At 40.9% G+C, this 143,338-nt stretch overlaps 7 protein-coding genes and 1 long non-coding RNA gene across 14 annotated transcripts; 2 read left to right on the forward strand and 6 right to left on the reverse strand.

Annotated features, from left to right (window-relative positions):
* Positions 1-11,853: 11,853 nt before the first annotated feature.
* Positions 11,854-22,867, forward strand: glipr2l (GLI pathogenesis-related 2, like). The gene is made up of 5 exons (XM_054780890.1): positions 11,854-12,164; positions 12,464-12,572; positions 15,855-15,958; positions 19,100-19,177; positions 22,255-22,867. The coding sequence occupies exons 1-5, from the start codon at positions 12,152-12,154 to the stop codon at positions 22,428-22,430; spliced, it is 480 nt and encodes a 159-aa protein (XP_054636865.1). The 5' UTR covers positions 11,854-12,151; the 3' UTR covers positions 22,431-22,867.
* A 1,044-nt stretch (positions 22,868-23,911) lies between these two features.
* On the reverse strand, positions 23,912-38,235 carry nacad (NAC alpha domain containing). The gene is made up of 10 exons (XM_054780877.1): positions 37,790-38,235; positions 33,044-33,327; positions 27,993-32,967; positions 27,692-27,919; positions 27,489-27,580; positions 24,974-25,042; positions 24,735-24,881; positions 24,529-24,663; positions 24,331-24,453; positions 23,912-24,043 (listed from the first exon to the last, which is right to left on the reverse strand). The coding sequence occupies exons 1-10, from the start codon at positions 37,872-37,874 to the stop codon at positions 24,029-24,031; spliced, it is 6,153 nt and encodes a 2,050-aa protein (XP_054636852.1). The 5' UTR covers positions 37,875-38,235; the 3' UTR covers positions 23,912-24,028.
* Positions 24,396-53,000, forward strand: LOC129184704 (uncharacterized). The gene is made up of 3 exons (XR_008571940.1): positions 24,396-24,473; positions 50,130-50,398; positions 51,632-53,000. It is a non-coding gene; the product is annotated as an uncharacterized LOC129184704 (long non-coding RNA).
* tbrg4 (transforming growth factor beta regulator 4) lies at positions 40,755-50,876 on the reverse strand. Of its 3 annotated transcripts, none has more exons than XM_054780885.1 (11): positions 50,702-50,876; positions 49,976-50,363; positions 49,591-49,911; positions 46,690-46,864; positions 46,283-46,440; positions 46,041-46,151; positions 43,198-43,342; positions 42,860-43,111; positions 42,648-42,759; positions 42,441-42,555; positions 40,755-41,267 (listed from the first exon to the last, which is right to left on the reverse strand). In XM_054780885.1, the coding sequence occupies exons 2-11, from the start codon at positions 50,291-50,293 to the stop codon at positions 41,166-41,168; spliced, it is 1,809 nt and encodes a 602-aa protein (XP_054636860.1). In that variant the 5' UTR covers positions 50,294-50,363; positions 50,702-50,876; the 3' UTR covers positions 40,755-41,165. The 3 variants fall into 3 exon arrangements, with proteins under 3 accessions (XP_054636860.1, XP_054636859.1, XP_054636858.1); XM_054780884.1 differs by having other exon boundaries at positions 49,976-50,471; positions 50,834-50,869; XM_054780883.1 differs by having other exon boundaries at positions 40,756-41,267; positions 49,976-50,471.
* Positions 51,483-78,177, reverse strand: LOC129184700 (DENN domain-containing protein 3-like). 4 transcript variants are annotated; one of them, XM_054780880.1, is made up of 28 exons: positions 78,103-78,177; positions 75,569-75,681; positions 73,925-74,114; positions 73,740-73,850; positions 71,995-72,110; positions 71,807-71,919; positions 71,590-71,701; positions 71,395-71,514; positions 71,225-71,323; positions 69,849-69,968; positions 69,654-69,769; positions 69,430-69,585; positions 69,199-69,295; positions 68,933-69,036; positions 67,159-67,346; positions 66,909-67,068; positions 65,960-66,155; positions 65,709-65,877; positions 59,506-59,765; positions 59,256-59,426; positions 59,054-59,183; positions 56,774-56,881; positions 54,358-54,497; positions 54,090-54,250; positions 52,358-52,494; positions 52,160-52,278; positions 51,911-52,048; positions 51,483-51,834 (listed from the first exon to the last, which is right to left on the reverse strand). In XM_054780880.1, exons 2-28 carry the CDS (start codon positions 75,641-75,643, stop codon positions 51,616-51,618), a joined length of 3,825 nt encoding a protein of 1,274 aa, XP_054636855.1. In that variant the 5' UTR covers positions 75,644-75,681; positions 78,103-78,177; the 3' UTR covers positions 51,483-51,615. The 4 variants fall into 4 exon arrangements, with proteins under 4 accessions (XP_054636855.1, XP_054636856.1, XP_054636857.1 ...); XM_054780881.1 differs by having other exon boundaries at positions 73,740-73,832; positions 75,560-75,681; XM_054780882.1 differs by having other exon boundaries at positions 52,406-52,494; positions 75,560-75,681.
* A 761-nt stretch (positions 78,178-78,938) lies between these two features.
* Positions 78,939-94,996, reverse strand: slc45a4b (solute carrier family 45 member 4b). The gene is made up of 14 exons (XM_054781649.1): positions 94,836-94,996; positions 90,404-90,737; positions 90,063-90,320; positions 86,804-86,992; positions 86,540-86,719; positions 85,130-85,755; positions 84,921-85,058; positions 84,597-84,842; positions 84,058-84,177; positions 83,567-83,666; positions 83,391-83,471; positions 83,171-83,301; positions 83,023-83,091; positions 78,939-80,409 (listed from the first exon to the last, which is right to left on the reverse strand). Exons 3-14 carry the CDS (start codon positions 90,271-90,273, stop codon positions 80,113-80,115), a joined length of 2,388 nt encoding a protein of 795 aa, XP_054637624.1. The 5' UTR covers positions 90,274-90,320; positions 90,404-90,737; positions 94,836-94,996; the 3' UTR covers positions 78,939-80,112.
* Positions 94,997-95,947: 951 nt separating this feature from the next.
* gpr20 (G protein-coupled receptor 20) lies at positions 95,948-106,243 on the reverse strand. Its single transcript, XM_054782100.1, has 7 exons — positions 106,134-106,243; positions 102,531-102,781; positions 102,201-102,467; positions 101,885-102,129; positions 96,681-96,765; positions 96,466-96,591; positions 95,948-96,130 (listed from the first exon to the last, which is right to left on the reverse strand). The coding sequence occupies exons 2-7, from the start codon at positions 102,729-102,731 to the stop codon at positions 95,948-95,950; spliced, it is 1,107 nt and encodes a 368-aa protein (XP_054638075.1). The 5' UTR covers positions 102,732-102,781; positions 106,134-106,243.
* A 3,820-nt stretch (positions 106,244-110,063) lies between these two features.
* dgat1b (diacylglycerol O-acyltransferase 1b) lies at positions 110,064-129,170 on the reverse strand. Of its 2 annotated transcripts, XM_054781651.1 has the most exons (18): positions 128,778-129,170; positions 128,454-128,541; positions 126,341-126,381; positions 125,807-125,892; positions 122,367-122,419; positions 121,829-121,934; positions 118,223-118,351; positions 117,944-118,012; positions 117,754-117,857; positions 116,935-116,973; positions 116,794-116,835; positions 116,668-116,712; positions 116,445-116,557; positions 116,128-116,193; positions 114,672-114,759; positions 114,507-114,569; positions 111,466-111,637; positions 110,064-111,329 (listed from the first exon to the last, which is right to left on the reverse strand). In XM_054781651.1, the coding sequence occupies exons 1-17, from the start codon at positions 129,023-129,025 to the stop codon at positions 111,488-111,490; spliced, it is 1,530 nt and encodes a 509-aa protein (XP_054637626.1). In that variant the 5' UTR covers positions 129,026-129,170; the 3' UTR covers positions 110,064-111,329; positions 111,466-111,487. The 2 variants fall into 2 exon arrangements, with proteins under 2 accessions (XP_054637626.1, XP_054637625.1); XM_054781650.1 differs by having other exon boundaries at positions 110,066-111,637.
* Positions 129,171-143,338: the final 14,168 nt, after the last annotated feature.

Below are 143,338 nucleotides of genomic sequence, written 5' to 3' on the forward strand. Positions count from 1 at the left end.
AAGCAATTTTATATTGTTCTGAGCGGCGACACCCTTTCCTATGTACGTTTGAGTTCTGGTTCAGTGGTTATCGTTACACTTTCCCATAGTACTTTACAACAAAGCCTTTTTGTAGCTTATCTTTATATGCTCATTGCGTGACTTTAAACGCCACATTCCGTGTTAAAATTTGGATGTCCTACTCTACTTATAGGTGCCAGTGCATCCTTGCTGTAAATACGTGTGTGTGTGTGTGTGTGTGTGTGTGTGTGTATAAAGAGGAGGAGGAGAATGTGAGGATAATTTAATTATGGAGCAGATAGAGAAGGTTCCCGGGGTTAATATCCTGCATGCACTCTGCTCCTCCCCGGACAGACTAATTGCTTTAAGCACATTAGAAACTTTATTGACTGCAATGGCCTTTTATGGCATTACGTTTCTGCTGCTCACTCTCTCTCTCTCTCTCTCTCTCTCTCTCTCGCTATCTGTCTGTCTTTCACTCCAACTTGAACCTCATCTGCCCATCCTGAAGGCTGTCTAAATGTGATGAGATTTGTATATTAAGACGCCTCATCTATGGAGGCTTGATTGGCAGGTGATTAACTCATCTTAACCCACAAGACTCCTTCATCCTCGCACTAAATGACGCCATAAAAGTTCCTCTTGATGTTCCAACAGCTCGTTCAAGGGAGGGGTGTGCGAAAAGAAAGAGCACAGCCCCCTCACTTTCCCTGTCCATGTGTTGAGATCAATCCTCTCCTCACACCCCGTCTCCATTTTCACTGCCAGACCTCTTAATGAGGATGGAGGTGAATGGAAGGAGTTATTAAAAAGTCTTCACCTTCCTCCTGGGACTGCTAAAGAGGAATTATACTCAACTAAGTGCACTTATAGCCACACTTAGAAGTTATTTCACATTTCCGCCGCCATAAATCCACATTCTGTGCAGTGATGACAGCAGTAGAAAATCATTTCAGTATTTCAGTGTTTCTCTCCCTCTCATTTTTCTCTAAAAAAAAGATTTGGTGGGAGATTTTTATTAAAAGCTATGGGCTGGGGGTGGGGAGAATTACAAATTGTGAGGCAGCACAGACACGATGAGATACAGATGAAAAAATGTTTTAGCTGAGGGGCAATAAGAAAGGCAGCTGTAGAGCCAGTGTGTGCAGATTGGTGATACACGTTAGCTCTTGTCATTTTACTACTGTATATACACCACATATACACACAACACTTATCCCAACTGCCTTAATTAGTATGAATTGAGGTGTGTCATCATGTTCCTCTTCCAGCAGTCCAGTCCAATAAGTCTTGCACGATGTGATGGAGGCGGGTAGGGGGTAGACATCTATTACAATAACTCCATGCCGCTAATGAGAAAGCAAGAGGCTTGACTTGTCACATGCAGACCATCACGTCTGCTAAATGGATGGATGACACCAAGATGTCATTAGCAGTTCTTAGAGAGACTAATCTCAATCAGCTCTCCCTGTAGTGTCTTTGCAACCAGCCCCATCTGGTGGCAGCTAGAGCAACTACAATAACACCAACTGTATGATGAGCAGTGTGTGTACCCTTTGACACGTACAGCGTGTCAAAATGAAACAAATGTTAGAGTTGGTTTCTCTTTCGCTGCTATAACAGATTCCACTTCTTCGGGAAGACTTTCAACAAGATTTTGGAGTGTTTGTAAGGTCAGAGGTCACTTTTGGACCCAAGAGAGCACCTAATAGCCCACAATTTCTGTTCGAGGGTGCGTTCACACTTGTCATACTAACGTTTGCTCTGTTAGTATGGTTCATTTGGTCAAGGGCAAAGACTTGAGGACCGAGAGCTGGATCGCAATCTGCTTGCAAGTGGACTCAAGTGTGAAAGCCGACCACACGAACGCACCAAAACATCGGATATGATGTCACCAAATGCGAGCGGAACTAGCAATCAGCAACTGATCTCTCCCTATTGTTTCACAGTCATTTGTATTGGCTACACAGTGCTCCCTAGCCTGTGTAACCGGTCCAAATTCCACTAGCTCTGGTGCTGGTAACACTTGCGTGTCTGTTTTCCTTGTCTTTTGCCTCCAAACAGGCAGGAACAGAGTTCAGTCTGTGCATTGGTTTCAGCACCTAGACAAAAATGGTGTGCGTTCACAGAGACCGTAAATTAATGCATCGCAAAAGAAATGCTGCTCTTCAATCCAGTTGAAAAGCCGGCTTTATATGTGGCTTATCAAGAAATGCTGCAAACGTTTTATAGATGGTAGCTTGTGAGAAAATACAGTACATGTCCAACAGCAATTCCGTGACTTTACAGAGTGAGAGATGATGTACAGTGGTGTGAAAAAGTGTTTGCCCCCTTCCTGATTTCTTATTTTTACGTGTTTTTCACACTTAAATGTTTCAGATCTTCAAACAAATTTAAATATTAGTCAATGACAACACAAAATGCTGTTTTTAACAGAAACTTATTATTATTAAGGGAGAAAATAAATCCAAACCTACATGGCCCTGTATGAAAAAGTGATTGCCCCCTAAACCTAATAAGTGGTTGGGCCACCCTTAGCAGCAACAACTGCAATCAAGCGTTTGTGATAACTTGCAATGAGTCTCTTACAGCGCTGTGGAGGAATTTTGGCCCACTCGTCTTTGCAGAATTGTTGTCATTCAGCCACATTGGAGGGTTTTCCAGCATGAGGCGCCTTTTTAAGGTCATGCCACAGCATCTCAATAGGATTCAGGTCAGGACTTTGACTAGGCCACTCAAAACAGATGGCCGGACATTGCCCTTCAGGATTTTTTGGTAGACAGCAAAATGCAGTTCTTTTGATGTTGTTGTGGGGTCTTTTGTGACCTCTTGGATTAGTCGCACTACACCCTTGGGGTAATTTTGTTTGGCCGGCCACTCCTAGGAAAGTGTCACATGTTTTTGCCATTTATGGAGAATGGCTCTCACTGTGGTTTACTGGAAATGGCTTTAAAGCCTTTTTCTAGACTGATAGACCTCAATGAATGTCAGTTAAGTTATGTTTTAACCGGGGGGGGGGGGCAGTCACTTTTCCCACACAGGGGCACATAGGTTTGGATTTTTTTTTTCTCCCTTAATAATAAAAAAGCGTTTTGTGTTCAGTTGTGTTGCAATTGACTCATATTACATTTGTTTGATGATCTGAAACATTTAAGTGTGACAAACATGCAAACAATAACAAATCAGGACTTTTTCACACCACTGAATTAAAGGAAATATATTATTATTATTATGGATATTATAATTATCATATATTATCATAATTTGGTTTATTTGGTCTAAAAAAATATTGACAATAATATCCCCTTAGCATCACTTTGTGGTTATGGTATTGATTATGGTTTAATTTATTTGAACATGCATACTAGTTACATTGGAATACATCACATATTACCATTTACACTTCCACATGTCCAAAGGGGGTAGGAAGAAGCAAAGCTTATGTAATACAACCCACCCAGCCCCCCCGCCCCCCCATCCATTTTACAACAATTGCAATACATTTGTTCACTTCCTGTATTCCAAGTGTGACTCAATTAAATTAAAACGTTTGCTTGTTCAGGTTATTTTTTCATTGTACTTTTCTTAAAATTAATGTTCAAATCTTGTTTTGTCTCGTTCTCGTGGACCCAATCTGGTGCATCGTCTCATTTTGTGAGTAGGGTGTCTCGTGACGCCTCTCGTACTTCCACATGAATCTCATCCAACAGCCTGCCTTTATCGGCCGCACAGTCTTGCTTAGGAACGGGAATCTAAAACTGTTTTCTGTTAAGTGTTTCAATCTGGGGTTTTTTGCAAATAATTCCCTTATCATTTCAAGTGGGCGTAAATGGCGTCACCAGATGTCACCACCTTGCAAACGTGGCGACGTGATTCACCGGAAATATGGCATCCAAGCGGCATAAACCGTCTAAAGCGTTTGGTTACGTTTCACGAGAAAAGATGACAGGCAATGTGCGATACTTGCAAAGTGAAGATTTCATCAAAGGGAGGAAATAATACAAACATGCAGAAACATTTGTGTACACAGCATGCGATAATTTTGAAGCGTCCCCCCCCCGATCTAAAAGAGTGTTCTCCACAGCTGGAGACACCATAAGTCCAGACAGAAGCAGATTGGCTTATCTTTCTGCAAAAGAAATGTTCATTCTTCATAGTTGGCGGTTGCAGAATTGCAAATGCATTCTATTGGACTTGACTTGGCTGCATTTATCAACGGCTGACGTAGTTTTATTTGGGAGTGCTCAGCTCATAGATCCCTTTAAAAAGGATAATTGTCATTTCGATTACAAAAATGTTGATGGCATCCGTGTGTATTTTCCACAGAATCATTTATGTTGTATTTTGTTCATCTGTATCTATTCATATTTCATAAACATTTTTATTAACAATTTATTTTATTTTTGTTTACAAAGCAAACAATTCTGGGGACCCCCCCCCCCCCCCCCCCCCCCCCCCCCCCCCCCCCCCCCGCAACCCCATGGAGGAGCCGTAGGTTGTGGGCCTCTGAAGACCTCACTCTTGGGTTTGTTAGTTCATGTTACTTCTAAACTAATCAACGCTGATGCTAATCAACCTGTTTGCACTACTTTTTTACAAATGAGAATTGATAAGAACTGAATCATTATGCACCCCGCCTCTCGCCCTAAGTCCAGCGTACCCCAGGAGGATAAGCGGCATAGAAAACGTATGAATGGATGGATGAATCATTAAGCAGAATCTAAAATGGAATTTTATCAATTCCCATCCGTAATCATGCTGGAACAGAGAAAAGAGCCTTCCCTAATCTGTTGCCACAAAGCTGGAAGAATTATCCAAAATAGCTTGGTAAGATGAATAATAACAATTCAGAAAGAAGAGGCCTAGCCCAACCAAACATACAGTATATCATACACCTATGAATCCGTTATACTGTATTTCAGTCTTGGCACGTGTGTTTAAATCAGGTTTTGTAGGCCAAGAATATATGATACAATTGTCCATTGTATTGTATAAAATGACATCTAGTCCTTCAGTCCTTTTTTTGAATTGAACGAAGAACGTCATACATTTGCATCCTGTTATCAAAGAGTAAACACAGTTTTATACAAAACGTGGCGAGACGATCGCTGCAGTGATTTAGCCAAATCTATTTTTCTCGCCTGCAGAGTTGACAAGCATCAAGCGTGCCATAGAAAAAGGTCAAGTCCTGCTGTTCCATTTGATATGTGAAGCACCTTGCTGTGATGATGACTTCATTAGCAATTCAGTGTCTATAAGGGCTCCGATGGCGAAAACTTCAAGGGCGCATGAATATGCTAACAACCTTCATTAGACAAGTCAAACAGCTGGACTTGATGCCTGATGTTAGAATGCACTGTACAGTATGCTTCCCTGATGGCAACATGTTTCTGTATTATACACTACTTTGTTCTGCAAGTTATGATAAATGATATTTATCACAATTTGTCATTTTGTTTGTTTTGCATTATAGCCTATTTTTACGTTTTAATCACACAGTTTAATTTTCCCCATGAAGACTGCTTTTTTATTTTATTTTATTTGCAATGGACCGATACGGCATTCTTCACATTAAAGAGCAATGAAGCTTCCTTTTAGAAGATAATCTGACGAATGACTTGCCTCATCGTTTGCCACATCAACAAAATGTAAAAAATGCAAAAGAGGAAAATACAAACAAAGAACTTTATAGTTCTATGTGTGTGTGTTTTCTTTTTTTTTTTTTTTTTTTTTTTTTTTGCTTTGATGAATTCAAGCCAGACAAAGTGCGGTTGAAGTGACATTCACATTCTTTTGTTCAAAAATGCAGCAGCGTCCTCAGAGATGTTTGCCGCTGTCGCTCCATTTGATTTACACTATGGGATAATAAAGCTGTCATTTCCACAGCGTTCCTCCTGGCACAAAGTGCAGTGTGTACAAAAGGAAAGCGTGGCAAGGTGATCCATCAAGAGGCTTTCCATACTCACGATCCTTTGTTTAAACCCAACTCTTTTATTTCCTTGGAAGTGATGAATATCTGACTTGAAAACAGACTGAGAGGCGCAAAAAGAAGGATACTTCATGCTGAAAAATGGAAAAAAAAAACGTAGGGGTTCAGACATTCACTCATTTACGCCATGATGGCATCCATTAGGTAACTCTTACTAGTTCATGACTCAGAAGACTGTAGGGGACTTAAAAAAAACCCAAAAAAAAACTGCTAAGCTAAGTTCAGTTAGGTCAAAGGCAAAATGAATTGATTTTTAGTTCCTACAGTGAGAGAGAAAACATAACCTGGGGTGAGCAGAAACTGCCATAAAATCAGTTTTTTGGGGAGCAGAGGAGGTCGTATTATGAGTGGGAGCTGATATAGGTCAGTATTGTGATACACGTCTTCATCAAGTGACAGAGCCTTCTGGATTAATGGACACAAATGTCCACAGATACTCTTCCTCATCTACGGTAGATTGACAGGTGGACAATAAGCATACAGTAAGTGTGACACATGTTTGTTTCCTCTTTGCTTTTTGTGTTTTACTTTAGTACGTATGTTTTGTGTTTTTCCCTATGCTCCTCCTCTTTGGTTTGTCTTTTCAGATGCTGGAACTCCCCGAGCTAAACTCTCGCAGCTGTCATTCATCAGCTATCCCGATTGATCTCCTCAGCTGCAGCAGAGGGGTGTACTGCGAAGCGAGTTCAGGGGGTTAAAGAGGTTTGGTGAGGCTAAAGCCGGGATTGCCTGTGCTACAAACGTGGGTCTCTTTTAATGCAGCTAGATCCCCATGGTAACGTAGGGGCTATTCACACAGAAATGTTTTCAGGTCAAAACAGCAGAGTATTTTATCGTCTTTTTTATCGTTTTTTGTAAACAGCTTGCAGAGTGGGAAAAAAACAGAAACGCAGCCTCGCTGTTTCTGTGTGGAGTAGCAAATTCGCTACAATTTAAAAGCGACGACATCACCGCACTGTGACCAGAGTTGAGCTTTGACAACAAACCAGTGTAATATCTGAATATTTCGAGTGTCACGATTCACCGCAGTCGACATTCTCCCAGTATTTTCTTGTCTTATACTCCCAAAATGACGCACATGTAATTCCACTTCGTCGTAACTCGAAACGAGCCTTGGAAAGCGGAAGATGACGGAATTATGCACCTGCTTTCTTTCTTCTCCTATGGTTTGGTGTGTCACGTGGTTCCGTTTGCGTGTCTGTTCACAGCGCTACAAGCAGGCGTGCTCTGTGTATTGCATCGTTTTCACTCAGTCATACCTTCCCGTCTGGATGCACGTTTTAAGGTGAGCGTCAGGAATAAAATGCAATATGAAATATAAATTTGCGCAATGCTAGTAGACGTTTATGTCCCAACAGTCCTTGCGTGTGTACTCAGCCCGCTGGTCTTCTTATATTACAATATTTGCTGGAGGAATAAGGCAAAAATCACCTGGAACAAAACACTTCTTTATTGTAACAAAAAGGAAAAATTGTCGCAGAGACGCGTCAACATTGGCACCTAGTGGCCACCATGAGGTACAGCATGTGACAATAAATGAGATCAGTAAAATATGAAAAAAATATACAGACATATTTCAAAGATGAAAAAGCAATTGTTGCTCCAGTGTATTTATTTTTTAAACGGATAAGGGTTAATTTGTCAACGTTGCACAATGTTGAGCTTTCAGAAATGAGAATACTAAGGGTATAGTATCGGGGTGATCTCGACAGATTAAAACCTGACGATATTTCTCGTTCAGAAAAAAAACTGTATAGTGGGCACGAGGTCTGGGACGATAGTAAATGAATAAATGAATGAATTAATCACACAGGAAATGAAAATTAACTCCACAATTTCTTTGGCCTCAATATACTGCCATGTGCATGCGTGTCTGTTTCCCTCGTCTCTCACCTCCAAACAGGCAGGTGGAGGATTCACTCTTAGCACTGGTTTCAGTACAACGGCATGAACAGAGTAAGCCCTTTGGCAGTCATATAGTGTCTTTGACTTTGTGGGTGGAGGCATGGCCGGTAGCATACACACATAGTACAGAAGAGTGTAGCCTTGTGAGGAGAAATGCCAGGTAACGTAGTAGAAATTAAATTAGTAGATTGCAATACTGTAGATTGTCATATACAGGTATTTTAAATAGTTTTTCATTGTACTTTTCTTAAAAGTAATGTTAAAATCTGGTCTCATCTTGTTTTGTGGTTGAATATGGTCTATTATTAGTTTTTAAAAACGCATATTTAAATTGTATGTATTCATAGCCTACATTAATCATTTTCAAGCATAAAAATAGATGAATGAACTGAAATGTTGTGACGAATGTGACGTTGGCTAGATAGAGTTGACTGTTAGTTGAGGGCTCGCAGCAGCTTAGCAGTGCGGAGAGTGGCCGACAGCAGCTCCTGTGTGAATGTTCACTGCATGTGTTCTCTTCTTGTTAATAAAGCGGTTGAAGTGCTTTGCGAGTCTCTCCTTAATCACAAACAGCAGCAGTAGAATAGTATTCTACACTGGTCTCGTCTCGAGGTGTTAGTAACGTTACATTGATAAGACAAGGAAGGACAGGAAGTACGCTGTCAATGCAAATGTGTGGGTCTATCTTATTTATGTTTAAGATGGCTTATTTTCTATTATTATGTCTACTATTTTAGGTAATACAAGTGTAAAAGTGACTATAGGGGTGTTATTTCAGTGTCTTCAGTGCTCTGATAATGGTTTAGAAGGTCATAAACAGGTTTTCTATGCTCTAACTACAAAAATAGCAAATTTATTTATCTTACTTTGTGGAAATTCACATATCGTGGTTTGGTCTGAAGCCAATTACCTGCGATAAGCGAGGCATTACCGTACATCTATATTGTCCGGCACTTCATTACCAATACCGATTAACAGACGCCGATATTGGCAGCAGCTCTTCCCTCAAATAAATGTCAGGTCACATCTTGTGTAAAGAATGAACACATTATGTTTCTTTTACTGTGATGCCACTGGATGCACTTCACAGATAAACACTGTTTATTCAAAATAAGACAAATACTGCAAGATGCAATGTAGGTTATAGAAAATGTGCCATATTTAGTCTCGACAGAAGTCATTAAAAAAATCATGAGCAAAATAACATGTCCTCCTACTATCATCAAGTGAGACAGGTTAGTCTTAAAGCATTCCTACAAGCTATAAGCTATAAGAACAAAGTAAAGTTCAAAGTGTTAAATCTGGACAAATACTATCAGTGAAATTATAAACTGGGCTCAGTCAACATGTCTCCCATAGTTTATTATTTTGCTGCATGTACACTAGGCTGCATGTGAAGTGAATCTTCCTGAGGTCTGATACTAGATTATGAAGTTTTAAAGGAAGACACCTTACTCACCCCTCACAGTGCTTTACAATCATTGCAAATTGTATACTTACAATCCAAAGGCAAAACCTGGAAATGCTTCCAGACTGCGGACATACTGAGCAAGCAAGCTTGTTGCTGTGTGGAGCACAGTCATGTCATGTCATGTCATCACTCACATTTTTCAGTGACGTGCAGTGAGATTCATGGCTCGAGGCGCTGACTTTATGTCTGTACTTGATGTTAATACAGGTTGCTCATTAAGAGGATAGCAAGAAAAAGTAAGTAATAATCCACTTTCATGAATTTGTTATTTTTTTAATGAAAGTGAATTATTACCTTTTTCTCAAATAGTTAGTCCCATTTATGTACTTTTTTATAAATAAAAAACATTTGTGTTCTTATCTTTTATCTGTATATGAAGTACACGCACCCTGTTCTTCTCCAGGAAAAGCTCTAATACTTTGTTGTAAAAGTCTGATCACTTTCTGGTGAGCATGGATGTATAATCCTCCATCATTCAAAATTCATTCAATCATTCAGCAGAGCATAGAAATATTTTTAATGCATTTGACTTGCTGATCTCTAGCTGGTGCTGCTGCTGTCAAAGAAAAAAAGCTAGCTTTTCCTCTGTGTGGAAGAATGGCACCTTCCAGATCAAGCACGCCCAGACTCCTTCAGGATGAGGTGAAGTACTGCAGCACCATAGCGTATGACATTTCTATGCATTTTATTGTCCGATTAGCAAGAATAATTATGTCATACATAAGGTTGGGAATTGAGTCTCGAGCATCCATTCCCGGGAACGATCCATTTTTCCAAAATTTCAATTCCTAGGTTCGATGCCCACTTCGCCGACCAGAAGAAATAGTCGCAAACACCAAAGAAGAAGAAACTGGCGAGCACCAGCGAAGAAGAAAAGAGTTTTGCGTAACTTCATGAATAAGAATATTATTGGCACAGTACGTCTCTGTTAGCAACAGTCAAGGGACCTTCTCAACTCACACAACACACTTCCTGCCTTCAATATGAGAGCGCTTTGGGCTATTTCCTGTTTAGTTGTGTTAGCAAAATAAGGGTGTCATAAAAAATAGCTTGCAACATTGAGGCAGCAAACAAAGTATAGTACTTTTCACAAGTAAACATCTTTTGTGAAAGTCTACTCGTATAAAAAGAAACTTCACAACATTTATATTCAAGTTGAATGCTTTGATATTTATACTGTATACTGGTTGAAAATAGCCCTGTTAGAAATTCATAGTAAAGTTGATAAAAGGTTCGTATCATTAAATCATTCATGGAAAAGTTCCAACATTTCATCCAAAAAGAAGTCTGGTTAGCACCCTTATTTAAACTGTAGAAATTTTTATGACCCTGTCTCTTAAAAGCATCAGAGTTGAGAATCTTAGGAAACGGAATCGAAACGAGGAACCGGAACTGGAATCGTTCAAATTCAAACGAAGCCCAACCCTAGTCTGACACGCATTAAACACAGGCTACAGAAAGTCACGGCGTAAAATAAATGTTTCAGCACCATTTTACAGTACTATTGGCAACATGGTGACACACACAAACTGTTAGGCGCCATGATCCAGCTCAGTACACTCAATGAGAACACTCATTAGCAGGGCTTGCGCACGTAGCCGTAAAGAAATGCTCATAGGTTTCTGCGCTGTGTTTATTCAGGAAATGTGCAAATTCAGCAATTATTTACGTAAGAAAATGTCTGAATGTTGACTCATATAGAAAATACATTTATAAAACAGTTCAACTGACAAATTATTAATGTTTATTTTCTGTCATCATTATTCTTTTTTTTTCATTTGTCATCATGACAGGTCAGATCTGACCTGCTTCCCCTGGCTCCACATCCCTGGATGGAAGTGATGCATGTCAGCGACAGCTAGTTAAATTATTTAAAGAATTTTTTAGAAGTAGGATAGTGAAAAAAACAATGATGGTGCCACTCTTACACAGTAATGTGAACATGACAACATTCAATGTACCCAAACTTAACCTGAAATTTAAGGGCAAGACCTGTTTTTAGAAAAATATTTTGTAGGACAAAATTAAAGATGTTTTTGCTTTGTTGAACCAAGTTTTCATATTGGTGAAATCTCATTGAGACCTTTTTTTTTCGGGCGGATTTCTGTGTAAGAGTGACAGGAAGAAATGCTCTGACTGCTGGATAAGAAGTCGTTTGGCACCGCCTTCTGGTTTTGACGTCAATATAAACAACCAATGTTTTTGCAACATTTTCCGTGGATTTTTTTTTGTGTGGGGGGAGGGGGGGGTTCAATTTCATTTTCGATTCAAGTTGGTAATTCACAAAATAGTTATGAAAGACTCAATGCATACAATGATCAATAAAGACAAAATGCATAGAAACCAGTAAAGGCCTTGCCTCTGGGAAGCATGATAGTGACCACAAAAAGCCTTTCAGCCTTATATGGGCATATGTCTCTCAAAGATGATGTCATGAAGGGCTGTGCTCCCCTATCAAAGGAAGGCCAGACAGAGGGTGTGTTTTCGTCTTGGGCCATAAAGCCAGGCTCAAGGCAGATGTGTACAACTTGACAAACTGGCATGTGGAGCTATGCGTGACATGCAGTGGAATGTTCCACCCAGCTAAAACAGCCAATTGGGAAATTTTGCGCCCCTGCAGAATTTAAGGAGGAATGAGATCCAATTGAAAGGCTGGCCAGGCTTGAAACATGAGGCACTGAGCAGCTGGTTTGGGGTATTAGCATTGGAAACAGCTGCAAGGCCGAACCTTTTTATCAGTAGAAAGCTTGTTATTGGACTAACTGACAACTTCCTGTGTTTGCACCATGGGGAAGTCAGGTAAGTGGAAAATGCACCCGTGTCAAAGTATGTGCAAGCTGTAAATCAAATTACTAGTTGAGCAGGGGTTTTTGTGGCTGTTTGAATGTGCCTATTGTGTTGGAGTGGAGGAGAAAAGCACAGTGAGTGATGGCACCACACTTGGGCAACACAGAATTCTCTGTCTGGGCTCCAAATGACCACACTCAAGCTCTTGTATGGATTCTGCAATAACGTTTATTGAACCCCGTGTTCAATAGTCGTGTCTCCTTTTGCCAGCCTGATATCTAACATTGCCTCCTGTCTGTCTTCTCTCCCAGCCTCAAAGCAATTTGCAGAAGAGGTGCTGCAGCGCCATAATGAGCACAGGAAGAAGCACCAGGCTCCACCACTCAAGCTGAGCGCCAAACTGAACAGAGAGGCCACCCGGTGCGCTCACACACACACACACACACACACACACACACACGAATATACTCTTGTACACACACAGACAATGTGGAGAAAAATGTCAAAATGATTCAAACCACCGTGGCCAATGCAATACCCACAAAATCTTATTATATAAGATCCTTTTTGTTTTTTCATCACTGTTAATGTTGCATCAAAGTCCTCTTTTGTCTAATTCCTACCAATGCTCTTTCTAAATTAACTCTCAAAAGGTGGCTCTTTTATTTGTGTGCCTTGTTTCCGTCCCAACGTGGCAATGTGTTTCGCAAGAGTCATATCCTTTCCTCATGCATGTTTCAGTCTGACTGACACTCGGGGCCACACAAATAACCTTTCATTATGTGACACAAATATGGTATGAATACTGGAACTGTCACGCTTAACATATAATTAAGTTCATGATTGGTATGGATGTCGCAATCAATTTTGCAATATAACGCAAAACTTTTGCGAAATCTCGCAAAGCTTTCTAAACTGTGAAGCTACATGACGCACTTCCGGTCTTAGCTTGCCTCCACATAAAGAAAACTGGTTGGAAATGCTTCATTCAATTTACAGTTTCAGCATTTGCGCATCAGTTACTGCACAGTTGTAGAGGTATATAGTGATATTGTGGTGCCAACGTGGTGCCCACGGGCACCAGGTAGCCCCCCACGACCACATGAGGTGCCGGCAAGCCTGCTTTTCATTCAGGTTTTCAGTTAATAATGTGAGAACACTAGAAAGAAAAGTATTGTGAAACATAAAATGTGAGTTGTGGATACCGCCATTTTGTGAATGTTTTGGTAAAACAAGCGTATTTGATCTGTTTGGGTTGAAATAAGGAATGAAAATTTCTACAAAAGTGAGTAGCTCGTGGCCATTTTAATTTTCTAAAAGTAGCTCTCGCAAGAAAAAACGTTGGTGACCCCTGCTATAGGAACAAGTTTTCAATGATCCGTGATGTTTGTTCGGCTCGTCTTTTGAAAATAAAATGCTAACATCTGATGCTAGCTAGTGTTTCTGTGCTGGTACTCGAAAGGAAATGCATGCCATACATCGGATTATTTCTCTTGTGTGCACTGCTTGTGTGCACCCTGTAAGTAAATATTGTCATGTCAGAAACTGTGCTGCTCTTAATTTGCTTATGGTTTAATTTATTTCGAACATGCGTACAGTTTACATTGAATGCGTCATGTTTCAGTTCACAGCTCCTCATGTCCGAAAAGGAGTAGGAAGAAGCAGAACTTATTTAATCGTACCCCCTATCCGAATCACGTCACCTGCTAATAATACAGGTACATATGTTCACTTCCTGTATTCAGCATACACTAATTCACTGGTTACTTATTCTTTCATACAATCAAAGCAGATAATATTTTTTATTATTATTATTGCTATCATCACTGTCATCATTATTTTTTTTTTTTACAAAAAAACAAACAAAGTCCTTCTTTCATGTTGAACTCTGAGTGTCATTGAATGTTTATACACGGATTCCTAATTTTAGTACTTTGTTGAGCAGGCCCTTGCAACAATGATATCAAAGTCAGTGTTATTTAATGTAATCCTGCATGGTTCTTTCTTTGTGGGTTGTATGCTTGTTGTCATGGTAATATGATCTTTAATATTTATCCAGATTGTTGATATCTTCGACAACAAGCACCCTGGCTTCTCCTGGACCTCCATTTAGCTTGATGTAGATTTGACCGTTTGTGCTCCAAGTGCTTTGTATCTTTCCCTGCTTCCTCAAGTCTCATGCTTTCTTGGCGATGTCAGCGTTGTCACATGCTCATCCATGTAGACGTTTGTGGGTTTTTCCCCCTCTTTCGGCAGTGCAGTTTTGAATTCCCTGTTGGTGAACTTAACGATGATGGCGTGTGGTGTTGTTTCTGCAATAGAGGATGCGAGTGTCGATGGTGTTATCTACATCCACCTTCTTTTGATTGTAGCTCTTTGGCGATCTGTTGCCTTGTTGAAGGAACATCCATTTCATCTGGTTTTCCTCTGTTTTGAACTGTCCCACCTGTTGACCTGGGTGCAATTCGGAGCCCTGTGAGGATTATTTGGTTAATTTGTGCATTCTGATCCATCTCATCACTTATTCCTCATTTGCTCAGTGATATTTTCCTTTGCTTTTTTCTCTTCCTCAAGCGTGATGCACAAGGCAGCGTTATCCTCCAACGGTGCTTTGATATCACCCTGTAGAACACTGATATCATTGCGTAATGTTCGATTTTCTTCCATAGGTTTTTTCACCTCCTTAAGAGCAGCGCACAAGGCAGCATTGTCTTCCAATAATGCCTTGATCTCATTCTGTAGAAACCTAATATCCTTGCATAATGCTCTGTTTTCTTCCATAGGGTTTTTAGGCTCCTTAAGAGCAGCGCACAAGGCAGCGTTTTCGTCTTGCAACTCCTTGATTTCTTCTCTTAATGCTTTGGTATCCTTGATCAGTGCTCTGTTTTCCTCCATAAGGTATATGACATCATCATGGACGCCCACAATCATTTGGATGAGGCTTTGCTCTGAAATTGAAATCTATGATTGCAGACACAAAAGGTCTTGCCTTATATTAAAGAATCTTGCTCTTTTTCTGATTGCAGACACCTAATTTCTTGCCTTGTTTGTAGTGCAGTGTGCTCTTGTATCTCATTCATCTCCTTCTTCAAGGCTTGCAATAATATCACATTTTTGCTCTTGATATTTTCGAATTCTGGTGTTTTTCACTCGAGGCGTCCTCCGAAGAATCCGACAGCCAGACTGACCTTTTTTTCTTTTTCTGATTTTGAATCCGTAATTCCAGGGCCAGTATCATTTTGCTTTGTGGTTAGCATTTTTGCTCGGCAACCGTTGTGAACTTCAGCAGTTAGCCAATTAGCTTGACTTGCTAGCAGGTAGCGGCACTTGGAACTAGTTTATTTCAAGGAATCTGTACCTCTCACCTATCTGAGTTGAGGGAGTTAGCAAGCAGTTCTGATCTTGTGTTTGTGAAATGTAGTCAGGAAAGCACCAAATAGTTAAAATTTCCAGTATCGTAAACAGAGCTGCTGCCATGTCCGTCCTCCCCAGCACACAAGGGAAAAAAAAATTGAGAGTAATTCCAAACTGCGGACATTCTGAGCTAGCAAGCTTGTTGCTGTGTGGAGCACCATGTTATCACATACACACGATATCATTATTGGCAGAAAACCTGATACCGATATGAACCAATATATAACTTGTACAACGAGGGACATCCCTATTCAAAGTGTGCTATTGTATTTCTTTGTCTCTCCAAAGCTATGCTGAGAGTTTGGCTAGCACACGGATTCTAAAACACAGTGAGGAGTCCAGTAGGGGGAGCTGTGGCGAGAACCTGGCATGGGCCTCCTATGACCAATCAGGTATGTTCAAATGCACCGATAACTAAATAGTGAAGTTGACAAATGTAAATGACAAAAGTATTCATTTTCTAATTTTCTAAATTAGTTAATCAGAGTTTATTCAGCAAAGCTCAATGTTTTTTGTGTGCCTTTTTTGAATGTGTTTGAAAGTGAGGTCACTGTGCACTTAAGCCCCTGGTGGCCAAATGGATGTATTACAATAGCAATTAATTGGTTTATGTCGAATTTACTCAAAAATGTTGCCTAATATTGCGTACATTTCTCGCTTAGCATACAAAATGGCATGCGTCTTGTTGTGTTACTAATGGACTGCCTGAGTCCATTAGTCCAAAAGTCCCTGTTAGCATGGACACCTGAGCTGTATGTCATTGTCCGCCAGATCTGTCACATGTCTATGACATGATCAGGGGTTGACGTTGTAGTATTTTACTAACAGTCATGCCACGAGTCTCTGCTTTTCTTATTGATCACAGCTGCAAAATAAGCCACAATAGAGCCAAAGAAAGTTACCAGTGCCAGAACTTTGATAAATGTGAGAAACACGACTAAATTAAAAAAACAACTCCTACAAGGTGGTGTTCATGTGTCTGTCTTGTTATGTACATATAGATTTGTTTTCTGCATGTAAAAGTATAATCGTAAACTAGATTTCGGTTTGAGTTGGACGCTAAGCAAGGTTGCACTGTATTACAATAAAATGTGTATGTATGTACATATGCGTGTGTGTGTGTGTCTGTATACACTGCTCAAAAAAATTAGAGGAACACTGGGGGAAAAATGACCTTGAATATCTTTCCTGATAATAAGTGGGTGATGTATTAGTAACAAAATGATGCCACATAATTTGATAGAAATGAAAATGATCACCCTATAGAGGGGGGAAATCAAAGAGACCCCAAAAATGAAAGTGAAAAAATGACGCAGCACACTGGTCCATTTTGCTAAAATGTCATTGTAGCAACTCAAAATGATTCTCAGTAGTTTGTGTGGCCCCCACGTGCTTGTACGCATGCCTGACAACGTCGGGGCATGCTCCTAATGAGACTACGGATGGTGTCCTGGGGGATCTCCTCCCAGATCTGGACCAGGGCATCCATGAGTTCCTGGACAGTCTGAGGAGCAACCTGGCAGCGCCGGATGGACCGAAACATAACGTCCCAGAGGTGTTCTATTGGGTTTAGGTCAGGTGAACGTGGGGGCCAATCAATGGTATCAATTCCTTCATCCTCCAGGAACTACCTGCATACACTAGCCACATGAGGTCGGGCATTGTCGTGGACCAGGAGGAACCGAGGTCCCACTGCACCAGCGTAGGTTCTGACAATGGGTCCAAGGATTTCATCCCGATACCTAATAGCAGTCAGGGTGCCATTATCTAACCTGTAGAGGTCTGTGCGTCCTTCCAGGGATATGCCTCCCCGGACCATCACTGACCCACCACCAAACCGGTCATGCTGAATGATGTTGCAGGCAGCATAACGTTCTCCACGGCATCTCCAGACCCTTTCATGTCTGTCGCATGTGCTCAAGTTGAACTTGCTCTTATCAGGGAAGAGCACAGGGCACCAGTGGTGTAGTTGCCAATTCTGGTGGTCTATGGCAAATGCCAATCAAGCTCTACGGTGCTGGGCATTGAGCACAGGGCCCACTACAGGACGTCGGGCCCTCAGGCCACCCTCATGGAGCCTGTTTCTGATTGTTTGGTCAGAAACATTCACACCAGTGGCCTGCTGGAGGTCATTTTGTAGGGCTCTGGCAGTGCTCATCCTCTTCCTCCTTGCACAAAGGAGCAGATACCGATCCTGCTGAGGGTTGAAGGACCTTCTACAGCCCTGTCCAGCTCTCCTGGAGTAACTACCTGTCTCCTGGAATCTCCTCCATGCATCCAGGTACCGCAGTGATGCCCTGGTCCAGATCTGGGAGGAGACCCCCAGGACACCATCCGTACTCTCATTCGTTGTCAGGCATGCGTACAAGCACGTGGGGGCCACACAAACTACTGAGAATCATTTTGAGTTGCTACAATGACATTTTGGCCAAATGGACCAGTCTGCTGCATCATTGCTATGTGTGTGTATGTGTATATATATATATATATATATATATATATATATATATATATATATATATATATATATATATATACACACACACACACACACACACACACACGTATATAACGGCCACCTGCCTATAGCGGCCACTGAAAAATCCCCCCGCAGAAAATGTACGTGTTTATAGACCCTGTGTATAGCGGTCACCTGTCTAACGTGGCCAGCGCCCACCCGTTTTGTATCCCTTGGTCAATATCTGACTGCATATAGCGGCCAAAATGCCGACTCAAGGAGAAGCTTCATGCACGAAAAAGTTTTTTTTTTTAATCAATGAAGTCGTGTGTAGACTTTAATAACTGAGTCCTAGTTCGACATGAAAAAAGCCGTCTTCTTACTTTGCAATGCCGCCCTGAAAAGATTAAATGACGACCAAAACGGTAATCTTCCCACTTTGCAATGCCGTGAATTGATTCTAAAATAGCCAAAACACCTGAATAAAACATCTAAAATATCACTTAATTGCCGACTAATTAGAGATTAGAAGCCCATTCAATAAGAAAGGAGCGATGGTATTGTTAGTTTACTACGATCTTCACACCTCCTCCGCACTCAATTGTTCACGCACACACCCGTTCATGACTGCTTCACGCGTATCCTGTACACACTGTGTGTGTGTTTATTTATATATATATATATATATATATATATATATATATATATATATATATATATATATATGCGCGCATTAGAAACCTTCCTCCATTGACACCACTGTTTTAGTATGAGGACGTTTAAAGTGGATTGCTAATGACACTCTTTATTGAGAAGCCGGGGTCTATTTATTCTCTTCCATTTTAGAGCTCAGACAGCATGATTCACTGCCGAAATATGCGACACTCTGAGTCATAAAGCATCTCCTATGGTGCCGCACGGGGTGACCAAAAGTGCAGCATTGTAAATAAAAATGTACCCTGCAGGGATTTGTGCTGATCAAAAAAGATTCTGTGACAATGCTGCCATTGTGATTATGCTGGATGACAGAAGACTGATGTGATAGCACTTTGAACTGAGGTTGCTGTCTGCGCAGGGACGGATGTGGCCGACCGCTGGTACGATGAAGTCAAACAGTACAACTTCAGCTCTCCTGGATTCTCCTCTAACACTGGTGAGGACCTCCTTTATCACTCTTTTCATATTGGAGGAACACCAGGTATAGATGACCCTTCATTTATCTTGATCATGTGGAGGGGTGGCAAATTTCCTGTGGGAGAAATTATTACATTTTAGCACAAAGATGCCACTGGAGCAACTTCTTCCCCAGAATTCAAACGGACCATCTGTCTCATCAGAATGTCTTTGCCATAAACCAGAAAGGATCCTGTTAGCTAGCAAAATGACAAACTACGACGTCACTTTACTTAAAACTAATATTTTTTTCTCCTTTTGTTAGTCCTGTTGAAAACCTTTTCTCCTACCACAAATCAAAAATGGTACATTAGATACAGCTGGCTAAATTTTAAGTGTGGAGTTTTCCTATTTATGTCTCTGGTGGGTGTGTCCCCTGGGTGTGGTCACGATAGATGCTGGGTGAGGCTGGTGAACGACTGTCTTGCACAACACACCACTGCCTGGTGACAAAACAGCTCGTTAGTGGGCCACTCTTGTCATGGTGTGAGGCAATCTTTGGGGGAGAAATGCCAGGACAGTGATGTCACAATAGGTGATGGCACAGAACTCCTCCTCTGTTTAGAGAGGACCTTTTTTTAGTTTGTTGTAACGGCTTCTTCCACACCTTTCAAAACTGCAGTCCTCCCTATCCAAGAATTCAGACGTCTTTGCCCTCAAAGGAATGTCTCATCTTCATGAGATCTAAGTGACCTGCTGACTCAAAGACCCAAAGAAACTGCTCTACCAAGTTGTGCAATGCATTTGTATAAGAGTTACTTGGTCTCTCCAATATAGAGGTCATTGCACTCTGCACTACACTGCACTGCATAAACTACATTGCTGAGTTTACGTTTCTGGATTTTGGCCTTGGGGTGAACCAGCTTTTGTCTGCGGGTGTTGGTGGGTTGGTTAGTTAGCGAGCTATCTAGTTGGCATAATTTTCCAAAAAAGAAATGGAGTTTTGCTCAGCAAAGGTGGGCATTGTCACGTTTTCTTTTTAGTTACAATGGCTTCCATGGAACAGTTCACCCCAAAATCCAAGTGGCATACTGACGAACACAAATATGGCGTTTTCTCCTCACTTTTAATAACAATTCTACCTTGCCATAGGTATGTGTTCTGCGTGCCGTCGGTTGGGTCTTATGATTTCCGCGTTGACAGAATGAGGAATTGGTTATTAAAAACGGAATTTACTGTTAAATACGGATTCTTGTGAAAATGTACTTTTATGAAACGCTGTCATCGTGAGAAGGAACGTTTGCGTGGGGAAATATTTCCCCAGCGGACCGCTCAATCACGGTGGAATCCCCTCACAAACACTAACACACCCCTTCCCGAACTGAATGATATGTCGCTGAAACACGGGCTAAGTTGGCGAAAAACATCAAAACTCATCTGACTCGTCAGCAAGCATGCCTGGAAGTTGGTTAGCTTAGTTTAGCAGAACATGCTAGTGCAACTCAGGCTGTATGATTTGAGTGTGTTTGCGCTGTGTCGCTTTACTACGGTACTTGTTAATAAAGCGACTGGTGACGGCATTTTCCTTAACCCCAAGTGCGAACATTGCAGTTTGTTGAGGATTTTGTAACAATGTGTGCAGAGGCTGACACCCTGTTAGAAAAGTCAGCTAAGCATACAGCCATTTTTGAAAACTGGGCAAAATTGTCCTGTGATGTATTGAATCATTATCAATCATTGTCAGGATTTTTACTCGCTGACATGGTGTAAAATGTTAAAAAAAAAAAACGGAATTCTGAAAAATTAAAACAAAATTTGATGAAAAAATTTGGGGCAAAAATTTTTAAAAATTTTGTAGGGCCTTAGCCTTGTTAGCTGACAACACTGGAGAGTGTTTTTAGAATTCTTCTTGTTTTTAGTTATTTTTGGCTTCTGTCAAATGACATATTCCCCCATAGTACCACTGAATTTTCATTGGTAGTTGTTTCAATAATTTACTTGAATGATATTGCATTGTAACCATACTGGCTTTTCCTTCCCTGTTCTTTGTAAGTATTCATCTCGCTTAATCGCTGTTTTTGTTGCCTGTTGGTGTCTTGCCTATTAACTGAGGTGTGCATGAGGTTGTTGTTGTCATGCTAATGTCACGCTTCAATCGCAATGTGACCTGTCTGACTCAATGGATCAGCCGTGGATAACTCCAAATATTTTTATGCCACGCAATCTCACACAAGGTGCATCATCACTCCTAGCAGCTCGTCATGCTGATTCATGCTTGACTAATGGAGGGGAAAAGTTTACCAAGAGGAGAGACTGATGTTTAAAGGTGGATTCCTGTGTGTGTAAATATTTAAAGGAACTTCACTTTGTTGTAGGGTTCAACTAAAAGTCTTACTTCCAAGAGAGTTGTGCTTTTGTATCATTTCTTTTGAATTGGTTTTCAAAAGAAATTGTTTTAACATTTTGGTAAAACTCAATCTATTATTGGAACTTGTGGTATACAGTTATGTATGCATTTTAAATGACAGACAGGGGGGGCTGAGAGTAATCAAAATGTGAAGCGGCAGGATAAACTCCAAATGCCAGCCGTGGCAAAAAAAAAAAAAAAAAGACACAAATTTATTGGGAAATATGTCCTAATGTGAAATCAGTCTTGTGGCAGTATAGCAGTTAAAAATCACATCAAAGGTACCCATCTAGATGTATTAACATGCTAATTTAGCCAGCCTGGGAACCTCACTCCATTCATTTTCCACTGCTCTGCATACCTTCTCTGAAAAACTCCCATATTTTGAGGTGGGGGTGGGGGGGCATGCCCTTATCTTCTGAAAAATGTCCTTTATTTTCAAATGCAAACGTAGACCGCTATTTTATTGTGTTGTATAGGTACAACATATTGTATTGTTTTAAGTAGCAAACGTGAATCAATCACGACCTCTGTTGGTCACTGTAGTGAACTCCATTAGGCTGCCATTGCTTCCAACATACAGCAAGTACACACGTTGATTGTTTTCATAATGCAAGCAATCACTGTTAGCGTTTTGCATGCTAATTTATTGACTCTGTGCATTTGTAACACTTTGCCCACTTAACTCGGGACATAAATTGTGCTTTCAGGCCATTTCACAGCAATGGTGTGGAAGAGCAGCACAACGTTGGGTGTCGGTAAAGCCATTGCATCAGACGGCTCCTCCTTCGTGGTGGCCAGATACTTTCCAGCTGGGAATATCACCAACCAGGGGCACTTTGACAACAACGTCCTCCCGGTTAAAGCTTCCGGACCCCCCTCCTAAAGATGATTAAGTCAATTTGTGGCCTGCAATGCGATGGAGAGAAGCATCCTGCATTGGACTTAAGAGAACCACTTGGGCTGAAACTATGAGTGTTTTCTCGTTTGAAAACGACTGTTAAATAATACAGTGTCTAGAGAAATATGTGTAAGACTGTTGGCTAACACACAGGAGCTCACTTTATCTGTATTTGTATACAAACCGAAACCAAGTCAATTACATAGAAATATGTTTTACATATGAAATCATACCTTGATCATGGTTGGTATTTTTCCGGTTATCCAACCAGAATTCTGTGTTTTGTTTACTAGTATTTAAAGTGGATAAACAGTCCAAAATGTTGTAATCCGTCCATTTTTTTGAATAAAATTTACAACATACATACTGTTGCTTTGCCTGTTGGTTTCCAACACACATGGATTTGTGTAATATCCATTGTTTAAGTAAACAAAAAGTAATGTCTTGTACAAAATACTACTGTTTTTTTAGTTACGTAAACTTATCATACCACAGTATGATTCCCATTACATAAGTGTAATTAATAAATAATAAAAATTTGTCATTTTTTGTTTTATTCATATCAAGCACTTGCTCATCTTCTGTCTATTTAAATGTACTGAAATTGTTTGCAAGCTAAAATATGACGCGTTCCTGTGGGGGGCGCCAAAGGGCTTCAGAGGAAACTCATCTACGTGGGGGGAAAAAACCTACGCAATAAAAAATAAGCTAACATTTAGCTAGATTCCTTCAAAAGTTAAACTTGTCAGATCCTATGGCGACAGACGATGCATAGTGTGGGGTGAGCATAAATTGGAGAACACGTGACCATTATCATGCATTCTAAGTTTTTGTGGACTTGTTCACTCAGGTAATGGGGATATTTAGACCAGGTACTTGTTTCAGGTAATGGGGATATTTAGACCAGGTACTTGTTTTAAGTAGCATCCCTAAAATACCAATGGTGATAGTAGTGTTTTATCACTACATTTTAATATTGTATTTAAACCCATAGAAGCAAACAAAGTGCGGGGTGGTTTTATTTGGATAGAAACGTACGTTTCTAAACTGGTCTGTGTGTGACATGCTTGTACTACAAGACCCAGAATGAATTGCAAGAGCTGGCCGGTGCTCGTCTTAGCACTTAACCTTTTCCTGTTCACGTCCGTCCCTCTTTAGCGGCAATTTACATAATTTGAATCAATTTGAGGTAATTTCATGTCTTAAATGTTTTTATTTTATTCACACGTCACCACGTACACATGTATGGTAAAAGTGTGTCAAAACGCAAGCTAGTGCGGTGGAGCGTAGCTATGTGCTTCAACCTGGAAGTATATGGACTTTAGGGACATTTCATAATAACAAAAAAAAATGTTGACCAAACAATGATAGGATAGTTTTTAGATACACATTAAAGAGAAAGTTATTGATACCTTTAGTCCAGACATTTAGTCAACTGTTGTGCATTACTTCAAATAAACCACAACTTGGCATCCTAACAGACTTTATTTAGCAGGTATTGGAGATGCAACATACAGTAGCAGCGATACAGCGTGGTCTTCAGGCTTTAGGGGTTGAGGATGGATTCAGATAATCCACACCATTCACATAGTCAGCTCCTGGAAGAAAGAGGGGGAGTAATATGTAAGATGTAGAATTTGAATAGCCAGTATTGTAGCCCTCGTGCTTAGCTGCACAGCAGTTCATTATGAGGTCCTACTGCCATCTCGTGGAGAGAAACTGTCATGTAGCGATGCAGAGTAAGAACGGAAGAGCTATGTGAGTTATTGGGGAGAAATTCTACTTGTCATTGTCCTCTATTCTTTTGCTTCCACTTAACCCCCCGTTGCTTGCCTGTGACTCATTAATTTGTTCACCATCTGCCCCCCATTTGCTCTCTCCTCACCATGATGGCGTTCACAATGTCGTTCTTGTTGTGTTTCAGCGCACGCACGGCCTTTGCTCGGGACACGTTGGCCTGAGCCATCACCAGCTCGATGTCCCTCTGCTCCAGACCCCCGTCATCCACCTGAAAAGAGAGAATAAAAGGTTAGAGACAATGTTAAAAGTTAAAAGAATGATCAGTGATTAGTCCATAGTGTACCTCTTCCTCTTCATCTTCGCTCTCCTCCTTGATGCGGAGGCTGGGTGGGACAGGGGGGGCCAAGGGAGTAGAGGTTACAGGCACCTTGAATTTCTCTGCAGCAGCTTTGTGAGCCTGTTGAGAAAGATCCTCGATCTGGGAAGAGTGGAGAGGAATAAGCAAGGATGCAATGACGGAAACAAGCAAAAAGAAACAAATATACTTACCTTAGCCTCCCCAAATACAATATAAATGTCCGACGCAGGGCTTTTAAATACATCAGGTCGGCTGATGACAAACAGGATACTCTTGGACTTCCTTATGGTGATTCTTGTCACACCGTGGACCGGCTTTAAACCCAGTTTAGACATGGCCTACACACACACAGAGCAGCAGCTAATAAAATAATACTGGCTTCATGATGATTAAATTCAAGGATGCATTGTTTTGAAGTGCCTTATCTGACCTTACGGGCCTTCTTCTCACTGCGGCTCTGTTTTGGTCTGTTCAGGCCTTCGTCTGCAGAGGAGAGAAGCTGCAGGACAGGCGCAGGTGCTATATTAAAGACTATTTTAGGAAACATGACACAAAAAGTCCTCAACCTAATTAGCTAAAAATAAAAATTTGGTAGGGTGGGTTATATTATGAGGTCATATTTGAAAAGAACGAAAGTCAGTGTTTCCCACAAGACTACATTCTATCTGTGGCTTTGGGTTAGCGTTCTAATTCGCATAGTTGGCAATGATGCAAAACTCCGGCCAGAGTGGAGATTTTCAAAAAGTCAGACTCGGTGTGTGTGTGAGTGGACGGGTAAAGCAGAGCGTTTTTTTCAGTGCCATAAGAAATGTGCAAAATTATCCATCCATCCATCCATTTTCTAGACCACTTCTCCTCATTAGGGTCGCGGGGGCATGCTGGAGCCTATCCCAGCTGACTTCGGGCGACAGGCGGGGTACACCCTGGACTGGTCTCCAGCCAATCGCAGGGCACATACAGACAAACAATCATTCACACTCACATTCATACCTATGGACAATTTAGAGTCACCAATTAACCTCACCTGCATGTTTTTGGAATGTGGGAGGAAACCGGAGTACCCGGAGAAAACCCACGCGCACACGGGGAGAACATGCAAACTCCACACAGAAATGCTCAAGGGAGAATCGAACCCAGGTCTTCCCGATCTCCAGGCTGTTACTGTGTTGGGCAAAATTATCTAATGTTTTTAAATCTTACAGTATTTAACAACAAAATATGAAGTTATTGACTTACGGGTATTTCATTTCGTGCAGTGGAAGACGCCCATGCGTGTGCCTTATAACACGCGCAGGTGTTTTAAAAAAAAAAAAAAACATTCATGATATTTCCTGGGCTGCATGTAAGTGTGCGTTGATTTTAAAGACAATGTACACGCCATTGTACATCTATCACTATATTGATGAACAGATGTGTGATAATGTGTGACGAAGTCAGCTGTGGTATATGTGTATGAAGTGTGTTAAGAAGCAGGGTTACAATGCCATCTACTGTATAACGACAAGCTATACAGACAGCCCCATTATAATGTATTTGTGAGCCAGGGCAAACACGTACAGCCAAAAAAAAGGTAGCGCCAAATCTATCTGTGGCGGTCCAAATTTATTTGTGGCGGCCAAATAAATGAATGTGTGGGAAACACTGAAAGTAGCATATGCCCCAGGAACTTGAATGTATCTCATGTCTCATCTTAGTATAGCAAATAATGCAGTGATTCAGAGGTACGTTAAGTATATAGTACAATACAGTAGACGCCCCTACAATGTTTTATGTTATACGAAGCGTAAAATACATGTAAATAGCCTAATCCGTTCCACGATCTTCCCACACTCACACCTTTGGCCCTTCAAAATATTCAAAGTCCACCAAATATGGTGGGAAAATATAAGAAAACGTTAGTATAAACATAGTAGAGTAACATTCCAATGTAAAATAAGGTAATAAATAAGATTACTGTAAATGAATAAAACTGAAAGGTGTCACCAAGTGTACAGTACTCTGTTAGTCTGAACCTGCACCGACTTAAAAAAAAAAAAAAACTTGCACCGACTTAAAATTTGCCAAAGTGAAACCCCTTTTTTATGTTTTCATGAAAGAACTGAAGCTGTACTTCAAATCAATATCCTCTGCTAATAACAAGAAAGCTATCAAGACTATAAATCTGTGCTCCCACTTCAATATCCTCAATTTAATTTTCATTGCTCATGTCCCCTGGTGTAACTTACTTTAATAATAATAATAATAATTATTATTATTATTATTATCTTTATTTTTTTTATTTATTAATTTATCACTTTTCTGTTACGTTTTTATTTCTTTAATCTCGATTTCTGTGTGATTTATTTTATGTGTTTTTGTTATCCAACTGTTATTTTTCAATGCCCATGGTTTGATGCACTGTTACTGTAATTTGTAAGGCATTAATAAAGTTGATTGAAAAAAAAAGACGCTTTACGTCACATGTGTCAAACTCGTGCCCTGGAGGGCTGAGACGCTGCAGGTTTTCTCTCCAACCAGTTTCTTCAGCAGGTGATTTAATTGATGAGCTCCTTCCCTCAAACTGAAGGTGTTGAAGGCTGGAAAGAAAACCTGCAGTGTCTCGGCCCTCCATGGCACGAGTTTGACACCCCTGCTTTACGTTATATGGAATTTCTTACGTAATACGATGCAAAAACTTTACATAAATTCTTTACGTTAAGTGGAATTTACGTAAAAGGAGGTTTACATTATGCGAGGTACTACTGTATCTGCATTAAAAGCTATAAGCTATTAAAAGCTACTGTATATGTAACTATGTAATATGTTGTGGTCATGGTTGTAGGGTTGTAGAACTGAATAACATTGAGTGCTGTTCTTAATGTTTTGACTCTCTCAATGTGACCTAATGGTGATAATTCAACTGTTCCATACAACCAGTAGAGAGTAAAGATTGTGTCCAGGCTCACCTCAGGTTGAAGAGGTCTCACTGGCTCTGCCTCCTCTAGCTCAGGGACTGACCCTTCACTCTCCGACTCATTACAGGAGGCCACAATGGAACCTAGACAAGCAAACACACATGTACACACACGCAAGAGTGTACTTTTTAAACAGAAAGAGAACGAAAAGGATGTAACCCAATGCAAATTAATGAAATGGAAAAACATCTTACAACTGTTTTTCAAGTCTTCAGAGATAGGTTGGCTGTGGTTGATTGAACAGCCAGACAGTTTGCCAGTTAGCTGATGAGAAGAGAAAGTCTGGGTTTCCTTTTGATCGGATGGACTAGTTTTCTCCGTTCGATTTCCTGTTATCCCTTTGAGAACAGACCCTTGACCATGTGGAGGGAGTCCACAATCCTCCTCGCTGCTGTCCGTCCCCCTCTCTGCCAAAGTGAAATCTTGAAAAGCACATTTATTGGTCATTCTTCTAGATGGGAATGTAGGTTATTTTGCTATCCATTAATTTCTTACCTTTGGTCATGTCCTTTGTACAAACTTGCTTGGGTTGTTTGTGAGACTGTGACAAGGATCGGTTATGGCAAGGAGGAATGGAAGATGACTCCTGGGTTGGCTCAGACAGATTACTTTGCATCTCAGAAGATCGACAGGGTAACGCTTTGGTCAATGTAGGATGGGTGACGGGGGCCTCGATATTGTTTAAAAGAGATTGCGAGAAAGGGGCTTGCTGGCTTGTGGGACAGGTTGTGTGGGATGTAGATAGCAAAGGCAAGTGCTGGACTGAATGCACAGGTTGTGATTCTTGCACAGGTGTTGTAAGTTCATGTTTTAGTTCTGTTGAAGCTCCGTCGAAAGGTGAGAAGGAGGAAACAGGAGATGTTGAGGAAGAAAAAGCCTGTGATGATGGGCTGTGATCATCATCTATGTTGTTGTCATTTATGTCCACTCTGATGCCTCTGTCACTATTAGACAGTGGTCTGTTATCAAGCACTTCCTGTCTGTTATCAAGCATTTCTGATCGGTTTTCCAGCTCTCTTTGTTCCTGATGCGATTCTTTGTCTGTTTCTAGTATGCCGTTCAGGTTTTCTCGTATACGCTTGTGAGAGTTGCGGTTCCGATCTTTTGGCCGTGTGACATTAGGGGAGAGACACTTTTCTACTTGAATCTGTGACCCACCTTTGTTTGTCTTCTGCTCTAATGAGGATACTTTGTTGGCCTTTTTGCCTGCCTTTGTTTTTGAACTGTCCTCAATCACCACTGCTGGAGTTTGTTTAGAAACATGAAAATTCTTTTCATCATCCGGAATTTCAGGACTGGAATCCGAATGTATGCCCACCTTCAACGCCTTGTGTTGTTTCCGTCTTCGCCCTTTCTTAGTAGCATCAGTTTTCTCTGTGCAAATTGCATCCCTGGCAGTGTCATGTGCAAAACTGTCAAAAAGAGTTAGTGCAGGAGAGGTGTTTCTTTCTGTTTTGTTTTTATCCTTTGCACATGCCTCTTTCATTTCCTTTGGATTTACTTCTTCATCTATCCCTGAGTTACAACTGACACACTGCTGTCCTTTAAAGGCATTTGTATTATTTGGTTCGTCAACAAGTCTGTCAATCACAGTACTGCAATTGCTTTTTCTTTGACCTCTAGTTTGAGGCTCCCCTGCCATTTCTGATTCTGACTGCAAACCTGTATTTGCACCTTTAATGGATGCAGATGCATTTGATTTGCATCGAGGAATAAATAAAGCAAACGTGCCATGTAGTAAAGAAGGTACTATATTACTCTCTGCGGTGATTGTGTGACTCTCTGGACTTGTTTGACATCTGGACATTGTTGTGCTGTCGAGATGTTCATTTGTTGAAAATTTGTCCACACTAGTGTTATCTAATGGCAAGCTACATTGACCATCCTTTGTGGATGATGTTTGGGTTACAGAACTCCCTGCTGCTTCTTGTTCTTCACCCGACGTTGTGACAGAAACCTGCAGTGGCATCTCTTCAAGTGGAATATTAGAAACTGATTCTGTGACTTTGACACTCTCAAACTGAGGTCTCACTTCCTCTGATAGAGCATTCAGTCCTTCACACATTTCTACTTCCAGTGAATCAAATGTAGCATCATTATTATTGTTTGAATCCATCCATGTTACTTGCATCTGTGTGTTATTCCCATCGTTGTCATGATTATTGGTGTCATCATCTTCAAGGAATCGCCGCTCGTCTCCCCCTACCTCTGAGATCTCCTCAATCGACTTCCAACAGATCAAATTAGAAGTTCCCTCTTCTATTTGTTCTATATCTTCTCCCCGATGCCGCTTTCCATCCTCGTTGTTATCTTTTCTCTCCTGAACATAACAAAGAGCATATTTTTGGTATGTTTCATTGCTCATGTTAGGAATCACTGGAGTCTGTGTGCTTTGGCCTTGTGTGTCACACATGAGTACACTCTCTGCTTCTAAGTCATACTTTTTCCCCAGTGACAAGGAAAGCGACTCGCCTGCTCCCAATACTCCAAATTCAGCCACTGATCCTAAATGTAATTCAGTCATCTCCATGACACGACCTGTTTCCCTCCTTGTTTCTATTTCTGAGTTTTCTCTTTTAGGTGAGATAGCCAGAGGAGAGTGAGGGGATCCAGCTGCTCCAAGCACCCTCTCATCAGTACTCAGGTTCTCCTGGCCGGAGTCACTAGGGCAATGTTCAGGAGTCAAGACCAGGTTGTCTGCAAGTCCAAAAATAACCTCTGGAGATGCAGAGATGGGGATATTGCTGGGGTTTGCACTTGGGTCTTTAGGATAAGAGAGAGGAAGCACACCTTTGTTTAAATCATTGGTGGCTGTACCCAAATCTGACAAACCCAGGTCAGTGGATCTACACTCCATGCTTCTAATTTCTACAGAAGCATTCCCATTCTTCTTTTTCTTCTGGTCTTCAATCTCAGGCTTATCAAGTCTATTGGAGGACCATTGGGATGATATGAGTCTCCTTACTCCTGCAGCTCCATGACTTCCTGTCTGATAATGGTGATGCTTAATGAGCAATTTATAAGAATCTCTTTCTGGTTCACAAGTAGGATCTTCTTCTGGACCTTCATTGCGATGCTCCCTATCATCCTCTTCTTCTGATTCCTGTACTGTACTACTAGGGTTTTTTCCAACAGAAGGTGTTGTGTAGGCTTGAATAGTGGAGTCATGGGAGTCGTGAGAGATGACACAAGAGCTGTGTTTTGGTTCCTCAAGAGAACTGCAATGTTCTCGCCTCTCACTCTCATCCCCAGTGTTGTTACCAGAGGACTCAAGGTGGAGAGGAGCTGCATATGTACAAAAAACAAGTGGTTTTAACATGTCATCCATTTGTACAGGTTTTGTTTTATCCAACAGTTTGGCACATCCTAGGGTTTCTAGGGAGTTGGGTTCCTGGGCAGAGATGTTTTCAGAAAGACAAGTGGTTTCTGGGTTATCCACTGTCTTATCTGCGCTCTGTTGTGTGTGCAGAGATTCTGTTTGACTCACTCCAATGGCATATCCCTGTTCTGATTCTGATCTTTCTGTGGATTCAAGTGAATCCAAAGGTGACGATTCTAGTGCTTGTGCATGCCTCTCAGTGCTGTAGAGGCGTTCATCTTCCTCCCCATTATAGGAAGCTGAATCTAATGAGTCATCTGTATCATCTTGGAAACAGAAGAAGTCATCCAACCCCTCATTTATGGATGTGTCTGAGAGCGTATGAAGCAAGGACCCTGAGCTGTCCTCATCTGTAGCACCCCCCACTGATTTTCTGATATACTGTCCATCTTCATCTTCTTCTTCTTCCTCCTCCTCTTCTTCAACCACTTTCACCTCCACCTTGGCCTCCACACTTGACTCTGGACTGTCGTCAGTGTCATTGTCATCCCCACCGTCCGCGGTTTCATTACCATTGATGTCGTCATCGTCATCATCGTAGTCATTGTCGTCCTCTTCGTCATCATCTTCAACGTCTGCTTCCTCCTCTCCTGCTGCGTAGGCATCACAGTCCTTTCCTTCATTTCTGTCCGTCGCTATTTCATTTTCATCTTCTGTGGGAAAGAGAGTTATTTCAAAGGAATCCGCTTTAAAAATTAGGCTTGTGTGGGGAGGAAATGGAATGAGAGAGACAGGGATCATCCTTTCTTCCTCTGGTATATCCTCAGCACAGGATGCCTGAGAGAGCATGAAAGAGCTGGGACCAAGTCTGCCAAAGGCTCCAGGACAGAAAGAATCGATGTGGACAACAGGTGAGTCAGGACTAGGGTTAGATGAGGCCATGTTGTCTGTATCAGGAGTCACAGCTGTCTTTCCATAATGTTCCTCCAATACACATGGGTCCAGTTGCAGTTTAAGGCCTGTGTGTTTTATTCTTGAATGTTCTTCAGTAGCTGCCCTAGCCTCCTCTAGCGGACAGAGGGAGCTCTCAGACTCCCCCCCATCCTCTTGTGAGTCACTGGTGTGGCTGCTACTGCTCCTTGGGAGAGGTGTATGTTCAGTCACCCAGCAAGGACGATGACTTTCTCTGCAAATCATGGTTTCAGCTTCCTTTTGAGTCTCTTCCTCCTCAAGTATCACTGTACTTGTTATTCCTAATCGTTGATTGATTACATCTTCAGAATTTTGAACATATAAGTCGCCTGGTCTCTCCTCGTCCAGCTCTCGACCTGTTCGCACCTTATCCTCCCCGACTTCATCTCCAATCTCAGACAAGGAGCCCACAAAGCAAGCCCGAGCCTCCTGTGCATCTTCTGTGGTCAGGTTGGGAGAGGTGGAGGGGGAAGTGGAGGATGCATAAGAGGAGGTCCAGCTTCCTCCCTCTGCTGTCATATAGGAGCCAGAGGGAGAGGTCATAGGGGAGCAGAGGTCATCACTGTCTGAGGGTAAGCCAGGCGAGGGGGAGCAAGCAGGAGAGCCTGGATATGAACGATGTTTAAGGTGCGAGGAGCGTGACATCACCTTAATTGGGGTGGAAGGCGCAGTATAATACAAGTCAGGGTCAAGGGATGAGGGCATACCCACTCGGAGTGGGTCAACAGAATAAATTGGCTCAGAGAAGGATAGAGCCACTGGGCAGGCCTGCTCGTGGTCGGACAGGGAAGGCACTTCAATAGTCGAGAGACTTTGACCCTCTTCCTTCTCTGTGAAATTATCCTCACCATAGGAGGAGGAAGCGGGTGCTGTGGGACAGTTAATAGGGGGAATTGGTGGGGTTGAGGGATTTACAGGTTTTGTTTGCTCATCTCCTTGTTTGTCCAGGTTTGGGGTTTTGCACTCCTCCTTGCTAGTTTCCATTTTGTTTTCTTTTGTCTGAGGCTCTGGAAAGCTTGGCATAACTGATGATGAGAGAGCCTGAACGCACTGCTTAGGAAAGCACATCCCTTTCAGGATATCTGATGTTTTAAGGAGTGTCTCTTGGCCCATCACCACCCTAGTGTCAATGGTCTGTGCCTCTGGATAGTCACTTTCCACCTCAGAACCAGTCAGTACCTGGGAACAACACACATATTAGTGTTATGAATCTGCTGAAAGGATAAAAAATGTATCATACACACGTAACACCAACTTTGATTCTCTCCATCTTAACGGGGACAAGGCGGCCACAAGGTCCATGACCGCCTAACTTTCCAGACAGTCTCAGTGGGTTGTGCCGGTGGTCAGACCCTTCAGGTTGAGGTCTTGGAGTAACAGAGGAGTTAGGTGTTGTGTGTGATAGCCTGGGTCCAAATGGGGACCTGTATGATGGGAGCAGCTTCTGAGGAGTGCTGGGAGAAGGGCTTGAACTTGTGTCACAAGGGGAAGAGCCACTGTCACTGGGTGTGGAGTCTGTGGACTGACGTCTGCTTTTACCTGCAACCCCCACCCCACCAAATAAAAAACACGTAAATGGAGTGAACAAAACTACGTTTAGTTTTTTCTCGTTACTCAATTTTTAAATGTGACTGGTAACCTGACAAACCCATTTTTTTGGGAAAACTCTTACTGAACAAAGCATGGATGTAGACAAACCTTTTGTCTTTATCTCTCTGTGTCAACATAGGCAGCTGCTTGATAGCCAAATAATATCTTTTTAACTGGAGTATCCTCTCTTCTGCGCTGATGCTATCATCTTCCATTCATGTCATGTATTAAAATCAAAGTAACATAACAAAACAGCTAGTTTATTTGTACATATGAATACATAAAATCAACAACATACAATCAATATCCCCGGTGTATGTCAATCCCTCTGTAACATAGAAGGTACAGAGCCTTCATTTTAACTAGGCCAGTGTCACCATGACCTCAGTCTGCTTGCTGATTGGCCATTTTGACACACAAGTTGCACAGCCCTGCGCCAGGCACCGACAGAAACACACACAGTTGCTATTCCCAGTTGTCACTGTCACCCTGCTTCCCAAGTCCATCAGCACATCTCTGCATGATTGCCACCGCAACAATACGCTCTAAGTGTGTTTGTATGTGAGCTGAGTCATGCCTTCCTCGCCTGTAATAAAAGAGTGATACACTGCTAAGAATGCATATTAGGGATGTCCAATATTGGCTTTTTTGCCGATATCTGATATGCCGATATCGTCCAACTCTATTTCCAATTCCGATATCAACCGATACTGATATGTGTAACATCACGTATCTCATGTCGTGGAATTAACACATATCTGTTGTGAAACTAATGGCAGCATCAGCATCAGAAATTCGCTTCTCAACGTGGCTGTAAACAACATCTCGCAAACTACCGCGTCTGCCTGCTGCTATTTCCGCGTTTTTTTACATTTACGCTACGCCACAGACATATGAATGAATGAATTGTGCATTGTTTTTGAAATAGTGTTTTCCACAACGTTGGCAAATGATGCTCTCAAAATGATGTTGTAATGGCCAAATCATGCAGTTTCAGTAGCAATGTTACAAAATTTTGAAATGTGTAAAATCAAGTCTGTGATTAATTCTATCAGATAAAGCACGACTTGAACTTTAATTGGATACCTCATTCACTTCTCTACCCAAATATTAAAGAAATCAGAGCAAATTTTATAGCACGAAATAGTGCCTTTGGTCCTCATTGCTTTAGACAAAAGCTGTGATCGACGTACGGACCTTGGCAAGTACAACCGTACTACAAAATATATAATAACTTTGGCTGTGGCATTTGTTTTAAAAGTCAACAGAGTAGCCATTTACATTATTTTGATAATCAAAAAGTCCAGGTAAGAAAATCAAGTGTCTTATTTTTCATGTATATACTGTATGCCTCACACTGCAGTGTAGCAGCACACTATGTCATCGTTTTCACCCCACGCTAACCACAAGAAATACCTAGCTATCATTGATGAGAGGAATGTACAAAATCCATCATCCACTCCATATTTGAGAAAATCTATATTTTTTTAGCATGATTTTGTTATGATATCTAAATTATCCATATATTATTTGCTTTTATATGTACAATCAAGGCATCCATATTGAAAATACGACAATGCAAACGTGACAGGTAGTAATTCTGGGTAAAAAAAAAAACAATTTTGCACCATCAGATTTTAATGAACTTTAATCTGCCGACAGATATTAAAGTGAATTAATATCCTATATGCCTTTTTTCTTGTCCTCAAGCTGCGATCCACGAGTTTGAAAGGCATAAAATCGAACTTAACATTCGGAGCAGTCGTATGAGTCGATTTGGTTCAACACTCAGTATAAATCCAAATTGAAGAGGAAGAAGTAATGTACCTAACAAACATGTATACGGATGAAAATACACCCGAAAACAGCATTTTAAGGACATCTCCACGACTCTCTAAATCGAGCGCACATGCACATTTTTTTTGCATCACTAAAATACGGGTTTTCTACCATTGCTAGTCTATGGGCCAAATACTATCGAAGGTACTTGTTAAGTCTTACCTGTGAAATGTTATTCCCTGGGATTTTGCTTGCACCACATAAATGAGGCATCTTCTCTGCTCCAACTCTTGACACATCCAATATGGCGGCGACGTTGACGTACGGCTCAGCGCTCGATGCGGCGTCTACATATATATGTCTATGAGCTACCCCGCTCACCATTAACAGTGTTTTGACAACCCACCACGTCCTGCCACCCCGAACACGGATAAGCAAAACATCGGCTCGAGTATATGCTGCGTGTTGACTGTTATGGCGACAGCAGAGTTGCTTGTGCCGTTTAAAGGGCCATATGGGCTTTCATTAAAGGGAAAAAACAATACCGATATTGACTGATATTACATTTTTATGCCAATATTGGGCCAATAATATCGGTGGGCCGATATTATTGAACATCCCTAATGCAGATAGTTCCTGCACATACTGCACATGTGTACAGTATTGTTAAAGTATGTTTTTTGAAGCAAGCCCGCATGACTACAAGGCAACTAGTTCACTGTAGCATACGCTACCGCATCTCCACTGCAGTCTCTTAAATAGATTTGTGCTGCCTTCTCCTCTCTTCCTTGCCCCAACATGGCAGTGTACTTTGAGCGGGGGTGGGGGACGGGGGCGGGGCGGGGGTTTGGGTGAGTGAAACAATAAGATGAACAAAGTAGAGCAGCATCACTGAGGCTGCAGCACCATCTCAACAGGCCTGAGGTCAGTCAGCTTGTGTTTGTGCCATTGTACTTTCACTTGTTCACTTCTACTGAGCGTGTATTACATGTCATTCTGTATTAAACTGTGACCCAAGCATTCACACTAATGCTAAATAAAATCACTACGTGGATTCAGAAAATGACATTGGTTCAGCACCGAGACGCTTCATAAAACAACAGAGTGAGACCTCAGTCACACAGTTCCTTTGTCTCTGTGGGGAGAGGTGGGGCCGCTAGCATACACACACACACACACTGCAGCAAGGGAGTGAGGAGCAATGCAAGGTAATGTACTACTGTAGAAATGAGGAGGGAAAAAAGATGGCTGCAAAGCCAAATGCCACAGCCCCCGTATGGGAATATTAATAATGAGCAAAGTGAGCCCATCAACACGAACGAGACAGTATGCTGAGTTTGTTCGAATTAATGTTAAAATCTCGTATCGTTCTCGTTGACCCAGTCTCGTGCATCGCCTCGTTTCGTGAGTTGGTTGTCCCGTGACACCCCTACTTTTTATACAAAACAGGAACAGGAATACAATGATGTCATAGCATCACCAGAAGCTGTGGGGAGGGATGCGTAGCGAAACTCTGTACCATAATGGCACCGCTGGTGACATGCTTCATGACGGCGAGGCAAAACGTAGGTATCGTTACCCCCGGTGTTACACTTGACTTGAGTTGTTACTTGCACAGACGACAGTGAGCCTCTCGCTAAAATGCTCAGGCCGAAACGCTCTAAAGTCTGGTTGTACTTCACCTCAGAAGATGCACACTCAGCTACCTGCTACAAGTGCACTACCAAGTTTAGTGCAAATCCGTTATGTATTTCTGGGGGGAATGATATTAGCTGTATCTGTCCAACTATTTACTGTTGTGTTATGACAACATGACTGTTGTGGGTCAGATCATTCTCTGGTGGGGTTTATCTTATTGTTGTTGTTATCACATATACTGTAGCATCACTAGAAGATCATAGCACTTGCTAAGCATCCAATTACCTTGCCGTGATGTCATCCCTATGCTGCACACAGCCATATCCTCAAATCATGTCTTTTTATAGCAATTTCACCCAACTCATAGCCATTCATACACATTTCATACACAGCTATTGTACTGTAACTTTAGTCACTAACATAATGGCATTGCAGTGATATAATATACACATAGCCCTTACAAGCTTTAACATTGCTCTTTTTGCATGGCAGCATTAGTGTGTGTGCTGGGTCATGCTACTGCTGTGTCATGATCCAGCTAAGGCTGCTGGGGGGAAGGGCGGAGCCACATTACGCTCATCTGACAGCTCACAACACTGCATGAGAGATGGGGATGAGGCTGCATGCGTATGAGGACATGGAGGCACTGTAGCAGAGGATGAGGCAGTGGGCCGAGGGCAGGGTTAGGGTGGGATGGGGGGGTGAGTATGGGGGGGTAAAGAAGCGAGACAGCCGCAAGACCGATTTTTGCAAGTCACAGGCTTAGAGGAGTTAAGAGCAAGGGGGCTGGCAGCAGTGATGCTTTAGGGAGTTGCTTATGCAGTAGCTGGGGGGGGGGGGGGGGGGGGGGGGGGGCATGCGGTTTTAGCACTAGGATGACATACAGCTGTATCAGCCAGACAACTGTCTTTGAGGGTCTACATCAGCACCTTCCATTGTATTCATAAACATAATAATGACCCTCTTTCTGCCGCCAAACTCACAGAGCTCCTACCTGGTCCAGGGAGCCCCGGCTCCTCCTCTCCCTGTCCTGGATGTTTGTTGGCAGGGACAGATCTGTGAGCGCTCTCCCCCGGCATGCTTCACTTCTGGCTGGCTCTGACGCAACAATAAAAGCCAGAACAGACAAGGTGAACAAGGGAGAGAGAGAGAGAGAGGAAGAGAGGGAGGGTTGATGGAGAAAGAAGAAGTGGGGGAGGGAGGGAGGGAGGGAGGGAGTGGAGTGCCTAGCGAACCAACACTGGCATCTTCCCTGCAGCACGTGTTGTGTGTTTGTGGATGAGTGGAAAAGTAGGATGACAGTGTTTGTCTTCTGTGGTGCAGCACGGTCATGCTAATCTCGTGTGTGCGTCTCCCTTACAATACATAGGTACATTTACACATGGGTGCGTTTTTATATGCATCCGCAGTTTCTTGATGCCCAGTTCTTCCTCCCCTTCCTTCCCTCGCTCTATCTGCTCTCCCAGCCATGCTCTGACTGGATCTTAGGGAGATGATGTCAGCAGATTTCTGCGGCTCAGTGCTGCCCTCACTCATGGAGAAAGGTACTGCAAAAACAAGGCAGCCATGAAAATGTCAAACATGAAACAAAGTGGCCAAAGAGAAACTGCTAAAACGGAGCAAACCTGTATATGACTAATTATACGCTTCTGCCTTCTGCTCTTACTGCATCCCTAATGAGCCCAGCCCAAGGGCAGCTGAGCATCTGTTCTCCCCCCAGCTACCTCCTGCATATGTGGTAATGGGAACACAGAGGTAGGCTGCAACACTGAGAAGAATGATCAGCAAGGGCAGTTTCTATGGCAACCCAAAACTACCCACAACGTTGTTGTAGAGTAGAGCAGAAGTGGTTGGGTTCTTTGCTTACAGTAATTATGTCTAAGAGCCCCCTTTTTACTTGTAAGATGGATCATCCACACAAATTAGATCAAATGTCACACCACTACATGTCATTTAAGCGAGGCGGGACTCAGATGAAAAACTGATCAAAGGATAAAAGCCTGCCAAAATACACAAATAGTAGTGCCTTTCATATGTGTTAAATACACTTGCACACAGTTTTTACTGCATCACTGTTAGTTAAGGAGGATTACACAAAACCTATTTTCCATTAAATCAAATGGAGGTGTGGAAGGACTTAAATTATGTGAACCTGCAAAAAGTGTGGATCAGGAATAATCAGACCTGATTTTTTTGTGCTCATAACAGAGTAAGTTTTGTTCGTACCAGAATCAAAATTTGTGTTTATGTAACACTACATGAGAGCTCAACATGAACCAAAATTCATATCGCTTTCTTCTATTTGGAAGTTAGGGGTGTGTGGCCTGGGGGCCACTTTAGGTTTATCAATGGCCAGCAGCATATTTTGAAAATGTTAATAATTTGTTATTAATTATTAGTTATCACAATAATAACTGTTTGCATTGTCACCTACGGTATAACAGGAACGCTAAGATGTAGATGTTTTCTTCAGAAGCTTAGCATGTTCTGTATTGACCTACATTGGATTGCTTTTAGCACCTTTAAGGTACAAAATGTCTGAAAGTGGAACCTGCATCCTTTAATTTTTCTGTACGCGATCCTTGGTGTCAAAGGTTTGGAAGGACCCCCTCCTGCCCTAGAAGCATTGATTTTCTACCACTTAGCCTGTTCAGGATCACAGGTGAGCTGGAGCATTGGGTGAGGCGGGGTACATCTTTTACTGGTTGCCAGACAATGTGGGCCACATGTCATGGCCCACATTGTGTAATAATGGTGCATTAAGTAATAATGTAATACATTTTTACCTCATTATGTAATGACGGCGCATTTTGTAATTAATTGCCGTTTTTTGTAATAAAATTCTTGAACACATTTTTTACTAAATGTTGCTGCATAGCTTGTTACATATTGCAAAAGTTAGTACCAAATGGGGATGCTGCACTTCTAACAAATCTAACAATTTGGTGCATTTTGTAATAAACCATTGAAATGGTTTCCTCAGTTAGGAAAAAAAGCATTAAGCATGTCAGCTTATTTAGAATTAATTTTAAGAAACTAGTACAATATTTCTAAACTAGCATGTTGACCACACAGTCAGGAGATCGGGAAGATGTGGGTTTGAATCTTCGTTGGGTATCTCTGTGTGGAGTTTGCATGTTCTCCCCGTGCATGCGTGGGTTTTCTCCGGGTACTCCGGTTTCCTCCCACATTCCAAAAACATGCATGTTAGCTTAACTGGGCACTCTAAAATTGTCCATAGGTATGAACGTGAGTGTGAACGATTGTTTGTCTATATGTGCCCTGCCATTGGCTGGCAACCAGTCCAAGGTGTACCCCGCCTCTCGCCCGAAGTCAGCTGGGATAGGCTCCAGCATACCCGCAACCCTAGTGAGGATAAACGGCATAGAAGATGGATGGATGGATAGTACAATGTTTCATTGGTGAAGCCCAAAATCAAATGTAAATGTATTGATTATAATGGAGAATGTGTTTGCAAGCTAGAGACAAAAGCTAATATATGGCACAATTGTTCATGAAAATTAACAGTGCACTGAAATGTTGGAAGACATCCAAAATGGAAAATAATTTGCATAACAAAGCATAAGAAACACAAATACAAATGTTATGGTGAAACTATAAATAGTTGATGTATTATGTAATAAACAAATGTTGCCCTTTGTCCATACACACAATTCTATGTTTGCCTATGACACAACTGACATAGCAGGTAGTGTTTTCTCAAGCTACTGCAGCTCCGCACCGCCAAGGGGAGGCTTTCCTCATACTTTGAAAACCCCTGCTTTAGAGGCGCGTCAGTGTTTTAACTCACACTCACTCTGCTTTAATTCCATGTTTGCTAATAACAGTAGTGACGCTCCCACGCACAGACAGGCTGCTAGAGAGGCGTGTGTAAATTGTACTCGCTCTGAAAACAGTGATGATGTGATGCATGATCCATTGCTAATTCCCGGAAAGCACACGACGACACAACTAGCAATAAAATATTTTATTCCAACACAAGATGACTCCACTCACATTCATTATTACCATCCATTGAAAGCTCCTGCATAGCACATGTTGGACAATTACTTCTACTGTATAATAAAAAGTCCTTCACAGATGCAACAACTTAAAGCTTGTTGGGTTTATTTCTGACTCCACAACTCTTGCTGCCATCTCCATGGAAACAGGGAAAGCCCCACACGTTGCCACGGGAACCACAGTGAATATATATATATATTTATATATTGTGTATCGTTCTTTTTAGAGCTCCTCTGCAATGCTGCACTGCTCTGCATATGAACATGTGTTTCTATTCCCTGTGGTCCCATTTGTGTGGGAAAGCTTCGATTTAGTTGAGCCTGCAAATGTGATCAAGACTACCCGGTTCACTTGGCCATGTCCTCGGCCACAGCCTTCCACATCTTGTCCTTGAGGTACGCCAACTTTTGATGGTCCGTCTTGAGCTCCAACCACTCGTAATATGGAACCTGAATCACAAACGCGCATTTTAAGATTCAACCAACATTTTCTGAAAAAAATATGCTTCAAACGTTGCACAGAAAGTGGTAAACCTGATTCTGTCCTGGCTGCTGAGTACAATATGGCTAAAGTGGCAATCAGAACATGAAATGCACACTGCAAGGTCAGCTGCATTTAGTGTCGCTGTGAAGAATCCTTTCTCCCAGGCACACCCAGCATGTTTGGGTGCATGTTCGCCACCATGTGATCAAATTGAATGGTGAGTACACGGTTTGTTTGTTATGTAAAAAGGCGATAGTTGTTCAGCAATCTCCTCTCCTTACTGACAAAATCTGGAACAGTCTTCCAGAAGATGTGTGACACTCAAATCCAGGCTGAAAACACTTATTCAACTGTGTATATGACAACTGAAACTATTTTATCTGCACTCTTCATTTTTATGGAGTTGTATGTAATGATTAGAATGATTCTGTGTTTTATGGAGTGATTGTATGAAGTGATCTTAGCTACCCTTCTTTTCTGTTAAGCACTTCGAATCACCTCGTGTATGAATTGTGCTCTATAAATAAGCTTGCCTTGCCTTATCCAGACACTGTGCTGCCAGATGAAGCAAGCTAACAGGGCTACCATCACATGAATCAGTAGTGAAGCTGATATGCTTTGAAGGTTGATGTTTTTGTCCTTTGGAGAACATAAGCTGCAAATAGCATGCAAAATGTCATCCACAGAAACAGTAAAGCAGTCCCACACAGTCATTGTTTACAAGTGAGCTCAGGGGTGGTGACAAGTGGCGACAGGCTGTTTGCAAGTGCAGCACGTCACAGAAAAGGAGCGCTTGATTTGCTCACCTTAGCCCAGTAACACACACCACAGTATGGGTAGTCTCGCTTCATTGGAGGTTTTTTTTTTTTTTTTAAGTTATCAGATTTATCGGTATGATGTCCTCATATTGGCCTGATATCGTGCACCCTTAATATTTAGTGTCTTTATCCATTACACCATGAACTTCTTTTTACACTTGGATGTTAAAATGGGTTTATACACATTACAAGTCAAACGTCTGTAGATACTTTTGCATCCTTTTGGATGAGAAGGCGTCTCCAAACTTGTGACCGGCGCTGTATGTGTTTGATGCCTCAGCACTGACAAGCTACTTGTAACAGACAAAGAAAAGGACGTACATCCACTGTGATGAAGCCAGCCAGCTGCAGGTGTCGCTTCATCATGCTAAACCTCCCCAGTAGGTCTTTACTCTTAGAGCCAAAGTTGGGGAATTCCCAAGTCAAGAAAGCGATCCTGAACACAACATAGAAAGGAAAGTGACTTTGGGGTAATGAAGGCTTAAAGATGCAAGGTGTAAAACCTAAATAAAGTAGGACTGGACTCACCGTCGTGACCCTTCAGGTAACGTCTGCTGTCCTCCTCCACTAAGAAGATGAGGAGCTTTCATCTTAGATAATTCAATGGGCTTGATGTCACAGTCTATTACCACCTCACCCTCTAGAGTAGAAAGACATAAGTTCATACACTATATGGATAAAGATATTGGGACACCACTGAAGTCAATACAAATGACTGTCTAATGACTTGTCCCCCTTACCAATAGTCCATCCATATACGGTGCTGACCCCAGTGCGATGCATCTCTTTCCTCCCACCCACGAAAGTGTGCAAAGCCTCTCTCAGGCTGCTCTGCAGTGGGGAAAGTGAGGAGGTACTGGCTGTAGCAGGCAGAGCGTTCATGATGGATGAGGTAGCTGCAGGCTCTGACGATTCGGGATGCTCTAAGTGCAGCGTGGCAGCGAGGTGGAGGAGCTTTAGTCGGTAGTTCTCCACTCGAGCAGGACTGCCCTCTGTTTAAGGGGTAAGGAAAATGAGAACGTCACATTTACAGCACCTGAAATGTACTCGTGGCCCTCAGTTATGATGCGCTTCTGACCCGAGAGCTTTGCGATATGTTCCTGCTGCATGAGGGGGGTTAGATAGTGAGGCCTGGCTTGCTGCAGCACACACAGCGACCATGCAACATCTGTCTTCAGGAAAGGCTCCAGGCCTGAGAGGGAGTCCTCCATCACAGGATGAACCTGAACACAACATGAATTCACGTTATGGAAAAGTGTTTTGGTGGAGAATAGCATGTCATGTCAACCCCAATATAGAATTACTTAAGGCTCAAGATAGCACCGGAGGAGGGGGGCCAAGTTGTGACTACGCAGAAGAATAATCCAGGCTTTGCTGTTCATTTAAACCTCAATTTGTGACGTCATCTAGCTAGAGTTGACTGTGTTAGCCGACTGTTAGCAGTATGGAGAGTGCAGTGACTGGCATGAGCTGCTGTGGCTGACAGCAGCTCCTGTGTGAATGTTCCCTGCATATGTATTCTCTGCTTGTCAATAAAGCTATTGAAGGGCATCGAGAGTCTGTCCTTAACCCAAAACAGCAGCATTTCATGAGTATTCTACACTGTTGAGACAATACCCACCGCAGGAAGTATGCTGTCAATGCTAATGTGTGAGTCTATGTTATGTCTTTCTTATATCTAAGATCCAGGTTTTATTTTTGTGTCTACTATGTTGGGTCATATGAGTGTAAAGGTGATTACAGGTGTGTTATGTCTAGAGAGTTCTAATAATGCAAAAAATTGTATTTCGAAGGTCATAAACAGGATTTTTATGCTATAACTACAAAATATTGCATTTATAAAGAAGGAATCCTAATTTACGGAAATTCACTCATCACAGTCGGATCTGGAACCGATAAACCCCGATAAAGAAGGGAATACTGGATACATAATTTTGTAAACAGGCTAAAACCAATCCAATAATGATATGCTCAGAGGTTAAATATATTTACAGAAAAAACAGCCTTCATCTGGAGCTTTGTGTAATATCTTACAGAGAGTATAATTCGTATCTACAGGTAAACTTTTCTCAATTTTTGCTGTTTTTTTTCCTGTTTAATTGTATTTTTTTTAGAATATGCCACGGGCCAATAAAAGAAAGCAAGCTGCGTCCAGATGGGAACAGATCACTGGGTGAAACTATGTAATACACTAGGCACACCTACATGTGGCGCTGTAAACAGACTCGCAGGCGAAACCATGTGACACACCAAACTATAAAAGAAAAAAGAACGCATGCGCAACGCATACGACAAAGTGGAATTACTCCTGTGAGTCATTTTGGAATATAATACAACAAAATATCAGGAGAATGTCGACTGGGGTGAGTCATGCCAGTCCAAATATTCACATATTATTTTGGCTTGTCGTCAAAGCTCACCTCTGGTCACGTGACGGCGACAGGTCGCTGACGTCAGAGTTTTCAAAATTTAGCGCATTTGCTTGTCTACACGGAAACGACAAGCCGGCGTTTTCAGATTTTGCCACTCTGGGAGCCGTTGTCAAAAAACTACAGTTTCAGGGCACAGAGAACGCTGTTTCAGTGTGGATGAAAGGCTGAAACGATAAAATACTTTGCTGTTTTGACCTGAAAACGTTTCCGTGTGGATAGCCCCTAATACTAAGACAGGAGCAACATGAAATTGAAAGAATACCGAGCTACCATCCACCAGTATGAGCCTGGAGTTTGTTTTTCAGCTCGTGATTATAACGTCGCTGGTTGGTGTGTGCTAGCATAGCATGAATGAACTTGAGGTTGTGCACTGAACAAATGTGCACATTAGCACTCAGTAACATCGCCAAACCTTATGTTTATGCATTCCCACATAGTATCAGCATTTAGGGCTAAATATGAGGTGAAAGAAAAATATTGTATAGTACTGCATCTGTGCAGCCTGTGAGAAGGTTAGCACATGCACACAACTATGGTGCATTCAAGGACAGCAGAACAAATTGGAAGGGTCGTCGCTCTCCAAAACACAATGAAACAAAGCAACATAAACATGCAAGAACTGCGATTTCTAACTAAATTGTTTTTTTGAATAACATAACGGCCCATATTTCCCAAACTGATATGTATTTACACACAACTCCATGTCGTTATTTACTAATTTTAAGTGTTTTTTTTTTTTTTTTTAAACACTGTGCCTCAAAATGATTCGCCTGTTTGCCGCCTGGTGGTCAGGGATGGATGGATGGATGATCGACTTCTAGGAAATGATCAATTCATTGTTATTTTGATATTACTTCATGAGGGATGGGATGATCTTCTAATAATATATCAAGAATGTTCTGAACTGATGTTTCAATGCCAGTGTTGTACTGAGTAGGACAATGACGCCCAGAGAAGTCATGCTGTAGGTTAGCTGTAGCACAACTTCCTATAGCTAACATCACTGTGTCTTCTTTCAACAGATAACTATGGGTAGTTTAGACTAAATCAACAGAAGCCTGTGCTTGTTGCGACCAAGTAGTGCACTCAATTTTGCCTCATTTGCTTCAAGACATGATTAATCAACAGTTAATTCCACCCAATAGATTATTTCCCAACGACCAACTAATCGATGCTCATGCACATGTCTAATCTGCAGGGTAATAAACGTGGTCAGTGGGCATGTTGTTGCAATAAAAATGTTTGGTGCCACTTTACGATAAGGCTACCCTTCCAAAGGGTTTGTAAGAACTTAATACACTCTTTATGAAGCAATAATAAAAACATAAGTAGATAGTACAGTGCTGCCACATAGATATGACGCTATTGCAATGTTGCTATTATGATTAGGACTTATAGCAACTCATTGCAGCTGTATAAAGTCATTAATAACCAATTTATGAAGCAGTTCTACAGCCTTTATAAATGTTTACTCTATCCTGGCTCGTACCTTGTCAAAGAACTTTTCTCCTTTGCTAGGCTGGAAGCCCAGTCTGGCAAACGTCATGAGCAGGTTACACAGCTGCAGAATGCTGTACTTCTTACTGTGCGCCACATAGTGCTGGGAAGGAGGGAAAACAAACAAAGCACGCAGCAAAAATCTCAGTCCAGTTTAGCTAGCAAGCATGTAAAAAACTATCATCTTTAAGAGTTTTCTGTCTGTGCTTTTCCGTGTGAAATAGAAGGACTGACCTCTGCAAAGGCCTCAAAGAGCGGGATGTGAAGCCATTTGAGGAAGCCCAGGGACTTTGCAAAGCGGGTGACATCGCTAGACGTCAGTTCAGAGACTCTGGGCATCAACTCTGAGGCCATTCGCTGAAATACTTGAGACTGGTGGAAACTCAGCTTCCCTAGAGAAACACAAATGATGTTTTTGCACAGAAACAGATATTCATTCCAAATGGCCGAGGAAAAAGATAAAACAGACACACAGTTGCACAGCCTGGTTATGCACACTATAACGTCTATCGAAACTGAAACCAGCTACCAACAGCTCTCTGTATGATGTAATGCAGTTGTACACCAAACTACAACCACAATAAGAAAGCGGTACATGAGTACCTCTCACAAAATGCAGAGAATGCGAGTGTTATAATTACCATATGCAAAGCCCATATGCAGTATTAGTGAGGTGGTGAATTCTGATGACGGCCTTTGTAGCAGATGGTAGGACAGAGCGCGGAGTAGGGGCACAGATCTGCGGCCCATGGTAGCTAAAGACACGCACACTTTGCAAATTCCCTCCGCTGAAAAGCTTTCGGCAAGCTCCAAAGCCTAGAAGGAGAAATAAGAGAAGGATTAACATAAAGTGGGGGAGAGCATTTATTTACTGCTTATATGAATTATTCCATTTTGTGTTATTTGTTTTTGTTTTGTTGTATTGTTGCATGTGTGGCACTTTCTATCATGTTTTTAAAAAGTGCTATATCCAGTGGAACCTTGGTTAGTGTCATTCATTCTTTCAACAAGGTCCAACTCTAACTGAATCCATTTTTCACGTAAGAAATAATGTGAATCCAATTACTCCGACGAAGAAAGCCAAAAATGTTAACACAAAACACATTTTTATAGTTTTACAATTATATTTTTAAATCCAGAAAACAAATTGAAATGCATGTAAATACATAGAAATGATGACTGAAAGCGATACATCAACACTTAAGGTTTCTTTTACCTTCACCGAAGACGTGATTCTTGACATGACTGTTCCCAAAGACACGATGTGGCAGCGAGATCAGCACTGTCCTCTTTAACACCACCTTCTTGTTTTGCCATGTGTCATTTCTTGAGTTCAACAGTGTTTCTCACCTCAACAACCCAAAATGGAGCCAAAGAAAGTTGCAAGTGCCAGCATTTTGATAGAGAAGGTGAGAAACACTACTGACTTCAAGAAATAACTCATGACAACACAGGAAGGTGTTGATCTTGCTGCCACACCGTGTCTTTGGGAACAGTCACGTCAAGAATCACGTCTTCAGTGAAGGTAAAAGGAGCCTTAAATGTTCATTTATCGGTTTGGGTTAAGGTTAGTTTGTCATTTATATGCATTTAGAATTATTTTATGCATGGGAAACAATAATTGTAAAACTATAAAAACGTCTTTTGTGTTAACATTTTTGAGAGTCAACCGCTGATGATATCACAGACGGGCCGAGGTAACTTCTGGTTCTGGTTGTCATTTTGGTAAGCTAGCAAAGAATGCAAACAAGGACGTTTGTAATAAAAATACATGAAGAACACATAAGGTCTCACGCAGTGTATTACTAACACGACAAGGCACGCACCATATTCTACACTAACCAGAACATGTACGCAAACCAAGGCAAAATTTTGGTGTACATTTTTGCTAACCGAGGTGAACGCGGTTCCACTGTAGCTATTATTTACTTAACTGTAGAGAGCGCCAGGCTTGTTTTATGGTTAAGGCCTTTTTTTGGTAGAAATGCATTTTTAATTTTTAGTTTTTTTGTTTTTTTTTTAATCAATTTAATTCAAATGATAAAGTAAAACATACACTGGCACACCCATTCAATTACATAGATTTTTAAAATGTACAAACTTAGCTGGTTTAAAAATACAAAAATCAAACAATGACTGTAATATTAGATGTGTTCAGGTCTTTCATCGGTTTGGTTTTCTTGGTTTATTGCAAACTACTTCAACTTTGCAAATTACCAGAATTTTCAATGAATGTTGACTAATTTGGAATTTTCTATGAAGGTTGAATAATATGGAATGCAACTATATTTACTCAACTGAAGAGAGTACCGTGCTTCTTTTAGGGGTTTGGAGATCTTATATTTATGCAAATGTATTTTTAGAATATTGTTTAACAAATGAATATTGTAAAAAAAAATGGGCCGCACGGTGGTCTAGTGGTTAGCATGTTGGCCACACAGTCACCGTCTGGAGATCTGGGTTTGATTCTCCCTCGGGCATTTCTGTGTGGAGTTTGCATGTTCTCCCCGTGCGTGCGTGGGTTTTCTCCGGGTACTCCGGTTTCCTCCCACATTCCAAAAACATGTTATTTTAATTGGAGACGCTAAACTGTCCATAGGTATGAATGTGAGTGTGAATGGTTGTTTGTCTATATGTGCCCTGCCATTGGCTGGCGACCAGTCCAGGGTGTACCCCACCTGTCACCCAAAGTCAGCTGGGATAGGCTCCAGCATGCCACGACCCTAACGAGGCGGCATAGAAAATGGATGGATGGATCTTGTAAAAAATACTACATTTGTATTTTTTTCCAGAAATAATGATGTAAATGAAATACAATATGTACTATCATACATTGTGTTACAGCTATATTATTATTAAATAACATATTCATATTGATTAGAATGTTTTAAAGCCTCCATCACCTTCTTTCATATCATTTTTCTGCCCACTACTCGGCTATGTTTGTCCTACATGGAATAACTCCATAATAAAAGCTTTCCGTTTATGTTCTCGCTGTTTATATTATTGAACCCTTTTTTTTAATATAAATTTAATTCAGGGACTGATAATTCAAGTAATATTTACAGCTGCACTCCAAGTTATTCAACCCTCGTTGTAAATTGCATTGATTTTCAAAATGTACAAATGTATTTTAATATCTGGCCAGTTAATAAAAAAGTTATATTAGATTTGAAGATGGCATCTATTAGAGTGGAGGAGAGAAGACAGCATTTCAAAATACGGAGGAAAATATACTTGTATTCTTTATGGCTTCATAAATGACTTATTAAACTGACGTGCTGCTGTATTACAACTTGAGTTTGTTGTTTACATTCAGTCATTTTCTACCAATGATTCTTTTGAGAGTCAGGATGACCTAGAGCCTATCCCAGCTGGCTTTGGGTAAAAGGCAGGGGTACACCCTGGACTGGTCACCAGTCAATCACAGGACACACACCCGTTCACACTTAAGGGCAATTTCGAGTCTCCATGTACTGTATGTTTTGGACCTGCTTCAGTTTTTCTCGTAAAATGTGATGATGTGATGACACAACTCGTACCTTGTCTTCTAGCCTGTCCATCAACGTAGGCGACATGTATTGTCCTTTGGAGATGAGTGCGCTGACAGTTTTGGCATCAGAGATTTCAGTCCAGCGTAGTTCCAACTGTTTTAGCGCAGCGTTCACGATAGCCACATCCTGCTGCCCCTTTCTGCCTGTCCCCCACTCGGCCAGGAAGGCTACCTGCTTGTAGTTTAGCCTACGGATTCGCCACATGACCTCTGTTTGGATAGAACCCAAAACCGGATCATTGTTGGGGACGCCGATAACCCAGAGCGCTCGCAAGACAGACACAAGGGTGCTGTTCCATACGGTTGGTGTCTGGAAAAGAAACGACTTTCATGAGTAATTCTTTGATGCATCTTACTGCCTAGAACATCCTTACGTGGTCTGTTATAGTATCCATTATGTCCCGCAGCCTTGGATCCATCCCAGAAGAAGTGTTCTGGTGAAACTTGCTCTGCGTCCTCTGCATCAACTTAGTCCAAGCCAACAGAGTACTGGCAGCTTGATTAGCATTTCCTCCATGTTGTTCCCAGGCTCTCAAGATTTCCTCTGGTGCAGTCGCCTTCTCCACCATCTCGTCCAGCTGCGTGCGAGTCGGCACACTTGGGAACGCATCATCTTTTGCCATCAGCCTGCCCTCACAGAACGACCTCGTGGAGACCAACGCACAGTACTGAGTCCTCTGAAGCTCAACCATCTTGGCTGCTGACGGAGACGGGCGGGCAGCTCGAGTCTGAGAGGAGACCCGAGCAATGAGGCGGGCATACCTGCCCAAGAAACGAGTGGCCATCAGGGTGAAGAGGTGAGGCAGCAGCAGGTGGGAGGAGAGAATGTTGTCAATGTTCAGCAGTCCAAGGCACCATTCCACATTAAACCTGAGATCACAATGGACAACACAATGATTCTACAGCAGTATAACACTGCACACAGACTACAGACTTCAGTCTTTGTTGCCATCACCAAAATTCAGCATTCGCTCTTAGTTACTGTGATAAACATCATTAGGAGCACATATAACACATCTTGTCCCACTGTGACATGTAGTTTTCAAAGCAGGACGCGCAAAAGGCTGCGGCATAGCTGTCACGTAACGTGAAATGCTGACCTTGTGGCGGAGAGGAAGAGCTCTCAAATCGGCACTTTTGACTCTTTGCAAAACAACAGCCGTCCGCTACCAGGCGCAGCACCATCGGCTGTCACAAAAAGGCACAACTCATATGAAAAATTAATTACATACTTTTTAAAAGCGCTTCACATGGAATAGTGTGCCGAGAGGAGGTTGTCGCAGGAAAATGACGTATAAGAAAGTACATACGTCACCTTCAGACGCGCGTGTAGTTAGAAAAAAGTAGCTCTTCATTTTTTTTTGTTTTAATCAATTATTTTGACAGATATTCTTTTACTTGACCAACTGTCATAACATGAGTATTTTTAATAATTATAAAAAAGGTGTTCTTCTGTTGAACATTGCTGGTCGGCTAACGAGTACACGAGTAATACCGCCCCCTGCAGGACTGGAGTACTGTATTTAGTTACTTTGTGGGAATGAATTTTTAATTAAATACATTTGCTGTTTTTCGTTTATTTTCTAATAAAACATTATTTTACACACTTTGTATAAATATTTTAGTGGAGTAGCAACCAGCTTTAAGGCAATTTTGTGTGAAATTACGATAATATTGCATGTACTGTCAGCCCCTCTCAAAAAAAAATCCAAACATAAATCAACATTTGAATAACTAATTAAAACTAACAAAGGCTGTTTCTTAAGGCATAATGTCAACAACAAAAAATTGCACAAGTCAGCTTTTTATTGAACAATAATTTGGCAAAAAATATCGTACTGTAGATTAAGGAGCTGTATTGCAATTAAAAATGATTCCTGTGTAAAACAAAAAAGTAAACAAATCAACCTTTTTTTGCACCCACCATGTTTCTTATATATGTGACCTTCAAGATTCAGAGAAATCTGATTTTTTATTTAATCAATTCTATCCCCACTCTTCTCCATTCTGTCTCCTATTCTACTTTCCAGATGGCGATCTTGCCATCGCGTCGCGCAGAGCCGCTGAGGACGTAGCGATCTTCAGCAGAGCAGAGTGTCTGGATGCTGTCAGAATGGGCCTGCAGCTCCTTAACCACCATGTGACTCTGTGGGTCCACCACCAGCACTTTACCTCCCATCTGAGCACCACACTGACCCCCTACGCCGCTTCTTCCACGGCAGCCGACCCAGATCTGAGGAGGAGGGTTAAGGAGGGTCACGATGTAGTAATTATATGATTTTGCACCGTAGACCAAGCAAATATCTCACCTGGTCCTTGACGCGGATCATGCAGGTGACCCCTGAGCAGCCTGTCAGGGAGATCTTCTTGAAAGAAGGCGTGCTGCTATCAGTGTGCCACAAATAGAGATCACCTGAGTCAGCGGAGCCCGTCCAAAGCTGACCTCGCTGCAACACACACAATAACTAGTAAGTCAAATTGTGTTCAATACCATTAGAAACAAAGATAACACCGCCCTCTGGTGGTTGCTGGCTATCCCGTTGATAAATGTGAGTCACCTCTGGAATGACAAGAAAGCTGCTGAAGTGTCTCGGTGGGCTTTGTAGGTGCTCAGGCGGCAACAACCTTCTTTGTGGCGTCCCACTTTTTCTCAGCTCCACAATGCTGTCACCACAGCCTGCAAAAACAACACATCCTGATGAACACTCATGCCACTAAGGAAGAGTTTACATGCAATGTGTGAACGGTGCACTTACAGCACCACAGCGCATCGCCGTGAATGTGTATGAAGGAGAGACGCTCACAGCTGAGCTGAAACTGTCGAGTCACTTTTAGGCTGGACGAGTCCCACTGCAGAATTGTTCCGTCACGGCTGCACGAGTATGTCTGCAGACTGGAGAGGAAAGAATATGCTGTGGTGTACTTTTTATATGAGGATCAGAAAAGTACTACATTGTACAGTACTTGGCAAGTTTAAGTATACAGTACTATTTGTTACTTATAGCTTTGGCATACTTGTACTCATTTGATAAAGATTTGCATAAGTTTGATGGCAAAGCTAATTTTTTTAAATCGAGTAATCTCTCGTTTATCGTCGGTAATTGGTTCCAGACCCGTCCGTGATAAGTGAATTTCCGCAAAGTAGGATTCCTCATTAATAAGTGGAATATTTGTGTAGTTAGAGCAAAGAAAACCTGTTTACAACCTTCTAAATACTGTTTTCAACATTATTAGAGCCCTCTAGACACAAAATAACACCCCGATAGTAACATTTACAATCATATTACCCAATATAAATAAAATAAATAAGACATTTATGACATAAAGACTTGTGGTCATGTGTGTTGCTACAAATGTGTTCCCAAGGGGAGCTGAGTGGCGGGCGGACAGGAAGTGGTGTTGTGGATTCATAGTTGTGTTTTATCTTGGCATGGGTTACTGCAGCAACAGTAGCCCGTGTTTTTATTGGTAATTATTATGCCTGTTGTGAGATACTTCAAACCTGCAATAAAAGCCTGTTGTTCTAGCGATCAAGTCTGGCGTTTGTGTCTCACCAAACATCACAGTAACATTACTGACACCTGGCAGTGTAGAATACTACCTGTCATTCACAGCATCTTTGATTGCATCTTCTGAATGCCTTATATTTGTATTTTACTTCATTTAGCCATTTTTATGCTTGAAAATGCTTAACATAGGCAGAAAATACGTACAATTTGCTTTAATATGCATATTTTTTAAACTAATAATAGGCTGTATTCCGTATTCAACCACAAAACAGCATGAATTCTTAATATATTTTGAAAAACCGTGATAGAGTGAAGCTGCGAAATTCGAACTGTGAAGTGGGAAGGGATGACTATGTTGAAAGTTTGCCAAGGTATGAAAAATAGCTATAAAAAATAATACTAATAAAAATATATTAAAGAAATACAATAATAATTTCATAAAAATATATATTATTACTATTTTAAATATGTATACTTTTATAAGGGCTTTTTTAAAGACAAGGCTTAAAAAATAGTGGATAGTGGTCGCACACTTATACATTTTAGTATATTTTCTATGCCGCTTATCCTCACTAGGGTCATGGGTATGCTGACGGGGGTACACCCTGGACTGGTGGCCAGCCAATGGCAGGGCACACATAGACAAACAACCATTCACACTCACATTCATACCTCATACCTAGTTGCCAATTAACCTAACATACATTTGGAATGTTTGGAACCCGGGAGAACGTGCAAACTCCACACACGGATGCCCAACGGATTTGAACCCAGATCTTCCCGATCTCCTGACTGTGTGGCCAACGTGCTAACCACAAGGCCACCATGCTGCCCTACTTAAGTATAATAAATTATAATAATATATAATAAATGCAATCAATTCAATATGCAGGTGAATGAAAGCGCAGTTCAATTGGACTACATTGAGTGTGTTCCAACTAAGACAGAACTTCAACTTGTTTTTCAGTAAGGCTCCAACCTGCTGTGCTGATCTCCTGCATCCTGCGTGAGTCCAGTCACCTCATATCTGTGCTCTGTCAGCTGTTTGTTGCAGAACAGGCTGTGAGTGTCGATGATGTAGATGACAGAGTCCTGCGAGCCAATCCACACCTGCTCATGGACCAACCCCAGCATGCAGTTCTGTTGTGAAGGTTGAGTACATGTTCTCATGTAAAAGTAACCTCCAGTGATCAGCATACAGTAATAATGTTGTTTCGTCAAATAGAGGCCTGCATGGGCGCTCTCACCAGCTGGGACTCGCCAACCTGGATGGAGTCCTGGAGCATGGACCAGCTTGCAGCATCAAATACAACCACTCTGCCCCCACTGAGGGCCACCCACAGCTTAGGGTTCATCTCATCTTTGGAGTCATTGCATGTCAACTGACCTGTACAGGTAAAGGGCCCCTATTATGCAAAATAGACGTTTTCATGATGTTCTAGTATGTGTATGAGCATCAATTGTGAGAAAAATCTATCCTCTCCTCCTGGCTGCACTTTGAGAGAAGATGTGCTTTTGAAGTCATCTCGGCTTTGTGATATACACTACCGGTCAAAAGTTTTAGAACACTCCGATTTCTCTGGAGGAAAAAAAACAACATTTTTAAGTGTTAAGATGGTCTGCCTCTCTTCCATTGTTAATTCCCTTTTTCCTGCCGTTTTTATAGCAACAAATTACCTTCTCCACTACAATGCTGTTCAACCGATGTTCACGAGGGTATAGTAGTACCACAGTGTGTTCCGAACACTGTTTTTATGCAGACAGAGGAGGTAGTAAGTACTCCAGAAGCTGGAACACCTGTAGGCTTGATCAACCTCCATTTCTGCAGGACAGCTTTAAATTGTTGACCCATTCTGTGGTCCGTGAAACAGGCCTTTTTGTATCATTCTGAAATCAAATTTATCAGGTTTTTCTTAACCTCTGGCACTTCACCACTTATCTTTGTACCATTTCAAGCTATTCCTTAGACTTGAACAACTTGAATTTCAATAAATAACTGGAAAAGTTGGGGTGTTCTAAAACTTTTGACCAGTAGTGTACGTAGGTGAAAAGGCCTATTATTAGTATCAACTTCGGTCTTTGCTGGGGGTTTTTCAGGTTTTTCTTAAATAATCTTCATAAATTTTCTTTTTGTAATTAATTATGATTTATTCCCCTATTTTGACTTTATTACCATAATATAACTTTTCCTATTTTATTATTATTCTTATTACCATTTTCTATGCCGCTTCTCCTCATTAGGGTCGCGGGGGTATGCTGGACTTCCAGCAACAGGCGGGGTACACCCTGGACAGCCAATGGCAGGGCTCGTATAGACAAACAACCATTCACCCTCACATTCATACCTATGGACAATTTAGAGTCGCCAATTAACCTAACATGCATGTTTTTGGAATGTGGGAGGAAACCGGAGTACCCGGAGAAAACCCACGCACGCACGGGGAGAACATGCAAACTCCACACAGAAGTGCCCAACAGAGATTCGAACCCAGGTCTTCCCGATCTCCTGGCTGTGACTGTGTGGCCAACATGCTAACCACTAGACCACCGTGCGGCCCTTCCCCAAACCTAATTTTCCAAAAATGACAACTTTATTTTGCCGTGTTTATTATTATGGCTTTTAAAAAAATAACAGATCTTTTATTTAATATTTCAAGTCTGTGCTACTAAAATGAAATTATTTTTCCTCAAAATATGATGAGTTTATTCTTGTAAAATTGCAACTTTTTTTCTTTAGAATACAACTTTTTCCTTGTAATATTTTGACTTTATCCCGTAAAATGACAGCTGTTTTTTCCATTTCTGCTGCTTGTTGTTGTTCGTCTACTTCAATTTTCTTCTCGTAATTTTGACTTTATTCCCATAATATTTTGACTTTCTTCTCAACTCATCTATAACTTTTTATTTATTTGAACATAGAAAAACATTGACATAGAAAAATGTCAGCTTTATTCGTTGTTTTGTTTGTTTCTCATAATATTACGACTTTAAAAAAAACAATGTCTTTCTTCTTTAATATTTCAACTTTATGCTACTAAAATGACATTATTTTTCCTCATAATATTATGACATTATTCTCATAAAATTACCTTTTCTCCTTATATTACATGTTTTCTCTTAATATTTTAAATATTTTAACTTTATTCCTGTAAAATGACTGCTGATATTTCTATTTTTTGTTAAATGTTATTTTTAGAACGTGCCACGGGCCAATAAAAAACAGCTGCGGGCCGCACTTTGGACACCCCTGGTAAACACCCACTACTTCAAGGACAGCATTGTAAAAAAAAAATCATCTTAAAATAGCACCACTGTGGGACTTGTGGATCTTATTTCAAATTGTTGTTTGTCCTCTTTGTCTCAGACACCAAGTGACATACAGGTATGTCGATATATTGATGATATATTGATATATATATCCAATGACTTCAGCAAACAGAAAATCAAAGTCAGTCAGCTTCAATGATCATCGGAACGAGGCTCGAACGATCACTTGCGTGGTCTCGCCACATCACGATGAATGTCTGCCTGTGTGTGAAGCTACGGTATCATAAACTTGCCAAACCAAGTTGACAAAGTTTATGTTTTTGACTGAATGATCTTAAGAAGCATAAAACAAATGTACTGTATATATTCTTGACATGACTATATGCATACACGTACCTGGAGTGTACAGCAGCACATGGACAGTCTGCGCTTCTGCCAAGTTCAACGATGGGTTGATTTTGTGTTTTAAGGTCTCTGAGGTACTTTTAGGCACCATCATGGGCACTGCTCACGAGAAATATCAACATAATAGAACATTCATTAAGGATTCGTATATGATAACACGTCGACAAATCGAGTACAGATGTGAGAAGTACTCCTCAAGGTTAGTTGACTGAACCTCATCTGTGTTTCTCATTTCTTGTGCCAGTTACTACAAAAATAGAACAATTCCTAAGCTTTCAATTCATCCAAGAGGTCACAAAAGACCCCACAACAACATCCAAAAAACTGCCTCACTTGCCTCAGTTAAGGTCAGTGTTCATGACTCCACCATAAGAAAGACACTGCGCAAAAAACGGCCTGCATGGCAGAGTTCCAAGACCGAAACCACTGCTGAACAAAAAGAACATTAATGCTTGTCTCAATATTGCCATAAAACATCTTGATGATCCCCAAGACCTTTGGGAAAACACTTTGTGGACTGACGAGACAAAATTTGAACTTTTGGACGGAAGGTGTGTGTCCCATTACATCTGGTATAAAAGTAATGCCGCATTTCAGAAAAAGAACATCATACCAACAGTAAAATATGGTGGTGGTAGTGTGATGGTCTGGGACTATTTTGCTGCTTCAGGACCTGGAAGACTTGCTGTGATAAATGGAACCATGAATTCTGCTGTCTACCAAAAAATCCTGAAGGAGAATGTACGGCCATCTGTTCCTGACCTCAAGCTGAAACCAACTTGGGTTCTGCAGCAGGACAATGATCCAAAACACACCAGCAAGTCCTCCTCTGAATGGCTGAAGAAAAACAAAATGAAGACTTTGGAGTGGCCTAGTCAAAGTCCTGACCTGAATCCTATTGAGATGCTGTGGCATGACCTTAAAAAGGTGCCTTATGCTGGAAAACCCTCCAATGTGGCTGAATGACAACAATTCTGCAAAGATGAGTGGGCCAAAGTTCCTCCACAGCGCTGTAAGAGACTCATTGCAAGTTATTACAAACACTTGATTGCAGTTGTTGCTGCTAAGGGTGGCCCAACCACTTATTAGGTTTAGGGGGCAATCACTTTTTCACACAGGGCCATGTAGGTTTGGATTTTTTTCTCCCTTAATAATAAAAAAAATGAATTTGTGTTCAGTTGGTTTTTCATTGACTAATATTTAAATATAAGAAATCAGTCAGGGGGCAAACACTTTTCAAACCACTGTATATTTAAAGACAAAGCTTTGTTTTATTATTAGTTATTAACTCTTTCACTGCCAAAGACATCTATTGACGTCTTCTGTTTTTTTTTCGCGTGAGCTACAGATCAAAGTCGTATTCATCTTGAGTGTGAATTTCTGACTTGTAGGCAATGTATTTCTGTCCCAGCAGGGGGCAACAGTTCTCTTTTCCTCCAACCGGCAGTGACAGATTGTCTATGACAAGTGTCAAACTCGTGCCCTGGAGGGCCGAGACGCTGCAGGTTTTCTCTCCAACCAGTTTCTTCAGTAGATGATTTAATTGATGAGCTCCTTCCCTCAAACTGAAGGTGTTGATCATTAAAATCACCTGCTTTAGTGACCGGCTGGAAAGAAAACCTGCAGTGTCTTGGCCCTCCATGGCACGAGTTTGAAACCCCTGGTCTATGAAGAAGACGGATTGTGGGTTGAGGAAAATGGTGAAACATGCAGAAATCGAGCGTAGACAAAAAATACAGGCAGCCAACACTTTCACAGAGCTTGTCTGACGGTGGATCTGCCTTTAGTAGCGACAGGATCAAGAAAGATAGAGGTGACATGGGTGATGTAGGTCACGTAGACACAAATGCAGCTGACAATGGCAGCCGAAGCAACAAGCTAGTGGTTAGCGTTGCTGAGCCATGTGGAGCCACACTGAGCCTGACACCGCAAGCAGTTCTGAGTCGGGTGACTCGGAACCCAACCCCGATTCTTCTGACGAGTGGCTTCCATCAGGATCGGTCAGCAGCAGGGATTCATCCCCACATCCAGCAGACCCCACAGTCACTCTTGAAAGTTCAGCAAAAATGCCCAAAAACAAACCTCTTCTCTATACATTTGCCCTTTTTGGTTTATTTTTCGATTTTTGGGGGGTTTAATTTTATTTCTACTATGTGCCGTAGGCCAACAAAAAACAAGCTGTGGGTCACAAATGCCCCTGCAAATGCCCCGCAATTTTGACACACCTGTTATAAGGAATTTTCGTAGTTGTGGGAAAAGCTGATGCTTTACCTTCAAGTTTGACCTTGTCAAAATAGGCCAGCTTTGAGGCAGCACAGATGGACCTTTGGGTGTGCAGACAGCCCACGACAGCATCCATCAGCAGCACATTGGTCAGAGCCTGAGTCATGTACTGCGGGTCCTAAAAATGACACGATTTTTCATTGTCCTACCACAGCAAAAGGTTGCTGTTGGGTTTCATTGCATGCCGTACCTTGTGTTGGTTGGCCATCTTGCGTCCAGCCCACATCTCTTTTACCACAAGGTTCCAAAGTTCAGTTTCTGTTTTCAAGTTGGCCTCAAACACCTCAAGCCTGCCTGAAGTCCTGATCCGGAGAGAGGGAATCCGAACCAGGAGAAAAGGAGCGGAAGCAATCTTCACTTCCTGCATCAAAACAACAGGTTCGGTGATCCATTTTGAGGAAGAGGACATTGTTTTGTGGGTTTTCAACCAATATGGCTACCTGTATGTCTCTGAACGTTGTGATCTCCAAGAAGCCCGACTGCCCCTCTGGAAGTAAGAAGAGACGCTTCTGGGTCATGGCGATTTTACCCACACCGTGAGAGGTCTTGACGCAGGACGACAACTTGTAGACACACTCGCTGTGGTCGAGGCGGTCGATGACATCGGTGGGGAGATTGACGTCTTGAGCCTCAGCCTCCATTTCCTTCCAGAAGGTGTAGAAGCCTTTGAAGAGCTCGGGTTCCACTTGCTTGGACTCCCCTTTTTGGGACAAGAGAGGTCTATTTTTTTAGCAGGATAACACAAAAACTACACCACCAATTTCTATCAACCTATTCAATTTCAGTGAGAATCTGGTTTTACTGTTGCAATCCACTTGCATCGAACAGATCAGCGGAACATTCGGCTTTAGCAGAGTTCTGCACCTTATTCCTGTGTTTCCCACACATTCATTCATTAAATAGAGTGGGTGCTACCTGTTCACCCTCACTCATAAACACATTATAATGGGACTGTCGGTGTAACGCCGCATCTCAGCACACCTCATACGCACCTGGTCTGCTAGAAAACAGGAAGGGAGGGATCCGTGTTGACAACTTAGGGACAAGTTGAACGCTGTTTGATACTCTTTTTCAAAAAATCCGATCATCAAATCTAGTGAAGAGACTTTTGGAGTTTAAAACGGAGAGGCTCTCAAGAGGGTGAGACTTCTCCTGGGATTCAACTGGTGTGGAAGTGTGTGCTCAAGTTAAAGAACACGGTCTTCTATTTGGTGGATTTGTTAAGCTGTGGCAGGGTCGGAGACACTTTTGGCGAGGTTGCACTTTTACGCCTCATGGCACATAACTGGTACATTCAAGGACCACCGGGCAACGTGCAAAATCAAAATGTTGGACAAAAAACAGTGAAACAAAGACAAACGTTTAAATATTGTGGGCTTTCTAACAGACACTGACATGAAAGCGCGTATGGCTCTTCCCAAGGAGCAGCAGGTGCTGCTGTGGGCCGCTCCCGCATTCTCAAAGCACGAGCAGCCTTGTTTGTGACATTAATAAAAATGTCAAAAAGAAGCGACGGAACATTGTAAACATATCGTTGTGCTTTTCGTGTTTTTACTCACTTTTTGTCTCTCCCACATTATTCCCCTCTCCTACAGCATCCATTAAAATGACAAGCAAATACATCCTGGACAATCTGGTAATCACAGAAAGGACATTTGTTGGTATATTACCAAAAATATTGTTGTGATTCAAATTGCATTTGTGTATTATACAAATACAAGTCCTTCTTTGATCTGATTAGAAACAAGATACAAAGTAAATGTCAAACTTGCTAAAACACTTGGGGGTTGAACTACAATGGGGGTTGAACAATTTTGAACAGAATGCCGTTAGATTACTTAGATTATGATTTAGCTGGTCGGTAATTGTGCTCTAAATTATTGTTGATAATCGACAATATCGCCTTTTTTTGACCATTTTTTCATAAATTTTGAAGTGTCATGTCACATTTGAACCACTTGATGGGACTCAAGTAAAATTTACTTGTGTGAAGTTGCCTAATGTGGCACTCACCAGTCGGTGAGGAAGAGGTAACTCTTTATTTTGCAAGCAGAGTAACAACACAGCTCACAATGAACTTCTCAACGCCATTGAAATCGTGAGAGGTCACCACTCCACATACCAATCTTACTCATGGTGTCGTAAAAAGTACAGTACAGCAAAGCACTGGGAAACAAGAAGTGCTCCGGGCGACGCCACACTATATACACTGCGTTCCAAATTATTATGCAAATGATGCTTTTGTTTGATTTTCCAAAGTACGTGATGCAAATGATGATCAGCATAATTTTCAAGTCATTAGCTGTCAAATTTTATTTAAAATGTTATTGAACAAAACTCCTCATGAAAACAGTATTTAAAAAAAAAAAAACTTAAAACACACTGTTCGAAATTATTATGCACAACATAGTTTAAAGACGTTTTCTAGTTTGTAAAGAACTGAAAATAGTAATTAGTTGAATTTACAGCAATATAAGGTCATGTTTACTAAAATAAAAAGCTATTCCAATCCAATACATCTTAACAGGTCAAGTTACATGTTAACATAGGACCCCTTGTTTGAGAGCAGCTTCACAATTCTTGCATCCATAGAACTTGTGAGTTTATGGAGAGTTTCTGCTTGAATGTCTTTGCAGGATGTCAGAACAGCCTCCCACAGTTGCTGTTTGGATGTGAACTGCCTTCCACCCTCATAGATCTTTTGCTTGAGGATGCTCATGCTTGAGGATGAGATTCTCAATAGGATTGAGGTCAGGGGAGGAGGGGGGCCACACCATGAGTTTCTCCCCTTTTATGCCCATAGCAGCCAATGAAGCAGAGGTATTCCTTGCAGCATGAGATGGTGCATTGTCGTGCATGAAGATGATTTTGTTACGGAAAGCACCATTCTTCCTTTTGTACCATGGAAGAAAGTGGTCAGTCAGAAACTCAACGTACTTTGCAGAAGTCATTTTCACACCTTCAGGCACCCTAAAGGGGCCGACCAGATCTTTCCCTATGATTCCAGCCCAAAACATGACTCCACCACCTCCTTGCTGATGTCGCAGCCTTGTTGGGACATGGTGGCCATGCACCAACCATCCACTACTCCATCCATCTGGACCATCCAGGGTTGCATGGCACTCATCAGTGAACAAGACTGTTTGAAAATTGGTCTTCATGTATTTCTGGGCCCACTGCAGCCGTTTCTGCTTGTGAGCATTGTTTAGGGGTGGTCGAATAAAAGGTTTATGCAGAACTGCAACCCTCTGGAGCAGGGGTACGGAACCTATGGCTCGGGAGCCAGATGTGGCTCTTTTGATGACTGCATCTGGCTCTCAAACATGTCTTAACACGATAAAAATGTATTTTAGTTTTTTTTTTGTACGCTCACCTTTAAAGTACATTACAGAAATCCCAGTGTTAAAAATAATGCTCAAAATATAAAACTTTCTTATGCGTTTTAGTCCATCCATCCATTTTCTACCTCAATGTGGGGTGGCCAGTGCCAGCTGTCCTTCCGATATTTTCCGGGTCAGACACCAAAATTTGATTATGACTGGATAATGCGGTAGCCTACGCGCATCATTGAGATGTCAAGAAGTAGCTAATTCTGTAGAGCCGACCCTTTTGACGAAGAAGATGGTGAAAAGAAAAAGATACGGAGTACGGTGCAAAACCACGCAGCACCAGAAGTCGCATTAATGGTAAGAAGTATTTTATTTATTATTGGATAGCTTCAGTATAACAATGTTAATAAAAAGAATAACTTTAGAGACTTTAGAGGTCTTGCTTAAAAATGCCCACATTTAGTTGTATTCAATGTTAAAAAATATTATGTGGCTCTCCCGGAAATACATTTTAAAATATGTGGCTTTTATGGCTCTCTTAGCCAAAAAGGTTCCCGACCCCTGCTCTGGAGGATCCGACACCTTGATGTTCGTGGGACTTCAGCGACACCAGCAGCTTCAAATACCTGTTTGCTGCTATGTAATGGCATTTTAGCAGCTGCTCTCTTAATCCGGCGTGTTTGTCTAGCAGAAACCTTCCTTATTTTGCCTTTATCTGCATGAACCCGTGTGTGCTCTGAATCAGCCACAAATCTCTTAATGGTACGATGATCACGCTTAAGTTTTTGTGAAATATCTAAGGTTTTCATACCTTGTCCAAGGCATTCAACTATTTCACGCTTTTCAGCAGCAGAGAGGTCCTTTTTCTTTCCCATATTGCTTGAAAATGGTGGTCTGCTTAATAATGTGGAACATTCTTCTTAAGTAGTTTTTCCTTTAATTGGGCTCACCTGGCCAACTACAGAAGTATGTGATTGATTTCAGTGATCCACAGAGCCCTGAGACACAATACCATCCATGAGTTTAATGGAAAAACACAGGATTTAATCTTTATGATACTTAAATACAATTTGCATAATAATTTGGAACGCAGTGTAGGCCGTCCCTGTTAAGAAAAAAAACACTCCAATAAAACCTGCATACATACACATGTAGTTACATAGTGTATTGTTAAACTAATGTAGGCGGTCATATTTGAGCTGGACCACAGCTGAGTTGCGGCGTAAAATGCAATATTGCTGATTGTACTTCAACCCGTCCTCCTCCACTCAGCCACACAGCTCAGGAACCGCTGCCCATGTCATGTGCATGCGCGCCCTCCCGGGTAACTTGCACCGTCCGCCTAACACCTCTCATTTCAACATCTCCCGAAATGCAGGCCCCTTAACCGCACTGAAAGGCGGCACCTCCTCTCTAATGTGGCAAGTGACACTGTCCACGAGTGTACACCACCCCGAGCCGCCCCAATCGATACATTCACTTCGCCAATCAAACGCCCCAGCAAGCGCCGACCGCCGGGACGAAGGCCCCGCTGCACATCCACGCTGGAACTTTGGCATTCGGCTTTTGTGCCTTCATTCATATTCGCGTTTGCTTGCTAACTGCTAGCAAACCCCGCCTCTACGTACTGGGACAAAGAGGCTGAATAGAGGGCAGGAGGTTTCACTCTCGCTGTTCATTCCACTATAGAACCAATGCACAGAGACACATGCAGAGTGAACCCTCTTGTCAAATGGAACAAGCATATGTACAGTATATGCTGCATGTCAATTTATCCTCGACCACGTTTTTTTTTTTCCATCATTTGATTAATCGATGTATCAATTATCGTGGCAGGCCAAGGTGGACTATAACATCAGTGTGAAAACCGTACCACCTTTTGGTGGAAAGCATGAACTGCTCATTTTACTACGCAGCATACCATCTTTGAGCCAACATTGCCATCTTTTGGTTGAACTGCACAAAGCTCGGAACTGTCACCTGGGCGATACACCAAGGTACCTTTCACGCTGTGCGGCACAGCCTAAAACTGTTCACAAAAGTAAAGTGTCCTAATTTGTGCATTTTGTCTATGGCACAGTTGAAATGGGTTGAGAAAGGCGAGAAATAAGGAATTTTGAAAGATTCCCCATTCATTTTCAAAGGGGAAAAACATCATCATAGCAGCATCATCATCGCTGGTCTGACTTGTGGACCCTCTTATAAACACTTCGCCTTATAAAGCATTCACACACTTTGCGCTCGGGGTGGAAATATAACCTCATTAGTGCGGCACACTATGACCTCTCCTTCTTAAATCAATTTCATGACAGTGTTTTCTGTTGCTATATTGAACTTCTGCTCACACATTATTACAGTATTCATTCTAGTCAGGGTCATCATATTCTTTTTGTGTGTGTATGTAGTACAGTCGCACAGCATGTTCATTATACATTTCCAGAAAGCTACTGGACCATGAGCACCATGACAACAATTAGTAACATCATTAACGTAAAGGACTTCAACAAAATGACTCAAAGCAATCTTTATAAAGACAGGCTGGAGATTACATGGACTTGAAAGACTGTGGAAAAGATGGAATGAATCAGTTTGGATATGGTATAAAAATAGCAACCTCAGCAGTGCCTCAACACCGACCACAGCAAAGATAAGACCCTCTATAGCACAATACTTTTACTGTTTCCACCAAGGCCAGCATACTGAAAACAATTACAGAATGTAGGGGCCACTTTGATATTTTATAATATTTTTTGAATCTTGAAAATAGGCTAATGCTAACACACTAATTCAAAATAAATAATGCCAGATGCTAAAAGCTCGTCAACTCGTTCAGTTGACAAATTGGATAAACTTGGGGTAATTCAGCGTTATTGCGTTATTGCTTTTGTGTGTGGTATGGATCAGTATACAGTGATCCTTATCCACTTTGCGGTTCGAATTTTGCGGCTTCCCTCTATCACGGTTTTTCTTATTTGTACAGGCTGTTGGTCTGCCTGCTCGGCACTTCTGCCTGACGCACCTCCACCAGCGCCTTTTATTCGGGTGTGACACCTTTGGGCCTAAGCGGGTCATCAGCTGGGAACAACCAGTCATTGATGGGTTTTTTTTGTTTGTTTTTTTCAAAGATATATTAATTAATAAATCATGCTGTTTCATGGTTGAATACAGCTTACTATTATTTTTTGAAAAAAAATCTATCCTTTTAGCCCGTAAATAGCATATCAGTGTTCAATACATGATTATCACTTCCATAATGGTCTCCTTCATGAGAATATTTGTGCCCAATGTGAGGAAATTCCCCGTGGCGGACTTACCGTCAGTGAGAGCGTCAAACAAACGGTGTATGGTGGCCACGTCTTTAACTACCCCGCCCTCCTGGATGCAACGCACAAACTTCTCTCGATCCAGATTTTTGCAGGGGAGCTCAAACTTCTTGACGTGGTCATCAAGCTGCACTGACGGCTTTTGGTTTTCCGTCTTCATCTGACATGACGTCAAAGAAACATTGTGTGTTTTACAGGGATGCTGACATCCTCCTAATGAATGAAGGCAGGGCCTCGCTGACCTTGAGGATGAGTCTTTCAAGCTCAGGCCGTCTGTTGGCTTGCTGCTGTTCTTCCTGTATGAGTGAGTCTACCAGGCATGTGACCAGCTGTGTGGGGAAGATGGCCGTGTCCGTCTTGTAGAGCGTCTGGAAGTCGACCAGAGCATCGAGACGCCGCAGGCACAGCAGATTGATGAAACCTCGCATGTAGTAGTATCTTGTAGAGGAGAAATGTTATCATAGACACTTTTTAGGTACACCTGCACAAAAGCTATATAAAAGAACGTCTTTAAAATGATAATAATGCCAGCCTTTCCCCAGCTTTTTCCCATGTTGTCACTGTTCTGTCTGAACAGCACCAACACACTACGGAGGGATGAAGTCAACCTACAAATTTTCCAGCATCAGAGCCAGGACAACACCTTTGTGAAAAGTGTATCCTTCTAACACCTGACACTAATTTCTCCTACCCTGTTGTGTTGTCCAACAGGTGTCCCGCCAGTCTAATTATCTGTTTTCGGGATGCCATTGTGCAATCTGAAAGCACACACAGTGGCGGCAATATCTGGCATTGTTGGGTTCTGTGTGAAAAGCAAAGGTGGATAAACTGCTGTTACGGTTATTCTGTGGCACTTGAGGCCCTTGGAACCAAACAGTAAACTTGAATTTGAGGGATTATTACTCAGAAAACATTACATTTCGTCAACAGTGGTAAGTAAACATGCAGCACTTTAACAATGTCCCACAAAAGTGAGCATTATTACTGTAAAACAAAAGCAAAATCTCTTGTGTTGCCGTTTGTTAGTTTGCAGTATGACACAGAAACTACACAACTCATTTCCATGAAGTGCAGTGGCAACAAGCGATGGGGAAACTCCATTCCTACCACTGACTCAACTCAAGTTCTTCTGAGTCACAGCCAAGTGGTGCAGTGACCAACCAGATCCAACAGATGGAGATGTAAACATACCTGGCTAGCAGAGAGGCGTTGTCATTTTGGACCGAGTTGATGGCATTGCCAAGAAGCTGGATCAGGTCTCTGTAATAGCCTTGGACGGCATGGAAGGACAGAGTCTCTGGGAATTCTGGGAGCTTAAATACCTCCACACCCTTGGGAGGCATCCTTGGTGCTAGGAGATGAGCAGAATGTGGAAAAACAGTTAAGCAAGCAAGCAGTGGATTCATCCATACAGACTGTAAGTGCTGCACTCCAGTCCTACCGGGTTCAAACATGAGGATTCTGGCTAGCAGTGCGCTTCTTTGGAATTTGATGGTTTGGTCATCTCCCAGGTTGGGAAGGCTCATTGCTTGTCGATTAATCAGCCTGTTCTCAGGGAGGGAGCTCTTTTTGCGGGCCCGAATCTCCTGCATGGTGGGTCTGCGTGGGACTGCCACTGAAGCCTTCATCCTTGTGGACACAATAAGGTATGATGAAGCTACCATACTATTTACATACTATACTAAAGTATAGTGTAGTATGACAAACACTACAGACTATAATATGATCGCACCTCTATAGTTACATTTGCGGTGCACATGTGTATGTGCGCAACCTGTGTGTGTTGCGTCGGATTGATCTGATAATCCATATCCGTGCACACATGCGCGAGCGCAGTGTAGCTGACTCTATGGTATTGCAAGCACTCCTCCACAGTTAAAGTTCACAAATGTTCATCATAGAAAGCAACAGACTTCAAATTAGTCCACAAAGTCAAAATAAAGAGCCATCCATCCATCCATTTTCTATACCGCTTCATCCTCATTAGGGTCGCGGGGGCATGCTGGAGCCTATCCCAGCTGACTTCGGGTGACAGGCGGGGTACACCCTGGACTGGTCGCCAGCCAATTGCAGGGCAATAACAGAAAATGTAAGACATAAATATTTTCATAGTTAGGAGCCATTTAATGAATGCCATACACCCCCCCACGTGTGACCATGTAGAGACAGAAATTAACTGCTGTCGTGTAAATACGAAAACTAACAATGTATAGACATGTTCTATATGAAAGGTATCCTTAAATTACTTTTTTTTACAATTTAATGAACTTAACATTCTAACATAATGGTAGGGGAAACACTGGACATACAGGTGCATCTCAATTAGAATATATTTTAAAAGTAAATGTATATATCAGCAGTTCCATTTCAAATGTGAAACTCTCACATTCTATATCTTCACTGCACACAGAATGAAATATTTCACGAATGTATTTCTTCATTTCTTAAAAGGGGTGTCACAAGATCTCGTGTCAAAAGATTTTGTGAGATTAAAGCGTGCTTTCTCGTTCAGAAAAAAAAAAAATGTCTCGTGGGCACTAAACCTGGGACGATAATACATTAATTAATTAATCACACAATAAATGAAAATGAACTATAATTTTGCCAGCCTCAATACATTGGCATGTGCACGCGTATCTGTTTTCCTCGTCTCTCGCCTCCAAGCAGGCAGGAAGAGGGCTCACGCTGTGCATTGGTTTCAGTACCTTGGCGGATTTATTCCATAGAACAACGGCATGAACGGAGTGAGCCCTTTTGTCAGTCATACAGTGTGTTTGTCTAGGCTTGGCCGGCAGCATACACACAGAGTGCAGAAGAGTGTAACATAGTAGAAATTAAATTAGTTGATTGCAATATATTGTCATATATTTTTTTCATATTTTTTCAGTGTACTTTTCTTAAAAGTAATGTTAAAATCTTGTCACGTCTTGATCTAGTAGACCCAGTCTTTTGTATCGTCTCGTCTCGTGACACCACCGTTTCATCATTTTGATGATTATAGCTTATACCTGATAAAAAGTTGAATATTGTAAACTACGGGTTCACGCTCTAATCAGCAAATGAATTGCAAGAACGTCCTGAGCCTTTAATTCTTCTCTTATCCTGAATTGAAATCCTGAAATCCAATAACTTTTGCATGATATTCTAACGGTACATACAATCAACACGCGGTACAACACGACATGGTACAATACATGATAACATAAGATACTCACTTTTGCATCTCTGAGCGAGTGCTGAGTTCCATTCGTGCAAAATTGTCCATCTTTCTGTTGAGGCGGTCTCTGAGGAAAGAATGGAAGATGTGTGTCTCCAAAACCTGGAAAAGGAAGTCATATTGCTATTACACAATAACAAACATTGTTACATACAGACCACTCAGTCCAAAGTGAGCATTATTTTCTTTTTGATGCAAGTCAAATCTCAACGTGCGAGTGTACCTAATCCTATGGCCAGAGTGTCAATACAAAGAAGCATTTACATTCTTGTAGAAAAGATGTTCCATTGGTTCTCTGCTTTTCAGGAACTCTTCACAATGAAATACTCTGTGTTCGTAGTTCAAGTGACTGCTAACATCCCTGCAAGGCACACACGTGTACATGAAACAACTATGTTTATTATTTCTGCAGTGGATGAGAACAGCACTGGATTATACTCAGTCATATCTAATATGATTTATGCTCTTATAGTTGAATACAAACACAGTCACAACCTGAATATGTTGACAATCAGCTCAGTCGTGATTATCTGGATGTGGTGGTTGAGACTGCGCTGCCACGCTCGTCTCTGTGCACGCTGATCGTTGATGTCCGTGCAGCTAGCACGCAGGCATTGGTCCAAGTCAAAGTGAATCCGCAGGGACTGACATCTACAAAATCACACAGATATACTTTCATTTTATCTCTAGTTTGTAGCGTATATCAGCCCAGCATGTACCTCTGTGTGAAGCAGTCTGCTGCAAGTGAGGGGATTTCTGGGAGGTCAACGGTGTCAGAACAGGAAGTAGACACACTTCCATTATCTATGTTGATGAGGATCAGATCATCTGTTTCCTGCATGGACAGAAAGAAACAATATTTTTGGTCAAATAGTTGAGCCAATGTCAACGACTTGCCCTCTAATTGTGCTCACAGCTGCAACTTCTTCAAAATGGCAGAGATGGCAGCCCATGAGGAAGGCGGTCGGCGCCATGAGGAAGTCCAGCATGCCTCTGGCCAAGACGGGAACGTAAGGATGCTGCCATGATAGAGGCTGAGGGGGAAACAGGACAAGGAAAATGTGCAATGTGATTAAACGTCGTATATCATAAAGCAACGGTGAAACAGTATTACGCATGAAATAATTTGAATCTAGATTTCATGGTTGAAAAACTGTTGAAAAATAATACATAATAATAAAAAAAAGAATTTAAAATGTCATACTAAATTTATGTAATTATATTTTGTTGGTTATAAAAATTATTAAAAAATATATATTTAAAAAATTTGTTGAACAAAAATATTATGTTAACAAAATAACAATTCCAGTAATTATATTTTGTTCATTATAAACAAAAATGCTGTATTAAAACACAATTAGTTGAACAAAAAATATTAGCGTAAGTTAATAAAATGTTAAATAATTGAATTAATAATTTAAATAATAAAAAAGTTAAAAATGTTGTTTTATTAAAAATAATTGTGTTCTTGTAAAAATCCTGTATAACTATTATTTGACATTTTTAATGATAATGTACTCTATTGTTGTAACATGTATATTTTGCCATATAGTGGTATTGTTATTTTTTAATTTAATGTAATTGTACATAGTTAAAGGTCCATTTCTTTGTTGCCTCACATGCATATTTACGTATAGCACTGTATTATTATAGTACAATGAATGAACGAAAATGTCTAAAGAACGTGGCACACACGAGTCTGTAAGGACCAGGCAGCTGTTTACTTGACAAGAGTTTAGCAACCCATCGTAAATCTCAGGAGGTCATTATTCAATATTGATCCTAGAAAGAACGCTAAAATCATCACACAGCGACTTAACAATCAAAAGGTAGGTAAGAAATATACAATACAAGTGCCAATTGGAGTTCAGAATAAAAAAGCAGCAACTATTTTAATGGCTTCCCAACATGCATTTCTTCCCAGCAAAGCATTTCATTGGCCATGACTGCCGGAGCGCTGCAATGATTCATTCAGCTGCAGCAGGAGGCTTCCTCTGGTGGACAGAGGAAGCTGAAAGAATCATTGCACCAGCCATGGCCAATGGCAGTGGGTCATTTTTTCATAGAAAACACATCTCATTCTTCTTTAATCAGTAATAATTACAAAAATGTGGTAATAAAGGGAAATTTTCTGGAAAATAAGGGAAAAAAGGAAAATCTGTGTTTACTGTATTAGATATCCAATTCAGTTCAATTGCATTTATATGACGTCATTAAGGTGTAAATGGTTTCAGTTATTGAAAGCAGTTATTAAAAGCTTTCGGTACAATGCCAAAGTTTATTGACAAACCTGCAGAAAAAGCAACAAGCTCTCTGCCACCAGCGTCAGTCGGGCCCAGGTGGCAGAGAAGATCACCACCCTTTGCTCCTGGAGGAGACATGATAACACCTGCACGTGGAAGCAAGGGGAGACATGTTAACACCCAAAGTCAACAGTTGAAGGAACATGGAGCTGTATACCTGCAGAAGAGCTTGTGGTCGGAAGCAGAGGAAAGGTAGATGAAGGTCTAAATCTATAACTGGGCAGTCTTTGTCTTCTCTGGATGGTAGTTCAATTGTCAGAGGAGGCAAGGTAAACATCTGTGGGAGACAATCAGTGTTTTGTGAGGAGCAATATGGGGCAATTTTATTACCTGTGAATGGATGCCAACGCACCAAGTGGAGTTGTCCAGGCGGAGGGGTGGGCACTAGCGCCAATTTGGCTGCAAAGTCCTTCACTTTCTCCTCAACATCAGAAAAAGGACAAGCTCGGAGTTGGATTAGAAGACTGGCAGAGAAACAGGAAGATATCAAGCGGAACAAAGACATGATGCAATGTACGGAGAAAAGTATAGGGACATCTTGTTTTGGCTATGTTTCATTTCCCACTCACCATGACAAACTATCTTTCAGCGCAGTGAAGTATGGATACTTGGATATCACACACATACTGTGAGCACAAAACAGTTTCATCCTAGCTCCATTTTGGCAGGAGGACATCTCGCCCTGTAACACACGACAGACTTAAAGCAACCCGAATGTATCTCACCTCTCTACTGTCCTGTTTAGTACTGTACCAACCTGGATGGGACGATAATACTGCATCACTACTCCATGGGACTTGTTGCCGAAGACGTCAGTGAAAACCAGGAAGTGGAACTGCTCCTCTCTCTGGACATTGGTCACTTGAAGGCCACCTGCGGTTACGACAGCATGGTAGTCATGGCAACACATCAGCTATGTTACTGTATTCAAAGAATGACACCATTTACTAGGGATGGCCCAATATCACTTTTCACATCTGATACGGCAACGTTGTATATCGACCAATTCTGCTGCCAATCCGATAACAACCTTCTTTTCTCCTCTCTTTGTATGCATGTACTATGCTTAACATATTTCAATAAAACACCATTTTCAAACTGCTCTTCTGCAGGACAAAATTAAATTCCCTACAACACAACTCAAACTATGCAACACTGCTGCTTTTTATTTAAACTTCCAACGCACAAAGCTTTTCATTTCATTTGTGATTGATTGCTAATCAAATTTATGGCATTAAAATTGCCCTCAGCTACTTTTCTCTTCTTTGCACGTAAAGATCACACCACACAGATGACGGGACAACTGTGATAGGCTAATTGGCTCACACTCGAGCAAATGTGTTAGCTAGCTTGTGCTATAACGCGTTGCAGCGTCTCTGTTTACATTCAATTTAATATTTACATGATAGTCTGGGATCTTGAATCAGCTGGTCTTTTTTGTTTCTATCCCCAATATCCGATCCAGTAAATTTGGCTAGTAAGTTTGGGACATGGACACACTTGAGGAGCCTGAGCGTGTGCAAGAGGTTGAGACATTCTGACCAGACATAGTCGGACCGCCTCATATGTACATAAGGATGTCCATAAGTGCACCTGGCACCATGACACATTAGGCTGCAGGTCTATGATCAACTTTGTAATCGTATCATCAGACCTGCGTCTGCATGTGTTGAACACAAGCGTGATGGAGGGGGAGGATGCCGGACACACCTGGCAGATCCAAACATGTAGTGAAGGTGTGCTGGGAACATCTGGCAGAGTCTCCCGTTAGTCAAGTCTTCAACTCTCACCTCCGGCAGAGCTTCGCCTGCATCCCAGGGGAGGACGACGATATTGGGTCCGACTGGGCCGTATTCCATGACTCTATTGCTGAGGCAGCCGATTAAAGCTGTGGCTGCAAGGTGGTCGGTGCAAGTCGTGGCAGCAAAATCCGAACCCGATAGTGGACACTGGAGGTGAGGGCTGCTGTTAAGCTGAAGCTGTTGCTGGTCGCGGAACACTGGACCAGCTCTACACCCTTGCAAGGGTACTGGAGGGTTGCATGAGAGTTTGCCCAACCAGTCTACATGTGTTTTGTGGACTTGGGAAAGGCATTCAACTGTGTCTTTCACAGTTTCCTGTGGGGGGTGCTCCGGGAGTATGGGGTTGTTGGCACGCTGCTACGTTCCATTCGAGTACTACTTGTGCCAGTAAGTCGAGCCTGTTACTGGTGAACGTTGGCTTCCAGTTTGGGGGCGTTAGGATCTCTGCTATTCGCAGATGATGTGGTCCTGATGGCCTCATCAAGCTGCGACCTTCAGTGTAGACTGGGGCAGTTTGCAGCTGAGTGTGAAGCTTCTGGCAGAACGGTTATTTGAATGACCAAATAAGGTTCCCCCAATACATGGCCAACCTAACAAAAGTCTGCTGATTGGTCAACACACATAGACCTGAATATGTGTATGCAGCTCACAAAAAATACACTGGTGTGATGGTGTACACACCAGGCTAAATGTTAAATACCAGGAAAGCAGAGTTGAGGCAAAGCCATAAGGTCGATGTCTTTGGGAACAGCGACGTCTTCACTTCCTTCTCTCCCAGTTGCTGCATCTTCACCTGCAAAAGTGTGATGGGCTGAAGCAGTAGGACACAAGCTTTAACCCATCTCAGCTGAAACACATCTGTAGATATTGGCAACAACCACAGACCTTGTGCGGGTGCTGTAGCAGCTGAAGGAGCTCGCTTCCGCTTCTTCCTCAGGAAGGAGTGATGCCTCCTCCAATGTGACCTCACTGCTTCACTCTCAGCTTGAGGTCTGCTGACAAAGGGAGGCGCTAGCACATGTAGGACCTCTGGTTCCAAAAGGACGTGCTCCACACTTCGATGACTGTTAAGAGTCTTTAAGAAAAAACGAAGTTGTCACATTATTCAGTTAGTTATGTACTGTATATATGTGTCAATACACTCCTGATCAACATTTTAAGAAAATTGCAAGGATTTACATTCTGCACCTTTGGATCTTAAAGAGGTTCTAAGTAGAGCTTCAAAATCTAAAAATAAGAAATGGGAGTGAGACAAAAACATTTTTGAGTGAGCAATTTATTGCAAACAACCATTAAAGTGAAACAGGCTGTTCATCAGCTGATCAAATGTTTAAGACCACAGAATGTGGATTCAAACTGGATAGAATGTCATTTTCTGTCAGGTATTCACACTGTCATGATCTTTTGATGGCAAAGACAAAAACGCTTTCCCTCTTGGCCTATAGCAGTGTGCCATCGCTGCTGAGGTTGGACACAGTAAGACATTTGAAACTTCTTCAAAGATCCTGAGGGTTATGGAACAAAAAAGTCAAGTGGTACACCCCAAAAAAATTCACCGCATCCGATTGGCTGTCCGTCAAGACACAGGACGATCCTCGGCCCAAATCAAGGTTGTTGCTGGTGCCGAGTGCAGTCTAGACGGCATCTGTGAGAGAAGAGTTTTTAAGAACAAAAAACGTCTTTAAAGGCCTCGTCTCCTTCAATGCCACAAAACTGACCATTTGAAATTTGTACGCTCCAAACACTGGACACTGACAGGTGGAAGAAAGTTATTCTCTGATGAGGAAAAATGTAACCTTGACAGTCCTTGATGGCTTCCGACGTTACAGGCATGGCAAGGAGACTCCACCTGAGATTTGCCTGAGTTTTCCACACATGATCTGAGGTGCTTTTTCTTTCAGTGGGACAATTGAGCTTCAAGTTGTACAGGGGCGTCAAACGACAGTGGGCTATGTGGCGATGTTGCAGGGGGCATCCCTCATGACTGAAGGCCTTCGTCTGTGTGGTAATGACTGGCTTTTTCAACAGAACAACGCTGCAGTTCACAATGCCCGCCTGACAAAGGAATAACCTCACTCTTATGGACCATCCTGTGTGTTTTCCTGATCTAAATCCAATTGAGAACATTTCCAGACAGCGGATGCCCTCCGTGAAGCCATCTTCACCACCTGGAGCAACATTCCCGATAGCCTCCTGGAAACACTGGCATCAAGCATACCCAAAACAATGTTTCAGGTGATTAACAAGAATGGCACAGCTACTCATTACTGAGTCCGTTTTTTGAACATTTTATTTCTATTTTAGGTTTTGGGCTTTCTTGAGCTATCGTCTTAAACTTGTGATCAGCTGATGAACAACCTATTTCACTTTAATGCTTGTTTGTGATAAAATGCTTACTTTGTCTCACTCCCATTTTCACTCCCATAGAACCTCTTTAAAATCCAACAGTGCAAAATGTAAATTCTTGCAATTTTTCAATTGGTTCATTCAATTTTGATCAGGAGTGTATGTGAGAAGTACCTGGCAGACCTCTTGCAGTTTCTCATGGGATGCTCCCACCACTACACAGACCTCTAGCAGAGAAGAAGGCGGATGCTCCGACATCGCTGGACGAGCAGAGCCAAGACCCAATATCTAAAAATCTAAAAATAGCAAACAAGCTGGTATGTAAATGAGATACAGGAAAAAAACACGCACACAAGATCACTGTGGACTCACACACAGTCCCATTTTAATGTGCTTATGAGCGAGGGTGAACAGGTAGCTCTAAATATATTTGTGGCAGTCCAAATGTATTAGTGGCGGGCCGCCACAAATAAATAAATGTATGGGAGACTGCTTCAATCACATTGTGACTGTGACGGTGGTGTATAAAGGCTGTCAAAATCAAAATGTCACTGTGTAAGTCCGGACCAAAGTATTAAGTTGAATTAAGTGCTCTAAATGACAATAAAGTGTCACGACACATGACACACACATGCTATCCTCTCATCGTCACCTGAGAATGCGTATCTTTGATTAGGCTATTCCAATGCTGAGTGTGTACAAATGCATTGGTTCACCACAAGGGCCATGAGTCGTACAAAGATGACATCATACATTACACACTACAGTGTCGGGATTTTCCACATTAATGGAAGTGCATGACTGTGTCAATTGTGCTACACACCAAAGCTGTAACATTCTCTTGTTGAACACTTGCGCATCATTCTTAAACTTTATCTGAACGATACATTGTAGTTGATAAATATACTTTCACTTCATGGTCTCACTCCATCAGGCATGAATAATCTGAAGGGTAGTGGCAGAACATGAGCACAACCAGAGATAAAGCATTGCATTTAACTGTTATGGCTCTGACTCTTGGTAACATATTATTTTATACTCTGTCCTCCAGAACTTGACCAGAGATTAATTTGTGTTTTTAGCTTCGGGACTATCATGGGTTCTTGGAAAAGTGGACAAATGAGCAAGAGCAAGTGAGAAAACATACATACGCTTCTCCATCATAATTCAAATAATTCAATAATAAAAATGTACAACTTTACAGATATGCGCAAACTGCAAATGTAATGTGGTGAATGCAGTAAACAACACAAACACGCAACTGTGATCACTATTAGAGCTACTTGGACAGAATGAAAGGACAGGTGAGCTACCTTGCATCATTTCATTGTACAGTGGAACCTCGGTTAGCGTCATTACCCCATTCCAGAAGGTCTGACTCTAACAGAAACAATTTTTCTCATAACAAACAATGTAAATCCAAATCATCCAATCTAGAAAGCAAAAAATGTTAACACAAAATACTTTTTAAAAATTGTTTTACATGCAGAAGCGCATTGAAATGCATATAAATGACGAATGGAAGGGCCCGTGGCTTTTACCTTGATTGAAGACGTGATTGTTGATAAAGATGATAACATAACACGTGTTTTGCTATGAGTTAGTTCTTGAATTCAACAGTGTTTCTCGCCTTCATTATCAAAGTCCTGGAACTTGTAACTTTATTTGGCTCCATTGTAAATTATTTTGTAGCCGTGATGAAAAGAAAAGCAGAGACTTGTGGCGTAACTGTGTTAGTCAGCATAGATATACGGAGTCAACCGCTGATGGCGTTATAGATGGTTTTGTGATGAAAACAGATGTGACTCACATAGTGTGTTAATAACACAAGACACACACCATATTGTACGCTAACCGGAAAATGTACACAAGCCGAGGCAAAATTTTGGCGTACATTTTCGACGTTAACCAAAAACACACTAACTGGGACGTACGCTAACCGAGGTTCCACTGTATTTTTCTTATTTACAACACAGATTTCCAACCCGAGTGAAGTAATTTTCTGCTACTTTGTGGAAACATGTCCGATATAAATGGTTATTAAATGTAAACTTTGCAAATAGACATTACATTACATTATTATTATTTTTTGCCTTGGCAAAGACCCGCAACTCACTGAAAATGGCTCAGAGACCCACTTTTGGGTCACTGCACTAGGTATTTAAGTATCTAATTCTACTCCTTATGCATGTATTCCTTTAACAACATGTTTGTTATTGTGGTTTACAGTGGCGTCCAAGGACACTACATCCTACAGAATAGTGTTGTCATATTTTGGTAACACATTATCATGCAAAGCCCTGTGATCCAACAGCAAACTAAACAAATTGAATAAAGGTTTTATTGAATAAAGGTATTATTTATGTACATAGGTCAACGTTGTTCAACAAATCAATCATCCTATACATATAAATTATAGAAAATTCAGCAATATATAAAATAATAATATATATATATATATATATATGTGGATACTGTAATAAGTTTGGAAAAACAGTTAATGATTAAAAAGCCCTTCCTTGCAATGTAAAATACATTTCTCACAAAACTTCCATAATTTCATAAGCTACACGTTAAAAAGGAGACTAGTCTATGACAGGTAACATTGATTACTGTATTAAAAATGTATATAAAAAAACAGCTACCGTATATAGACATGTAATAAACTTTTTTGTGTTATAAATTTTAAAAATGTGAAAAATGTGCGTGTGACTTACCTTTTAATAATGTTGTAGCGTCGCTTTTCATCCAGTTTGCAGACTGACACAAACGCCAAACGCTCCAAGTTGTCGTCCAATAAGCCGCTTCCGGTTTCTTGGTGTGGTAAACATATGTGTTGATGTTTAAAGGAGACTACAAACGCATCACTAAATCGCACGCAGTCAATAATTACTGTTAGTTTTATTTGTTACTGTCATTGAACAGTACACGTGTGGTACGTTTGTTTTTACATTTATTTATGAAGAATGAAAGTTAGTAACATTTATTTTATGTTTTGGTCTAATGGACGAACGATTGACTCAGAACTTTTCGAGCTGCACTTGAACACAACCCACGTGGACGAAGATTCAGCTATAATGTGACGTATTAATTAGCTTCCTGCTATTACGGCTAGTAACCAGCAGAGGACGTGCGCATCCAAGGTTGTGATTGTACAACCGTTCAGTTTGCAGGTTGCCAGATGGCGTTTTACATTATTAAACATCTAAATGCTAACCGTTAATACTTTGTGCATTTTTCGTATTATATTCAGGAATGCAGACATTTCAACTTGTGTAAAAAACATTAGTATAAATATGTTTGCTATTCTTCATTTTGAAGATGAGGTAAATTAAAATTGTCAATATACATTTCCAACAGATTGCGTTATCACAAAAAGTAAAACATAACATAAAATAAACAAAAAGTTAATCAAATATAGCTGTAGCTAGTAAAGAATGGATTCAATCTGAGCAAAACTGAAATAATTTGACAAGTGACCCACAGCTATGACTGGATTCAACAGTTTTTTAATCATTAACTAAAAATTTTTTTTATATATAAAAATCTGTACAGCAGCATAAAGAAACCAATCAAAAACACTGGTGATCAACTTCTAACTCAAACAGAACAGGATACAGGTACAAATCATTTGTTTTTTTTTAAGTCTTACCTATTATTATTTTTAACGCAAACACCCTGTGGATGCTGAACTTTAAAGACTACAATTACAGCAGTTACATAACAAAATGCTGATGTATCCAGTAGTACCCTAGTAGAAAAAACGTAGGACCTTTGGTGACACAAAACAAGGTGAGTGGCGTTATATCCTGAGTCGAACGCTGAGGAAAGCTGGCTGCAAAAACCACATTATTAGAATTTGAACACCAACCATGCTGCCATTCTGACTCTTCTGAACTCAAAGGCACTTCCACTAACATTTGGCCTTATTAGACTGCATAGAAGGAGAGATTGGCAACTTCATGTTGCATATTTCTTGGTGTTGAAGACTCTTGTTGACTCTTCAGGCTGGATGTTAAGCCTGGTTACTATGTTGATGTTAATCCAGAAATATGATTCAAATTCACGATGGGAGGTAAAACAAATCAGCCCCCTTCAACAAAGGTCACAACTTTAACATTCACAGGAGGATCCCTTGAGGATGTGAGGAATAAAACGAGTGTAGTTAAGACATTTATGTGCGGGGAAACAAGTAACTGGCTTATTGTATGGCATAGCGTATCATTTCACATTGCAGTTAAATGCCACTGGAGTCATAGTATGAAAGAGTTTCTCAGCAATGTAGCATACATCAAATAATAAAACAGATGGCACATAAAGTTACTGTGTAAATAAATGCTTTCCATGAGATCATGGTCAAACAATAATTAGTTCAGAAATTAAGAGGATAGGTATTCCATGAGCCTGACTTGGAACACATTGCTGGTTAGCCAACAGGTAATGCCAGAGGAAGCCAAAGTGACACTTGTACAGCACTGTGATTGTCCAGGAAGCAGTTAAAAGGCATTGTGTACAAGTAATACTGCAGCAATCGTCAGGTGAGAAATGAGACACAAAGTGCTATCTGTGCTTCCCCTTAGTAGGTTTCTTTTCAAACTTTCTGCTAGCCTTGTTCAAATGGAGCCCACATTAGCCTGTTTGGGCTGAGGTAGCAATGAGACAAGCAGAACACTCCCCACACAACATGCGAGAAATGTGTGCAAATCCATCCTGACAAATCATGCTCTCTACAACATTTTCTCATTGTTCACGCTCTTCCTGTTCTTCAGACTACCTCTGACTGTCAGCTTCTGCAGAGACGATCTGTCGCCAATCTTTCCTCCTTTCTGGTCAAGCTCAATTGACAAGCGGGCCGAGTCCCGGTCCTTGTCGGGCTCCTCATCTGGGTAAATGACGAGGAAACAGGCAGCGAGGAATGCGAGGAAGGAGCTGCCAGAGGCCACCATCGGGATGACTCGCACGGTACCCACTGCCTGAATGACGGCTCCAAGCGCTGACGCAACAAGAATCTGGCTTATGTAGACCTGAAAACAGAGAAAATAAGACATGAAGCCGTTATAGGTGAGCACCAGGTTAAAAACGGCCCCAAATGTTACTGATATATAAAGTAAAAAAGGAAATGAATACAGTTGTCTCTCGCTACATCACGGTTTGAACATCAGGCCCTCACTCTATCGCTGTTTTTTTGAAAAATAATAAATAAACTGTTGTTTTGTGGTTGAATACGACCTATTATTAAAATATATATATACAGTCAAACCTGTCTTAGCGGCCACCTTTATAGAACGGCCACCTACCTATAGCAGCCACTGAAAAATCCCCCGCAGCAAATTTACATGTTATAGACCCTGTGTATAGCAGTCACCTGTGCAACGCGGCCAGCGGCCACCCATTTTGTCTCCCTTGGTCAATATCTGACCGCATATAGCGGCCAAATTACCGATGCAAGTAGAAGCTTCATGCACGAAAAAGTTTAGTTTTTCAATCATTGAAGCCGTCGTGTGTAGACTTTAATTACTGAGTCCTAGCTCAGTCACAATCATTCACAAGATCCACACAAACTCTCAGTTGTTCCACATAAAAAAGCCGTCTTTTTTGAGCTTGCTATTTCCTGGTTGCTATAGCTATTTGCCCCAATACATTACCACAAAGTAGGCTGGGAACAGGACGTGCTCCTAGCGACGCTACAATACAATACTGCCTGCACACTAAAACCATGCTAGCATATGTTTTTAAAAAGCAGCGGGAGCAAAACTGAGTTCGGTTGTACAAGCCCCACTACACAGCCGTCCAGGCAATGCCTGTAACAAGTGACACCGTTTATTTCCTGGTGTGCACTGGTCAATACTGTAATGCAGCTTGTTGTGGGGAAGGAGAGACTCACGTCGCCGATGCACTTTAATGGCTTTATTAACAGCGGAGAACACTGCAGGACTTTACATCCACGCCAACATAAACACACTTCCCAACTCTCTCGAAACTCACAGCTAGCACTGAGCCTAGCTCTCCTGCTTGGGACGACCATCGTCACTTCCCATCACTTTCTGATGAACTAAAGCTGTAATGACACTGCCGTATAAAAAATAAAATATTAAAAACAAGCGTAAGACATTAATAGCACAGCTTTGTTCTGTGGGTCTTGGATAATAACAAGCCTTGTAGTGCTGTACAACTTTTATCCGCAGTCACACAGTGCCCTCTACTGGTCAACATTATTATTCCGACCTTACTCACCATCGACAGGGGCTGGTCATTTTTTGGTTTACAACTAAGGACTTTTTGTCGTCCCATAGGACTTTCTCGTGTAATGCTGCTTCAGATGCATGATGAGGTTGGTCATATTAAACTTCCACGTTTCTGTGCCACCATGTCAAACTTGTGGTGAACACTCACTCCTACTCCATGCTTAACATGTTAGCACACGCTGTTGTTGCCATCACATGGGCTCTATACAGCCGCTGCCCTATATTTAAGCAAACTGTATGTATTCTAAATTAGCATTTTCTAGCACAAGAACGTCTAAATGAATGAAAATACAAATATAAGGCATTCAGACGCCATAACCTGTAGTGTAATATCTGACTTGTATGCACCTTTAAGAGGCGGGGCCCTGGAAGTGACGTGTGTGACGTCAGCTAGCTAGAGTTGCCTGTATTTAGCTGAGTGGGTGGCTGGCATGAGTTGTGGCCAACAGCAGCTCCTGTGTGAATATTCATGCATATGTGTTCTCTGCTTGTTAATAAAGCGAGTGAAATGCATCGTGAGTCTTTCCTTAACCACAAACAGCATTGATGACAATAGCCACTACAGGAAGTACACTGTCAATGCTAATGTGTGAGTACATTATGTCATATTTATGTCTTATTTTCTATTGTTATTTATTGGGTAATACGAGTGTAAAGGTGACTATAGGTGTGTTATTTCAAGTCTAGAGAGCTGTAATAAAGCTAAAACCGCATTTCAATAAGGTTTTCTATGCTCTACCTACGAAAATGTTCTATTTATACTGTAAATAAGCAATCCTACTTCGTGGTAATTCACTTATCACAGTCGGGTCTGGAACCAATTAACCACAATAAACAAGGCATTTCTGTACAGAAAAACATGATTAAGGGCCTACTGGCTAAAAAACTGCTCAAGGATCCCCTTTATGAGAGAATCACTCTGTTGTTTTTTAAAGGACCTAACTACAACAACACTAGTCAAAGATCCTTATTAGACAAGCATGCGTTGCTGTTTTTTTTTTTTTTTTTTTTTTAAAGGACCTACTGCAAAATCAGTCGTCAAAAATAGCTCATTGCTCCCAAGTTTTGCACTGAACTTGCGTAGGAAGTAAAGGTAATATGGAAATAATCTATTTCAGGGTCAATGTGTGCATCATAATTATTCATTAAACAGACAATTTCGTCATTCTTAACTGTTATACAAGTGTAAAAATGAGTGAGGCACTGACAATATTAAGGCTTAAAAATAATAAGTACTGATGTGGAATCAGACATGATGGTAGCTATGTGCAGCTTTTCGGGGTTGCTCTCCACATTGTACAAGCTCAGGGTTTGACTTCAGAGGTTCAGTCCATTGTGCTCATTGGGTCATTTCAACAATAGCAGAGTTAGCTAGTGGCTAAATGGACTCACCTGGCATGTTAAGATAGCACAGTCAATACCAAAACCTCTTCTCGTATTGGCCGGACTGTGGTGGATGTACTGAGGAATGAAACAGCAGAGGAGATGTGACTTCCATTTGTAAATTCTGTTTAATTCTGTTCTTGGCAGGTGTGAATACCTCTTTGATTTCGTGGTACTGTCCCAGTAAGGCGTACGGACAGTAAGACATGCTCATGGAGCTGACGCCCATGCTGCTGATCATCACCATTGCAACGTACACATTCGGGAAGATAGCCATCACGGCGGTTCCTAAAGTTAGAAATGGAAAGGTACAGACACATGATACACCTAAGAAGCTGATTTTAAAAACATGTTGCTACACTTTCATTGTTTCTGACCTATGGAGAAGCCCAGTGTGCCAACAATGTAGATGACTTTGATGCTCAGGTCAAAATTATCCAGGTATTTCTGAAGGATGGCTGCAGTTTTTAGAAGGAATTTTGGAGATAATTTTTGGAGATCATTTTATGAAGTAGTAGTGTTGAAATGCTTAATCTGACAATCGTGTTATTACCTGAGCTGACAGCAGCAGTGGCAGCATAGACCACAAGTCCCCAACATCCCATTTGGACTCCACTGTTATAATTCTGGAACTCTGTGGAATTGACTGGTGCCTGGAAAAACAATAGTAAAAAAGTTATTTTCAGGGAAGGATCGTTCGCATTTCCAATGTCAAAAGCTGTGAGGGTACCAAAAAATAAATCCATACAATATCACTGTATGGCACCTAAAGAGGTGAACCTAGAAACACTACAGTTGGTTGATCGGTGAACATTAAAATGCCATTTATGTGAGACAACAGGAAAAGAATGGAACCATTTTTTTTTTATCATTAAGTGTTGGTAATGTGCATTAGTGCCACCTACAGCGCATGGGTGGAACAGAGTTACATAGCGTGTCATGAGTTGTCAACGCAAGCAGACATTTTTAATTTGTTTGGCCATGGCAAAGGGCTGCGCTCTACTTGCAGTCCAGTGGAAACGACCAACAAGTTTGTGTGTGTACCTGGGGGTCCCCATGGTAGATGACTTGTCCCATAAAATCGGTGTAGAAGACAGCTTCCGCTATATAGGAGAACCATGTGACCAGGTGACACACACACAGCCTCCACAGCTGCTTTGGCATCTGCAGAATGTAAAGCACAAGAGCAGGAACTGTTATTATTTTAAAAAAACAGTGTTTATCTACAACAACTTCTTTGGAATGAATATTTAAAGCACGGGTTTCCAGAGTGCAGCCTGGGAGTAATTTGTGGCCCACGGCTGTTTTTTATGGGCCGTGGCATATTCTAAAAATACAATTGAACAAGTAAAAAAAAATAAAATAAAATAAAATAAAACAAAGAGGGAAGTTGATACTAATAATAGGCTTTTTCACCTATATCACAAATCAGACATGCATTTTTTTCTAGAAATATATAGAGCTTCTTAGCATCTTTAAAAAATATCAAAGTGGCCCTTGCATCCTTTCATTTTTCAGTATGTGGCTCTCGTGGAAAAAGTTCGGACACCCCTGATTTAAAGACATACTGCAGTGGTACTAACCTTCAACATGGACAGCCACAGCAGTCGTACAGTTGTGCCCTTGTCAGACTCCGTGTCGCTGCTGGAGGCCTCAGACATACTGCTCGTGGAAAGCTGAAAGTCCCTCCTGTCTTCTCGCCGCTGCAGATCGCTCAGATCGTTCAGACTGCGTGAAGTGGTGATGGGCTGAGGGCTTGAGGTGGTTGTCCGTCGCAGTCTGTGCCGCTGCGAGCCCACTCGTCCATAATAAGAGAACGTGAAAGAGGGCTAAACAAAGAAACACATTTGAACGTCAGTCTATTTTTGATATCAATGATTCTCTTTGAAAGACATTTTGAAAATTACTTGTCGGTAGAATGTGTGCTTGTGTGGCCGCGGCGAAGTAGAGGCGCTGAGAAGGCGGGTGGCAGGCTTATTGGAGGTGTGGCTTTTGTTTGAATTGCAGCGCTCAGTGCCTGCATTGAGGCCATTGGACAGCTTGGTCTGCGCAAAAAAGGAAAAGGGATTAAGTAATGCTAACAACAAAGTAAACAGACTTGAGAGATCTATTTCACCTTTGGTTTCATATGTGAGCCCTGAGAGGATGGACTATTTGTGTGACCATTGAGCTCAGAAAAAGCTGAATCTCCAGAATGCACAACCACCATCCCATCTGTAAGTTTGGGTGTGCTACTAGTACCCTGGTCTGAAGGTTTGAATGAATCTTGTGGACCTTCCTGGATTTCAGGTAAAACATGGTGTACCTCTGGCAAAAAAAGCTGGACTGCCGGGTCTAGATCAGGATCCAGCTTGATTGTAGTGTCTGGCATGGCTAAGACTGAATCACTTTTGCTACGCACTCGCTCCATAACCAGGAATTCCATTTCCCTGGGCTCATGATCTGATTGGTCATCCTCTCTGCAAGAGGTGTCCTCCTCTGTGATTATGTCCAGAAGAGGTGGTATGTGGCTAACAGGTCTGGAGGACAATTGGCTGCTCGATTCCCTTCTTGTGGCTTTATGCTGCAGAGATGGCCCAAAGCGCCTCTCAGGGATACTAAACATGTGCAGTATGACAGAGGTGATGAAGATGATGGCTGCAAAAAGGAAAAGCACTTGCTGCTGTGACTTAAAAGCTTGACCCAGAGCTGTGCCGGTCCAGTCGAGACCGCCTAGCATGTAGCCAATAGCGCCGCCAAGACCTGGAGAGGACACACATACAAGATAGCTGCATTGTTTATATAATACAGTATTTCCTTTTCCACTGCATGGTAGGTTCTACTTGTCATTGATGCCTTTCCAAAGCCAAAGTATGTACTACCAGGTACTATGGGTTACTATTGATAGTACCTGGTCAGCCGGGATACAAAGCATGGCCCTTTGATACAATATAATACATAAATCACAACTGGTCGCTCATTGGGACGATGCTAGGTCACGAAGTCCCACCCATGCCACAGCAAATACATTTTGCTTCATGGCGGCCATGTTTTTTTAACCAATCTTGCTCAAATTTTACAAACATGTGCTTGTCAGTACCCTAAAGGTGTGTACAAAATGTCGTGATGATACGGCTGAACACCGAAAAGCAGGGGTGTCCAAACTTTTTCCACCGAGGGCCGCATACTGAAAAATCAAAAAGATGCCGGAGCTACTTTTACATATTTTAAACTAACCCATGTAGATATGCTGAGATGTTTTTAGATTCAGCTTGCATCTCAGCTATCAGTTATCGGCAACAAAGCGTATTCTTGTTTAATTGTATTTTTAGAACGTGCCAAGGGCCAATAAAAAAAAAAAAACAGTTGTGGGCTGTAAATGGTCCCTGAGCTGCACTTTAGACACCCCTGCCCTAAAGTTACAGTGGGTGTTTTGGAGACCACACTGACCTTAGTGAGAAATTTCAAGTCAATCCAACGATGGACAATGCTTAAAAGACACAATAGACATCCAATTAGGATGTTCTGTCATGCATGTAAACGTTACCTGCGGAAAAGGCATGGATATTTAGCGCCATATCTTGCTCCTCTGTGTCTGCTACATCCAGAAGGTAAGCTCTGATGGGGCCATCGCATGCATCAGCACAGAAGTCAAGTACCACCACTCCTAAAACTGTGAGAACAATGCCTATTGGCTGTCTTCCCACACGATCACCGATGGAAAGGCCTGAAAAAACACAGCCCAGAAATGATCACCCTGGGGACAATCCACACGGAAGTGAGGTTTTCAACCAATAAACTCTTCACTCACCTATTAATGATCCGTTTAAAAACAACGCCATACCCAGCAGTACACCAACACACAGGGCTAGTATGAACGGTCTCCTGCGGCCCCAAGGCAGCGTACAGCGGTCACTGGCTGAGCCCATCACAGGTGTGAAGAAGAGACCCAGGATAGGACTGAGGAACCATGTTAGACTGTAATATTGCTCAGGAAGGCCTGAAATACACACAATACAATAGATTCATTCAAGGAGAAAGTCATAGGACGGTTGAAATTGACAACAGAACCTTGTCTGCAATTCCAGTCTCCATCACAGGGCAGCAATATTCAATAGTAGCATCCTTGGTATTTCAATCAAAGTTTAGGTTTTTAGTGAATCACTTCTTTATGACGCAACTTTGTGCTGTTATCTTGGAACAAATCCTATTTCAACGATTCGTGTCATGCATTAACTTAAACAGAGTCAGCCATTTGAGGCGAGAAAAATCATTTTGTGACATGTTACCTATAAATCTGTTTCTGTAAAGCAAAGCACAAACCAAAGTGCAGTTAATGATACACTGAGCTAAGCAATAACTTTGAAGTGACCTGTCAATAGCACAGAAAGACCAACCAATCAGGCAGAAGCGTGAACATGATGAGACTTCCATATGCACTGTGCTCACACTGGTAGATTTAGAAGTGAGCACATTCATGCCAGCAAAACAACAAAAACAAAATTTTCCATCCCTTCTAGAGAAGTGGAGCTTTGTTTTCATCTCTATTGGATTCCAAGCCAGTCAGCTGGCTGGTTCTCACGGGAAGAACATGTTACCCACGCTGCCTTCCTCCGCTGAGGTCTCCTCTCTTAAGTCAACGTGTGTAGCCACACTTGCACAACATGGTAGAGGCCAAACAAAGACGCTTAAGAGTGTACTGTTTTGTTTTGAGCTGCACTTTTGCACAAATGAAAACCTTATGGTAGTTAAGAAAATGTGTTTTAGGGAAAATTTTAAGTTATGGTATTTAAGAAAATGTGTTTTTTGGAAAATTTTGAGTTAGACTCAGATTCATTCATTTACTGCCAACAGGACATGGACTGTGCACCAATTCAAGGATTGCACGCAAAGCCTAACTTGCCTCTGAGAGAAGGGCATAATAATTGATTATGTAATTTGTGTGAAATTAGTTGTTGATCAATTGCTTCTTGAAGCAACTGATGCAAATTGAAAGTAGTTTGATGTCCTGTGAAGACAACATCAGGTCAGCTAAGGGAAATTGAGCTACACCGATGCACATTTCTACTACAGTATGGCGAATCATATGGGCATTAATCAATGCAACATTGGCATGGAAAGAGGAGTTCAGAAAATTCTGAGATTCTCCCAATAAAAAATTTTAAAACTAACAATACTAAAACTAAACTTTTCACAGGGGTTACTTTCCGGAACCACCAGAAAAGTAATGGATATGCCCATTAAAAAATGTCTATTTTGTGACACAAAGTTGTGCAACGCATTGACTGGGGCACTGCAATGATGTCAGCCTCCCTCTGGCCTCCTCTGGTGGACAGTGGCGGTATTGCAGTGCCATCGATACATTTTCTATGCTGCTTGTCCTCCTAGGAAATGCTTTGCTCAGACGTAATGCAATATGGGAAACTTTAAAATGTTTTTTTTCCCCATTTTAAAAACTTGTATCGGTACATGTTTGTATATTTATATAGTATACCTTTTGAGTGTTAAGTTGCTGTGTGATGAGTTCAGTGTTGATGGTAAGATGACACCGTGAGTCAGACTGCTATAGTGAGTAATGACCTACAATTTTCCAATGGGTGGACAAGCTCGTCGTTCATCGTTTCATAGCTCATGATTGGTTTCTGTGAAATAAAGCTGCCTGGTCCTCGCGGACTCGTGCACGCCACAGTATGCCATTTTATGACATGGACACATGGCTTATAGTCCAGTGCAACTTATATATGTACAAATCTGTTTTTTCCTCTAAATTTAGTGGGTGCGGCTTACACATCGGAATTTACGGTACTGGCTTGTGATGAGCGAGATATGTTTTTACCACAGAAAAAAACATCCTATTTCTAGAGAAAAAAAATGAATAAAATTACTCAATTTTATTTTACACAAAACCAAAATTTGCGGGACCCTGAATGCTGAATGGCTAATGACGGCGGACCATCTGTATTCCCATAATTGCCACAATCAAGTCATATCCAGACCACATCCTATTTCTGACGATGACATCGCTAACAAAAGCATTTTTATTGCCTGTCGTGGGCCTAAAGGTACATTACACTACAATAAAGGAAAAGCCCAAGACAACAAAGAAACTAACTGCATCCGCATTCCGTGGATTCCTGCAGATTTTGCATAACATTGCAAAGCTGTATCCTTAGAAAAGGTAAAGGCCCCTTCCATTTTAAACCTAATCTTTCTCCCAATATTGCTAACACGGGGAAAGACGGTGAGATGGAAATGTGCTGTGCTGGACATTCTTGACATACCAGGAAAAAATGCCTTTGTCCGGTTTGCCATTGACATAGCTCATAGCCAGCTATTGCTGGGCATGCAGGTTACGTGACATCGTGTTGCAACACATGTTATGCCAGGACTACTCTCCACCCTTATGGCTGTTGCATGGGCTTTTAATTGTTAAACCATTTGCTGCAATATATCAGTACATTGATTATGTAATAAACTTGTTTGAGACATCAGCCTGTTTTGACTTTTACCAAGAAAAACTGAGATCACAGTTACCTGGTAAGCAACAGAACGTTTCACATGCATTGACGCAAGAGTAAACATCTGCTTTTAAACAACATTCGACAAGGGTGTTTACCCTCCAACTGTAGAAGTAGATGTGACGCGAAGGAGAATCTCTGGGGACAATGTGGCACTGATTTGACTTGATATCCTAGCTGAGTGTCAGGGAAAGAATATTTTAATGTGACAAAAACAGCCAATAAAATGGAAAAACACGAAGGGAAAAAAAAGAAAATTCTACTTTTACCCAGCAGTTAATTACAATTACAATTTTTGATGGGGGTCCTACATCCACAATAATGTTCTAAAGCCAATCAGTGGGTCCTTTAAGTAGCATCTCCTATTTAATCATCTGCTCTCTTAGCCTGCAAGGAACCATACTTGTTTACTTAGGTTACTTTTAATTCATAATAATTGATGTGTTTTGATGCAGTCACGTGACTGTGCATCTAGTCAACTCGCATAACTTGAGGGGCCACTCGTTTAAATGGAGTGATGAACCTTGGAAATTTTATTATTTAATTTCTTACCTATCTGGAGAAGCACTGGTGTTACCAAGGCAGTTTCCATGGCGTAGCAGAACTCCCGGCCAAACATCACCGCTCCGTGCATCACCCAGCGGTGCATGGGGATCTGCATACGCGTGTCCTCGTCCACTGCTTCCTCCGCATCCTCTGTCTCACTTGTGACATTGTTCGCATCTTCCATTGGCTTCTTCTCTGAAGCTGCCTGTTCTTCCATTACTGCTTCTCTAGATAACTTTGTCCAGTTAAACTGTTATTATCTCCCTAGATGGGAATATAAAGCATCCATATTTTCATCAGTCACAAAGTACCTACAGTATACATTTATTGAGGGCACACCGCCACACCTGCAACTGCCTGATGGTAAAAAACAGATTCTGTCCATTATGCTTTTTGCAGGTTTGATCAGCAAAAATGATCCAGATGAATTCCTCAGTGTGACGACAAGAAAATGAACAGCCAACTCCAAAAAGAGGGATAAGTGGTGGATGTGTGTGTGTGCGTTGAAGGTGAGGGTTGGAGTTATTCTGTAACTGTGTTTGCAGTGGCCGCAAGAGTGTTTGAAGGTTTTGGATTGTGCAACATTTGAGTGTGTGTGCCTGCAGAGCGTGTGCAGGATTGCCAAAGGACGCTTGGAGCCAAAGCGTGTACACGTTCCTTAACAAAGACTCCTACGGCAACCTGCAGAGAAACAGACAGGACATTGCACAGACCACCTCAATTTGTTTGAGACCATCTTCTACATGCAGAACTTTTGTTTCAGCACAGCTTCTTTCCTGCACTCACGGTACATCTCACAAAAGTGAGTACTTCAGCTAGCATTTTACTGTATGTTCCCAAGGCCTAATAATATAGAAAAACTTGGATATACTTTAGAGTAGTCTGTGTACAGCTTGTATCTAAAAGTACCAACATAATTGTGACTTGCCTACAGACAAGCATGGTGGCAGTAGAGTCATTGTTTAGGGCTGCATAAGACTTGCCAGTACTGAGGAGCTGCGGTTCATTGAGGGAAAAGATGGATTCCATTGTGTAGTGCGATACTGTGAAGCAGAGCATGATCCCTTCGCCTGGGAAAATGGATTGCAAGGCAGTTTTCCAACATGCTAACGAGCCCAAACACACCTCCAAGATAACTAATGCCTTGCCAAAAAAGCTGAAGATTAAGGTGATTGCAATAATGGAGTGGATCCAATTGAGCCCTTTGTTGCATCCTCAAGTGGAGGGAGGGAGGAATTCCACCAGTGATGTCATCATGGAGGAGTGGAAGAGGATTCCCGTAGCTCTAGTGAATTCCATGCCCAAGAGGATTAAGGCAGCACATAAAAGTAAGTGCTCATATTAAATATTCACACCAAGAACACAATTCAGACAAGTTCACCAGGGTTTCCGCTAAATGTAATTAATCATGGCGCAGCGCCACGACAAAATAAAAGTCGCCACAGCTTAAAAATTTATTTTTTTTTTTTGTTGAAAACAATGTTAAGTAATAAATTGTATGTCTGGATATATATGGTATATAGATACATATATAGCTTATTATTTACACACATATTGACCACAGTTAGTTTGATAACAATTTAAAATATCATAAAAATGTTTCAATTCCAAATTGTCCATAGGTATGAATGTGAGAGTGAATGGTTGTTTGGCTATATGTGCCCTGCCATTGGCTGATGACCAGTCCAGAGTGTACCCCACCTCTCGCTCAAAGTCAGCTGGGCTAGGCTGCAGCATATCCCCGCGGCCCTAATGAGGATAAGCGGCATAGAAAATGGATGGCTGGACGGATAAAAATGTTTCACTGCACTTTCTTTTGATAAACATGCACCGGAATCGCCTGTCTGCCCTGTTGGTACAGTACTTGCGCATATGTGACCAGAAAGACGTTGTTTCGTATTATCAAGTGAATGAAAACTAGTCCGTAAAATGTGTAGCCAATTGATGACAGCTTGTTACACACTAAGCCTATCTACAGTATGCCAGCGTGTGCGATTGCTTACGTTTCAATCTCATTCCACTTTCTAGCATCTTCGTTTAGACATTTTGCCTGGTTCTCACTGCCTCTCTGGCATTCATGGGGTACATACTAACTTGTTTTTTAAAGTGTCGCTTAACAATCTTGCTCTCTAGTTATCATCATTAATTTATGGCTTGTCTTCAAAACACTAGTTGTGTGTCGAAGTTGTGCAACATAAACATGTAGTGTGTCCAGCTTTAAGATAGCGATGCTATCACAGGGGTCTCAAACAAGTAGCTTGTAAGCTAGTAGTTTGCAAAATTGGGTAATTTTGTACTAGTCACGCAGTAATATTGGACTAAATAGGTCAGGTAACAAAAGGAGGCACGACAGTTTAAAGCGCTCTCAGCAACTTTGCCATTGAATTAACAGTTTTGCAATGTTCTCCGTTCATGTTCTGCTGGTTGTTGAAAAAAGTTACATAAGTTAACAAATAAATAAGTCATGAAATTTGTTGCTGACGCAGCAGCGGCACGACACAGGGGCGGTAGCCCACCCTCTCATGCAGCCTACCACCACAGCTTCGAAGAATCTTCAGGGAAACCCTGTTAGGAGTACTCACTTGTGTTGCCAGAGGACAGAGGCCAGTAAATCAACACTGCTTTCAAGGCGTACACCAGGGGCCACCAACACGGTGCCCGCGGGCACCAGGTAGCCCCCCACGACCACATGAGGTGCCGCCCGCAGGCCTGCTTTTCATTCAGGTTTTCAGTTAATAATGTGAGAACACTAGAAAGAAATGTATTGTGAAACATAAAATGTGAGTTGTGGATACCAGCATTTTGTGAATGTTTTGGTAAAACAAGCATATTTGATTTGTTTGGGTTGAAATAAGGTTTGAAAATCATTTCTACAAAAATGAGTAGCTCGTGGCCATTTTCATTTTCTAAAAGTAGCTCTCGCAAGAAAAAACGTTGGTGACCCCTGGCGTACACTGACTACTCTAAAGTACATCCAAGTTTCATTTCTATAGTTTTGCCCCTTGGGAAGATATAATAAAATGCATGCTGAAATGTGAGCGGTGTATGAGATTTAGTCAGATAATGTAATTACTCTGCTGACACTTTTACACGTGCCAATCAGTGCCAATCAGTCCCAAAATACCAGGCCAATGTGAGAAGGATGGGAAACAAATGCTCGTCAACATTACCACAATCTAGGCCAAAAGTGTTTGGATAGAGAAGATCAATATTTGAGTAATAAGAAAACTTATTAACATGAAATGCCTGAAGTTATAGACAAAATAAAATGTGAACTGCTTCTTATAAAGGCTAAACACAGCTCAGTTTGAGGAGTACGTTCTGCTGCCGTATTATAATTGTTGATGTAGCCATATTGTGCTGAATAGAAAAGACAGAATTTTTTTTCTTGAAATTCCCATTCTACGGTTATCATGAGACTTTCCCTCTTTGCCACCACTGGTACCCTTCCGTCGTGGCATCTCACATAAAGACTAAACACAGCTCAATTTGTGGTCTACATTGGGTTCCTCTATTATTGCTATTGCTGATGTTGTTGATTAGCCAGGAGATGTGTATTTCCAGCTCTGTAGCTACCGTCACACTTTGCTTCTTTGCCATCATTGGCATCTCTCTGTGGTGATATCTCGCATAAAGACACAGTTCAATTTGTCGTGTACATCGGGTTCCTCTATAATTATTCTTGTTGTTGAGTAGCTAGGAAAGAACCGTGTGAATTTTGGGTTCTATGGTTATCGTTACACTTTTCCATTCTTCCATCACTGCCATCCCTCTGTGGTGACATCTGACATAAAGACTAAACACAGCTCAATTTGTGCTGTACATTGGGTTCCCCTATTATTATTGTTGTTGTTGTTATTGGTGTTGAGTAGCCAGGACAGAAACATGTGAATTTTTGGTTCTATGGATATCATCACACTCTTTGCCATCACTGGTGTCTTTCTAAGGCGATAATTTGTAGTGTACAATCCGTAATTCTATTATTATTTGTTTACTGTTGATGTAGCTATGTTGTACTGAGCAGTCACAACAGATTTATGTACCACTTTTGTTGCATCTCCGGTTCTATGGTCATCATCACACTTTTCCTCTTTGCCACCACTGGTAACCTTCAGTGATGTCTTCTCCCATAAAAACTGAACACAGCTAAATTTGTGGTGTACATTGTGTTCTTCTATTACAATTATTATTGCTTACTTGCTACCATATTCTACTGAGTAGCCAGAACAGTAACTTTTTAGGCGCATTTCCCCTTGTATGATAAACTCTACAGATCCCGTTAGTCAATACAGGTATCCTTCTGTGGCGGTATCACAAAAAAAGCTAAATACAAAGCAGTCTTGGAAGATTTGCTGAATTTAGGATGCACCCGGATCCTATGCTTTTTAAACTGATGTGTCAGAGTAACACACAAACTCCTTATTTCTCTGTGAAGACTGGAAATGACTTTTTCCCTGCGTGGAATGAGTGGTATTAGTAGTGCTTAAGTCTGGGGGGGATTGTTGAGCCGGTCAGGACATGTTTTTTTGTGAAGCTAACCGTAACGTTGACGTACCTGTTAATGTTGCAACATACCCTTGATCTTTAGCGTGTCCCTAACACTACCGGGAGGTTGGCTGGCAGAGTAAAAACGTATTAAAGGAATGTGTCAAGTCTAGATGGATGACAAAAACACGACATGTTGTTGGCTAACGTTAAAACTTAAATGCGCTGAAAAGTGGAAGATTCTAGACGAGGACGCGCATTCGTGAAGAAATTTCCAAGATGTACAGAACATACCTGAGGATGTTATTTATCAAACTGTAGCCTGCTCCTCGTCCCACCGGAACAGTATTCGATACCGCAGACAGTGAAGCCCTCAGTGTTGGGCTAGCAAGCTGGCTAACCTTTGCCAGCTAGATGCGTGCCCTTCAGCTACTAATATACACCCCCCTCCTCAACCTCACCGGTTTCCACAGTTACAAAGAGAGGCGTGGCCAAATTGGAAGCGTGCAACGTCATCGCACGTTCACTTCCGGAAGACGGCAAACAAAGTACTGTACTGTAATCGTACTTTATATAAAATAAAACAACTTAAATAAACACAGACGATTGCCAGAAGTGGGGGGGAAATTAATGTAGCTTTATATTCAATATTTTGTAAAAAAAAAAAACAAACAAACCAACAAAAAAAACATTACATATTACATACTGTACTATACATGTGGTCCTGAAAGGGGAGCAATGTCGCCCTCTGCTGTATAAAGGGTCCATTGTTTTCTTTGCTTTATATAAAATAAAACAAATTAAATAAACGCAGACGATTGCTAGAAGTGGAAAATTAATGTAGCTTTATATTCAATATGTTGTAAAAATATAATAAAACATATATCACATACTGTGTTATACATGGTGGTCCTTAAAGTGGAGCAATGTCATCCTCTGCTGTACAAAGGGTCCTTTGTTTTGAACTCTCCTAATGTAACGATCCCAGATATAAAGTGCTGCATATACTGTTTATCCAGACAGGGACAAGTGTTTGCCTTATGACTTCCCTTACTCTGCAATTAATACATTTGTGTTTTAGCAGCATGGCGGCCTAGTTGTTAGGATGTTTGCCTTCACTATCTGGCGATCCAGGTTCAAACATCTCTGTGTGGAGTTTGCATGCTGCTTGCACGGGTTTTCCAGTTTCCTCCTTCAGTACATAACAAGCATGTTAGGAGGGTAACTGGAGACTCTAAATTGTCCATAGGTGTGATCCGAGTGTGAGGTGAGTGTGACCTGAAGACAGCTGGGATAGGCTCCAGCTCCCCTGTGAACCTAATGAGGACAACCAGTATTGAAAATGGATAGATGAATTTGTTTGTTCAATATGGTCTCCACCACAAATTCCTGGTTTGATGTTGAATTTACAGAGTATGAATCCTTCTCTCAGAGTCTTTCAGTGGTGAGGAGGAAATCACGCTCATCATGATGATATTTGGGACCGCAGCAGCAGGCCCCCCTGAGGCCATGGAGCTGTGATGCATGCTGATGATGTCACCGCTGCTTTGCTCTGCCTCTGCACGCCGGAAAATATTTCTCATAGTTGCCTGGGCCAGGTAGGGACAGTTTGTTATGATTAAATGACTTAAGAAGTGAATTCATTAGTAGGTGAGCAGATTATGTCAGTGAAGTGAAACATGATAGCCATATTTGCTTGGACAGTGAAACCTCTAAAGTTGATTTGTTCAGATTCTGAAACTAAATAGTGGGTGAAACTGTCACCATCATGAAGCCTTTATTTAGTTAATTATCACTTAAGTGTAAAAATAAGATGGCAAGTTTTACTGTAATGATGATTTTGAGCAACTTTTTTTTGTTCAATTTGACCCATCGACTGTGGAGGCTTCACTGTACTTAAATATCCAAGTGGCTTTGATTTTACCTGGAAATTGCTTGTGACAAAGCAGTAGACCACTGGATCCATGCAGCTGTTCAGACTGCTGAGCGTGACAGTCAAATGGTAGACGATGGCATGGTTAGGCATATCAGGGTAGAAGTACACCACCACCTACAGTAATGTTGTGTAACAGTATCATTAGATATTGCTGCTGCTTAATAATTGCATTTGATAGCAGTGTGTCAGCTTCTCTCACCTACCTGTCGTATGTGGAATGGTGTGAAGCACACTGTGAAGATGATCAGCACTGTCGTCAGCAGCTGGACGGCCCTCCTTCGTCTTTTTCTGCATGGACAAAACCAGGAGAAGATCTCACTTTCACAGAATGTAATCATAGCGTTGGACCTGCGTCTAGTGGGGTTGAAGGACAGCCACCTGACCAGAACAGGCTATTGGCGTTCTGGCCAAATTGCATACACAAGCTCGAGTGATATGCGCAGACCCGCTGAAAGGCGACCCCATGTTCCACTAAGATACCCCATTGTACTCATCCTGCTGCCTCACGCATCGCCAGGGCCAAATTCACTACACTAACATTGCACTATCTTAAGGATCATGCTGGGTATTAGCGCGTCTAACTTTTTGTGTGGCGATATGGGGTAATAACTATAAAAGTAATCTTAATTCGCTAAATGTACTGCAAAAGAATTTCAGTTAGGATAATCCATAACGCAGCGTACAGAGACCATACAAATCATCTATTTCTAAAATCACAAATACAGTCAAACTTGTCTATAGCGGCCACTAGAGGGAGTCTGCAAAAGTGGCCGCTATAGACAGGTGTTCTCTATAGACAGGTTGGCGTCCAGTTTGAATGTTGACCAGTAGAGGAAAAAAAAACAAAAAAAGTGGGCATTTTTTTTATAATAATGTTGACCAGCAGGCACTGCGGACTGCGGATAAAAGTTGTACAGCACTACTAGGCTTGTTATTGTCATGGTTCATGGTTCATGGTTTTAATTCATCCTGAACATGCATGAGTCAAACAGTAGCACATCACATAGTACAATTCACAATTTTGCATGTCCAAAAAGGAGTAGGAAGAAGCAAAGCTTATTTACTCCTACCCCTCATCAGTTTCACATCAGTTGCAAGACATTTATTCACCTCTTGTTCTTCCAAGTGTACTTTGTAGGTCTACATGACAATGTAGTGCAATCATAGCCAAGGGTTTTACTCACTAAAAGAAAGCTAGAGGCTTAATAATAACTGATAGAATATATCCACGACCCACAGAACAAAGCTGTGCTAGTAATGTCTTACGCTTGTTTTTAATATTTTGTGTCATTACAGCTTTAGTTCATCAGGAAGTGACGGGAAGTGACGGTGGGCGTCCCGAGCAGGACAGCTAGGCTCAGTGCTAGCTGTGAGTTTCGAGAGAGTTGGGAAGTGTGTTTATGTTGGCGTGGATGTAAAGTCCTGCAGGGTTCTCCGCTGTTAATAAAGCCATTAAAGGGCATCGGCGACGTGAGTCTCTCCTTCCCCACAACAAGCGGCATTACAGTGTTGACCAGTGCACACCAGGAAATAAACGGTGTCATTTCTTACAGGCATTGGCTGGACAGCTATGTAGTGGGGCTTGTTTAACCTTTGCCTTGTGGGCAAGCAGGAAGGAGAGACGATGCTGAGAGATGTGTGTGTTCTGAGCTGCTGTCTGGTGGCCGCGTTTAATAAATAAAGTTGGCAAAGCAACAGGAGAAGTTTCCTTCTTTGCTTCGGAGCTGATTAACACTGACAAGTTAACAGACTAGTAGCGAACGGAAAAGAAGACGGCTTTTTTTGTGTGGAATACAGAAGATGAGGACTTTGATGGATTTGTGGATGAGAATTGATCAAAAATAACGTGAGTACATTCTAAAATACTTCAATTAAGTACAACCAAACTCAGTTTTGCTCCCGCTGCCGCATGCATGCTGGCGTATGTTTTTTTTTTTTTTATTGTAGCGTCGCTGGGAGCACGTCCTGTTCCCAGCCTACTTTGCGGTAATGTTTTGGTGCAAATGCTCTTAAAGTTACATGTTTGACCAGGAAATAGCAAGCTCAAAAGAAGACGGCTTTTTATGTGGAACAACTGAGAGTTTGTGTGGATCTTGTGAATGAATGTGACTGAGCTAGGACTCAGTAATTAAAGTCTACACACGACGGCTTCATTGATTGAAAAACGAAACTTGTTCGTGCATGAAGCTTCTACTTGAGTCGGTAATTTGGCCGCTATATGCGGTCAGATATTGACCAAGGGAGACAAAATGGGTGGCCGCTGGCCGCGTTGGACAGGTGACTGCTGTACACAGGGTCTATAACATGTAAATTTGCTGCGGGGGATTTTTCAGTGGCTGCTATAGGCAGGTGGCCGTTCTATAAAGGTGGCCGTTAAGACAGGTTTGACTGTATTAAAATTCGGAGATCGAGTCAATTTTCAAACAGCTAAAATTCTGCATAAAGCAAACAATAACCTGCTACCCAAAAATGTCATACAATACTTTTCAACAAGAGAGGAGAAATATGATCTCAGAGAAAAACTAAACTTAAAACACTTATATGCGAGAACAATGCTAAAAACCCACAGCATTTCAGTATGTGGAATTAAATTATGGAACGGATTGGTGACGGAACTCAAAGTACTACAATTGTCATGAGCTGTGGTGCTGCTTTGCTGCCCTCTACTTGTCATGTGTTGCAGTACACTGCTGATTGGCCTGGTAGAAGCTCTTCACACACATGCAAGCAATCTCACCTGGGTTACTTATACCCCGCCATGGCACTCACCAGTTGCCAGATTGTTTCCTGACCCACGCCTGTTGCCTGCTCCTCCCTGCCTCGCTTACCTAAGCTTACCCATAGCTTTCTGGTCCTCTCTACCTGTATTGTTATATCATTATTCCCCTGCTTGGCTTCTTCCAGCAGTGGCGTTCTGTGTTGTACTTTGTGTTCTGGTTCCTGCCTGGTTCTCGGCAGCCACCTTGTAAGTACCCGTGTTTTTCCTACTTGGTTTTCAGCAGTGATTTTCACTTTGTATTCCTCTGCTGGTAGTTCCGTGGTGGCGGCACTTTTTGTCTAGCTTTTTCTTACCCTTTTTGCCGTGGTTAGGCCCGATAGTTTTGGTTGCACTTTTGCGTTTGTGTTTGCTGTTTTTGTATGTTTTTGTCTGAACTGTATTATAATAAATTCTTGGGTTCCTACTGCTGGCGTTCCGCCGGTTCGTGAGAAAGATGAGAGATTTCAAGAAACAATACAAACAGTTGATGTTTGCAAAATACAAGGAAGAAGAGTTTTGCACCACTGTGTACAAAATGCTTTGTCTCATCACTACAACACTCTACTCCTCATTCTTGTGAGTTCATCGTCAGTACTCACCTATCATCACAGCTAAGTTCAGTTATGTCTTTAAACTGATTATTTATTTACTATTATACTAGTGATGTGATTATTATTTATTATTATTGAAGAAAAACCCTGACAATTATATTATTACACTGTTACATTACTTTATTTTCCACTGTATCATTTCCCCATGTATCAACTAGTAAAGACTACATTTGGAATACAGGAAGTGAATAAATGCATTGCAATTGATGTGAAATGGACGAGGAGTAGGATTAAATAAGCTTTGAATTGCATTGAACTATGTGATGTATTCCATTGTAACTTGTATGCATGTTCAAATAAAATTAAACCAATAAAAAACATTAAGGATGGCCTCAGCTGTAATCCCACTTCTGACACCATTTATCACAGAATCTTCAGGAGCATCCTCAACTTGCTGTCCTAGCAGAAGTGATGGCATACTCAGTGACTGCTTTTTCTTAAGACTTACAGTGGACTCCTGCACCTTTGTGATTCAGCACTCAGGGCAACGCAAATTTGCAGATTTTTGGTAAAAAAAACATTTTTAAGTCAGTAATAGGTTATAAATATATGATAATGCAGGTAAAATGTACAGCATACATGTACCGCTATTAAAAAAGCTCAACATTTTTACATGTTTAATGTTAATGCTTCACTGCTGTTACTTCGTCGAGCTTGAGATTCCACACTTTGTTTGGTGGTCCGTGAATGCACCATAATTGTGTGCTATAATTGGCTATGGGAACACTAGCTTCGACAGTCAAACCTCAGAACTTACAGTGAGGTGAACACAAATGAATATATGATGGTAAACTGTTACTGGAATTACAACAAGCAAGCACTGTGGATTATGGGTTATTATTATAATTAGCATGAAATCTGGAGATACATTAATTTCATAGAAGAAAAAAATAAGTTGGAGATGCACCCTGAACATGCACACTCTCATTGAGCAAAAAACTTGTAAAAGGAAAGATACACAGACAGAAAAAAGGTACTGAATTTGAAAATATTTTTTTTTAATTAGCAAATATGGCAAAAAATGTGGAGATACACCTTTGATATCAGACAGAAAAAGCAGTAAATTTGGAGATGCAATGTTCCCTCGCTACATCGTGGTTCATCTTTCGCAGACCTGCTGTTTTGCGGGTTTTTGAAGTGCAGTTTTGCATTTTTTTCTGCATCCATGTAGTGTATTAGAGCGATCTATCGGTGCTCTGTTGTATCTGTCTGTTATTGCATTTACTACTGCTACCAGTGGAGGGTGTTGTATACTCATGTGAGAGTTGAAGATCCCTCCACCTCCTCAGCCAGCTAAATACAAAGCCACAACAGTCCCGATTGGCTAAGGGAGAACCCGCCCATTGTGTTCTGCATTCTGAATGGCTGTAAACCATTGTCAATGAACCTCCTTCGTGCACCACAGCCATCTCTAAATGAATCTTCTTCATGGAGGCCTAGGAGGAGTAAAATACTACAACAGGAGCAGTATCTTTTAACAAGGATACAAAAACGCTACGGCTGGACGGCGCCGGGGGGGAGGCACATCAGAGGAGTGAATACGGTCAGTCACTTCATAATTTTTTGTGTCCAAGAGATTGATCATTAAAATTCAAACAAAATTTGAACTTTGAGAGCGTTTAAACAAGAGAGAAACGTGAGAAAAAAGTTTGCCTGTCTGAGAAAAGCGTATTAAGTGTATTGTGAGGGGTTTTACAGCCTACATATATAATAATTGCAAACAAATAAAGTTGGCTACTTCGCAGATTTCAGTTATTGGGGGCTATGTTGGGAACCTATCCCCTGGGATAAACGAGGGAACGCCGCACATGCTTTCCATTGCGGAGATACATTTCTTTTGTGGAGGGGAGGGGACTAAATTAGGTGGTACATTTTGTAACAACAAAATTGGGAGATTTGGAGCGAGCTGTGTGTCAAACATAGACATGTTTATGTGCGTTGCTCATGTTTTATTGTCATTCGCTGGTGGTCCCGGAGGTAACCCCCCGCAAAAAGCATCCTAATGTGTGACATTTTAACAAATGCAAATGCACAGTACCTACTCTGCTGCATCAGGTGGCGGTCCGCCAGCGCCCACACGATCCGCAGGGTGAACGCCACGATGATGATGAGGGGTAGAAAGAACTCTGTAATGGTGAGGAAGAGGAGCTTGGAGAGGCAGCAGCCTGTATGCTGAAAGGCGGTGGACAGGAAGGAGTAGGTGACTACGATGGCAAACAGCCACACCGAGACACACACACATTTCGCCACACCGGAGTTGCGCCACCGACGGGATGCTTCGACCTGTGATGGGGGGGGGAAAAAAAATGAAATGAGAAAAATGAAAAGGATGCTTCCTAATGCTTCAGACTCACCTGAACGATGGCGAGGTAACGGTCCACACATATGCAGGTGAGGAAGAGGATGCTGCAGTACATGTTGACAAAGTAGCTGAAGATGTGCAAGTAGGAGCAGGTGAGGCAAGCACCTCCACTGTAGTACAGCAGGATGCGTGTAGGCAGAGAGAGACTGACCAGCAGGTCAGTTACGGCCAGATTGATGGTGTAGATCACAGACGTGCTCTTTGGCTTGGTGCGGAAACAGAACACATAAAGAGCCAACGTGTTCAGCGCCATGCCCGCCTGAAGGAGAAGAGCAGGTACTAAACATTATGCGACATATTCCTTTTCCAATGAGCGGCCTACCAGGAATATGAGGGAGTTGATGACCATCAGTGCTATCCAAAGTCCATAGAAGTCATTGTAAAGTCCTTCGTCCAAATGAGCTAGCTTTTGAAGGTAGGCTTCCATGCCACTTCGGTTGCTGAAACTGGATACTGTTAGTGTGGGGAGCGAAGTGTTGCCCATAGTCCAAGGCGCTGTGCTGTTTGCACTTAAGGTCACCATGACTGACACAGATGATGATGAGGATGAAGGTTGGTGACAGAAGTGAGCCCCTGAGTGATGATGACAAAGATGACTGTGTTAGTGTCATAAATACAAATATTAATACAGTATAATATAAGCAAACATATGAACATCCACTAATACAGAACATGCTTTTCATTTAAGGGGAAAAATAAGATATTGAATTTGGAGATAAATAATCTTTTTTTGGAGGGGTTGGGGTATACAGTACATGCTTTTCATTGAGGGAAGAAAATAGTTTAAAATTAGACAGAAAAATGGCACTAAAGTTGGAGATACAATGTTTTTAGTTGGCAAATTGAACATGCTTTTCATGATGAAAAAAAGTATCGAATTAGGAGATATTGTATGAGTGATACTGATACTGCATGTGAGATACTGGTGGGAAAAAAACTAAATTAGGTGGTAGATATTGTTTAAAAAAAACGAAACCTTTGGAGATAAATGCTTTTCATTGGGAAAAATGGAGATACACGTCTCACGGTCATGAGCTTTGGGTAGTGACCGAAAAGACAAGATCGCGGGTACAAGTGGCCGAAATGAGTTTTCTCTATCGGGTGGCTGGGCTTTCCCTTAGAGATAAGGTGAGAAGCACTGTCATCCGGGAGAAACTAGGAGTAGAACCGCTGCTCCTCCGCATTGAGAGGAGCCAGATGTGGTGGCTTGGGCATTTGGTCCCGGATGCCTCTCTGCAGAAGTGTTCAGGGCAGGTCTGACTGGTAGGAGGCCTTGGGGAACACCCAGGACACTTTGGAGAGACTATGTCTCTCAACTGGCCTGGGAACGCTTCGGGATCCACCAGGAGGAGCTGGACAAAGCAGCTAGGGAGAGGGAAGTCTGGGCTTCCCTGCTTAGGCTGCTGCCCCCGTGATCCCACCTCGGATAAGCGGAAGAACATGGATGGATGGATGGATGGATGCCTCACTGGGCAAAAAATTAATAAAAGGAAAGATACATGCTTAATATTGGACAGAAAAAAGTAGGGCTCTTGAATTTAGAGATACAATGTTTTTAATTGGCAAATAAAACCAGAAGGTTTGGAGATACACGTTTTCCATTGTGGAAAAACATATTGAATTTGGAGATACATATTTTGTCCTGTGGGGACTAAATTAGGTGGTACATATAAAACCTAATAAAATTTAGGGGAACAATAGATATGCATGCCTCTCATTGGGCAAAATACTCACAAAGGAAAGCTACAGTACATGCTTAACTTTGGACAGAAAAAGGGTACTGAATTTGGAGATAAATTGGCAAACATTTGCAGATGCATGCTTTTCACGGAAGCGGAAAGGGGCAAAAATAAACTGGGAGATACATGTTGCTCATTTGGGGAAACATCTTGGAAATACAGTACATTCCTTTCATTGGGCAAAAAGAAAAGAAGATAAACACTTTTCATTGTGGAAAAAACAAATTTGGAGATAGACGCTTAACATTGGACAGATATAAGTTATTACATTTGGACATGAATTGTTTTAATTTAATTAATTTGCCAAAAAAACCTAACCAGGGAGATACACGTTACAAACACACATTTTTGCCTTTGATTGGGGAAGGAAAAAGTCAAAATGTGGAGGTGCATGCTTTTCGCTGAGGATAAAAAACAAATGAAAACAAAAAAACAAATGTCTGTTGCTGTTGGCATGTCCACGTCTACGATGACAAAGCAAATGTAAGACCATCTTCAGTTTATTTTTTCTACCTGTTTATACCGCTACTTATTTGTTGCTACAGCATTGGCCTTGGAGGGAATATAAACACATTCAGTTGTAATCCTCATCGAGAAGTAACATTTAACTCTGATGCACATCTCCATTACAGCGACACAGAAAGGCAGCAGATCATTCTGATTGGTTGCAAAAGCAAGGAAAGGGAAATAGGAAAATGCATGCACAGTATGTAACAAATATTCAATTTATTTTGTAAAGGTAAGCATAAAAAAATCTATAACATGCTCCATTGTGTGATTGAGGTGTAAATAATAGAAAATTTAAAAAATACCTGTCACAGGTATTTTACTAGGCTCACTATACTTACAGACGTTAGAGAGAATAACAATATACGGAATACATCACATCACAGTGACCTTAATCAATATCAAAAAGTCCTCATGTGTCATTGGAAGCTGAAAAGCAGCCAGGTTTGTTTGCAACCACCCGAAAATGATATTACAGTACTTCCCACATGTACACATTATAAAGAGTACACAGTCACTTCAAGATCTACAAAGTTTTCTGCATTTCCCGCAATAAAATAACTGCATAAAAGAATTTACCAAATTGAACCAGCAGAGTGCAGCTTGGTCTAAAGACTTGCAAAAATCTGGATTTATTAATTAGATCATTAGACATTGCAAAGTGGCCAATGTGAAAAGAAAAATAGACACGATAAATAAATAGAACATTATAACACATCAAATAAAGGAAAACAACCGCGACAGCTTCTGAGATTCAAAAAATAATATATAATTTAAAAAAAAATACATTTCAAAAACAAAATGTAAATGTGGTAATATTAATTCCAAATAATTGTGACGTTTATATCTTAGCGTGTTGTTTAAAAGAAATTGTTTAAAAAAAAAATACAGCCTCTACTGACACTCTTGTATGAAAAAAAGTCATCATTTTAGCAGTGCATGATGATCAAAGACATTATTAGTGCATATCAATATTTAGAATTAATCATTTCAGCTAAACGGAAATACGTTCCGTGTTGGCTGATGAGGACAAGTGTTTAATAATAATGTAAATTGATAGAAATAACTAACAAATACTTGCGTGTCCTACTGTTTTCCTGGTATGACACTGCATTTGCATCACTGATGTGAATGTAATTATTAATTTGCCTTATTTAAGCTCATGTTTCCTGTGATAAATTATAGAAACATGAAGTTTGAAAGCACCTCTCACTGGCTATAGATTTACAGTACTAGGAAACCCTTAATGGAGTCTGCATTTTATTTATGACACCAATGCATGCTGTCATCATATGGCTGCTATGCTATACCAAAGACTGTGATGATGTAATGTTTGCTGCAAAGTGACATTTGAGAGGGGTCCCAGAGGGGTGAGAAGCACATCACAAATAACTCCCAGCAGCGTGGGAGTCCTCTACTGTATACGCTTGTGTGTGTGTGTGTGTGTGCTGGACTATAAAAAGGCAGAGAGGGAACAAAGATCTCACGCTGTCTACCATCAAATTATTGCATTTAGAGAGCCCCTCAAGGCAAACTGGACTTTCTGTTGCAGCAATAACTTTGATTTAAGTGTCATAGAAATGTTGTGGTTGCAGAACAAGTACACTTCATAGAAAACACAATGCCAAGATGGTAAAACAATATTGCTGATAGATGGTTACTGACTACTTTTTCCTTACCCTGAGAGGAAAAGCAGCCCTGTTAAAGTTCTATGGGTGGCTTCATCGTGGACCCAGGTGCTTGTTGAGTGTCTAAGCAGGTGACGTAAGATGTTTCCCAAGCAGGACTTTGCATCTTCAAGGTTTCGGCCTTTCCCTCCATAATTCCAGACCAAATTTCAATTGTCATCACCACGTCTGCATGCACTTTCTTGGGATTTAGTGACTTCTCTCAAGTGTTCTATAGTGTTCCATCCTCTATTCAGTGGGTCTCCTCCTAGTAGCAACACTCTTAACCTCTCATGTCCTACGTCCCTCCCTCTCACTGTCCCCTCCGTTCGTCTTCAGACAGGAAATCCGAGTATCTGTTTACATTTTATATCAGACACGCATGCCCATGTGACTTGTAAACTTTTGTTAGGAACAAATGGGTATCAACAGGAATATCAGGGAATTTACATTTCCAGCCTGGAAAAAAAACACCTTGCAGTGTAATACGTAAAAAAATCTGCCAATAAATCAACTTATTAGAAAAAATATTTATAAATAAAAGAATGACAAAACATATTGTATATTTATAAATATTCCGATCCATTCATGTCTGCTTAGGAAAAATCAAAATGTCCATGTATATGCTTGTATGTGTAGCCTGCATTTCCAGGTCATTCCCATTAATTACAATTAATTCCAATGGAAAGAGGCCATTCTGTCCAACTGAATATTTACAAATTTCCTTGGCCAAAATTCCCCTGGAAATTTACCAGATTCTACTGTACAATCTTATGAGATCAATACAACAATGGCGTCGAAACAGGAGTTCAAAATATCGTCCACCACTTTAAAAATAACAATAAAGAAAGATTTGCCCACAAAATATAATACAAATAAATATACCGTACAGCCTAGGTTCCCAAAGTGGGGTACGGCAATTGAGACTTTTTCCCAGCGGGTGAGTGACAGGAAGAAAAGCGAACTCAGTTGAGAAGTCCTTTGGTGCCACCTGTTGGTTTGTATGTAAACATCTTTAGACCTCCAATTTAATACGACCTGCGTTTATTTTGAAAAAGAGGTCTTATATTTGGGTAAATGCAGTGTAGTATATTGTTTTGTAAATATATGCATGTACAATACTTACATGCCTGACTAAAGTATCTGAGGTCTTTTTATAACTTGTCCCAGGTCTCTTCTACATCTATCTGACAGAATGAGACAGGTTTGTGTCTCCTGGCTTCCTGTCGAGAGGATCATCATCACTCACAGCTTGGCAGGGTTCCTCGGAAACATCCGCAATAACGGATGTCTGTAGTGGGGCCCGTGGATCAACCTGTTACTGAGCCAAAGAGAAGACGCAGGACATGAGGACAGGGGAGAAGAAGTGAAGGGCGAAGTGTCCAAAAGAAGTCAGGAGGGGGACAGTCTCTATGTGTATGTATAAACATAAAAGTGACAGATGGATCAGTGGATGACAGATTTGTGTGTGTAGGAGTGTGAGGGTCAACAATGACGTTCCGATGTGTGAGTCAAACAAGGAGAAGCGGATGACTGCGTCTATGTCAGGAATAAGTTGATGATGGACGACGGAGGACAAAGTCTCTGCGCTTTCTTTCTTCATTGGCTCTATTCTCATGACGCATGACGTGATACATTTGTCAGGTATGAGAGGCTGATATTGATGATGGTGCCTGTCCTTCACTCGTCTCCTTTGATGCAATGATCAAATGTTTAGAGATGGATTGAATGCACCAAATATTTGCATTTAGTCCTTTATAAAATCTGAAAGGGAAGACATGACTTGTAGAAAACGTAAACAAGACAAATACAAAAAAACCAAATCCAAACTAAAACACATACGGTAAAATGACTTACCCTTTGACGGAGTGGAGCAGTACTTCTGAAGTCTTCATGCATCGCGCTTTCTAATGTTCTTAACTGTCATACAAGTGTAAAAAGAAGTACCACAGTATCATAGAAAAACAATCTCAGACTAATATAAATAAGCCTATATACTCACGATTTAATGACATTTCATAAAGGGGAGAACGATCTGTGCTTTTGGGAGGTGCATCTCTCCACATCTAGATGAAACACGTCTGACTTTATGGTGTACACTGTATTATTGATGTAAGATTTTGTACCGAGCAACCAGGACAGGTACAGCAAGTGTGTACTGCTTTGGCCACTGTGCTACCACTATGTCGAAATAACTTCAATTTCTGGTGCTATGGTTAACTGGTACCCTATTTCCTGCATATATATATATACTATACACATATATACACACACACACACTTCTTGTGGTGTGAACATGTGTTTGCCTGATTTGTTATTCTTTACATGTTTGTCACACTTAAATGTTTCAGATCATCAAAGTAGTTTAAATATTAGTCAATGACAACACAATTGAACAGAAAATGCAGTTTTTAAATTAAACTTTTTATTATTAAGGGAGAAAAAATCCAAACCTACATGGCCCTGTGTGAAAAAGTGATTGCCCACTAAACCTAATAAGTGGTTGGGCCACCCTTAGCAGCAACAACTGCAATCAAGTGTTTGTGATAACTTGCAATGAGTCTCTTAAAGCGCTGTGGAGGAATTTTGGCCCACTCATCTTTGCAGAATTGTTGTCATTCAGCCACAATGGAGGGTTTTTGAGCAGGAAGCACCTTTTTAAGGTCATGCCACAGCATCTCAATAGGATTCAGGTCAGGACTTGGACTAGGCCACTCCAAAGTCTTCATTTTGAGGTGGACTTGCTGGTGTGTTTTGGATCATTGTCCTGCTGCAAAACCCAGCTTGGTTTCAGTTTGAGGTCACCAACAGATGGCCGGACATTCTCATTCAGGATATTTTGGTAGACAGCAGAATTCATGGTTCCATTTATCACAGCAAGTCCTCCAGGTCCTGAAGCAGCAAAACAGCCCCAGACCATCACACTACCACCACCATAAAGTCATAATTGTGAGAAACAAATTTCCAAGATGAAAGTACAAAATGTTAAAAAACAACAGAAATGGTAAAAAAAAAAAAAAAACAGCTGCCAATTTTAATCATTTGCAATTTTATGAGAATAAACTTCTTATATTGTGAGGAAAAATGTCATTTTAGTAGCATAGCGTTGAAATATTTTTTTAAAATACGTTGGTTTTTTTTAAAAGTCGTAATATTATCAAAAAGTTGTAATTTTAGGAAAATTAGGTTGGGGAAAAATGTCATATTATGAGTATAAAGTCAAAATATTATGACAGTAAAGTTATAATTACGAGGAGGACATTTACGAGAAGAAAGTATAAATATGGGGAAAATGCAAAGCAAAAATGGGGACAAAAATGAGCTAATAAGCCTATTTATTCTTGAAATACAGTATATACTGTATATAACTTCTGAGAAGTTTCTTTACAAAATATCAAAGCGGCCCTTGCATCCTTTCATTTTTCACAATATGGCCGTCTCTGGAAAGTCAGGACACCACTGCTGTACAGTATTATGTCAGAATACTTTACTTTTTGTTTTTCCCCCATTGTGTAAATTATAGAAAATGTACACACTTTCAATAGATGGACAACTTCAATGGATTTTGTGTTTGTAATATTAATTTTGTTGACCTATTTACGTAGTTTTGAGATTTATTGCAAACTACTGCAAGTTTATCAACTTAATTCACAATGGGGGTTGAATAATTTTGAGTATTTTACAGCTCATTAAAATTACAATGACAAAAGGTATTTTGAGTGGGTTGTTAATTTTGATTGTATTCTACTATAATTTCCCAAGTCATTGTTTAACCAAATGTCACATGCACACGTCTATAGACACACCTAGTGATGGGCTGAAGACCTGCTGTTTAAATCGCTGTCAGAGAGATAAAAAGCAGATTCACAGACCTGTGTCCCTGTGTCAGGGTGACAAGCGCGCACACACACACACACACACATTACACTGCATGGGTTACTGAATGTCCAGGTAAGTGTCATCTGAGTTTTGGTTTTGATCTTATTGTCCAGCTAAATGTTGATAACACAAAAACAACCCTTTTTTTTTCTTTTTAAAATTCACATTTATTTTAAGAAACACTTAACATGAAAATTGTGTTTTCAGGATTCCGATTAGCAAAATACAGTTACAAAAATACAAACTGTACCCAAAAACATAAGGGGTGTCAACAGATACTCAGTTCACGAGACGAGATGCTAAACGAGATTAGGTCTACGAGAACAAGACTTTTAAGAAAAGTACAATGAAAACATATAAAAAATATATGACAATATATTGCAATCTATTAATATAATTTCTACTACGTTACACTCTTCTGCACTCTGTGTGTACGCTACAGCCCCGCCTCCACCGATCGAGACAAAGAGACTGTCTGACTGACAAAAGGGCTCACTCTGTTCACACCGTAGTTCTATGGAAGAAACGTGCCAGTGTGCTGAAACCAATGCACAGAGTGAACCCTTTTCCTGCCTGTTTGGAGGCGGGAGACGAGGAAAACAGACACGTATGCACATGGCAATGTATCGATGCCGGCAAAATTATCGAGTTCATTTTCATTTATTGTGTGATTTAGTAATTATTTTTTATCGTTTCAGGCCTAGTGCCCAAAAGTTTTTTCTGAAATTTTGTCACATTCCTGATCCCGCGAGATCTATGACACGAGATCTAGTGACACCCCTACTTACCAGCATACATTGTTTAGCTTTTGTGCTCATTTCACAGTAACACTGGACAGAGTAAAGCCCTTTAACACAAGTACAGTATTATAATGTCCACAAAGGCACTTCAAAAAAATGATCAACATCAACGTCATTAAAAAGGCATCATTGCAACAGGTACCCACGAATGCATTTGCAAAGAAACAACAAAAAAAAGACCTCTTGAAAAAGTAACTCTAACCTGATGTCATAAGAATAAAGTTTAAATTAAATTAAAAGTAATTTTGTACAAAGAAAATAAAGCAATGCAACTTAAACAGCAAAAGAAAGTATTATCATGACAAAATTGTGTTCCAGAGCAGCATATCTGCCACAGTATAAGGTGTCTTGTTTGCACAAATACTGCAATAGTAAAGTACGTTGTGCTTTTTGTTTTCCTACTGAATTCTTGTGAGAACAAGGTGCAGAAGGACACTGGCGAAAAGTCACCAGAGTTCATTGCTGCACATATGCATGTACAGTAAAAGCCTCCACCATAAGTCAGCCGTGTCGTTTAGTTGAAGATATCCTGCCCAGCAGATACATGAGGACAGCAGTGTTCATATTCAAAATCAACATTTTAAAAACATGGGACGGACTGTGTCATTCTTAACATTTTATGCAATTGGATTCTTCTTCTGGTTGAAATTGTATAAAATACTTACGTGTGTCTACAGAGGTGAAAAATCAGTCCGCTTCTTGTCTGTAGTGTAGGACGTAGTAGTCATGGACGTACATGAGGACGGCGAATGGTTGACCAATTATGAGTGAAATCCACACAGCAGCATTGCCGTAATTACCGTGCAGGTAGTGACCAACAAGCCAGGCTAATGGAAGCTAATCAACAGATAAAAAAAAAAACAAGTGGTGTGAAAAAGTGACTGCCTCCATCCTTTATTATTAAGAGAGAATAAAAATCCAAACCTACATGGCCCTGTGTAAAAAATTGATTGTCCCACCTGTTAAAACATAACTGGGATTGAGATCTATCAGTGTGGAAAAGGTTATAAAGCCATTTCTAAAGCTTTGGGACTCCAGAACACCACTGTGAGAGCCATTATCCACAAATGGCAAAAAAAAATGGAACAGTGGTGAACCTTCCCAGGAGTGGCCGGCCAGTCCAAATTACCCCAAGAGTGCATCAACAACTCATCCAAGAGGTCACAAAAGACCCCACAACAACATCCAGAAGTGCAGGCCTCACTTGCCTCAGTTAAGGTCAGTGTTCATGACTCCACTATAAGAAAGACACTGGGCAAAAACGGCCTGTATGGCAGAGTTCCAAGATGAAAAATAGTGCTGAACAAAAAGAACATTAAGGCTTGTCTCAATTTTGCCAGAAAACGTCGCTATAGTATCCTTGAGCATGTTAAAGGTTCTGCTCCTATGAAAGTGACAGTAATAACTAAACAATGTAGCTTTTTTTTGGTTCTTTTTTTTTAAATTACTGCTTGATTTAATTCTTGTATTTTGTGTTTTATTACTGTATTTTATATCCTTCATGTGGTCAGTGTATAGTGTGAGTGACTTAAGTGTTATTTTAGGTATGAGTTCCGACTTACACAAAAATTTGACTGACAACCCGTTGTAGGTATGGAACTGGTTTGTAACCTAACGTCCACCTGTACTATCATAATGATGACATATAAAAATATACCAAAGCGGGCCGGTGAGCTTCTTCTCAGAGATTATACATAATACATATACGGGCCCTTCCTCACTGCCAGAAAAACGTTTAGCTTAGCTACAGTAAACTAAGTTAAAAAAAATTTTAAACATGAATTTTTCTCATGCTGCCGCACCACCCTTGAAGTCACTATGCAATGTCCCAGGAGAGGCCCGCCTCACACTTTGAAAACCCCTTTTATACAATAATTTCTCTTCTACTTGGAGCTTGTCCCATTAGGGGTCGCCACAGCAGATCATGTTTCCATGTTGCCCTATCCTTTGCATCTTCCTCTGTCAGCTCTATCACATACTTGTACATGTCCTCTCTCTAATCACACCGAGGAACCTCCTCTTTGGTCTTCCTCTTCTTCACATCCCAGGCAGCTCCATTTCAGCATCCTTCTACCAATATAATCACAATCCTTCCTTCTCACATGGCCAGACCATCTCAGTCTGGCCTCTCTGACCTTGTCTCCCATCACATCCAACGTGGGCTGTTCCTCTGATCGGCTCATTTCTAATGCTGTCCATCCTCGTCACTCCCAACAAATATCCAAGCATCTTTAGCTCTGCCACCTCCAGCTCTGCCTCCTGTCTGTTGGTCAGAGCTACTATCTCCAGACCATACATCATGGTTATACAATAATTATTACATACTAGAATCATTTTAATTATTTAATTGTCATTTCCAGAGGCAACAATTTTGAATTGAAAGTATTTTAATGAGTGTCAATCAAAATTGTTAGACCAGTTGAAAAACATTTTGCACTGTTGGATCTTAAGAAGATTCTGAGTAGAGCTTCAAAATATAAAAAGAAGAAATGGGAATGAGACAAAACTATTTTTGAGTGAGCAATTTATTGCAAACAAGCATTAAAGTGAAATAGGCTCTTCTTCTGCACTTCCTGTTACGTAACACACATTGCAGCGTGTGGGTATTGCCGTATTGACCATGTTTGGCATGAACCTTAACCTCATATGTACAGTATCAACCAGATTACAAAGCCATCAGCAAAACCATGCAGCACCAGAAGTCACATTAATGGTAAGAAGTATTTTATTTATTGATTATCTTCAGTATTACAACATCATTAGAAAGAATAAATGCAGAGACTTACTATAGTCTACAATTTTTGATCTTGCCTTAAAATTCACGCCTTTAGTTGTATTCAGTGTTAAAAAAATATTATATGGCTCTCAGGGAAATACATTTTAAAAAATGTGGCTTTCTTGGCTCTCTTAGCCAAAAAGGTTCCCAACCCCTGTGCTAACACATGCCAAGAAAACTATCTTGCGGTGGCATAAAGCTTTAATACGGCATTTGAAGAACAACACTTGAACAACACAGCATGGTGAGTTTTGGAGGCTCACGGCAGCTCACGTCAAACGGCAGCTAACACAGCCATGTGGCTAACACTCACCCGTATGTGTGTGACAGTCAGACGCTAAGCTAATAACCCGAAAAATAATTTAATTCATCGGACGAGAACGGCCTTTCTCAGCGGTGGAACGTCAACGTCTCCTTAAAGAAGGCGACGTTGTGTGGAAGTGTAGGTTAACAGGTTTAAAAGGTAACAGGTTGTCTTCAAAAAGTAAGTAAAATGTTTTTGTCAAAATTAAGGTGATTTTATGGTTCCTTTTTGCATACAATATCATCATCGTAAACAAATTCAAAAATGTATAATTAATCCATGTGACCGGTATCAGTATCAGCAGATTTCAGTCCTGCATGATCGGTATGGGAATCAGTGGCATAAAACCCTGAAGCCTGGAAACACTGGCATCAAGCGTGCCAAAACAAATTTTTATTGAGTCCTTTTTTTTTTTTTTTAAACATTTCAATTATAGGGAGGTTTCGTTTTTTGCTTTTTTTTTAATCTATGGGCTCAAACTTTTAATTAGCTGATGAACAGTCTATTTCACTGTAATAGTTGTTTGCAATAAATTTATTACTCAATTTTTTTTTTAAGATCCACCTTAAGATCCAACAGTGCAAATTGTAATTTGTTGCAATTGTTCATGTCCAGGATGTGCTTACCTGAGCCATCATGCCCATAAAGGCCCACAGTCGGAACATCCTCAGAGGGACACTCACCAGATACTAGCCCACAGACACAGACAGGAACAAAAAAAGACTTAATGGCGTCAAAAATTTTACAATGTACTTCTCAAATTTAACATGAGCAGTTTATGGTGTCTTTACCTCGTGAAAGAAAGCTGACAAGAAGAAGACGGCTGATTGGCTGACAATCTTACTAAATCCTTTCCTCAGCAATGGCTTGTAAAAGTGCCTGCAAGACACACAAGGAAACACATCATGACGTGCGCTGCTAGATGATGTATGAGTGGAAATGAAATATATATACATATACACACACACACACACACACACGTATATTTATATTTTATGTTTATATGTATGCATTTATATATGCATGTTTGCCCCCTTCCTGATTTCTTATTTTTTTGCATGTTTGTCACACTTGAATGTTTCAGATCAAACAAATTTAAATATTAGTCAATGCAAACAAAATGCATTTTTTAAATTAAACTTTTTATTATTAAGGGAGAAAAAAAAATCCATACCTACATGGCCCTGTGTGAAAAAGTGATTGCCCCCTAAATCTAATAACTGGTCAGGTCACGCTCAACTGCAATCAAGTGTTTGTGATAACTTGCAATGAGTCTCTTACAGCGCTGTGGAGGAATTTTGGCCCACTCATCTTTGCAGAATTGTTGTAATTCAGCCACATTGGAGGGTTTTCCAGCATAAAGCGCCTTTTTAAGAACATGCCATAGCATCTCAATAGGATTCAGATCAGGACTTTGACTAGGCCACTCCAAAGTCTTCATTTTGTTTCTTTTCAGCCATTCAGAGGTGGACTTGGCGTGTTTTGGATCATTGTCCTGCTACAGAACCCAAGTTGGTTTCAGCTTGAGGTCACGAACAGATGGCCGTACATTCTCCTTCACGATTTTTTGGTAGAGCGCAAAATTCATGGTTCCATTTATCACAGCAAGTCTTCCAGGTCCTGAAGCAGCAAAACAGCCCCAGACCATCACACTACCACCACCATATTTTACTGTTGGTATGATGTTCTTTTCTGAAATGCGGCATTACTTTTACACCAGATGTAATAGGATGCACACCTTCCAAAAAGTTCAACTTATGTCTCATCAGACCACAGTATTTTCCCAAAGGTCTTGGGGATCATTAACATGTTTTCTGGAAAAATTGAGACGAGCGTTAATGTTCTTTATGTTCAGCAGTGGTTTTTGTCTTGGAACTCTGCCATGGAGGCCCAGGTTTGGATTTTTTCTCCCTTAACAATAAAAAGTTTCATTTAAAAACTGCATTTTGTGTTCAGTTGTGTTGTCATTGACTAATATTTAAATTTGTTTGATGATCTGAAACATTTAAGTGTGACAAACATGCAAACAAAAAAAAGTAATCAGGAAGGGCGCAAACACTTTTTCACACCACTGTATACACATTTCCTTCTACTGTCAGTTTATCTTGCTTCCTGCACTGTACTTGTGACTGGCGCCTACATTGCACTGTTGTACAGTCTGCCTGCATCAAAGCCACCACTGCCTTGTGTTCGCTTCTATGAATTTCACTGCAGTGTCTTCCCAAGTTAAGTGTGTGAATAACTCACCGGAGACACCACTTGTGAACAGGAATGTTCCAGTTCTGCCAGAAATATGTCACCGTCTCAGAGTTCCTGAAAGATGAGTCAGCAAAAGGGATATTGAGGCTTTACAGAGCTTAAATAATGGATCAGTGGGTACGACACTTTCATTAATACTGACTTACTATCACACGTTTTTAAGACTTTCACACCTTCATCAGCTGTGGTAAACAGTCACTCACTCACAAACACCATTCTCAGTCATGTGTTACCAATGCAATGCAATTCACGAAAGGGAAAAAATAAAACAACATAAACCAACAAACGCACAGACAATTATCTACCACCAGTCTTTGTAGAACTGCCTGTCTCCGAAGCGCAGAAGCTCTGCTGTGAAGTTCAAAGATGAGTGGAAGAACCAGTAGAAAAACATTAACCAAAGCAAGTGGTTGGGAACCTATAGAAAGATGAGGATCCACATAAACATGAGAAAGATATATAAACTAAATACAAACATCTTACCATCTGCTATTTGCAAAGCTTAGTATAACAAATATATTGACTCACAGCCAATCGCAAGAGTCTCTCAGTCATCCGAGATAGATCCATCTCCTACAGAAGAAGAGAGGAAATAGGAAATTGCATTTAAAAAGAACATGAAGCCATGCTGCTGTGCAATGCCCCCTTGCTCACCTCAAGTGGCTTCATGGAGCTTTGAATGATGGGAATCATCCACTGGGAGCGAGAGGAGACAAGGAAACAGCTTACAATTGATTGTAAAGGGAGCTTGAATTAATTTGGATGCAAATTCACAGTTAAAATATGACTGTGTACCTGTTGAGTAAGACCGACTAACATCTGGATGAGGAACAGCTGGAGACAAACACATACATCACTTTAGATATATTATTACTTTGAGTTGTTTGTTGTGAGGCACCAGACGCAGTACCGTATTGACAATATAAGCGGACCCTCTTTTTCAAGAGCCATTTAAAAAATATATATATAGTTTTTAAGTCAAAATCAATGATAAAAAACACTTTCTTTCATGTTTTTAATATCAGTGATATCATATTTCTTAGCTTCTTGAAAGTTGTTTGATGACTGTGCATCATTGATCACTATTATCTTAAAATTAGGCATCACAGATCCACAAATGTTTGCTAACTTGCCAACAGCCTTTGAGACACTTTGTTCCAGCCGATCTCTGTAGCTGCTACACCCTCCACTGGCATGTGTGAGTGACAAGAAGAAAAGCTCAGATTCGCTCAGGGAGAAGTCATGAGGCCCCACCTGTTGTTTTCTTGCATGTACAAATCTCTAGGCCAACAATGTTAGAAGACTCGTCTTTTTCAGATTTTTTTCTTGGGAAAAAAGCACCGTCTTATATTTGGGATAATATGGTAAATGGTCTTTCACTTGTACAGCGCTTTTCCACGTCCAAGGCACTCAAAGCGCTTTATATGGCAATTAAATTGTTATATAAAGTAACATTGAGATGACTACTGAAACTATAAACTAAAGATACATGACTTATTATTAAAACAGGAAATAGCAGTGAAATTTTCAGGCCTCATCATTTAAGAACAGCTTTAGTACAAATTATAAAAAAGACAGACTAAAGACAAGATATTTAATGAAACATTTCCTCACCATTTCAAAAAGTCTTCTCAGGAGGAAACTCATGCGTATCTTGGGAGAGCGAGGAAAGTTGAGCTCGTAGCACAGTGTCGGAGCAAAGGCAAAGTAGTACAGGTCTACAGATACATAAAGGAGGCAAATGTGACATTCTCAGCGTGTTACAGAGAATGACTCAAGTCACACATAAAATGCAGTGACGTACCTCTGATGGTGAGGTTGCCAGGGTAACACACCTTACGTTCATCGCCATCAGAATATTGTGGTGAAGGACCTATAGAGAGCAGTATACATTATGGCCGAAAACAACAGAATGAGTTGAGAATAGGTGCAACTGCAATAACAACTGCCTGCCTACAGATGTCACTCTCACAACATGAGCAAAGGATGGGGCCATCATCTTATTAAGTGAATATACAGTATGTGCTGCCTTTGTATGCATGTAATTATGTGCTCATGTATTGCTTGCGTGTGTGGAACTTACAAGACAGTGACCTCGCCAGTTTCTTGGCCTTCATGCTGCTCAGCTCCCTACACCACACATTGACGTCCTTATAGGAGTAGAGCTTAAGAAAGAGAATGGTGTAAGTACCCAGCACGAAGGCACCGCCAACTAGAGGAGAGAAAGAGATGGGATTTGATACTGAAAATGAAGTACTTTAATAGTACCTTCTTCTCATACACACACGTTATCACACAAATACATGCACGTAAAAATAAACTGTTTTGCCAGTAGGGTGAGATACAGGTCAGAACACCTGGCGTCAAATCACAGCAGATCCTATTCGTTTGCCATCTGTCTCTCTGGCTTAATGTGGCCTCCAGACATTTGCAGGTGACCATGGTGATCATTGTGACACACACGTACACAACCATTCAACTACTCTGTGAACTATTACATACTGCAAATATGCTGTGTATCTGTTAGCAGGGTTAGTCAGAGACTACTAAAATGATGTCCAAATCTTTGTGCAGCGGTGGGCCTCAGGTTACTGCATCTATTATATTACATATTTTGTTCTTATTTGGGCACTTTTTATTATTACCTTAATTTCCCCAAAAACAAATTTAATTTCTACTGCGTTACACTCTTTTGCACTCTGGGTGTATGCTACCGCCCCGCCTTCGCCCACCGAGACACAAGAGACTGTATGACTGACAAAAGAGCTCACTCTGTTCTATGGAACAAACGTGCCAAGTTGCAGAAACAAACGCACATAATGAACTATCTTCCTGCCTGTTTGGATGCGAGAGATGAGGAAAACAGACACGCATGCACATGGCAATACTATATTGAAGGCGGCAAAATTATTGAGTTCATTTGTTGTGCGATTAATTCATTAATTTATTATCATCCCATGCATAGTGCCCATAAGGGTTTTTCTGAACAAGAACTTGTCATTATTTTAATCTTGTGATGTTGTGACACCCCTAATGGATACCAATAGATTTTTTAAGTGGTAAAAGTCATATTTTATGGTGTAAAATGTTGGTATATTACAAGAATAAATAGTGAATTTAATAAATAAAGTTTAAAACTTGAAAATACCCCAACAGCCATTCTCTCTCTCTCTCTCTCTCTCTCTCTCGACCCAATACATTATTTGGATAATATCGTTCAGCATTTGTACAAACAAATGGAATTACATTAAACTGGTTTAAGTATATGCTCCTTGCAATATTTAATCTATTCTATTTATTTTATTCTCACATTATGGTTATTTTTTCCTTTTCACTGTGGCCCTAATGCTCCTTTGGACAAAGCAAAGACTGCAGTTTTGTTCTTTGTCTTTTTTCATTGGCCATTGTGGAGGCAAGTGCGTGTGCATACACACTAGTGGCCATACACACACACCTGCCCTCCTTTACTGCCCTTCCGGTGTGAACAGCAGAGTGCGGAGGAGAACAGACAGATGGGCTGATTCCTTTACTCATTCACCTCCCAGTAAGAGGAGAGCTCAGGACAAGATGGGAGGAGGTAGGGGGGAGTTAGGGGACAAAAAGCAGAAGCGACACATTCCGCCTTTTATGGTGTTTGGACATTAAACTAATCTCAATGCCAAGTCAACATCTTGGACTAATACATTCAAGAGAACAACCAAATTACCATGCATTTACAAGAAACCCATTATCTGCCTCATAATATGTCTCATAAAATTATACATGCCCGCACTAGAGCGTAGAATAAAGGACAGAAGCAATGCCAAGAATCTGTACTCACCATACTGTATTATGTTAATGGTGTGAAACTTTTGGGGGTGAGGTGACAAAGGTGACCTTGGCGGGGAATTTATTTACATCAGCCAGTTGATTAGGGTGAAGGGCATAAAACTTTATAAAAGCAATTGTACCTAGCCTGATGTAGAGGCTCTGTGTGTGCAAGAGGAATCTAGTTAGTACTGTATGAATACAAAACTGCTTTTTTAATCCAAAAAATAGAAGAACACCATTTGCTAGCATGTGGCACCAACAGTCGTTTAAAAAGAACCGACTGAACAAATAAATGTCTATATGTGTCACAATTAGGGATGTCACGAGATCTTACTAGATTAAAACGTGACAAGATTTCTCATTCAGAAAAACAATGTCTGGCGATAATTAAGTAATTAATCAATAACACAAGAAATGAAAATGAACTCAATCATTTTGCCGGACTCCATATATTGTATTCATGCATGTCTATTTTCCTTGTCTTTCACCTCCAAACTGGCAGAAAGAGGGTTCACTCTGCATTGGTTCAGCACCCAGACGCTTTATAGAACAACGGCGGTCCAGAAAGTGAATCATGTGTAGTGAATATAACATGACAGTGTATCATTTTGCATACTCTGCATTAGGGATGCTCCGATGGATCGGCCACCAATCGATATCGGCCGATTTTCCATGGCAAAGCAAACTTATGCCATTAAATGCAACGCCGATCACAAAAGCAGATCACCTCTGGCTAGTATTATTGCAGCCAGCAGCCTTTTGTGATGCCTGTGTGTAGTGTAGTGTCTTGCTCTAATGTCTTGGAGAAGCGTCCCCTACCCACTTTCCTTCACACTGAGCAAGCATGCCAAAGACAAAACAAACATGTCTGCCATGTAGAACTTATCTGACATTTGTGAAAGTGATAGAAAATGAAAAACATGCCACAAAAAATATCTCGCGGGGGTAGCACATAAAAAGCTTTAATTTAATTCCGCATTTGACGGGGTATGGTGAGTTTGCGAGGCTCACACGGCCAGTGCTGGACACTCACCCATATGTGTGACAGTCAGAAGTCTCAGCAAAGAACCCAAAAAATGATTGAGTTAATGACCAGCCTTTCTCAACAGTGGAAGACACTGGGTTCGGAGACTGCTCTCTCACTTGGAGCCCCACTGCGTGCTACTGGGCCCCTCTTTTTATTTTTTTTAATAATGACCTATTTTTTGGGCCCCTTGGGACCTTGGAATTGTCCGAAATTTTCCCCTTTATACGGCACCTCTGGCCAATAGCATTCATCATAAATAAATGAAAAATTTACACTTAATCTATGTGAGCGGTTTTGGCCGATTTAACTCATGGTTGATCGGAATTGGCAGTATTAAACCCTGATCGGAGCATCCCTACTCTGCTTGCATACACAGTATTCTATGGTTTGCGGTGCATAGTTTCCATGAGGCAACATAATGAAGAGAGAAGACAATGACCCTTGGATGACCCTGTCCTGCAAACCATACACTCTTTGGCATCACTTCCCTCCTCCTTTACTGTTCTCTTCTTTCTCTGCCAGCTGGATACAATCCAGTCATGACCAACTGGTTCATTACCACTAACCAGCTCCAATTATGACTGCCTTATAAGACTCGTCTTTTACAGCACAATCAAATGGCTCAAGTGTTTCTTTGAAGGACAAAGACACGGATGCCCTCTTAATCTTTACTGCAATGACATTATTTTCTGTTTCACAGACATTGTGTTACATTACTGGTGACAGTGTTGCTGCTCAGAGAAGATACATGGCAATATTCCAGTCAGCTAGCCTGCCATGCTGCTATCTGGCTAGCAGTTAATTTGGGGGCCAAGATAAATGGTATTTTAACAACAGTAAACAACATTTTACCTGGGGTCATTGAGGGCACCGTGAGGACCACTGCAGCGGGGAATGTTAGCATGACAGCCATATTAAGAAAGTGAACGAGCAAGCCCACACGCTCGCTGAATGAACCCTGAGCAGGAGGAAAAAAGACACACGGGTCATTGAGATTGGCTGCAATAAATCAGCAACCGACATTCAACATATCGAGATTACAGGTGCTTATATACTGTGTGATTGAGTAATTACTGGAGCAGAACACAACCACTTTAGGACTTTATGGAGGCCTGCTAAAGTTTTAAAAGGCTTATAATGTTTCAGAACAGACAGAGCATGACTGAATATGCCCTAAATGCAGATGGCGAAACTAATTTCATGTTTTACTGGTAAAACATTGTGCAGATGCAACTGGGGAGGGTCTGTTAGTCAGTTTTGATGGATGGCCGTAGAAAAATAATCCCCCTCTAGGATTGAGCCAGTAGTATGAATCCAAAAGTTCAGTCAAACTTTCAGCTCTGTGGTATGAACAATCAAATTAAATCATGCAGAGTTTCCCCTCGCTCACCTTCGACAACTGCCTCTCGTTATAAAGAGCCACCACGATGAACACATTGGACACTGTTGGGAATAAAATGAGACATGACTGTGAAAGTCAACAAATGACAGTGTCTTTGCCTGCAAAACATTTGGTAAAATTGTTATTGCCGTTAATGAAAGTTTTAAAATGAGCCGGTCGTTGAGACAAGAGGAAGTATTAAGGACAATGTTTAGTGAGCAGAGTAATGCAGCCTTTCCCAATGGACTGCAATCTATTTGTAGCAGTGGGTTGTTGGGGCAGGGCACTCTAGATGACGTCAAAAGCTAATTTGCTAACTGGCCATAATGCTTGCCCATGTGATTTGTTATGGATGCTGTGGGAGACAAAAAGTGAGCAGAAAACATGAAAAGCAAAACAAATACGTTTAGAATTACAAATGAACTTTCTTCTATCACTTCTTGTTGTGTATTTTGTAATGTCACAAGCAAGACGGAGCCCCCTGTAAGTGCATTTAGATGTGGGATTGGGAGGCAGCACAGGCTGAAAGAAGTCTCCGAAAGTGTCCAATAAGACCAGAAAAGTCGATAGATTTGTTACAAGCCACATTTGGAAAAACATTATCTAGAGGGGTCTGAATACTTGCTAAACACAGCAACAATTCTGCTAAATTGGCAACACTGATCCCTACGTGTTAATCTCTGGCAGAGCAGGTGCCTATGAGGTGTGTTACGGTTGTGATGCCATCTACTGTACGGAGTTGGAACAACAAACTACATTCACAGCGAGTCCCGTTATAATGCGTTTACGAACAAGGGTGAACAGTTAGCGACAAATCTATTCGTAGTGGGACTGCCACATATAAATGAATGTGTGGGAAACACTGCAATGATACCAACATTTAGGAGATGTGGAAATGGAGGCAAAAGGCATCATGCAACGAGAAAAAAAATGAAAAACTACTAATTGTAATACAGTCCAACCTTGTTTATCGCGGTTAATTGGTTTCAAACTCGACCACGGTAAGTGAATTTCCAGGAAGTAGCATTCAATATTAATAAATATTTTCGCAGTTATGGCATAGAAAACCTGTATCTAATACAGTTTTTAACATTATTTGAGCTGTGTAGACAAACACCCATATAGTCACGCTTACATTTGTATTACCAAATATAGTACATATAATCAGAGAAAATAAGAGATAAATAAGGTGACACACATGCCAGCAGTTCCTTGTTTTGTCTCATCAATGTATTGTATGTATGTATTTGTACTTTATTAATCCCACAGCAGGGAAATTCACTTGTTACAGCAGCAAGCAAGATACGCAAGTAAAGAATACAGTGTAAAGAATACATAGTGACTACAACATGGTTCAGGTGGTACAGGTGTTGTAGAGCCTGACAGCGGTCGGTATGAAGGACCTGCGGAACCTCTCCTTCTTACACCATGGGTGTAACAGTCTGCTGCTGAAGGAGCTGCTAAGGGAACCCACAGTGTCATGTAGCGGGTGAGAGGTGTTGTCCATGATGGATGTCAGCTTAGCCAACATCCTTCTCTCCCCCACTTCCTCCACAAAGTCCAGTAAGTGTATTGTAATGTATTGTAATGGCGGTTTTAAATGGCTTTACACTCCTATTACCCAATATAGTATATAGTAGACATAATAAGAGTAAATAAGTCATTTAAGATGCAAATAAAAATTCTGTTCATGTGTGTCACAGTAAATGTGTTCCCTAGCAGACCTTAGGGGCATGTGGACAAATGTGTAGAGGACAGGAAGTGATGTTGGAGGTTCACAGTTGAGTTTTACGTTGTCATATGTTATGGCCCCAACGGTAGCCCGTGTTATTATTATGATTATTATGTTATTGTTATTGTGCCTGTTGTAAGAACATTTTAACTTGCAATAAATGCCCTTTCTGGCTGACCCTTGTCTCACCGAACACGACATCTAGTGGCCAATGTAGAATACTACATTCACTATTGCAAAGCTTCTTCTGCCTTATATTTGTATTTTAATTCAATTAGTTTCAATTAGTTCATTTAGCTATTTTTATGCTTGAAAATGCTTAATTTAGGCCTAGACTAAATAAAATTTGCTTAAATATCCATGTTTTTTTTTGTTTTTTTTTTTTAAATCATCCACGAAACAGCGATCATTTATTCATCAATTACTTTGTGAAAAACCAGGACTGTAATAATACACTTTGCCACTTCTAACACAATGTTGAGATAGAAGCGTATTTTTATACTTCTTTTTATACTTCTTAGAATATTTACATTGGATTAGCCCATTTACCAAATTAATAATAAATAAACATCACAACGGTCACCGCAATCTTTCATCTGTGATTATGCGGCTCTCGGTAGAAAAAGTTTGAACACCTCTGTTTAAGCACAAAAAAAGTATTTAAGTGAAATGAGGCTTTTTCCTAACAGTTAACATGACGCTACTGTATCATACGTAAAGTCTGCACAATCACACACAGTCTAATAACAGCTATACTGCTAAAAGAAATTAACCAGAACTAACCAACCATATGCGTTGCACAGAATGCATGCATACACAATTACAAAAATATTTATCGAATGTTGAAGTTTAATAATGATGGCTGCTCCTTTTACTGGTGTGTAAAATGCGACTCAAAGCACCACAATGGCATTATGTTATGTAAGATCTCAAAGTACTGGCGGAGTGAAATTGTAAAAAGGAACTTGCTGTGCAGCATCATATTCATGCTGAGATTAAAGCAAAGTATGTCCAAGCAAAACTTATTTTACTGAGTCTTCCTGAGGATACAGCAGACCTCACTAATATGAAGTTATGTTATATAAATGCAGCAGCTTGAGAAAAATGAAGGAAAACATTTAACAATTGTTGATGTTAACTCCAGCTAAAGATGAATAAGAAAAGTAGGTGTGTAGTAACCTACTGTAATATTTTCTGACAAACGCCTTGCAATGACTTTTTAAAATTGTTTTTATTTTAACTGGGCTGCAAGTGTTTGGGGGAGGAGGAGTGTTGGAGAACAAAGTTGAGTCAGGAAGGTCAGGTGGTACAAAAGTGGCTTATGTGGCTTCTTTTCTTTGCAGCACAATACCTATGCAGTATATCAGTATATAGGCCAGGTGGCCATCCCTCTGGAGACAGAGTGAGCTGCACCACTGCAGACTTTCGCATTATGCATTTAAAAAATGTGCCTATGTCGCAAATTAAGGAAAAGTTTCATGTGCGATCATAATAAACAGCCACATTACAGTTACTGACATAATACACAAACATTATGAAATGCAGTAAGACACACAAAGCTTAAAAAGTACAACTACATAAGTGCTCATCTTTAAGAGGATATCATCATAATTGAAGGCTTTATTATTAATTACAGTAACCATGCAGCATAATTGTCAATGACTTATTTAACAATGAGTTTTGCCTTAGGGCTAACCTGAGCTGCACATCTACCTACCAATTATCAGGCACGGCGCTGGCCAGCTGTAGGGGTCCTTCAGGAATAAGGAAACCACTTGAATCGGGTCCACCAGAACCCCATACCTGGCAAATGACCATCGAAAACATGTGGATTAAAAAGGTCACTCAAACTTAATTGTACAATTGAAAAGCATTTCTGTCATGGAGTACGGCGAGTAGCCCTTTTATTTGGTAGGGAATAAATTAGAGATGGGCATACCAATTCTTTAACTGGTTGTTTTAATTGTGTGGCAGTCATTGACTGTGTTGTGAAGCAATTGAGGCATAATGGAGTGCACTACTTGGTTGCAACCAGCAGGGGCGCTGTTGAATCAAGTGGAACTATGGCACAACTCCTCCAGGCAGCATTATGCTGACCAACACAACACTGGCATTGAAACAGGAGTTCAGAACATTCATAGAGCAAGAGAGTCACTCATAAAAAAATAATGATTTATTAAGAAATACTATGGAATAAAAAGTTTCAGTGTGATACAACAAAAGAGCGTGGATTTGAAATCCGCTTGCTTACCTTAACAGGTTTTCTAGGAAGAGGCGAGCATTGCTAAGTACCTGTAATAAAGATGAATATTTAGACATGTTGTCAGAACATGTTTCTGTTTCCAAACAACAACCTTCATTTCTCTTTTTGTTGTTTCTTCACTAATAGGATAAATTCAAAAATGTTTTTCTCTCTTCCCATTCTTTTTTCTTCTTCCTTACCGTACTTTTCTCTCATCATTCAAACTATCTCTCTGGCTCACTCTTCGTATTTCTGAATAGATTGTGATATCTCATTACCTCACACAAAGGCTCAACGCCTGGGGATGGGACAGAAGTTCAGTACGAATGAAGGAAAACCTCTCGCGATGAACACAACGATCTGTGTTCAAAGGCTGGATTAGCAGCAGGCAGGCTTTGCTGAAGCCTCATCCCTATCCCTCCTATTCTCTCATATTCTCTCCCTTTTTTTGAGCACAAGAGAAGAAATTCTGTAAAATACGTTGACATGGCCATTTTGGATTCCATCATTGTGCCTTAGCTGGAAATAATGTGGGTTGTGAGCACACACATTTTATCTTATCTGAGGTAGATCTGACTAAACGTCAGACTTACTCCGGCTAAATTTAAGCAATATTGATCTAAAATAGAGCACCTTGCAAAGATGTGCATTTATACAGAGAGTTTAAACTGGCAAGAGACCAAATCTGACAAAGAATAGACAAATTGAGCCGTGCTGAACACAAGTGGGTGTTTATAAAGCAGTACAGACTCAATGAAAATTATCAATATTTTCCATTAATATCGCTACCAAAAGGTCACAATCATTATTCTTTTGTCACTGTCTTCTTTTATATCCAGCTACAAGATTCAACAAATAAAAACTCTAATTTGTCCAGCGTGTGAAAAACCAGGCGGAGTTGTACACACAGTATTTCACAAAAGTGAGTAAACCTCAAACATTTCCGCAGCCACTTTACTATTTCTTCTTAAGGGACTATACTATGGAAGGAAAGTTAGATATACTTGAGAGAAGTCAGTGTGCAGCTTTTATAGCGATACAGATTTACTATCCACTGAAAATGAGTGAAATAGCTGGCAACACAAGTGAGTACAAAGATAATTGTGTCTTGCGTACAGTCAAGCATGGTGGTGGTAATGTCATGGTCTGGGGCTGTATGAGTGCTGCCAGCAACATGAAAAGTATAGGTGGTCCTTGTGTTACGAATGAGTTCCTTTGCTAGACTGTGATGTAAGTCGAGTTTTAGTGCAAGTTGGAACTAATACCGAAATTCTACGTAAATTAACTCTTAAGTCACTCACACTGTACACAAGTCACACTGTACACAGAATACATGGAGGACATATAAAATACAGTCATAAAAAAAGAAAGTCAGAAAAAGAAAACAACTCCATACTTGTAACAGCGTACGAAATCTATGACCCGTCTAGCATTCGCGACAGTCGAGCAGTTCGGATCAAAAGACCTTTCTGAGCTTTTCATGATGTTCAATTTCACTTCCATGACGATGGCTTTCCTTTTCTTTGGCGCACTGCCGCTTGGGAGAAATAATGAAGTGCAAAAAGTTAACTAATAAGCGATGTTATTCTTCCCTAGTGTGGCTGCAAAGGCACACACCGTATTCTTCCACCCAGCACGAGGCACATACTGCATTTTTGTGATGTGCATGGTGTGTATTCCTCCGCCGAAATAAATCAGCTACAACACAAAACCAGAGATGCAGGCTGTTTTTTGTTTAACTATATTGAAGTTCTTATATCTACTGTATGTTGGATTGTTTTTCGCCTGCTTATAAAATTAAAAATCTAAAAATGGGACACAACTGATTTGCATTAGACTGTCTGCTAAGACATGCTGCAAAAAAATGCTTGCTAAAATGTGAGGGGTTTACTCACTGTGAGATCGTGCATATGATAATTGCAAGAAGAGATTAAGACTTGTTAACCGTAACAAGGTTAGTGAAATCACTAAAGAAAGACAGTTGATTGTATCGACCGTCGTCTCGCCTGTTTAAGTCATTCCTTGACAGCAATGCCTTATCTATTTATATACTGTACTGTATGCTGGCCTCTGGAAATCAATATGTCATTGAGTGTGTGAGTGCTCATAAGCGTGATCTTACCAACATCACCACACACCAGTTGAGAATCCCCCTGTAGTTATTGAAACCACTGGATGAACTCAGCAGGGACTCCTGTGGCTTGTGACAGCTTGAAAAAAAACACAGTGGGACAAATCACCATATTTCAATTCAACATTAAAGACAGAATTTAGCCCTGAATTACTCACATTATTGTTTTAGTCACGTCAGTTTATCCTCCTCTGACATAAAATCAAAGGTGGTAATAGTAAACTATTCTGTCATGATACCCCAGTAGCTAACATGAAAATTAGCTTGCCGACTGACACTAAATTGTGATTACAACTCCATAGTAAACCCTCTCACCTTAGTCTGTCATTTATGTCACTGTTGCGTTTCTTTTTGTCACTCTTTGTTTTCGAGCGAGTCTTCTCCAACGAGGGATCGGCTTTACCCTGCTCGCTGTCTGCTTTTCCATCAGCAGCGACCACTAAGCGATGAAACGCCGTCGTATGCTTCCCGTTCACCAGCTGCACGCTCGCTCCTCCTCGGCCCGCCGCGAAAGTTGCCCTTCTCCTGCGACTCAAGGCCCCGGTAGTGTCCGTGTCTCCCATGGTGGAAACAAAAGTTGAAAACTAAAGTTAACTTCACTTGAGGAGTTGCATACTTGTCGCTGTATTGAGTAACACGGGCGTCGGAGCTAGAATGAAAACGGGAAGTAGTCGCCCAGCAAATCCGCCCCAAAACTCAGATTTCCGCAGTGTCATTGCACAGGTAGGAGCGTCATGACGTCACTTCAGGCTGACGTAAGACGAAGGCAGCAAGTTAACTTGACAGTTCTGACATTTTATTTGTGCCCTATGTTTTTTCAAACTACGTCATCGTGATACGTTATATTATTTATGAATGTTCTTTATAAAAAGCACTAAAATATCGTATATATACTGTATATATACAATATTTTTTATTTTCTATTTTTTTTATTATATGAATGAATATATGAATGTTATATGTGTCACGACTACGTGGCGGCTGTCAAGTGCTTGACCCCCAGTATGCAGAGATGAGGCGACGGTGTGCCAAAAAATAAAACGTTTTTAATCGTTCAGATACTCACAAATCAGACATGGGAACAAAACGCGACAGAGAGGAAGCTCTGTGGGGAAAAAACTGACAGGTACATTCCAAGGCACAGGTAAGTAGGTAGTCTAAGTTATCACACGAGTGACAAACTCAATGAGCCAGCGCCGTACGTATGACGACGCTGGCCTTTTAACAGCTACTAATTGGCGACAGCTGCGCGGGCACCAGAAGTGAAGCACCTGCCTCTTCCACTTGCCAAAATAACAGCGCAAGACAGGAAGCGCTAGCTCCTGTCCTGCGAAACGTGACAATATGAATGAATATAAATACTATATACATACAGTATATATATATATACTGCTCAAAATGTTCATTTTCTGTCAGGCATTCACACTGTCATGCCCTCCTGATGGCTAACGCTAAGAAGCTTTCTCATTTTGAACGTGGTCGGATTGTGGAGCTGCGTAAGCAAGGCCTCTCTCAGCGTGCCATTGCTGCTGAGGTTGGGTACGGTAAATCAGTCATTCTACATTTTTTGAAAGATCCTGAGCATTATGGAACAAAAAGGTCAAGTGGTAGACCCAAAAAAATCACACCTGCGCTAGGATCCGATTGGCTGTCCATCAAGACACAGGGCGGTCTTTGACCCAAATTAAGGCCCTGACTGGTCCCGACTGCAGCGCAATAACCATCAGACGGCATCTGCGGGAAAAGGGTTTCAAAACAAAAAACAAATTCAAAGACCTCGTCTCCTTCAACGCCACAAAACTGCCCGTTTAGACTTTGCCAGGGAGCATCAAACATGGGACATTGAAAGGTGGAAAAAAGTTTTATTCTCTGATGAGAAAATATGTAACCTTGACGGTCCAGATGGTTTCCAACGTTACTGGCATGTCAAGGAGATCCCACCTGAGATGTTTTCTACCCGACACAGTGGAGGGGGGGGTCCATCATGATCTGGGGTGCTCTTTCATTCAGTGGAACACTGGAGCTTCAGGTGGTGCAGGGTCATCAAATGGCGGTTGCTTACGTGCAGATGTTGCAGCGGGCATCCCTCATGACTGAGGGCCCTCGTCTGTGTGGTAACAGCTGGGTTTTTCAACAGGACAACGCTGCAGTTGACAATGCTAGCTTGACCAGGGACTTCTTCATGGAGAATAACATCACTCTTTTGGACCATCCTGCACGTTCCCCTCAGTTAAATCCCATAGAGCAGTGGTCCCCAACCTTTTTTGACTCACGGTCCAGCTTGCGTTCCCACAAATCTCCCTGGGACCTGGGGGGGGTTGTACATTCTAGTGATCTAATTTATCTTATTTATTATGTATTGTGTAAAACTAAGACATGAAGAACATCAAATTAAAAGCACAAAATGCCGACCCACCATCCACCAGTTCAAGCCTGGAGTTTTTCCAGAGAGATGATTACATCGCTGTTTGACGTGTGTGATAAAAGGCAGTGTGCTAGCATGAATTAACTTGAGACAAATGTGCACATTAGCACTCAATCAGTCATCAAAACTTACCTTTATGCATTCCCACATAGTATCAACATTTGACACCAAATATGAGGTGAAAGAAAAATGCTAAAAATACAGTAGTAGTCTATCTGTGCGGCATGAGATAAAGTTAGCACACACACAATGGAGAAGCGTCAAGTGAGACGGATGTAACAGAGAGAATCCGGCCACTTTTCAAAATAAAACATAAAAAAAGGAAATTATTTGTTCTTTCTGTGCAGCCCGGTACCAAATGACCCACAGCCCAGTACCGGGCCACGCCCCGGGGGTTGGGTATCACTGCCATAGAGAACATTTGGAGGTGCATGGCAAGGGAAGTTTATAAAAATGGCCATCAGTTCCAGACAGTTGATGCCCTTGGTGAAGCCATCTTCACCACTTGGAGCAATGTTCCCACTATCCTCCTGGAAACACTCGCATCAAGCATGCCCAAACCAATTTTTGAAGTGATTAACAAGAACGGTGGAGCGACTCATTACTGAGTCCTACTGAGAACATTTTTTGTTCTGGTTTGGAGAGTTTCTTGTTATTTTTTATACTTTTGATCAGCTGATAAACATCCTATTTCAGTTTAATTGTTGTTTTCAATAAATTACTTTTTCAAAAAGCTTTTTGTCTCACTCCCCCTTCTTGTTTTTGCACATTGTAGCTCTACTTAAAACCTCATTAAGATCCAAATGTGCAAAATGCAAATTCTACCAATTTTTCAACTGGTCTTAAGATTTTGATCAGGAGTATATATACACACAAGCACATAAAAGTTATATACAGTGTATATACAGTGTATATACAGTGTATATACAGTGTATATATACACTGTATATACACTGTATATACACTGTATATAACAGTGATGGGAACAGTACAGTGATGGTAATTCCAACCTGTAAAGAGGTTTATTTTAATGTTGCAAGCTCTATGCACTTAACCTTTGTATAATTGTATTGAGGAAAATGTTACTTTGCTTCCTGGTGCCACTGATGTTCTCACCTTTCTCCCACCCTCCTGGGTCTCTCCCTCTGCTTGTGCAGCGTTTATAACCCTCATCCCTCTCCCTCCTGCTCAGTGTGAACACATAATGTAGTTGACCGATCCAGTGCGGCTTGAAAGGGGTAGAAAAAAAAAATCGAGCGGCCCCCCCCCCAAAAAAAAAACGTTGGCCAACTGTGATTGTTAATTTTAAAAAGTCAGCTCTAAGAACCATTTTGTTACTGACTCATAAATACCTGACTCTGTCCTGAGGGTTAATACACAGCAAACACATTACGATAAGGCATGTACTGTATGAGCAAAACTCATGCTAATTATTTAATTATTTGTGGGTTTTAATTTTCAAGGATAATAACTGACTGTGTTACAGAAGTAATCATTTGGTTGTAAAATTACCAAATGGACCTTGAGGAAGGACTTAGGAAAGTCTTAAGCTTCTTCAAAAGTGGACTTTGGACATTTTGTTTTTGCTGTGATGTAAGCTGATCACTTTGAATATTACCTAGAAATTCTGTGGTATAGCTTTAAAGCTCTCAAATGTGATTGCGCCCTTATACTGTAGATGCCACCCTGGCATTGGCCATCAGTGAGCGAAGCGCAGGGGGATGGAGTGAACTCGCCCTGGCCACGAGGCTCACTGGGAGACCGTGAGCGTGAGGAGGAAGTGCCAACGACAGTGCAGCATGAGTCCTTGAGTAAAATGGCAGCATTTGTTTGCGATGCAGTTTGTTAAGTAGTTGAAAAACAGCTTTCAATATCCTGTTGCCATTCTGTGTTAAAGATTTTGGAACACTTCCATAACTCTTCTTAAACCACTGACTGACACATAATTGCCACCAAGTGGTTGGAAGCTGTATCTCATTGATAACTGTAATAATACTATGGTGTCTACAAGGTACGTGGTGCAAAACAGAAACTTATTTTTCAGCCCTTTAGGTGGTGCTTGTGACCCCAGTGTGTGGCCCTATGGTTAAAAACCCTGACCTAAAGCACATAGCACATATAAAAACATCTATGACAGGGGTGTCCAAGGTGCGGCTTTGGGGCCTACCACGGATCATTCTAAACATATAATTTAACAAACAAAACCCAGCAAAAACTGACAAATCAGCAGTAATTTTACAATTTCTCATAATCAAGGGAAAGGCTTCTTGAGACGTCATCTGTACTTCTGTGAAGAATGTGTTGGACGTTTCGCTCCTCATCCGAAGAGCTTCATCAGCAAACTAATAAGTGCTGAAGTGCTCATTGAACCATTCCGATTCAATGATGGGTTCTGTTGTTTGACAAAAATAGCTTCCACAACAGAACCCATCATTGAATCGGAATGGTGGTTTGAGGTTTAATTTGGACCCTGTGTTCAGCAGGTTACTGAGACCAAAACCCACAGCTCTTAGTCTTGCAAATGAGGTTGAGCCAGGGCCGAGCCAGAACAATAGATGCTAACAAGCCAGTATCAGAGTCGTTCATACCCAACTCAGGGAGCGACACTTCCCTTTGATCGGAGGTGCTAATGGCAGGAGAGGATTAGACCACAACTCCGCCCAGGCTTAGTGTAAGGAACCAATAGGAGGAGGGTGTTGGCACACCAATTCCACCCACTCGTACTGTATTTAAGGCCTAAGCTACCAGCACTTGTTAGTTCGCTGACGAAGCTCTTCGGATGAGGAGCAAAACGTCCGACACCTTCTTTACAGAAGTACAGATGACGTCTCAAGAAGCCTTTCCCTCGATGGACAAATCCTGTACGACTGAGAGCCTACACAGACGAATTTCTCATAATATTTTAGTCAAAATTGTAATCTAATCATAATTTTTTTTTATTTACAGGAAGAAATTTGAAGCAGTTGGAAAATTAAACAAAGGAAGACATGGAAAAAGACCTGTAATGCTATAATTTCCTGAGATTAAACTCAAAATATTAAGAGAAAAGTCATATTCTAAGGAGAAAAATATTGCAATTTTACAAGAATACACTAAGTCCCCAACCAACACAATTGGTTCCAGACGACCGTTCTTAAGTCAAATTGTTCTTCAGTAGGGGAAAAGGTAATATTACCAATGATATAGGTACTACATGTACGTGTATACATATACAGTATATGCGTATGTATGTAAATATGAGTTTGGATGTAGTAGTAATATTAAACGAGGATAATTAATGAAAAAAACAATAATAAAAATGATATAATAATACGTAATGATAAATGTTATTTACCTTTGAAGAGGAGTGGTCGAGCATACGTCGTTGTGGTGGAGGAGGAGGAGGAGTTATTGAAAAAAGGACAAATCGTCGTTGTTAGACTCTTCTAAAAGAGGTAGTGTTCTGTGGGTGGTGTAGAATTAAGCAGGCCTATTAACTCTTCATAAACTTTAATCACACTCTCTGTCCGGGTTGTATCATACAACTACAATTTAGCTTTCCATTTAGCTTTCTCTACCCAGATGTATGTACAATTTAGCTTTCCATTTAGCTTTCTCTACCCAGCTGCTTCCTGTACCTGTTGGTCCCATTAGCAGTGTCACAGTGCCCTCTACTGGTCAAGCATGTAGCAGTATAAATATGGAGTTACAGTACAGTACTACAAGGCAAAATACATGAAAAAATAGACCAGTGGGCTTGTGTTCGTATCTCCGAAAGTTTGCATGTCGGATGTTCCTAAGTTGGGGACTTAGTGTAAACGTCAGTTTAATACAATCGAAGTTAAATATTAACACTCGGTCTACCAGTATTCTGCAACTACTAGAATGACCATAGCAGTCATTTTGACTCTTTGTATAAAATTTGGATTATCATTAAAAAGATCTAAAAATAAATTGGTGGAATAGGTAAAAAACACATCAGGACACTAAATGAAAACTATAGTGATTGAGTGTTTGATTGAATTGACACTTCTCTGCAATTACACATGCAAACTCAAATTGCAACCATTTTCTCTGAAGCAAGGCTAAAGCCTCCATAGCTGTCACCTTCTTCTACTTGTCATTTTTGTCTCTCTTGGGTTTAGAGTGACGCTACAGCTAGGTTATAGCATCACAGAGCATAAAAAACAAACAGCCAATAGAGCAGGAGGAAGGGTGGGAAAAATGTAGCAAATAGTGAAATATGACACCCCCTGTAAAAATCAGGCAGTCAATTTGACTGCTATGGTCATTAGTATAGTATGGTCATAGTAATACTCAGAACTCTTTTGTGTTTTAAAATTTTAATGATAAATCAATGTTAGAATAAAATATACACACATTTAGGAAACGTCAGGGTCCTATGGGTACATAGGGTTTTTTTTAACCAAGTTATGACATTGCAAATTTTGAAAACAGTCAAAATGACTGCCTTGGGAGTTTGAGTGTTAAAGGAGAATATGTTCATTTTTTAAAGTTGTAATATTATGAGAAACAAACAAAATAAAATGAAGTTGTCATTTTTGGAAAATTAGGTTGGGGAAAAAGTTATAATATTAAGAAATTGAATAAAGTCGAAATAGTACAAGAAGAAAATTTATGAAGAATAAAAAAAAAACAGTAAAAATGGGAAAAAAAAGTGCAAAGACCGAAGTTCACACTAGTGCTATACTTTTTCATTTGTATCACAAAGTTAAAATGTATTTTTTTCTTATAATATATATGTAATTCTTAGCATATCTGCATGTGTTGCTTTACAAACTATCAAAGTGGCCCTTGCATCCTTTCATTTTTCACTATGTGGCCCTCGGTGGAAAAACTTTGGACACCCCTGATCTAAGACATTATATATAAAACTTGGATACCAAAGGGTTAGGCATCGAGCCACAAATATGACTTCCTATAGCACGATGGAAGCATGGTTACAACCAAACCACATTAAAGTTCTCCATTAACCTTCTTGTCACCAAACCTGAAAGAACCCCTTCTGTCTTCTTCAGTGTGCTCATACTGTACATGTCACAGTGGCAAGTGATCACTAGTATTGATCCAGCTTTATCAGTCTTCTCTGTCTATACGCTTGTCTGTTAGAGTAATGAGGTTTGGGTGTCTCTGGTTGTTGGGATAAGAGAACTTGATCAATAGAAACTTTATAAGTAATTGTACACACATCTCTTGGTTACAAACTTAGAATAAAGTTTATATAATAAAGGTCAAACCAAATGAGTTTTGCAACCTGTGCGTTTCATATTTTGAAACAGTTTTTTCCCCACAGGAAGTGATGGAAATTTAAATAATCTGTTCCACAGTTGAGCCAGAGTCATCAAACTTTATTAACTGTATAGGCAAGTGATTCTTAACTGTCATACAAGTGTAAGAAAAAGTTAACCTCTTTATTGCAGGGGGAAATTCTTCTTGGGCACTAAATCTCTTCACAACAAGATTACACATACTGTCCTGTAGCATAAGGTTATCGTGCACATTCCATTTTTTACTCTTATTATTGATATAAACTAATTTGAGCTTTAGCCATATTGCACTGAGCAGCCAGGACAGAAATGTGTGTGCCTCTTTACAGTAATCCCACATTTATTGCAGTTAATAGATGGAAATTGAATATTTTTATAGTTGGAGAATAGAAAACCTCTTTAAAACCAGTGCAGTTTACATTATTAGAGCCATCTAGACATGAAACAACACCCCTATAGTCACCTTTACGCTCGTATAGTAGAAGTGATAGGAGTAAATAAGCCATTTACGACATAAATAAGACTCGTGCTTGTGTGTGTTGCTGGGAGAGCTGAGTGGTGGGCAGATCGGGTTTCCCTTGTTTACTTTTGCAGAAGTTGGCAACCCTACCAGTTAATTTGCAGATTTTATTTTATTATTACTGAACATTTTTTGTTGCTGACAAACCTCAGCTCTGCTCCACACCTCAGCCCAGTAGTTGACAGTAAAGCGCAAACATGGTAGTTTGCCAACTCACATGAACTCCTAAAGAGGAAGAAAGGGAGCATACACCAAAGAAGAAGACGGCGGGCCAATGTGTGTGAAAAGAGGGCGGGATTGGAGTTAAAGGTATAGTTCGGACATTTGACGTGAAGTTGTATGACATTCCCATTAGCAGTGTAGTCCATCAACAGTGACTTACCCGCCCCCGTGAATCCAGTTCTGTTTGGAGATCCGTGACTCTTAGTTTCTGGGTCCATGTAGGTAGAGTTTGGCTTTTCAAATCAATATGCGTTCAAAAGAGTAATACATTTGTATAACACAAATGCCTCCTCAAAAAAATCTGACCTCACAAAAAGCTTGGCGATATGTTTTTCTCCCGCCGTATCCCTGCGCACTGTCTCCTGTGCATTCATGTGCATGTGACGGTCGCACCTCCTTCTGCTGTGGAACACATACCATACTTAAAGATGGCCGCGGCACTCCGTCGCGGAAGAAGAGTGGCATTACCGCGAACAACTTGATCCTTTTTTTGAGGAGGCATTTTTGTGATGCAAAACAGATCTCCGAGCAGAACTGGATTCGGAGGTGGAGTGGGGGCGGGGGGTAAGTCACTATTGATGTACTACACAGCGGATGGGGATGTCATACAACTTCATGTAAAAAAATTAATAGTATTTATCAGTAATACAGCGAAAATGAGATAAAATGTGAATGTTTACTTTGCAAGTCGTTTTCGGTGCGCAGCCCTAAATTTTCTGCTTGTGCTCCTAAAATTTTAAGTAAAGGGCCACAGTACTCATAGTAAAAACAAAGTCTGGAGCACCTTTTGAGGCATATTTTTTTCTAAAATTATTATTTTTTCTGTTCATGGTACTGAAATGTGAAGGCCTCCTGTACTATACCCGTTATTGTAGCCTGGTTCCACACTACTGTTAGCAAAGCTTTACGATGAGAGTGTACCACGACAGTGGAAAAAGTCTGCATGTTGGGCTTGTAGTTGAACTTTTGCCTAGTAAGTCTCCCTTAGACGAGAAGCCACTCTTGTTGCGTGCAAGTCTGCTAATGCGCCACAGATCCAGTTATTTTTGATAACAGCCAGCCATATAAAATTGAGAGAATAAGAGGTTTTAGCGATCCATTATTTATGCCTTACCCCAGGGCCTCAAAAAGACGAGAGCTTTCGCCAAAAAAGCCGTGCCTCTGAGCAGAACATAATCTAACTCTCTGCCTTCTGAAGGCCTTTTTTATTGTACGTCTACGTATAGTTACACCTTTATTCATTTAGCTGTGCTCTCAAATATACTAGTGTGTCATCCCAAAGAGATTAAAATACAGCTAGTAATAGCTTGCGTCTTTTTTGGAAGAGTATTTAGATCCTCTTTCGCCACTGTAGTGAAATGGGGCAGCCCGACCTATAAGCAGTTGGTGTGATACTTCAGAAGAGTTGTATGGGGTTTAGATCAGAGCTCTTTGCATTGGCAGTCATTTTGGATGGGTTCAAATGTAAAATGTTGACATTTTGCTGCCGAAACATCCTCGCACTCACTCAAAGCTTGTTGAAAGAGGAGAGAAAGCATGATTGAAAACATAGATAGAAAGCAATTGATGCAGAGACAGGAGATAAATATAGAGATGAGGAAAAAGGAGAGAAAGAGAAGTGATATCACACTTTCTACCTACTGTATATCTCCATCTCTCTGCCTCCAGCTGGGGCGGCAGAAGGAGCGGGAGATAGTGTTTGCCCTTGCAGGCTGTAATGAAGCCGTGGAAGGATGGATGACTCACTTTAACACAGGCACAGGAGAAATACACACTCCAACATCATTCAGGTCAGCTGAGTGATGTTGCATGAACTTGTGTTTGAGTGTAGGTGTGAATCTGTGTGCGAGTGTCTATGTGTGTGTGCAAGGGCAATGATGGTTGGAGGTTCGCTGTGAGTGTGTGTGACAACAGATGCTGATTATGTGGGAGACTTGATAGAGTAATAAAGATGCTGATAGATAAGCAGCCAGTCAGCGATTAAAGGGCTTGCTGTTAATGCACAGGAATGTTCTTCCTGGAAAGCAGTAGAGGTGTAATGGATGGTACTACTTGGCAGCAACCAGGAGATGGTGCACGTCAATAGGGTGCAAGTACAGTGGAATTTTGTTAAAGGTGAGAAACACGACTGAATTCAAGAAAAAAACTCAAATCACGAAGGTGGCGTCTGTGTTGCTTTCGTTGCCACATCGTGTCTTTCAATTCGTGTCAGTCACGTCTTCAGTGAAAGTAAAAGTAACCTTAACCGTTCATTTTTTCCCTTTCACTTGTAATTTATATGCATTCCGAATTGTTTTATGCATGTAAAACTATAATTGTAAAACTATAAAAACGTGATGACATCATAGACGGGCGACAGAGCTGACTTTTGGTTCCTGTTTCCATGTAGTCGCAAGCCAGTAGGCTGCTAACATGGATGTGTTGTGATAAAAACACACTGAGAACACAGTTGGACTCACGCAGTGTATTAATAACACAACAAGTTATGCACCATATTGTATGCTAACCAGAAAACGGCTGAATAATTTTGGCATAAATTTTCTAAGTCAACTGAAAAATTAAATATATTGAAAGACAAGTAATATGTAGTATTTTGGTCACTAGGAATCTATAAATGTTATGAGACATGATGTTAGATTACATGACCTTTCACACGGCATGGACACTGGCTGCTGAGCCAGCAGGGCCGAGCTGACATGCCCTGGCTGAGACGGACGTGTCTTGGCTGAGATCGAGTGAAAAAAAGGTTCTCCTCTCATTCCGTGTAGAAGTGGTAAGTTTTTGGCTTCTTTGTCCGTCCCCTGTCTGTTTGAAACACTTTCTTAAGTTTAGAATAAGTAAATTGGAGAGGCTAACTAGTTAGCTCGCTAACCTGCTATGCTAGCAGCGGCCTTCTGTTATGTCGCTGCAGAGATAATGTAGCCTGCGCAATGTGATGTAAACTGAGAATAATAGTAGTGTAAAATAGTAGTGTAAAAGTGACAATTGGGGTGTTATTTCATGCCTACAGGGCTCTAATAATATTAAAACATGTATTTAGAAAGTCATAAACAGGTTTTCTATGCTCTCACTACAAAAATATTCAGGTTATTAATATTGAATCCGACTTTGCAGATATTGACTTCCAGTATCACGGTCCAGTCTGGAAGCTAATAACCGTGATTGAGGGATTTCTGTATTGGTATGTGCTGTGTAGGTCTGGACCCCGGATAAGTCGGACAGCCAATCAGAGAACCCATCAGCAGCGAGAAATAATTAAGCTACCATTGCTGTCCAGTGTGTGGAAATACTGGATTTTGCAAAGTGGGAGATGTTCTTAACAAGTTGCTCGCTGTTTGCAGGATATGTAAAAGTCAAGTAAAATACCACAGCAACACGACAAATCTCTTCAACCGCCAACTAAGGTGCCATGGGATTTCACACAACGCTGACCGTTCATATATATATATGTATATATACTGTATATATAAATATAAATATGCGAGGAAGTGAGAGAAAATTAGAGAAGTAGCAGGTTCAACCACTGTATATACATACATACATACATTCTGTATATATAATAAATTCAGTTTTTCACATAAAAGAATTACAGGCATATGGTATACAGTACTGGACTTGCAAAATGTGCAGTTATTCAACATCACGCCTTGTCAAAGCATCTTCCTGCTGGAAAATAGTGAGTGAATTAACTTGTGAGACAGCGCCTTCTTCTGGATTCCTAGCTGCGGCGCTCTTTTTTTCCCCCCTGCAGATAGCACCATCAAACCACTTTCTATTTGAGTTAACTTAAAAAAATGAATGGTTCACATTTATTTAAAGCCAAGAAAAGAAATGAGCGAATATGCGAATGCCGAACCGCGAACAGGTGGGGATCTACTGTACTATGTCTCAGCATGAAGTGAAGCTACAGTTACTTATGGTTGTTGCTTATTTATGGTTGACTTGTGTATTTTCATATGAAGACATCACCTGTAAGATCTCATTTTCTAAATTTGTTTAAATATCTGTGCCTTGTGAGAGCACAAATCTGCAGATGTTTACCAGCCTCATGCTAGAAGTTGTTGTTGTTGAGCCTCACACCTGTGTGCAGTGTGTTCGCGTGTGAGGAATCGTGCATCACAGAGAGACGGATAGAGGCGTCATCATGCTGTTAGAGAGCCTGGCGCCACATCAGCACTTGTGCAGTTCAGCCAAGGACTCCTGCACACACTGTCAATCCATCTTTCACCCTGGGAAAGGGTGAGCGGGAGATGTACCGCCTGCTAGCTGGCTCATATCAGGAGGAGAATGTAGAAATGTTGGATGGAGTGGCATCTGCAGAGAACGGCACAGATGTTTTTCTTTATGGTCGATGCCTAGTAAAATCCTGGAAATACATTCGAATTTTCTTATTGGCTCCTACTAGGACCTGTCTACATGATGTATAAACATTTACATGGGAGCATAGTGCCATCAGCGCCAGCATGCATTAGCCATTTGTGTTTTGTCTATTCAGGTTCTTGTAGTGTGACGCCTAATTTGCATTGAAAACCTCACAGCTCATCAATGTCTTTTTTGCGTCATGAGTTTGTTGTAAAATGGAGCCTCTACCTTTGAATCACCCCATGTCGTATAATATTTAGAAAATGTGGCCAAAATGTTGCGAGATGTCAGCATTGTAATGTGCGGTACTTTTTCTTTGGCTTTTTTGCGACACCAAAATAAAAATAAGGCTCATCCGCAACAAGTGGTGTTAGGAGAACATGAAAAGAGGTCACTTTTTATCGAAGTTAAGGTAGGGTGTTTTATTGTTCTTACGTTTCATAGTGGTTAACTTATTATTGTGTATAGTTTTGATGCTAAAAGATGTATGATGTGAATGTGAACGCCACTTCGCGTTTCGAATTTCGTGGCTTCACTCTATCACGGTCTTTCACAAATATATTACATAGTATATTAATATATACATCAATAAACCATGATGTTCCGTCTTTGAATATGGCCTATTAGTCCAAAAATATGCATATTGAAGGAAATTATACGTATTTTTTGCCTAAAGTAATCATTTTCAAGCATAAAAATGGTGTACAGTAGTATATGATACAGTAATATGTAAAATGCCATATCTTATTTGTCTCCACATGCGTTCCTGGGAGGTGAGGCTCTGGTGAAGAGAGTTCGGCCAGCAGCTGAATAGTAAAAAATAGTATATCAGTTTGGGCGGTTTAGACAGAAGAGTAAATCAAGGGTAATAGAACCTCACGTACATACATATAGAATGGTCACTGGGAGTGGGTCAAACCAGACCTCCCATAGGATCTTAGTGAGACCCTTGCACCTTTTCCAGATGCAAACAATGCTTGGAAAGAGGCCCGAAGTCTCAAAGATGGTAGACTGGTCGGCGCCATGATTTCACAGCTGTGACAGTCATTAGTCAATGTCAAAGCAACATGTGTCTTGACCATGTAAGGAAAGAGCCAACCCTCAAGACAACATATATAAGTCTGACTGCTTGCCGAATTCTCGTTGGAAGTGCTTCTGATCTGACCTAGCCTTCTCACAGGGCGGCCGACCTGTTCATGATGCTTAAAGTTCTCTTTGTTCAACTGGTTTGCCTCATTGGATTGTGTTTCATCATCACAACATCATCATCTTCTTGTTTGGGAAGTTGGAAGGCCTAAATACACGTCAATGGCTAAATGAACTCAAATATAAATATAAGACATTCAGGAGACGCATTCAAAGACACTGTTAATGATATGTAGGATTCTACACTGTGAGATTTGATCACCACAACAACAGGCTTTTATTGCAGGTTTGAATTATCTCACCACAGGCACAATAATCCCTAATAAAAACACGGGTTAGTACTGTTGCTGCAGTAATCCATGCCAAGCTAAAACAAAACTCAAGTCTGAATGACCAACGTCACTTCCTGTCCGCCCGCCACTCAGCTCCCCTAAGGAACACCTTTATAGTGACACACACCAGCACAAGTCTTATTTATGTCTTAAATGACTTAGTTACTCTTATTACGCATGTCTACTTTATTGGGTAATACGAGTGTAAAGGTGACTATAGGGGTGTTAGTTCATGTGTAGAGGGCTCTAATAGTGTTAAAAACAGTATTTAGAAGGTCGTAAACAGGTTTTCTATGTCTGTAACTACAAAAATATTTGATTTCTAAATAACAGAGTTCTACTTCTTGGAAATTCACTATCACTGTCCGGTGTGGAGGTGATTAGGGATATTATTACAAATGGCATCAGTAAGAAAAGTTAATCAAAACAAATATAAGACAAAAAAAAATGTGTTTTAAGGCTGAATTATAATTTTTTTAAAACATGTTTTACAATAAAAAAAAAGGATATCATATTTCTTAGCTGCTGGACAGTTGTTTAATGACACTGTGTCAGTGACCACCCATATCTTAAAATGAGAATCATAGCTCCGCCTCTGTTGT

This window comes from Dunckerocampus dactyliophorus, chromosome 7, assembly GCF_027744805.1.
Source record: "Dunckerocampus dactyliophorus isolate RoL2022-P2 chromosome 7, RoL_Ddac_1.1, whole genome shotgun sequence".
NCBI classification, from domain to species: domain Eukaryota; kingdom Metazoa; phylum Chordata; class Actinopteri; order Syngnathiformes; family Syngnathidae; genus Dunckerocampus; species Dunckerocampus dactyliophorus.

What these genes read in the sequence shown, in the direction of transcription:
- glipr2l (XM_054780890.1), top strand. An exon ending in CTGAACAGAGAGGCCACCCG is followed by an intron (nt 12,573 to 15,854) that starts GTGCGCTCACAC and finishes GTCTCTCCAAAG; the next exon opens with CTATGCTGAGAGTTTGGCTA. An exon ending in GGCCTCCTATGACCAATCAG is followed by an intron (nt 15,959 to 19,099) that starts GTATGTTCAAAT and finishes CTGTCTGCGCAG; the next exon opens with GGACGGATGTGGCCGACCGC.
- nacad (XM_054780877.1), bottom strand. Translation starts at nt 37,874, where the DNA reads ATGCCGGGGGAGAGCGCTCACAGATCTGTCCCTGCCAACAAACATCCA. An exon ending in GCCGGGGCTCCCTGGACCAG is followed by an intron (nt 33,328 to 37,789) that starts GTAGGAGCTCTG and finishes TGGGGGTTGCAG; the next exon opens with GTAAAAGCAGACGTCAGTCC. An exon ending in TTGTATTTGGGGAGGCTAAG is followed by an intron (nt 24,664 to 24,734) that starts GTAAGTATATTT and finishes CACTCTTCCCAG; the next exon opens with ATCGAGGATCTTTCTCAACA.
- tbrg4 (XM_054780884.1), bottom strand. Translation starts at nt 50,386, where the DNA reads ATGGCCACTCGTTTCTTGGGCAGGTATGCCCGCCTCATTGCTCGGGTC. An exon ending in TGGATACTATAACAGACCAC is followed by an intron (nt 49,912 to 49,975) that starts GTAAGGATGTTC and finishes TTTCTTTTCCAG; the next exon opens with ACACCAACCGTATGGAACAG. An exon ending in GCATATGGGCTTTGCATATG is followed by an intron (nt 46,441 to 46,689) that starts GTAATTATAACA and finishes GTGTTTCTCTAG; the next exon opens with GGAAGCTGAGTTTCCACCAG.
- LOC129184700 (XM_054780879.1), bottom strand. Translation starts at nt 75,643, where the DNA reads ATGTCGGAGCATCCGCCTTCTTCTCTGCTAGAGGTCTGTGTAGTGGTG. An exon ending in GCTTGTTGCTTTTTCTGCAG is followed by an intron (nt 69,969 to 71,224) that starts GTTTGTCAATAA and finishes TTTCCCCCTCAG; the next exon opens with CCTCTATCATGGCAGCATCC. An exon ending in TGACAAGGTCAAACTTGAAG is followed by an intron (nt 56,882 to 59,053) that starts GTAAAGCATCAG and finishes TCTCGTGAGCAG; the next exon opens with TGCCCATGATGGTGCCTAAA.
- slc45a4b (XM_054781649.1), bottom strand. Translation starts at nt 90,273, where the DNA reads ATGGAAGAACAGGCAGCTTCAGAGAAGAAGCCAATGGAAGATGCGAAC. An exon ending in TATCCATGCCTTTTCCGCAG is followed by an intron (nt 85,756 to 86,539) that starts GTAACGTTTACA and finishes TGTCCTCTCCAG; the next exon opens with GTCTTGGCGGCGCTATTGGC. An exon ending in TGTGGCTGTCCATGTTGAAG is followed by an intron (nt 84,178 to 84,596) that starts GTTAGTACCACT and finishes TACATTCTGCAG; the next exon opens with ATGCCAAAGCAGCTGTGGAG.
- gpr20 (XM_054782100.1), bottom strand. Translation starts at nt 102,731, where the DNA reads ATGGTGACCTTAAGTGCAAACAGCACAGCGCCTTGGACTATGGGCAAC. An exon ending in CACCTGATGCAGCAGAGTAG is followed by an intron (nt 96,766 to 101,884) that starts GTACTGTGCATT and finishes TTGTCCATGCAG; the next exon opens with AAAAAGACGAAGGAGGGCCG. An exon ending in TTGTCACAAGCAATTTCCAG is followed by an intron (nt 96,131 to 96,465) that starts GTAAAATCAAAG and finishes TACCTGGCCCAG; the next exon opens with GCAACTATGAGAAATATTTT.
- dgat1b (XM_054781651.1), bottom strand. Translation starts at nt 129,025, where the DNA reads ATGGGAGACACGGACACTACCGGGGCCTTGAGTCGCAGGAGAAGGGCA. An exon ending in ACTGGCGAGGTCACTGTCTT is followed by an intron (nt 118,013 to 118,222) that starts GTAAGTTCCACA and finishes TGCTCTCTATAG; the next exon opens with GTCCTTCACCACAATATTCT. An exon ending in CAGTTCTACAAAGACTGGTG is followed by an intron (nt 116,194 to 116,444) that starts GTAGATAATTGT and finishes CTCATCTTTCAG; the next exon opens with GAACTCTGAGACGGTGACAT.